The sequence below is a fragment of the Lonchura striata genome, chromosome 1 (genome assembly GCF_050655825.1).
Source record: "Lonchura striata isolate lonStrDom1 chromosome 1, ASM5065582v1, whole genome shotgun sequence".
NCBI classification, from domain to species: domain Eukaryota; kingdom Metazoa; phylum Chordata; class Aves; order Passeriformes; family Estrildidae; genus Lonchura; species Lonchura striata.
In genome coordinates, this window is record NC_140703.1 from 70,949,132 (window position 1) to 71,092,891 (window position 143,760).

Below are 143,760 nucleotides of genomic sequence, written 5' to 3' on the forward strand. Positions count from 1 at the left end.
AATGGAGGAAACCACTGGCTGGATAATTTACTTGAGGGCAAAGCTAGAGTGATTCTTCCCACAGGTGTGCAGAACAGCAGTCCTTGACCTTGGTGGAAGGGGGGAGAAGGCCTTCTCTGGGAGCCCCAGTGTGTATCTCAGGACATGTCAGACACTGAAAACCCCCCGGTAGTTTTCTTTGCCCTCTTCACTTTTCTCTTTCTCCCTACACATATATATCCATGAAATTTTTTTCTCTTCAGGAGCTGTACAAAAACAACACTTATCTGGAACCAGTGACACTCTCTGGTGACTCATCCCTTTCCTTTAGATCCAAATGATCAGTACATTCCTCAAATATTGCATCTCAGGCTGAAGCCCAAGCAGACACAGATGGGACTGGAAAGGCAGTTTGAGAGCCAGGAGCGCAGGCTCCTGTGTGTGGAGCAAGAACCATGGGAGCAATGAGGAGCCCAGCATGCACCAACATGTCAGCATTCCCACGCTTCTCACGGTCACATTGACACTTCCACATGAAAGATCCATGCTCAAGCTGATTTCTCCTGGACACCAGAGCTCTGTCTTGCCCAGAGCCTTGGCTCCATCTTACAGCTTTGCAACAGAGGTCCATAAGCCCTGGAAGTCACCAGTTCCCCAGTGTGTCACAGACCGCTTTGGCTCAGCGGAGCCCAAGACTCCAGACTGCTTCACAGTCTTCTAGACAAGCTGGCAGAATCTCTCAGTTAGATCTGATGGATGTGTGCCAAACATCACTGAAATTAGTGTATTTCTTGAACGTTCTGGTTCCTCCAGATTGATGGTCAAGCCTGGAAACCTCTGTCACTGTGGAGCTTGCAGCCTGTCCTGACTCTGCCCTCAGTCCTGCTTTCTAGCATCAGGACAGCCCCTGCACAGCTCCCTGCGCCTCCACCATCACAGCAGGCACCACTGCTTTGGTGTTTTCCACAGACCATGACTCCACCTGAGTGGCCATCAATGCTGTCATGCATGTGGGAGGCATGTGGGACACGTTTGCTGTTGAGTATTGACAGGAGGTGGTGACCTTTGTGTTTGCGCTGCTGGGGATATGTAGTGAGTGTCAGCAATGTGTTATCGAAGAGCTTTCACTGCAGGAAGAATTAATAATGTCTGCTTCTTTCCCTCACACTTCTGCAGGACCCGGTCAGCCTCAGCAGCATGATTGATGGTGTGAGCAAAGCCTTGTTGGCGCCGTCTTGAAGGCAGGTGCCTATTAATGAAAGGAGAAGACAAGGATGGAGGTGTCTTGCAGGACTTACAACTCCCCTATCAGCGCTGGGCAGCCAGAATGAGTGGCTTGTTCAGGGGGTGTATTTGCTGACAAAGGTCTGTGCAAACAAGGACTTTGAGAGAACGTACAGGGAACAGCTGCGCTGTATCTGGGAAAGGTGAATGCAGTTTGCAGAGCAAACTAGCTCTAATTCAGGCAAATACGTTTACAAGCAATGTAGCTGAAAAGAAAACACGTTTACTGGGATGTTAACATGACTCCTATCAAGTGCAGGAAAAGGGGGGAAATGTCTGTGTCTTTGAAACTGCCACCTGAAGCAAATAATTCCTGCAAGGAAAACCCTTTCTCAAAAGCATCTTGCCTTGGCTGAACATTCTAAATACCTGGGGAGAAAAGGTGTTTAGCACATTGCAGGATTCAGCCTTCACAGGCCCCCTCTGAGTACCAGCTTAGTGGTTATTTGCAAATATATTATTGCTTTGGGTTTTGAGTGCAGGTTTGAGCTGCCCTCAGTGTTGCACTGCAGAGGCAAGGGGTGCTGAACACTTCCTGGGAATCAGGATCTTTCAGGGGTCTGGCACTGAGCATCCCTATGCTGAGCACCTCAAACCACCCTTCCATCAGAATTTCATCCCAGGTTTCAACCTTCCCATCTCCAGGGCCACTGCCACCACCCTCAGCACCTCAGAGAGAAAAGATGCACATGCCTTCAGGAAAACAGGAAAAACTGCTAAATTTGGGGATAGAGCCCCACCTCGTGGAAATGACCTCAGGCCCTGCTTACCAGAGGCTTTTTGGGTTGGCTTGTGAGCCCCAGCATGACCTCATGCCTCACATCCTGCCTGCTGCTACATCAATGAGTCTAATAAGAGGTTTTATCTCAGTTTTAGTCACAGTCATGCCACACACAGCACTGGCATGGCGTCGTGCCTGGGTCTTCATCTCCCATGGCTCAAGATATTCTGTGCAGCCCATGTGAATGGTAATGATATTTGTGGTACTATTGAAAAGAAAAAACTATTTTATTCTTTACAGTGGTTTTCTGATTTAGAGACAGTGGAAGACCTGGTTGAAGGCCAGGCTGAGCATCTTCCATTGAAGCAGAGAAATTAAATGGCCTTTTAAGTGGTCCCGCTAGGCAGCTGTGGGAAGGCATCAGGCAGAGGAGCCCTGAGGACAAAGAGGTTGCCTACAGCCAGGTCAGCTGCCAGGAGAGCACTGCCTGGGGGAACTGCTCAGCAGCCAAGGATGGTATGGCCCAGGAAGGCTGCAAGCCAGCAGCTCCTTGAACCTGTATTTGTTGGATTTCAAGATAAAGAAATGGCCCTCTCCTTATTTTCCCACCTGTACTCAGGGAAGGTGATCTCTACCCATGTTTTTCGCACAAAAAATGGGTTATTAACAACAGTTCATTTTCCTCCACTTTCTGGAAGCCCCCCAGGAAAATCCTGTGGTACTGAACCAAAGGGTGCCATGCTTTGAAATAATGATCCAGTGCCACCCACAGGAAACACAACCAGTCAGGAGCTCCTGCACCTGTGCAAAGAGGTTGAAGGATCAAAGCTGGTCCATCAGATTAATCTGATTCCTGTTGACAGTTTTTTGTTCCTATCAGGTAAACAACGTGAACTTGCCCCCTTCCAAAGATTCTGATTTGGGAAATGAAGTCTAGCTATGCCAGGCAAGTCAGAACAGTGCTAATTATCTCTATATGTTTTTTTTCTTTTTTTTTTTTTTTATTCCCCAAGACTGTTATTCTCTCTAGAAAAAAAATTATATTTAGCTACCTGTTGCAGCCAACATGTAACTGTGGCTGCTGTCCTCAGTGTGTGTAATAAGGGATCCTGGAGGGATTATTTGTCCAGAGTGAACAAGGTAAAAAGATTTGGTTGACACACAAAAACTCCTAGAAGTTTTGATGATGTTCTTTGATCAGATTTCCATAATTAGAGATGATCACATCTCTCAGTACTTGGCTAAATTAGTATTTTTCCTAAAATTAATATTTTTTCTATACTATGTTTCAGTGCCTAAATTACTGTAAACCACAGAGGTCACTTTAAAAACCCATGACTTGGCACACCGGAGCACAGAGCTCCTTGGCACACAAAAAGTCAGAGCCACTGGTATACCTGATGATGTTCTCCAGGCTGGGAGTACCCAATGTTTTGCTCAGGAATCATTATTAGTTGGTAAGATGTGAGAGTTGGTTAGACAGCCAAGTTCCCCACCAGTACCAGACACTGTGTGAGACAGGACATGCTCAGCCAAAGCAGTTGCCTTCTGCCAGAGCAGAGAAGCAGCAGCAAAACCTTGGGCTGTTCCCAAATGCCCTACTGATAAGCAGATCAGGTTCTAAGCCTGACTATTTCTTAACCTTTTGCAGTAAAAATGAAGGGGCTGTGTAGTGTCAGTATGTCTGGGATTAAGGAGATTCTTGAGTACAGGTTTTGGAGAGTATTCAGTGTTTTGGTTTTAAATGTTTTATAGAAAGACTGAACAAGCACCATAAGTCAGCTCAGTGCTAATTTATGATTAAGCTGGATAGCGCCAAGCTGCTTTCAGCTGATTTTTAGAGGGGAAACAGCAAGCTGGAATCTTCATTTCCATGACACACGGGTGTAAAGAGGAGTGACGGGCTGGCAGTCTTGACCTACCACGCTGGGGAGCACAAGACCCTCAGCACACAGGACTGCAGCAGGGGACGCTCTGACAGGGACATCCCCAGCCCAGAAGTGGCGACAGGAGAAGTAGATGAAGCTGGCGATGAAGAGGAGGTGATGGTGGAGACCAGCTCCCCAAGGTGCCAGCACCCTGCTTGAGGCAGGTGTCCCTGTGCCCAGCAGAGCCGACAGGAGCACCTCCTCCCTTTAGGGTTCACCCCTTGCGCAGATCCAGCAGTGGAGGCAGCAGTTTGGACGCTGTCCCCGTGTCCGGCATGGGTCACAGGAGTTTCCCCACTCAGGAGGCTCATGATGCCCTCTGAACATCCTTACACCATCCATGGGCTGCATTTGAGGTAAACTTTCCTTTCAAGCCTCCTTGCCTGCCTCGGCTGCCGCTCGCAGTGGGAAGGTGGCTCTTTGTGTGGCTACGCCTGGTCCCTGGTGCATGGGTGACATCTACCGGCCGTGCCTTCAGCTTCGTTTTGTGCTTTTACCACTGAAAAAACCCGTGCCAAGAAAAGTGACACTGGAGGCTATGTGCTGTTTTAATTGCTCGTTTAACTGTGCCAGGGTCAAAGCCAATACATTCTTTTTATGACTGTGTGAAGGCTGTGTGTCTCATGCCACGGGCCTTCTCTGCGGTGTGACAAACAGCTAAGAATTCAAATGAAGCAGTGCAAAGCTGTAGGAAATCTTGAAACGTGAATGGAGGTTATCCCCCTGCAGTTTATTCCCCTGCAATTAAGATTAGGTTTTTGGATCTATTTCTTTCATTGAGAATTCACAACCAGTCCAGAGCACAAATAAAAATATTAAGTAATATTAGTGAAGTGTTCTTTACAGAAAATTGCTGCCATTTATTTTTAAATGGCAAAATAATGGTAATTTCTCTAATATTTTTTACCTTTTTAAGAGTAGAAGGTTAAATTAGGAAAAAGTACCTGCCTAGCTGTGACCAAAACCCAGAATAATAACCAATCCAACACATATGTTCAAAAATTAAATACTTGTGTAATTTTTAGAAGAAATACTTCTAGGCTGGTGGTTTTTGTTAGATTGGTAGTGGATGAAATATTATAGCTAAGCTCCAGGTTATGACACACTTGGATCCATGCTCAACAAACTGCCCTGGTTGGATGCAACTCACCCAGTGCCTGGCCGTGGGCACAGACCAGGCAGAAAGCTGGAGCTGGAACAGTATTGCTCCACATCCTGGTTCTTGCATGAGGCTGAACCTTGCAAATTCTTATCAATGCAGCCATAAAGAAAAAAGTTGTAAACACACAACTCAAAGGGTCAAATTCAAAGGTGAATAGAAAGTAAACAACAACTCATAATTTCAAACACTGTGATTTTTAAGCTTTTTATTATTTTGGCACCTGGCATATAATTTGTGAGTGTTTAGGTAAGGTGAGGCAGTGGCAGAGACTGTAGAAGCAGCACCTTGGCATTCCCACAGTATAATAGCACCCGCAGCCACTGCAGTATCTGCAGCACCATAAATGTTAATCCAGCTTGTCCTCTTTCCTCATGTTACTTCTTCACACCTTTAGTCAGCTCCTAAAACACAAGACTGGGACAGGAGCACCAGCAAGAATAATGAGCCCTGTTGAGAGCAGCTCTGCAGAGAAGCCTTGGGTGTTCTTGAGGATGCAAGACTGGACATGAGCCAACAGGCCTTGTAGCCCAGAAGGCAAACCACATCCTGGGCTGCATCCAAAGCAGTGTGGCCAGCAGGAGGGGATTCTGCACCTCCACTCTGCCTTTATGAGACCCCACTGTTGTGTCCAGCTCTGGGATCCTCAGCATAGAAAAGACATAGAGCTGTTGGAGTGAGTCCAGAGGACACCATGGATGATCAGAGAGCTGGAGTACCTCTCCTGTGAAAATAAGTTGAGAGAGCTGAGGCTGTTCAGCCTGGAGAAAAGAAGGATCCAGGCAGGACTTACAGCATTTTTCAGTACCTGAAGGGCTGTTATAAAAAGGAACTTTTTATATGGGCAGATGACAGGACAAGGGACAATGGTTTTAATCTGAAAGAGGGCAGGTTTAGATTAGATATTAGGAAGAAATTCTTTACTCTGAGGGTGGTGTGGCCCTGGAACAGGCTGCTCAGAGAAGTTGTGGATGCCCCACCCTGGAAATGTTTAAGGCCAGGTGGTTGGAATTCTGAGCAACCTGGTCTAGTGAATGGCATCCCTGCCCATCACATCCATGGGATGTTGAACCTAGATGATCTTAAAGATGCCTTCCAATCCAGATCATTCTATGATTCTCATTCTGTGATGGAAAACTGGTTCAGGCTGGGAGAAGGCAGCTTCAAGATCAGCCCTGACATTAAGATCTCTTTTTCCCTGTTAGCCATTCCCAAAGGACAAGTGCTGAATTAGAATTTCTTAGCATCCCTTCCAGGGACTGTGAGTTTACAGATGAGCACCTGTTCCAGTCTCCAAGGCCACCAGTTCTTCCCCTACAATGTTGAAATTATGACTGGATCACCAGGCCACCAAAGTTCTTCCCCTATGCACTGACTGAGCATCTCCATGTACCATCCTGGGGTTCTGCTCTCTGCTTTGACCACTTTGACCACCAAATTCTGTCCATGACCAGTTCCTGAAGAATCTGCTGTGACTTGAAAGCCTGGCCTTACACATGTGGTGGTTTGAATCCCATTTTCTAAAAGATGCTTGATAATTTCTCTGAGGCCATCCAATGGGATCCTTTTCAGATACCCACAGAGACTAAATACTTTTTTTTTCCCCTGTGAAGAAAGGTGTCAGGTTTATTTGGTATTACCTACCTTTTCTAGATCAATGTTCTTCCTAGTTTTTTAATTCCTGTTTTATGTCCACTTCTTTGGATTTAATTATTCAGCCCTTCATGGACATGCGAACTAGTGGGGCCCTTAAGTTTTTCCTGTCTCCCATACTCCTTCTGAGCAACCTCATCTCAGTCCTCCTTGATTATATATCTTCTGCAGATCAATAGAGATCACCTCCTGCTGTTAACACATTGCCTTTATTACTTCATTTATATATTTTCTAATCTAAATCTCTCCTGATTAGCTCCATTTGATCACTAAGAAAACTTCCCCATGCTCCAATGCAGGGTGTTAGTTCATCCATTAGTCACTGCTTCCCCAGCAGCAACCCCAAAGATTGGAACACTATAAACACAAGTATATTTCACATGTGATGCAAATGACATTTGATGATATTATGTTTCATTTTGTGAATTATAAAATAAACTCCTTCTGGGGATACAAGAGTGCAAATCATGCAGAAAATTATTTGTTCAGATTGTCAACCATGTGGAAGAAGAGTGTTTAGCAGCTTTAATGTCTGATCTCCAATAACAGACTGGATGAAACTTAATGCAGCTCATCTTGTGGTGCTCTTTTGTATAAAATCTGTAAAGAAAGCTCCTATAAGGAAAGGTCCTGCATGTTAACATCTTGCGCTTTTATTTTTTTAAGAACATGATTTAGCTCAGATGTCCTTTGGCAAAATTCTCTCTTTTCCTATTAGATGCTCTGCTCACCTACCCCCAGCTGACATCTCCCAGCCCTTTAATGTTACCTCACAATTATTGCTTTTGAAGCCCTTTGGAATTTACAGCTGTATAAATGTCAGTGCTATACTGTAAAAATATCAGGTCTGTGAAAATCTTGGAAACACGCCTGGCTATGATACTGCCAGGAATTTGGATACCAGTGTAACATGACTGGTTTGAATTCGAAGGAGACTAAGGCAAAGGTTTTTGATTGATTGTACTGAGTGTCAGAATAGAGTTTGCTGTGGTTTAGATTTATCCATTCCTGCAGAGGAAGAAATTGCTCTGGCAGCTTCTCCATAAACCACATTATTTGGGATGCCACCAGGTGGTGCCAAGAAGTCAGGAAAACAAGAGCAGTACAGACTCGGGGAAATCAGCTTGGATTGAAGATGAGACAGCTCCCAGGACCTCTTCTTTCTGTTTCTATCCGGAAACTTCAATCCTAATCCTTTCCAGTTTAAAATATTTTTCATGTTTTTGTGTCATACTTCAGAAGTCTATTTTAAGAATCAGCTCATGATGCTGTAGGGCAGTTGGCATGCCCTCAAAAATGTCCTTTTTATGAAAAGACAAGCACTTCTGTTGTTTTTCCTAGTTCTTAAGAAGTGTTTAAAATCAAATGACGTGGAAAATCTAGTGATCTATATGTCTTAATCCTTCATGCCTCATTTATTTTGGATTAATATTTGACTGTGACTATTTTTGTTACTTAGTCATTGCAAAAATCAAAGCAAATTCCAGTGCTTCTTTTAAGAAATCAGTCATTCTAAGCTGTGTAACAGACTCTTTTTTTCTGAGCTGATATTGCTCACATCCTGTTAAACTGTTGTCAGGATTATTTCCCATCTTTGAGTCTGGATGTAAAATTAAGTCCTGCTAGAATTTAAAGATCAAAACTTAGACAGAGTTTTGTGAGGAAGCCCAGAGGTCCATGAAGAGTGGAGCTGTGGTGTTGTTCTTGCCATGGGGCGGTAACAGGGCCTGTGAAATACCCTATAGCCCCATCATTTCACACAAGCTGGGCAAAGGGATGGGGTACATGGACTGTTTCTCAGCCTTTGCTCATAGAGGCAGAAGTAAAATGAGCATTGTAGTGGATCAAGAGAAGGGATTATCACCTCTAATCACCCTACATTATACCCCATCTACATCCTGCATCCAGTTTTGTATTCCCCAATACAGGAAAGATAATAATGGGGATGATGGGGAGAATTTGGCAGAGGTCATCGAGACATATTCCTGGATGTGAGTAGGATGAATTACCTTTGAAGTGCTTTTCTCTCTCCTCTGATTACAGAGGGAGCCTAAATACCTAAAGTTAAGCTATATGAATTGCCTATGAGGTGAATTTCTGAAAGTTATAGGAGGGTCTGTATCAGAAGGACTGAAAGCCTGATTTTCTTGTGTGTTTAGCAGCTGCTCCAGCAACTGACTTGGACTTGATTTTAAGCTTGTCCCTGTGAGTGTCCAGTTTGCCAGGCCTTTTTCATTGGTTTCCACATGTGCAAATGTTAACATTTAGCCAAGCTTTCATCGCAGGGTACTCAATGAATGCATGTAAAACCTCTGTATCTACACCACCATCTTTCAGGTGATCCAATCATCATTTCAACAGTCATTTTTGCATTGGCCCAAGAGGAATAAGTCCATGTCATCAGTTGGGTCAGCTTTTATGGGTAGCAGACTCCATAGACGAGAAGCATTTTACAGACTTTTGTGTAGCCCTGAGAGAGAAACTGGTGTGATCAGCAATTCCTGCTCTGTCATCTGCATTTGGGTTCCTTGCCAACTGATGCTGTGATGCTGAGGTAGCCATGGAAGTCACTATCTCCTGATTCCAGGGTTCAGCCCCCTAATCCACTCTCATTTTCAAAGGTGGAAGCTGAAGATGCTTGGCAGTGCAGGAAATTAGGCCTCTTGTGCAAGTCTGTAAATACAGCTATAGATTACAAGATGATGTAAAGAAGAAAACAGATACAGCTGTCTCTTACATAGCTGCTGCCTTATAGACTCCTGAAACTATTATTGCACACAGCTCTTGTTGGCCACAATTTAATGGTAACAGCTGTAGCAGAAAGAAACATCCTGGTGTCTTCCTCATGGCATCTGCAAGACACAGGAAAGGAGAATACAAACTTGAAATATTATTTTTACTTCAAAGCCACAAGATATGTGGTGAAACTCTACCCGTCCTTAAAAAAATGGGTATTCTTGGAAGGTCAAATTGTTAGAAAGCTGTTTGCATTATTTAGTCATCTTGAGATTATTTCAAAATTTTAAAATAATACAAAGAAATTACTCTTTTTTTCTTTTATTCTTCTTAGTTTGCTATCTCTGCAAGAGCTCTATGCCAACAGAACATACAGTCTCTGTGCATGCAGTCTCCTTCTGAAACAGTGACATTTAGGCACAGCTATTTAAGAACTTGGTGTAAGAGACTCTGCTACAGGTTGTATTTGACAACATCAGAGGTGCCAGGGAGTCTGTGACCTTTAGTGCAATAAAACAGTGGGATAACGAGGATCAAAACTTAAATCCTGAGCACCCACAACAAACATGGCTGGTGCTGAGTCCTTGGAGGAAAGGCATCTCTAGAGCTGTCTGTCATAGCCTGCTTGATATGTCACATTAGCATCTCTTCCACGCTGACCCCACTGAAATGTCACAGCCCATTTATTTCAACTCAAGCATCCAGTGCCAGTGCTAGTGGTACAAGGTTGCATTAGCTCTGAAAGATTTCTTGTGCATTGGCCTGAAGAGAGAAGACAAATAGGGGTGCTCTGTGCCCCAGCTTGGTCAAATTGACCCTTCAGAGCAGCCTTACATGGATTTATCCAGGTTTTCAGCACCGTAATCTGAGGGAAGTTTTGTTCTTGTGTTGCAGAGAAGCAGGCTCTCCTCCAAGAGAGATGGCAGATGTGTGTGTGGGAAGAAACCTCAACTAGTCCCTGCAGGAGAAATAATAAAATCATAGAATCATTTAGGTTGGAAAAGACCTCTCAGATCATCAAGTCCAACCATTAACCCAGCACTGCCAGGTCCACCACTAAACCATGCCCCCCAATGCCACATCTTTTAAATGCCTACAGGGCTGACTGCTCCACCACTTCCCTGGGAAGCCTGTTCTAATGCCTGACCATCCTTTCAGGAAAGAAATTTTTCCTAAGGAAAAGAAGCTCCTTTCCACTGAAACAAGGAGAACAAGGATGCTTGTAGCTGTGTAGGGTGCTCTGTCACCTTCTTCACAGAGTGTAGGTCTTCCTCAGATCTTGCCTCTAGTATCAACATTTGTTTTCATCCTTGCATGTGTCAGTGTTTATCAGAAACAGCACACTCATCTCCAGAGGCAGTTGGAGAAGAGAAAAGTCCCAGATGACAGATACATGTCTGAACACACTCCTCCTCACTGGTGGTCAATGTTCCTGCATGACCATGGCATAAGGACCTACATAGAACAGAGTAAAACTTTCCAACTCTTACATTAATGTAATTTTCTGAAGAAAAAAAAATAGTAGTTTTATAGAGAAAATTTTAGAAGCAATTAATCTGAACAGGAACCAATAGCCAAATTATCCTTGTAAATCTTGGTCTACAGTTTTCAATACAAGGCAATAAAACCTGGGAAACAGGAGCTCAGTGTCCTTCAGCAAAAACCAAACAAAGCCTTCCTTAGTTATTTTAGAAAGCTGAATAGCACTGCATAAATATATTTTCCTCCTTCAAAAGGCAGGTCACAGCAGCCTTAATTATCAGAGGGACAGAATGGAAACAACATAAAAATAAATCCTTTGAAAGTTTGCTCTCATTACCACATTTGGCATATTTAAGCATAAACACCATCTGTGTTTATCAAGAAACATAGCAATAGCTGCCGTCCGATCTCACAGTGACACCAGTGTTTATGGAGATTTACAGTAAGGGGCACATGCAAGGCTTCCACAGAAACTGAGCTTCCCTGAAATTATTTGCTCAGTTGCCAGCTGCTCACATAGATGGAGGAACTTTTGCCAAGAGAAGAATCATCACGGAAGCAAAGCCAAGCCTCAGCTCTCTCATTGAAGCTTCTTCTGGCAACTCCAGGGAGGCAAATAGCAGCAAAAGTTTCTCGCAGCAAAGGGTCAAGCCATGAAACACACTTTGTGCTTTTAGCGTTGTACCTCCTGGCGGGATGAGCGTGTGCGGCGCCGGGGTCAGCTCGCTGCTCTGCCCCCCACGCTGGTAGAACGGTGCCTTCTGTCCCTCTGCCTTTGCAGCAGGCTGGCAGTGCTGGAGGGGGCTGCACACAAGGGCTGGCTAGGCTCTGCCCTCGCCCTGGCAGACCAGCTCCCGGGCAGGGAGAGAGTGGTTTGTGACCTGACTGGCTCTGTGTTCTTGCACCAGTCTCTCTCGTTCAACTCTGGTGCAACAAGAGATCCAGGCAGGGTTGTAGGCAAACAGGTGCCAGTGGGAACAATTCCTCTACAGATGCTGTGATAACTTGCTCTGCCAGCCTCCTGTGCCCATGGGTATGGACCCTGGATTATGTTTATTTGGGCTCCCCTTGATCCTACAGCATCCTTCTCTGCAGAAACGATAGCAGGGTGGAAAGACGAGGACAGGAGCAGAAGCAAGACATGCCCTGCCTAAAGCCAGGACGCAATGCTGCCAAGGAGCAATGATGGCTTCAATTATAACCTAGACAATGTTGTCTAGCTCAGCACAGGCTTTTGGAATCCTCCCATCAGGAGCAAACTGTCCCATGGATGTGGGTCCAGGCAGCTGATCAGCAACAACCAGCAACACATCCTGTGTGAAGGTGAAGCCCTGAGCTCTCTGAAACACAAAGCCACACAAAGCCACAGGCCTGCCTTCACTACAGGCTGTGGCACCAGTCTTTGGTTCTCCTTTACTGACACGCAAAATTTAGGCAGACTGCTCATACTAAAATTCCTGTGTGCTTTAGCTTCACCATGCAAAAGAGCTGTGTGAATAAATGTCAATTATTTTTAGATTATACAAGTAATTATGTGAATATATAACAAGCTCTTTTACACTGAAAAATCAGAAGAAAAATACAGGGACATCCAAAGTACATCATCTAAATCTGAATAGCCTGGAACAGCATCTGATCTCCATTGCTCTAGCATCATTTGCCCAAAACCAGTTAAGACTGATACTAATATTCTGAGCATATTTGGCTCTACCTTCTTGTAGAGGTGACATTGAGTGGCCTGACTGTGATAGAGATACATTGAATGATGCAAAGGCAATCCAATTAATATTAAAACAAATTAAAAATCCACAGTATTGATGTTATTTTTTTTTCAATTCCAGCCTGATGGCTTTATGAGAAGCAGAACTGTGAAAATTAGCAAAAACTGTAGACAGCAGTTTCACTGCCTAAACTCTTTCACCAATATGTCCATAGTATTTATTTGAATTTTGCTTTTCTTAATTTTCTCTCATTTACCCTAATTACATTGTCAGTATGCTTGCCTGATTGATTTTTTCTATCAACAATGTTTACTCTCCTCAGATATTTACAGATTATATTGCATCTGCTCAAACACTGTCTTATATGTCAGAAAAAACTTACTCTGCTTTATGATTTTGCCTCAGTTGATCACACTGGTCTTCTCCTGAAATTATGGCTTTGCTCTAGATTCTGTCATCCCACCCAGATGGTGGTCTCAGCACCCACTGTATACTCCCAGAAGCTGTGAAGGCAGCAAGGCAGCAAGGTAAACACCCTGTCCCAGAAAGAGAAGCAATTTTCAACCTGTGCTTAATTCTAAGCACACAAGAAATCCTACTTGCTTTATTGAGATTACACATGCCCTTAAAATAACACCTTGCTCAGCTGCTGTGCTGGAGTGGGACTAGAGTGCTGTGTTCTACATCAAGCCCAATAAAAAAGGTCTTTTCACACATTTTTCCATGACAAAATGCATGTGTGTGAGTAGAGTTCAGAGTGTGTTTTCTTGCAAGGATTTGATTTGATGCCTACTGTCACTTCAGTGTCTCTGGATGTGCTCTTGTACCTGTGCTTCTCCTTCCTAAAATTTGGGGCTTACATATCTTTCCTGAAAAACTTCACATTCCTCCAAGCCAAGACACATTGTTGTTATTTGTCTCGCTTCAAAAGTACTTGGGCAAGTGGAGGGATGAAGAGAGTTTTGGTGATGTGTTTGTCTTGAGAAAATATTACATACAGTGAGAATGTAGGTGGAGTGGTTTCCTCGTGGATTTCTGCTGAGTCACTGGATTATTTTGTGCCAGCTCCAAGACTTTTACCAGTGCCTGTGGTAGTCCTAATGTTCTACCTCTCTCTTCTCTCTACTTCCCTGGCATCTCTGAAGACATTGGTCCTTTTCTCCTGCTTCCCCATGCAGACATTCCCAGTATCTCTTTTTCTCCTGTACATAGCCATTTATTTTTGTGAAAATGATGGGACATATTGACTTATGTCAGTCACAATTTGATGGTGCAGGAATAAGGAGAAACACCTGCACACACGCTTTTCTGCCTAAACCATGGTATAGCAAGAGCTTCATTTCTGTAGCAAACTTGGCTAAAAGAAGACTTGCTTGAGGAAACAAGGAGTTATCCCAGATGAGTTATGGAGACTTGTACTGTGCTAATCACATTCTCATTCCTTTTAAGCAAACTGACAAAATCAGGGAGATCTGCAATGCTGAATGCCTTTAAAGACAGATCTGCTTTACTTAGATGTCCAAGTATGGGCCTCAGTCTGTAATGCCACTCCTACAGATTTTGTAGCTGAAGCTCTCCAGGTCTGGCTGCACACTGCACTGGTAAGGAAGGCAGACAGGTGCTGGTGACTGCTTCAAATAGAACAAGCTTGCAGATGTGACATCTGTGGTGCGAGGGGAAAACAGTATCAGCATATTTGAACTCCAGCGGACCATGTGAACAGTTATAGCATGCACCAGAGGCTTCATCTGTGATACTCAGACAGTGAAATGGCCACAAGCACAGCTCAGAGAGCTGCAAGAGGTTTATGGTAAGAGTGAAGGGCATCCAACAGCCCGATGGTGAAAAATGGTGTGTGCCAATGGAGCTGCCATCCTGCCCAGTCACAGAGGGCATGAGCAGCCATAATTCTACTCATGGGGAAGACACCCGGGCCTGGCACTGCCAGCATTGTTGGAGCAATTTACTGGGACTCTTGAAACACCCATACACAGCAAGTCTCACCTCCAAGGTGATGGTAGGCCTGGGCTCTTCTGTCTGTCAGGCTTATTTTTTCGTAAGTTGAGATCTCACAAACCTTGTATTGTTGAGCCCAAGGAAATTTTCTTCGGGGATGCCTGATTGCTCCTTTTTGACTCTCCTTTTGACCTAGAACAGATTGTAGAGCAACTGGGTGTGAGAGGAGTGCAGAGGGATGAACCCCATTGACTGCAACTGTACATGTGAAGCAACCATGTCCATGGCAGTGTGCATTTGCTTGGATAACCTGCCTGTACCTACAGCTCAGGTGTAGATCCGTGCAGTCCATTGCACTTGTATTGTTCACTGAGTCTCTTGGGAGCTGAACTGTGCCCAGGTGTTTGCTGTACCAAAGGTTGGTGCTGGGGCTAAAACCTGTGCTGGGAGTGTGCTAAGTATTCTACCAGGACAGCTGCAGGCCAGTGGTGGAAGCCCATGTCCTGTCCCTTCCTAGTTTACCTGCATAGGTGTATCCAGAGACCAAAAGGAGGCCCGGGAGAAGACGGTCCATGGTGGTGAAGAGCAATACAATGACAGTCTCTGGCAGAGGTGACAGTGTAGGAGCTGGGCTGTAGCTGGATAACAAGCCACGCCACCATACCACACAGCTGAGTTGCCAATAGAGGTCAGCCCTGACCTCTGCAAAGCCGGCAGGAGGTATCAGGTTGGAAGGAACAGGCAGGCCACAGCGGGAACAACCATGCAACCAGGCTGGAAGGGCACCCCATGCACCTGGGGGATGGATGGGCCATTTCTTTAAGAAAAATCATCCTCTGGCTCAGAGCCCAGACTCTCAAATCTGCTGTGAATCAAGCTGCCTCTTTCAGCACTGCACATACCTTTCATATTTCTTTCCCTCAAGGAACTGTTTTATTATGATTAATGAATTATGAAGGTCACCTTTTGAGTCTTCAGCTCTTATAGAACTCCAAAGAAAACAAAATCCGGAAGAGTTCCAGCTAAAACTGTCATGGCAAATGCACCCATTTTACTTTATTTATGATTAAGTTCACAATGGACTTATTAAGTACGTTCTTTAAATAAACAGAACTTGAGACTGTTTGTGAAATACTGGGATTTTCTGCCTTAAAACATCTGCTGCCTATTTCTTAGGGACTATTTGGGTATATTAGAGCATGTGCAGATATACATCTATTTCCTGGAAATTGCTTAAGCATATTTCTAAAATTTAGAAATCCGCACCTTTACCACCCAAGAAAACTGAAAACTAAAATGAATGAGACTGGGCAGTCTCTAGCTGAGAGAAATTCAATAAATCTACCCTGCACATGAACTGTGTTGGTATGTGAGGCTGGAAAGCTTGCTGGCAGGAGGCAGGGAATTGACTGTAAGTCTATATAACTCAGACTAATAATTCATGATGCTGTATAAAGCAACATGGCTATTTAAGCACTGTGTTTTTTCTAATGGTATGCCTATTGAATAAACATCTGGACTTGCATCTTCTTCCACAACTGATGATGCTCTGGATGGGAACTTCCTTTGGAATGCCCATGTCATTATATGGTTAATAATTTATATCCTTGAGGAATCTTCCTTATGTTAGGAACATCTGCAGGATAAGCTTTTCATGACATGTGCTCCTTAACAAATATCTCCTTGATGTTTGATCTCTCACCCTTTCTCTGTCAGTAAGAGTCCAACTTAACTCTGACATCCAGTGGTCCTATAGACAGTGTTAGACCTTCTCCAGTCTGGCTGCTTCTTGGCCTTCCTTTCCATAACTATCTTCTCCCTAATCAAAAGGAAGTCAGAATTAAGTCATACTCAGCCTTCAAAGTCCAGCTGCCACAAGCACTCCTCAGCATTTCTTGCTGCTTCCTACTTTCCTTGCTCCTCAGCCCATCACAGCCTTGATGTTCCTCTGAATAATGGCATGTCCTGCCCAGGTTTGTTTGAGCCACACTGAAATGACTTGAAGGATGCAGCTGAGATTCTAAGAAGCCCCTTTGAACATTTGTTAAGTTGCTGTCACATGGGGTGTAGATATCCCACTCCATTCATTTGTAGTGCATATTGCTCTTCTGTTCTAGAAGAAAACAAAAGTCCAGTTTCCAGTTCATGCTGTTTACATGGCTAGACTTCACAAGTACCTGCCTGTTGCAGACAGTGTGATGAAATTAATTGTGCCTGTTATGCTAATTGTTGGTCTCTCCAGTAGATGAACAGGGATCATATAAGCTTGTGAGTTTTGGATGAAAACTGCCCTAGACTACTATTTTCTTCTTCCAGAACTACCACACCTCATCAAAGACTAATCTTGCTCTAGACCTGAGAAAAAGAAGAGGAAAAAAGAACATGGGTTGTAATATAATGTGATGCATCCTCTGGCTTGAAAAGGAGGCTTGAGAAACAGAGCAGGACTTTATAAGACAACAATGCAAAGAGCCTTTCTGGTCCTAAATGATAGCCATGTGATCCCAGCAATGAACAGTCACCCAGTCACAATTCTTTAGGACATGTGACTTTAAACTATCTTCAGAGCTCACAGATTATCTCCATGGCAGAAGGGTGAGTTGGTACCCAGCTGCTCAGATCTGTTCCCTTCACTCAGCTCAGGAGCTGTTCAGAGGACTTACTCTCTCAAGCCTTTGTGTAGCTGCCTTCCAGTCTGATGCTTGAAGGTTTTGCAGAGCATGTGTGCAAAGGCTAAATTGATAGCTAAGTTCTTTTACATTTATCTGGGGATGTACAAAAACACTATCACAACCCCTTAAGGATCTTACAAATGCACAAATTCAAAGCATGTGAAATCTAAACTGCCTCTTTTACTTAGTGATTTTGATCTCAGGTCCATTGTTCCCTTGGCCTTAACTGCTCTTAACCAATCAGTTGAGACACATCAGATTTCTTCATTGCCATTTCTAAAGAAACATCTTTATGCCAAACTCTCTTATTCCTGCAGATGAAGGATTTGGCACTTTCTCAGCTGGCCAGCCACAAATGCAAGCCCACAACATCTGGTTTTACACTAGTGATTGACAGCACATAGATTTTTTCCTAACTAGCAATGTCTCCATAGCTGTCCTGTCAGCTGTGTCTACTAAGATGGTGTACATTGCACAGCCTCACTGCTGCTAAACTGCAGCAGAGCGAAGGCACCTTGACCTCTGGTCATCACACCAAACATTTCGTACCCAGAAACAGCTATACTGACTCACACATGTCTCTTGAAAGAGAACCAGTCTGGATCCTGCATTGTCTGGAATTGCTATCAGTGAAAATGCACGGATCCTGCTGATGTTTCTTTTCTCTAGTTCTTGTGTGGCCGAAAGGGAGGCTAAATCTGGGCATGACAGCATGCTTGATTGTTAGTATTAAATATGGTGTCTCTAGGCCTTGGAGCTTCTTGCGCTATTCAGGAGAGTTATTAAATTCTCCACCAAGACATCTGAGGAGTGTTTTAATTTTAAGAAAAGAAGAAGGTCAGCCTTGTGCAGGCAAGAATTAGCCATTCATGTTTCCTTACTATGGAGGGCATGGAAGAAGGAAGGAAAGACCTGGCAGGAGCATTGTTTGCCTTGGCTTACTTAGAGCAAAAGGATGGTGTGATCTAGGATAAGTCACTTGGAGAAAGTGCTTCTGGTCAGAGCTTTAGCAAGAGAAGCAAGGATCCTTCCTCAGATCAATCTTCTCATCTTGAACACAAATTAGAGGAATCCTGCAGCAAGTATCATGTAAACTGCAGGCTATCAGGTAAGAGGGTTTGCTATGTCATCCAGAAGTCATTAGAAGAGAGAAAACTTTCTTGCTTGAGGGACTTCATCAGTCTCCCAGCTTGAAGTTTCAATTTTTTCTGGCAACAGCAACTGCCAGCTGATATTATTTCTCTCTCACCTGTGAAGAGAAGATAATAACTCTGTCTTAGGTGTATGTTTTGATGGAAGTTGTGGTTAAGAACATAAATGACACTGAGATGCCAGAGTCTTGGCACCTCTGGGATGCAGAGCAACGTGTTTTTCAACTCTGCATGCACCAGCAGTGGGGTGGGCAATTCTCCCCTTCTCAGGCAGGGGATGGCCCATGGCCTCACTCCTTGGACTGACTTTGCCAACACAGCAGCTCTGTGTCATGTGTGTGTGTCCAGGTGCACAGAGTGCTGGGGATTTCTAATCTGGTGAGAACGTAGGCTCAGCACAACTGCTGACCTTGCCAAAAAATACCCTTACACAAATCAAATGAAGACAAATATGATCTCTTGATAATAAAATTTCACAGGAATTAATCACATTCATCTGGATTTATGAAGAAGGAAGCTTTTGCTCTGTTCTGATTCAGTTAAATAATGATCTGTACCAGCTGCTGTAAACTGGGTGAGTTCACTTCTTTGATTCAGTTATGCCTACGCATTTTGGAGTCAGCATCCTCCTCTTGCATGGAGCTATCTTCAGAAGCCTTTGCCCTCCCATGGGGCTGGGGGAGCTTGTCTTCTGGCAGCAGTGGGGCCATGCTGTCCCATAGCCCATTGTTAGTGTGGGCACCGCTTCCCACCTGGCCCATTGTGCATGGATGAAGCACAGACAAACAGAGACAAAAGTCACAGTTTGCAGTGAAGTCCCCCTTAAGCCTTGTCTTTGCTCTGATGGTTTCAAAACTCTGGGTAATATTTCAGATGCTGATTTGCTGCATCACCTCCTCACAGGTGTTCGAGGCTGTCCCCCCATTTCCCTCACCTTGCCAGGAGATCTGCCATCTCCCACCATGTCCTGGGGCACTGAGCACCTTGAGGGAAGGGACTGTGCCTCTGCACCACCAGGGAGATGGGGGCTGTGTCAAGAGCTCCCAGTCAGGCTGCTGGGGCTTGTGTAGGCTCAGCTCATACCCCTGTCTCTGCACTGTCAGTATGGGGGCCTGGGGTTGGAGGTAGGGTGTGTCTCTGTTGGTTTTAGCTTCTATCAGCAGAATGTCTTTTTTCAAGATGTCATTCTGTTCTGACTTTTTCTAGTGACTTAGCCATGGTCTCAAGTCCTCCTGCAGTCTTAAGGGCTAATGGATAGTAGTGTCTTTCAAGGATGACATGTACTTTCCTGAGGCATCTTTCTCCTTTGGAGATATTCCCTTTACACAGAGATGACACTTCCTTGCTTCTAAAGAGAGAACCCCTTAGAGGAAGGTCTATAGTGATAGATATTGCAGAGCATGGGTGTGGAGCAGACAGAACAGTCATCGACAGAGATCATTTCAATTTTCCAGGTAGGCTGAACTGTGCAGGCAGGACAATGATGTTACTGCTCTCCAGGCCTGCCTATTTTAGACCTTTATGCCTAGGTCTCTGTGACATGTACTAAGAGTAAAATGTTGCACTTCACAAGCATTTCTGCCAGACTCACTGACAACACAGCAGCAGCTGGAAGGGGCACTGGTGATTTCCATTGTGCTTTCCAGTTAGGAGTTGGGACATCTTTCATAAATCTTCAAGGAGAAGAAAAGTAGCAATGAATAGATTTAGGTTCTGGCCTTCTTTTGTTCTTGATTGGAGCAGCCCCTGTCCTAATTATAATCATTTGCCATGTGATTTAAAAGCAATTATGAATTGACTGTAATGCATGCAGATTACTGATCTCTCATGCACAAAATTAATTTACTCTGCCAGCAATTTCAGACACTGAACTTCAGCTGGTGACTCACAGCTTTGCGTAAATGATTCTACAGAAAACCAGTGAAATAGTAAACGTTCAATACACATTTTTCCTTTATGGAATCTTCATTATTACTCCTTAAAAGGAAACTTTGTCAGTGAAAAAGAAAACACTCCCACGCAAACACAATCTAACTGGATACCTTTTATGAGGTAGGAGATTGTTTTATAACTGATGTATTTATTATGATTACAGTTAATTACAGAAAAAAAAATCACATGGGCATAGAGAAGCTGAGAGCAAAACCTTACCAGATTTCTTGTCTAAGAGTCACTGGGTGATCTCTGCAGGTGTTGCATGAGAACTGCTGCAGGTCTAGTAACAGTGGCTGGAGGATACAGCCCAGGAGGACAAGCCATAAAACACAGAACAGTCCTTAAAAGATAGAAGCCCTTCCAAAACTACAGTCTGTTTATGAAACAGGCCAATTCAGTCAAACCAATGGGCATTCCTGCTTTGCAATCAATAAAGTAGACTTAGGTCTGATGAAACAGTTGATAACTGCATGGAAATCACAGAATCTTAGAAAGGTTTGGACTGTAAGTGACCTTAAAAAGCACCTAGATGTCTTTCCCAAATCTTAGTCAACTTTACTAAATTATTCAAAACAATTTCAGACAAGACTGCCAGGGACCCATCTCAAACAATTCCATGTACTAGCACTAGCACAGTGGCTCTCCAATGTCAGGGAAGCAGCAGATTCACTATATATGCACAAAGGCCATTTGTCAGGAACTTCTGGATGTTAAGAAGCTTGGGAAGCTAATCTGGGAATTCAGGAGATCTCTGCCCAAGGAAGCAGCCAGCGATCTGAATAAATAGGGATTGATAGCTTGCCATAGGAACCTTACAGCTGGTCACACTGTCAGGAGAGGGAACTGATACCAAACCCCCCAGTTCCAGCTGAAGTTGTGCCAAGCAGTTCAGGCTGCAGAATTAGATCCGTCAATTCCTTGGCCTCTGTCACTGACTGCCTAATACTCCCTTCAGAAGATTGTGATGATAAATTTACTACAGTTTTATAAAATATCTCATACAATTGCTTGCTTATGAACCACATTGTGACCATTTGACAGCAGAGACCATTACCTAGATGGAAAAGAGTGTGCTAATTCACAGCATCATTTCTGGGAGGGCAACCCATGGCTGTGAACATCAAGATCAGCCTCACTGACCAGAATTCCTAATCCCCAGCTCTGAAGCAAGTGTGCTTCTGTCTATTCTATACAACACTTCTGAACGCCAGGCTTGTCCTTTTTTACCTTACTGATATCAGCCACAGCATCTGAGGCTTAATTCACATCAAGATAAAGTCCTGCTGGGTCCAGAGAAGGCCAAGCCAGGTCCACAGTGATGAAAGAGCATTGGAGACCAAGTGTTCAGTGGCCTCATGAGTAGGAGTTAACAAACAATGAATTAGTTCTCTTTTATCTTTTATATAGGTCTTGCAGCAATGCACTCAGGGAAAGGAAACATAAGAGCCACTTGGAAGGGAACAACAGCACTACAGAGTGAATGAAGCCTTTATCACACAGCCTTCCAACAAAAGCAGGATTCCATGGCTGTGGCAGAGGAGTATCAGCTCAGTAGCGCTGCATCCCTACAGGTATATATGTGCAGGCAATCACATAAGCTGAGGTGTCACAAGATCCAGTGCAGATAATTGAAGGGGACCATTAGGGAGACAAGCATAGGACAACTCTTTGTTCCACAGACCTGCAAATACTTCACATCAGCAAACAGGTCAAAATATCCTGGGCACCTCTTGTTTTTGTGTCTTGAGTGTGTGCACTTGCTGTCTGGGGCTCGGGCAGGGAGCATGGGCAAGGGCTTGACCTTAAATACAGTCCTTGTCTAAAGGTAAGTTGATAACCAGGGTCCTCACACCCCACAAATGCCCCAGAATGAAGCAGAGGTAGACAGTCCTCATTTACCTGGAAAAGAGAGGGAGGCAAATGTGCAGTGCAGGCATATTGCTGGGAAAAACTTGTGGAAGCACTGCTGGCAAAAAGGTGTTTGGGTATGATGCTGCTGGGGACAGCAAATACTGATTTCACAGAGTCAAATGGAATTTGGTGGGACTTGCCCACAGACAGAAAGTCCTGGAGACTAGATTCAGGAATTGCTATACTTATACCACATATTTGGTGTCATCCATTCTAAAGGCAGCTGCGACCAATGTGACTGCAACTTCACATTATCTGAGCTCTCTCCATTTTCTGCCATCTTTCTGACAGTTCTAGCTCAGGAGAAGCTAAGAAGGGCAGAAAACCAACCCAGGGAATATAGAAGTTCAGGCAATTAACATATCAAATATTTATTCTGTCTCTCTGTCTATCTCTCCATCCATTCATGCATTTATCCATCTATCCCTTCCTTCTCAGGTACAGTCTACAGAGAAAGGTGTGGTTGAATTGGGTCAGTCAGGAGATGGGACAAGTGGTAATCTGGGATTTTCCTTGTCTTCTGACTTCTACCCTGCCAGAAGTTGAACCCCAGTGGTACTTTAATTCAAGCTCAAGAGAGCCTTACTTGACTCTATACTCAGCCCAGGCTGTCCAGTAAGAACTTGCTACCTTTGTCCATGACACAGATGTCTTTCCTGGCCAGGGGCCACGCTTGTTTATGTGAAAAACAAGTAAGTAGACTAAAGGTATAAGAAGAAGCAATCTTTAAAGGATGTACTTACTTTACTGAATAGAAGAGGCCCAGAGAGATAGCTGAAGTACAGAATTCCCCAAGCAGTTGTCCACACTCTGAGCTCATTCCCTGACTGCAATCCAGATGTCTTCAGCTATCTCTTTTGAAGAGAAATCTCATACAAGAAAGACTAGCCCCAAGCATTGTGGGCACTCAGAGCAGGAGGCTGGGATATGTCTTCAGCAGTATTTAATCTCCAGAACAACTCATCTAGTCTCCACTGTGTTTAGCAGTGTGGACAAAGCTGTGCAGAATCTGGGTGGTCAGTATATGGATAACTGATCTATCCTCAAGTCATGAGCATATCCTTAGACTTCAACAGCAAAAAAGGGAATGAGACGTAAGGAAGTAACCAAGTTGCTCATGATCGTGGAAATGGAATGGAGTTGAAAGCCCATAAAGGAAACAAGTAGTAAAAATGGATGTGAGGCTACCTGTATAAAAGTTTGAGAAGCTGTGATTCAGGTCCTAACCAGGAATAGCCAGGTTTTCTTGGCTGAAAGCAAATATATTTCTCTTTGGAAAGATATGTCCAATCTCTAACCCCTGAGTAGATTTCCATCAAGCCAAAGGCAACTTGAATTCACTCCTTCTCCTCTGGGAACAAAAAATGACATGAGAATCTGATGGTGGCAACTTCTCTAAAATCACAGATTGGATCTTAAGTAATAGTCATATAATAATTCCTTCAGTAATATTCAAGAGTTGGTTAATTTAGTTGTGCTTCACTGCCCAAAATGTGAAACTGGAAATGGTAAAGCCTAATTCAAAGTCTTCTTCCTTGATATTCAGGCAACATGTGTTCCCCAGAAATTGGGATTTAAAAGGACTTTGGAAAGTTCACTTCCCAAAAGGCAGTAACACCCAGAGGAACATCTCTTCTGTATGGAAAAGCCTTCCTCCTTCTTCTTCATGGCTGCTTATGTTTTTTTTTCCTCTCTATTCTTTTAGTACCTACAAATGAGAACATAGTGATGCTTTGCCCACCTCTTCAGGCTCCTTTGGATGACTCAGAACCACTGTGTGCAATTTTGTGACTTAAAAGATAGAGGGAAGGGCAAAGCTCTACCACTCGTTACTGTACTTAAAGCTGTAATTGTGTGTAAGTACTTGCAAATATCAAGGCCATCTTTGGAGACAATGATGTGTAATGGCTCTCCCAGCTATATCCCGTTTGTCCAGTGGAACATAATGGCTAAATCAATGTAAAGTGTCATGCATTTCTTTTTTCTCTTCTCCCTGGGGCTGTTCTTTCCAGTTACGTATGTTTAGCTTTGAACTCTAGAAAAATCAATGAAGATTTAGTTGCTCTCAGAAAACCCCAAGCTAAAAATTTAAAGCATTTTCTGTCATCTTGGTGTGGAATATGTAATCCTTCTCCCCCTCAAGTACCCTTCAGAGCATGTGACTCAGCAAGCTTTTGTTAAATAAGCAGTAGCATAAAACCAAGTTTTTACTTAAATGGGTTTTTTGCTCGAATCTCATTCTTAAACATAATCAGTTAAGTTTTATTAGTAGTAGTGCCATAAAAGAAACACTACCACTTTGCTGTTCCTGAAAAATAAAGGCAGTTTTCACTCCCAACAAAATGAAATGAAAGAAATTGACTTCTGTATCCATGCTTTGACTCTTGCTTTGTGTCAAACCCTGGTTTTCAGTTCACTTCTACACAACACAGATGCTCATGATGCAGTTAGCCAATGACTGCAAGAACACAAGGCATAGCTATCAGACTGTATGGGGGAATCATCTGAAAATAATAAAAAAATGAGCCAGCACACTAAGCACAAACCAAAATATTTCTATGTTTATAGAAAAAAAAATCTTCACAGATGATGTAGAAATGCATTTGCAATAAAACCTTCATTTTAGGACTTAGACCTTCACAGTGGCTCTTGCTTCCAGGACAACTTTCCCTGCTTTGTGAAGATCAGGTACCACAATCAGTAAATACTGCCTTACCTCTCAAGCCCCCTTTAGAAGTAATAAAGTTTCATACCCTAAGATATAATTCTGTTCTTACTACAAAAAAACATACAATTTTCAGGAATTATGCAACACCGTTAGAACATCTCCCTGCAAAGTGTATCAGAGGTCTTGGGGGCTAAAGGCATGGTGCCCAGAAAGGTTTGGCATCACAGGCAGACTGCTCAATAAAGCAGTGGGAGCACTGAGCAATCCGGGGCAAACAAAGCAATTCAGTACTCTTTCAAAAAGTTCTTGGTTCTGATTTTAGCAGTTCAAATACCAAAGCTGTCTGGATATTGGAAAGTCAAAGCATCTGCTTAGGAGCATCATCAGGATTTCAACAGGTAAAATCTGTGAAAGGTACCTTCACGGCACCTCTTGTCCTGTTCCTCTGATTTGTATATTTTATAGTATTTATGCATTCTTCCTATGGGTCGTGTGGAAGTTTGAAAGTTTTGCTTTGCAAACAGAAGAAGACTGAAGTATATTCAACAGCCCAGTTCAACCAGTTGCTTTCACTTCTTCTAAGGAAAGAAGCCAAATCCTCTGGCAGCGTGGGGATGTATCAGCACACCAGCTGGGTTACTGCTGACACTGCCAAACAGGCAGGATGCAGAACCAGGCACAGCAATTCTGGTGCTGATTCTGTTCCCCAAGCACCTTCATCTCCCCCACTAATGAGCTTAGTGTTGGCATTGAGTTTATACAGGTATGGTAGGAAGAATGTGTAACTCCATTTTTGGGGGGAAAAAAACCCAAGCTCTTTATCTGCAGCTGCTCAGCAACTGATGTCATGAAGACTCTGTTTCATTGCTTTAAGTTGAAAATATTTTTGTCAAGCATCTTCCCCAACTCTTATGTAAGAACAGACCATATGGGGTAGAGAATGCCAGGAACCGATGTACACTTATATCTATGGTCACATCATCATAACTCTTGTGAGCAGAGGATAACAAAGGGGAGCTTGAACACTGAAAAGGCTTCTTGTAATGCCACTCATCAAACATGATGTCCTTGCAGGCCATTTGTGGGGAGCAGGTAAGCCAGGAAGCTAAGCTGGAGGGTAGGCAGTGTTTGGCTTTATAAGGAAGCAAAATAGCCCACAGCATTTTGTTCTGGTTCATCTCATTCTCTCTCCCATCTTCTTTGGCTCAGCCAAGCATCACCAGCCACACTGCAGGAATCATCTGGCACTTTTCTTAAAAGCCACAAGCCAGCTTCAACTTGACTGGTGTCTTCAGAGTAATCTGAGAGAAGTTAAACCAGCAAATTAGATTCTCTCCTCATCTGACCAGCAGAAATTTCTGGAGAGCGAACTGCAGAAACCCAGGCATATGAGAGGTGGCTCTGAGGACAGGTCAAGCACACAGGAGTTTGAAAGATGGTGTTTGAGATTGCCTAATGCAAATGAGGTTTCTGAAGGAGGAAATAAATCTTGGCCAGCACTCAATACTGTACTGGGAAGTGTGTGGAGAAGAGCACAAAGGCTTGAGTAAACCTGGTGCTTCCCAAGCCTTGGTGTCCTAGCTGGGCAGGTGTAGAGGATGTCCCTGTGGATGCATACAAAAACCAGAAGGCTCCTGGAGGATGCCCTGGTGAGACCCCTTCCCTCTGAAAAAGCCTGAAAGATCTGTTAGCAGGGGATGACAGCACCTCCTTTCCACCTGGCTGGACCATCCATCACCCATTCAGGCCACTGCAGCAGAGACAAATCCAATTACGTGCTAACCCACCAGATCCTCCATTCATCTCCTTCTGCAGGGGAAAAAAACATCCACACCAACCTATGCAGCAAAAAATGCCACCACCCCAATAGCTCACACTCTGGAATGTTGGGAAGACAGGGCACCCTGCTTTACCTGGGCTGGAGAGGTCATGTCCTGTCTCTTGGCAAAAACAAGGGCAGGAAGGAGATGCAGCACCCCAGCAAGGGATGCAGGGACAGGGATGGGGATGGGGATGGGGATGGGGATGGGGATGGGGATGGGGACGGGGACGGGGACGGGGATGGGGATGGGGATGGGGATGGGGATGGGGATGGGGATGGGGATGGGGATGGGGACGGGGATGGGGATGGGGATGGGGACAGAGATGGGCAGGGAGTACAAGCTGTGTGGTTCTGCACCCCACCACAGAGGACCAGGGGTTGTCCCCAGCAGGCCTAGAGCCAGAGTCTCTGCTTGATCAGGAGCTCTGCAGAAAGTGCTACTGACACAGAACTCAGCAGACGTTTAACACCACATTGTACACCCAAACCAGTCTATGCTAACAAGACGAGACTATATATTCATTATACACTGGAAAACAGGAAAAAAACAGTACTTACAAAAGACCCTGCAACTTTCTTTTGTGCTCTTTCTTTTGTGCTCAGCTTGAGCTGCCTCACGCTGGTCTCTGTGAGATTGGTGACAGACAGCAAGATACTCACATTGGGCCACCACACAGCCAAGGGTACTCCCTGCCACAGAAGGTGCACTGAGGTTTTCTGGGCTCAGTGTTTACCTGTGCACAGAGGAAAATAAGGCTCAGGAAGACTTTTCTGAGCATTATAAGTTTCTGGTGGAGATGGATCCTACCAGGCCTGGAGTAAGAGCCTCCCATGGTTGTTCACATATCACTGATGCCTGTAAGCATTTTTTGAACTCATTTCAGGAAATAGGACTAATGCCCACATCCCACCCTCTCTAGAGGCTTATTTCACTGAGTCAGTAGCTCCTCCTTGGTGGGATCTGCCCCAGGCAGCAGCCCCCAGCTAAGGCTTGTGCACACAAGGTTTCTGCTTCCTGCACTCTTCCTCCCTCAGCTGTCTGCTGTGGCTCTCCTAGCTGAGCACAACCCTCTGCCCCATGCTGATTGACAGTAACAAGGGCCTGGTTCAAATCAGATCTGTTGATAGTAGCAACTTGCTCAAGCCTTCAAGCACAGCCTCAGGGAGATTAAACAAGGTTGTCAAAGTCCCCAGTGGGCAACATTTCCAACAAGTATAAGGGATGAATCAATCAAATTTCCTCAAACCTGGAGCAAAAGGGCAGCAGAAGAACAAGCAGATGATGTACAGTAACCAGCAATTCCTTTCCAGCACACCAACCCCTGTCTGGAGCTCTAAAGAGCTGCAGTTCCCAGGTTTCCATGACTCAATGATTTTGGCTGATACCACTTCCCTCAACTCACTCCAATGGATTGCATCACCATTTTCTTAAAGTACAGAAAAGCTGGAGAAAGGAGAAAAGTCACCACAAACCACCCTTTATCTTTCCTAATTCCGTCTCCACATTAGTAGATTGATTTAAAAATCATACAATTTAAAAGATAAGTGTTGGAGCTCGGGATATTCTCTGATTTTCTGAACCTTTGGGTCACATTAGATCATAGCCCATCACTTTTCTTTTAGGATGTGAAGGTCAGAAATTTGCATTGAATGGCAGAAGAGATTTGTCTCCAGGAGACAAGGATTTTAAAAGAAAAATCACACCACAGGACTCATGCTGTGAAAGCAAAAATTTATAACACTAGAAATAATTTAGAAAAATTGGTAAGAAAATCTAGCTGGCCTTTGCTTTCTGGTGAGGAAAGTGACATTTTCTTGAGAGCAGCAGCAAAGACTACATTAATCTATCTTTATTTTTCAGACAGGAGACACTGTCTGTAGTTGTTGGTAGTAAAATCTTCTCTCAGACTACCTGCTTGTACATGGAGTTTTTCAGGAGAAGAAAGGAATATAAGAGATAGAAAAAAAATTGCAATACATAAAAGTCTTCCAAGTTTCCATTTGCTTTGGGAAATCTTCCATTATGGCCTTTGATGCCACAAAGTGCCCTTAGGACTAAAATTGGTATTGACAATCTTCAAGAGACCTTCTGAAGCATCCCCATTTTAAATGTTGTTTAAATAGTATAAGCTGTTACAGCAGTTGTGTTGTACTGCTTGAATGCAAACTTGCCCCCCAAAACAGACATAATCTTCCTTATTCCCACCCTGTGCAGTGTGCATCCCAGAGCTACATCCCACCCTGCTTGCAGTTTTGCAATTTCTGAGTGTTCACTGGGAACTAAAACAGAGCAGTGAACATCTGTGGGTTATAAACCACTTTTGGAGAGCAGTGAAACTGCACATTGCACAAGCTCATCAAGGAATAGGCTGATTTCATTAGGTAATGCAGAAGTTTGGGGGTGGTTTTGCTTTTATAACACCTTGTTTTAGCTAACTGGGCAGAGATTTGTGACTTGGGATGTCTGTGAATGTCCTTAACTGTGGCTCCTGTGGGGTAAACCTGACCTGCAGGAGGGCTGGGGAAGAGTGGATGTGATTAGATGTCACTGTTTTTTTATGGAAATGCACATGCTGAAGTGAAGAGCTTCAGCCCAGGTTTGACTGAAGTTTTTGGTGAGGACAAGGGTGGGCAGCACAGGCAGGAGCTCCTGCCCTTGCAGGGGTGGTAGCCCTTGGGGCCTCCCCTGGGGAGCAAAGCTGCACCCTGAGCACCAAGGCTTTCCTCTCCAGTGAGCACAGAGCCCACATTCCACACTTGACAGCGACTGGTGAGGTGGTGCAACCTTTCCATGACATGCTGCTGAGCTGGAGATGGAGAAAGTGTCGTGACCACACAGCCACAGGGCACAGCTGTGCTGCATTTTGACACTGGGAGGACAAAACTAATTACTGCTGAGAGTGGAAATTATGACAATTATACCAGATTTCTGCTGGTATTTGTTGAGTGATTTTCTAAATTAAGTAATCTAAAATGCTCCCTGGCTAACATCAAGCCACTGCTGACAGTCTTGCTTGTGAGCACGGGTTCCCTGCTAGATGGGAGCTGCTCCAACAGACCAAGGGATGTTTCCAGTTCCATCTCGCCCAGTGGTATTCCCAGTGCTGGTGGTGGGGAGCCATGCAGCAGGAAGGCTTGTTCTGGTTTATATTTCAGCCCCCTTTCAAGATCAGCAGTGCACATTCCCTGCATTTCTCTTGGTCCTCCAGGAAGGAGCTGATGGGTGAGTGGGCAGCTTTCAGCCCCATTCTCCAGGGGAGGATAACAGCCATTTTCCCCAAGGAGCTTGTGTGCTTACAGGCACCCACTAGCATGGCTCCACTGTTTGCCAAACCATGAAGAGATGGAGCTCCTGCTAGTGAAGGAATGAAATGCATTTTTCTAGACCAGAAAATGGGAGGGTCAGAGAGAGCCCTTGAAAACCTGGTTATGTGGAGAAAGGAGCTGAAATGGGCAGAGACCCATGGCTGAACAAAGCAAGACGGTACATTGAAGAGATGACCAAAAACTGGGGCTGAGCAGGGCTTAGGAATTTGTCCAACTTTTCCAGACCCAGTGCAGGAGTACCTAACTCCACTGCCTTCCTCTTTCTTCTTAAAAAATTCTGAAGGGTGAGATTGTATGGGATTGATGTGTTCCTTTTCCAGACCTAACTGCCCAGACTCTTAAAAATTATATTCAAATTTCTGGCATAAATCCCTGTGTTACAGCTAATATCCATTATTTGCTGTCTTCTCTACAGCTGACATGAAGGAGACAAGACAAGCCCCACGGAAATAGAGCTGAACTGTCAAAATGCCTGAAGGCAGGAGGGCTCCTCAGCACTGAGCCAGTGCTTCTCAGAAATTAGGTGAGATCTGAGCTTATGCCATGGACCCAAAGTGCAAACACATGGTTGATTGCAGTCTGGAGGTGGGATGCCAAGGGGGAACCCTTGTCACCTGACAACCTAAATCCAGCTGAAGACCTGGAAGATCAGAGAAGAGTAACAGTGGCCCAGGGAGTATGAAAATGACAGCTTAGGAGCAAACCATCCCCTTGTGCAGCATTTTGTCTGAGCAAGCTTCTTCTCACTTAACTGACATGCAAAATAAGAGATAACAACAACTGGAAGCATAGGCAGGCAACCAAAAGGAGCCTGTAAGCAATGCTCATCTACTCTGGGATGATATCAGAAAGGACAAAGCTTGGCTGGAGTTTAGACTGCATGTTACAAGAAGAAACATGGAGGATGGATGCTACACGTGTCTTAGCAGCAAAAGCAAATGTGGAGAAATTGTGAGTGCATCAACAAATGTGTGAGCCAAGCCACTGACAAGATGATAAGCAAAAAGACCAAAGCATTTGGTGGTGTTTTTGCAGACATTTCATTGGCAATGCTCACTCCCACACCTTACATATCCAGCTTGATTCGGTAAGAAGGGGAACAACGAATAAGAGGAGGAACAGATGAAGGTCTGCCTTGAGAAGCTGTAAGTATTGGGATTCAGGTGAGCAGGTGGGATTCACCTGGGGCTGCTGTCCATTATCAGAAACTCCCAGTGATCAGAAACAGCTCTTATAGCTGGAAATCCTCCTGCAGCATTTTCATGCAAAACCTGAGCAAACATGAATTGGATTAACAAATTGTTAGATGGATTGAAAATTAGCTGGATCAAAAATTAGCTGGACCATTAGGTCAAAGAATAATAATCAATGTTGTGATGGGCCATCTGGCAGCCAGTAATGAACAGAGGACCCCAGGGAATGACACAGGAGTTGATATTGTTCAATATGTTCATCAGTCACCAGGCTGATGACACAGAGGGCACTTTCAGCACATATACAGATAGTAATAGATTAGAGGTAATGACAGCCATCTCAATTTGGCAGAGCTGGCAGAGGCAGTCCAAAGAGACCTTGAGAAACTTGGGATGTGTGACAATAGAAATCCCATGGAGTTTCATGAGAGCAGTGCAAGCCCTCTGCTTTGTTGTAGGATAGCATCCTTCTGCCTACACAACAGCCATGCAGGGAAGGACCTGGGCTTTGCTATGAGACCAGCACAATTGAAGGGTAGTCACTGCTCCCTTTCTACTCAGTGCTAGTAAATCCGCCCCAGAAGTTCAGTAATTCATTGAGAAACTGGAGAAACTCCACAGGATGGTCAGTGGCCTAGACCACACGAGCCACAAAGAGATGCTGAGGGGCATGGATTTGGGTAGTCTGGCAAAGAGGTGGCTTGGGAGAGGTCTAAAATCAGCCTGAATCTGCATGAAGGAGAATGATAGAGATAATGGAACCAAACTCTCTATATCAGTGGTAATCTATAGAAAAAAATCCTGATCTTCACTGAGATGAAGAGGTTTGTCTCTTCAGGGGCAGGAGTGAAGGAGTGGACCCCTGTGGTGGAATTCTGCCCACCTACTCCAGCTGACACTGTTTATCTCTTCTGTGAGTGGCCTCCAAGCACTGCCCTGGGAACAGCTCATTCCTGCAAGTTGTCTCCCAAAAGAGCATAGGTGGGGTGGTGCTAGGTCCTGCCCACACAGCCTTTAACAGGACCTTATTGGCCATTGCACTCTAAAATGCCTCCATGAGCCTCATGAAAAACACAAAGCCTGTTTTGCATGCTAAAAATACCACTCTTATGGGCTCAAACACAGCTCTCAAATAATTTGGGGTATTGTGATCTGCAGGGGGAAAGAAAAAAAGGGGAAAAAATATCTTTAAGGACCAGAAGAGTCCCAGGACTGAATATTATTTCATGTAGACCATCCTAATCTAGGGGCAATCAGCTTTAAGCAGAGTGGGTGTGGACCAGTCCACTGGATGTCAGGACTGGGATTCAGTCTCCAGCTCTCTTTGAGCTGGAAGCATAGGCACAACTGTGGAGACTTCCAGGCAGCTGCCAGGAGGAAATTCCCCAGTGTCTAAGTTATGTTTGCCAGCTCAGCTCCCTGCTGGAAGGATGCTGAAGATCAAGAAGGGCACAAGCAGTGAGAGGAGCTAATTGTGTTGCCTCCAGGTAAGCAAGAAGCTTTTATAATTACCAACTCCCATTGTACAACATGCAGACACGTGCCTGGGTGGAGTGGCTGGGAGCAGAACTGACATCTCCTTACCTCTGCCCTGTTCTGTCCACATGAGGATGGACCCCTGAAATTCTCAGTTTCCTCTTGTGTTTTTCCTTCACTATGCAAGAGGACAGTGCAGCCAGCAAGACACCTCACTGGCCTGGTTAAAATAACTCAGTTCTGTTAATGTCTTTATTTTAATTTACCAGCTTCATATTTGAAGGTCTCATTAACACAGACAAACAGATTATAATGCCTTCTAAGCAAGCTTGATCAGAAATCCCTGAAACAATCAAAATCCTGGGAAAACAATTCATTGCATTTGATGGTGCAGTTCTTGGAATTGCAGCTATATTAGGCAATACATCTTTGTTCACTCACATTAAGCTAATTGAATGCATATTTATTGTGCACTGTTCTTCAGCATGCAGGCGAAATCAAAGAAGCCTGTTTCACTAGTGAGATGGTAATTTTACATAAGGAATATAGACAGATTTACATCAGACTACTAATGCTATTCCATTATTCAACATCAGAGCTAAAATTAGGAGTCACCTCAACAACCAGATGCATATTTTATCTTCAAGGTAAGAGCCTGAATTAGCATATACATCTGCCTCCTGCCTATAACCCTTAGTTCTAGACAGGCTCTTCTACATCAGGATTATTGGCATGAGAGAGGTACATGAGACTCAGGCTAACCCTTATGTTTGCATCTTCCTGTTTAAATACTGAAGGGTCACCAGAAGTCACACTCCATCTGCATCCATTTGCTTTATGCTGAAAAAACATGAGCATACAGATATGACATTTTATAAATATTTTTTTTAATAGCAAATAACTTATTGGTACTTGTTTGAAGGAAATGGAGCCCACCTACACCTGACTGAGCTCACTGCAGAAGCACCAGTGCTTTTCCAAGGCCTTCTTTATAATAATACAGCATCTTTCCCCCTGCTGTATGGCTGAGGGATGGGGAGCCCCTAGCACAAAGCAGGTGCTGTAGCTCATCTGCACATTGTAATAACAGCCAAAGCCTTGTTGTGCAACAGCCACAAACCAGCCCATTAGGAGACTTTTTAATTGGCCATATGTGAGCAGCACTTGGGCAGATGTAAAAATTCCCTCTTAACTAATGCTGTGTTTAAGTATCTTTAATCTGCAGGGACATTGCCACTTGAGTGGGATACTGGGCACCTTGAAGAAAGTAATAAACCCAAGCAGAGCTCTCTGGTTTAGCCTCTATATGCTGTCTGAGACATGAGGCATTAGAGAAAGGGTTAAAAAAATCATAATTTTGATATAAAATCTTCAAATGCTCCTTCTGTCTGTACTGATGAAGTGGTTACTTCATGTCTAAAGCCCAGGCAGCTCTTCTCCAGCTCAATTCAGAGGCTCAGAGATGGTGAAGAATGAAAAAATGCTGTAAGTCTGGACTGTGGATTTACCTCCTCATTGCTGGGGAGCACAGACCAAGGCGCCCCCACGATGCAGGGTGGTTTTTCCATGTGGAGGAGCAAAATGATGTATCCCCTTTCCGTGGGCTGTAGTGCATGCTTTACTCAGAAGCTGCTGAGGAGTCTCAGCTGAGGTGAGGGCAGGCTCCCAGCCATGGGCAGGACCCAGGGCGAGCTCCTGGGGGCTGGGGGCAGCTGCCCTCCTCACTGGCCCTGGGCACACTGGGGGGACCGCCAGGACTTTTCTTTCTCAGCATCTGAGTGCAACCAATGAATTTTCAACCGAGTCAGCCTAATCACATCCATGTTTATTGCCTGCTGTTTTGCTACAGGAAGGCAACACCTCCTTATCTGCTTCAGATCCTGAGGGGCTGCCAATACCAGGCTGCCGTCGCTATGGTTTCTTCATGTTCTCTTCACTCCTCAGGCTTCTGTCAGATCTGTCTTCTGGGGTTAAAAGAGACATTTGGACTTCTAATACCAAAAATAAATGGTAGCACTGGGAGGGGTCTGCTTGCTGAGCGTGGTTCAGATCAAACCACCAAGCTCTTAAGGGCTCGTGGAGGGGTTCAGGCTCTAAGCCCCAAACAACAGGGACATTAATTTTCTGGCTGTCCTAGTTCAGGGCAAATTTGGGGAAAGAACCCCAAAAGGGTTCCTTTAGGAAAGCAGCTTCAATTGGCCCCTCTCCCCAACCAGTTTGGGAAAGATTCCTCTTTGGAGAAAAAGTAGAAAAAAACTGTTTATTAAACAAGCAAACTTAAGCAATATTAAACAATAAAACTTCCTGCCACTCCAAGAGAGAGACAAACTCAGAAAAATCCCCGGGTTGCAGCTGGGCTCGCTCAGTCTCTGATCAGTCCCTCCGGCACTGGAAATGCTGGCGCTGGGCCACAGGCACTGCTGCTGCTCTCCTGGTGTTCAGTCCAGAGCAGGTCCAGAGAAAGGGAAAAAAACACAGTCCAAGGAACTTCTTTGCCTCAGCTAGCTAAAACTAACTAGGAAAAAGCAAAGGAGAGCTCTGTCTCGCTGTCTGTCTGCAGACAACTCGGTCCAGGAGCAGGAATGTGGAGGAGTGAGTGCAGTTCTTGAAAACAAACTCCGCGCTTCTTCCCCCCTCACTTCACTCCTGGAACAAGTCTTAAAGGTGTAGAACTTATTATTCCACATAAACAGGGCAGACGATTGGGGATAAAGGCATCATACAGTCAACCTAGGACACCGGTGCAGGGATTTGTTTGCAGGAGTGGAAGGAAATACCAGATGCAGGACAGGAGTCTGTAATTCACCTCATTGCCTCAGCTGGGGGAGAGTGTAGTCCCCTCTGCTCTGAGCTGTTCCCAGAAAACAAGATTTATTGATATTGGCTTAAACATCCCAAGGGATAAAATTACTAGGAAATGTTACAAGAACCATTTGAAACCTGAGAAGAGGACGTTTTTAGTAATGTGGAAAGAGCCAAATACCTTAGGAGATAAATATTCCAATTTTAAGAATTAATTACTGCTTCCAAGTAATGCAGGCTGACAAATATCATTGTGCAATTTCCTGGACAGATACATTTTAATGGAAATATTGTGCACAGGTCAAGAACAAAATAGAGTGGCTGAACCATGACCCCACAAGTTCAGGTATGTGGGTGCCTCTGCCCAAAGACTTTGCCCAGCAAAGCCCAAAGGGCAGAGCATGGGGCTGAAGCAGCCTCACCATGAGGGTCCCTAGTGAGGATTGCTCCTAGGGCTGGTTATTTTCTGTCACAAAGGAAAAACGTGGATAGCAAACAACCAAGAACATTTTTCAAAACATCAGCTATGTCATCTATGAAGTTCTATAATCATTATGCAAAATTCACTGCAAAGCTTTTCAGTTGTAAATCAAGTATCACAGGGCATTGAAATGAAAGCTCAATCTCTATATCCTATTTTTTTTGGTAGTGTGGGAAGATAGTATATAGCTGATTATACCCCACAGTATACACTGGCATAATGAGTCACAATATACATTTATTATTCTTTCAGTTAAAAGCATCAAGCATTGAATATAGTAAAAAAAATTCATTAACCAATTCCCATAAAGCCATTTTCAATAAAAAGCCTTTGCTTTCTCCTTCTTTTTAGATAGGTGAAATGAGGAGAGTGGTGGAAGAGCAAGCCTGAGAATCTAGGGAAATCTGAATTGTCATTAATTAATTCAAATCCAATCTGAGCTGCTGTTTTGTGAGCCATGCTCTACTCATAACAAGGTTTTCAGGGATGTCACTGAAGGTACCTCAGGGACACAACTCTTTGGAGTGTTGCCTGCAGTTTAGTGCAGTGACCCAAAAACAACATCACCCTCAAAGATATTGCTCCTAGAAGGACAATGGACTTTGGATCCTCACTTCAGGAGAAACTGAAGAGATTCTGCTGCCATACTAATGTGAGTCACCAGTGCCAAGTCACGTGCCAAGTGCACATAAAAGGTCACCTTTGCCTAAAGGACTTTATTTGGAATCTATTCAGACCTTCCATTCACCAAAAGCTAATGAAGTCCCACAAGAATAAAATCATCTTACAGGAGATCCATGCACAGGATCCAGATTTGTTTCCAGTCATCCATCCATCCATCCATCCATCCATCCATCCATCCATCTCTCAATTAATTTTGCTCCCTGTCTGAAGCTTGAACCCAACTCTTGCCCATGGTGTGAACACAGTCCTTGTTCACATCTGCCTTGCCCACAATCCTTCATACAAACAAACCACAGAATACTGCATGAAGCTGCAGCATTGACCATTTCCTGCACTGAGAGGCAAGCCCCCATCAAGAGACAGTGAGGAAGCAGCCTGGGTCCAGGTGCTCAAGTGGGCCAGAAAATAAAAGGGACATCCATAAAGCTTTTTGAAGAAAACATCCCTGTCTCTGTCTAGGGACGTGCAGCTCCTGAGTTGAAGTGCACAGAACAGGCTGATGGCAGCTGCTGTTTTAAAATTCATGAAGCCTTAAAGCATTACTGGATGATTTCAGAGCTTGGAGATAAGTAGACAAAATAGTCCAACAGGAGGGAGATGCTGCTGTAGTAGCAGCCATAATAGTGTGTGATCACACACATCCCTGCTTCTGAAAACCCACTCATCCATCTTGTCAGAGAAAATTGCTGTGATTCTGTTTCATAGCGGAGGTGGTGGGAGGAAAGAGGCAGATGCATATTTTCCTCTGGTCAAGGAGAAAAGGCCAGGCTATGCACCACTTACCCTCTCGAAGCCACCCTGCCCCCTTTGTGAAGGGCTTAGAGACTGGGGATGGCAAGTATTCAGTAGGGGAGGCAGAAGTTGCCATGGCCAGGAGAAACAAGGCTTTGGAGCTGCTCTGCTAGTACTTGCAAGATGCTTTGCCCTCCCTGCCCTGGAGTGCCCCTCTTTGTTCACTCAGGACTGAAGAAAATGCTGGGGTAAAATGTGTTGGGAGCCAGCAGGTTCTTCCTGTGCTTTACCTGTCAACTCAGGGTTGAAAACTTGTGAGTGAGAGTAGATCTGTGCCAGCCAGGGGACGTTCAGACAAACAGCATAAATGCCTAATTTATGTACCTCTACCCAAAAGTGTTACCCAGAGTGGGCCAAAGAAACTGCTGCCGTAAGTTGGAAGCGTTATCAGAGCAGCCCTCCTCTCTGCCTGCCATCGCAGGCTCTAATCATCCATCACATCCCTGAGGGGCTCATCCTACTCCTGACATGTGGCTGAAGCAGCATGAGAAGCACAGGGTGGAGACAGGAGGTTTTGCACCTTTGACCTGAGCATGGGTGCCTATGTAGCAAGAGCTATCTCTAGCTTTTTCCCATGAGAGAGATGCCCATCCCTACCCCTTGGTTCCTGCACAAACTCTTCCCCTGTACCTGAGTGGAGACCATAGCTCCTGCTTTGCCAGGGGCAGTGGGAGGTGCCTAAGTCAGTGCCTAATGTGATTTTGCACCTGGCCATTGAAGACCATGGTGAGATGCAGACTTGTTCCAATAACATTACCCGCCCCTTTAGCATGTTTTGTACCATGTGTGCACTGAATATCTACTTGGTGGACCTCTGTACTGGATACATGAGTAGGAAATAATTTCCAAAGACAAAAGCTGCAGGTTAAAAAACAACTGAAACTCTACCAGAGTGGTATGTTCTCTTGGAAACAATTTGTTTCCTGGTTTCAAAATGGTGAAATGTTTCACAAATATCCAACTTGTGACTTTTCAATTCCTCTTCAAATTTTCCCATGGACACATGGTCCATTTGGTGAGTTCAAGTCTGCCAGGGACACGCTCGTTCTCAGCAACCACATCATCCTGCTCCCCTCGAGCCCAGAGTCCTGGGCCTGGCAGAGCAACTCTGAAGTATTTCTTCACTTAACATGTGTTAAGTATTGTATTAACATTTTAAAATAGTACTTTGGTTTGTCCAGGCTGTCACCATGCTTTTGACATGAATTAGCTCCAAGAGTTTTGGACCCAGCTTGCGGTCCCAGTTTCAGTCTGTTCCTGCAGGTCTGGGTATCCCTCACCTGTGCCCTTTGGCAGGGCAGCACAGGGCCTTCAGGGAGGAGACAGACAGGTGACGTGCCTGGACTGAAGAGGTGCACATAGCCCTGGCTGGGCAATAGTGCGGCTGGCACCCCACACCCCTGCCCAGGGCTCACACAGGCCTCTGGTGCTTCTGCACAGAGCATTGCCTTTAACTTGCTCAGTCCCCCTTCTCTCATTTACCACCATCAGGAAGACTCAGGTGTAGTTAAAGAGTGAAGGTGGCCCAGGAAGCTTCAAGGCCCAGGGATCAGAAACAACAGGGACTGCCCACTAACTGCAAGGCACAGCACCTACCTGCCTTTCCTAACACAGGGAAAGAAGGAAGTTGGCTTTTGACTTACCTATGATATTTTATAAAATAAAACTTACTGGGTGCACTTGTGTGAGGACAGCGAGTTTCCTCTGTACAGATTAATCCACTATGGAGTAGTTTTATTTCTCATGTACACAATTTAGAGGTATACTGGAAGGGTAAAACCTACATTCCATGCTCAGACATCCAGCAAGCAGTTAATAAAACCCATTCTAGTATGGTTTAGACTTTATGTGATATAAGAGTAAACCTGTTTCCAATAGCGACAAAATTACTCTGGGGAAGATAAAGGTGTGATTCCTTTTAAATGTAGCTATTTTCTGTCCAGAGAAAAAGTCCTACGCATCAGTCCTTCCTATCACACATCTCCAGAGAAAGCAACAGCCAACCCCCACACGCCTCTGCTGTGGATTGCTCAGCACTTTGTACCACAGCGATTTTTAGAAGCTCAACCCTCCTGTTAAATGCTTGGTGCTCAAATGATTAATTCTGTAGAACAGATCTCTAAGGCACATCAGAAATTGGAGTTCATTCCTAACAGTCTATCAGCATTCAGGCTATTACAGGTGCAAGCAAAACATCAGCTTTGAGGGAAGAAGCAGTTCTGTTATAACCAGAATTCTTACAGATACTTTTATATTTTCATGTTTAATAGAGCTTTTTTTTATGTCCTACAAAGTTTTCCACCAAGGGCTTTCCAAGCATTGTATCAAGGCAGCTAATGATTTACATCATGAACACTCCCATTTTACAAACAGGAAATTGAAGCCTCCAAAGAAAATCATATGAGTAGCTTAATACAGAAAATCCCAGTCCCCCAAAAAGAAATGGAATCAAAGCCTCATGGCAGAAGTCCCCTTTCCAACTACCTCTAGTTAGTTGCTATACAGCTTTTTTTTTTCCATTTTTTTTTTTTTTAATAACCCAACCAGTCAAATGAGAGAACAGCAAGGAAATTGCAAGCTTTGACATACTTACTTCTATACTGCTGGCATTAGTACAAAAATAAAGATTTTTATTAACTAGCTTACAAAAATAAATTCTATTGAGTCCCAGAGAATGTCATTGGGTGGTTTACTTGACTTTGGAAGATAAAGCCTGTTTGAAACGTCTCTTTAGATCTTGCATGTTGGGAGATTTGGGCCGAGGGATGATGGATGACCGCCTCCTGTCCGTGCTGCCGGCAAGCTGTAGTTTGCTGACCTCCTTGCAAAGATACTGGAAGACATCACAGACACCTTGGGAGTCCTCACTGGTGGAGATTTCCAAGAACAGGCTGCCCAGTTCATCTGCCAGCTGTAGTCCCTCTTTTGCCTGTACTTGCCTGGCATGGAGGAGGTCTGCTTTGTTCCCCACAATAATGATGGGAGTCCTGGCATCGGGGTGCACCTTGCGTATGTGCTGGTAGAGAGGCTGGACTGACTGGTAGCTGCTGTAGTCTGTGATGGAGTAGACCAGCAGGAAGCCCTCTGCCCACTTCACACACCTGGACAGGGAGTCCGGCACTTGCACGCAGTCTTCTTGCACCTGCGGTACAACAGAGAGCACAGATTCGGCACTGGGTCATGAAAGTATAAAGGCTGTATCACAGCACCATCAAACGGGTCCAAAGGGAAGCTTGAGCTCTGTCTCAGGAGACGAAGTCTGGGCATGCAAGAAATTCGGGCTCAAAAGCTGAGCCTTTGGGTAGAAGAGGAGAACCGACTGATCCAAAATATCTCCGTACCTGAATGCACCCCGGCGTGTCTTGGATCTGTACGGCGACGTGGTCCCCGTCCAGATGGACCAGGCGGGAGTAGAGGTTTCCTGGGGAGCAGAGAGCCGTGAGCCGCGGGACGCGGGGCCCGCCGCGCCCGTCCCGCCCGCCCCGCCTCACCTGTGTTGGGCTCGTAGTCGCCGATGAAGCGCTTGGTCAGGAACCGCACGGTCATGGCTGAAACACAGAGCGCCGCGTTAGGCATGGACGGACGGACGGACGAGCGGGCAGGGGAGGAGGACGGGCAGGGGAGGAGGACGGGCAGCCCCGCACTCACCGCTCTTGCCGACGCCGCGGGCACCGAGCACGGCCAGGCGGACCTGGGCGCCGGGCGGCCCCGGGGGGCACTCGGCGATGGGCGCCAGCAGGAAAGGCTGGGACATGCCGGGCAGGCGCATGGGAGAGGCGGACCGGCAGCCGGAGGGCCCGCACGGCTCCGCTCGGCTCGGCCGGCAACGCCCGGAGCGCACGGCCCCGGCGGCTTTTAAAGGCCCCGGCGGCGGCCCCGCCCGTGGGACCGCCCCGCTCCCGCCGCACCGCCCCACCTGCCCACCGGGGCGTACCCCTTCCTCTTCTCCCACCCTCCCCGCTCCCAGGGCGCGGGGTGGCCCCGGAGAGCACAGGCACCAGGGGTCTGGCGGGCAGCCTGGGCACGCCGTGCAACCCAGCAAAGGGTATGCACCCTGCTGGCATCCCTCCGCGAGGCAGACGGGAAAATGCACCACCCTCCCTGCAGTGAGGGACTCAGTCTTTAAAGAAAGGAAATTATTATTTTACCTCAGACTGTTTTGTTTCCCACACTCGAACATATCCCTCTACAGCCAGTGTTGAAAACCCAGCTTGTGGATCAAGCAGCCAGCCCTGAAACCTATGTGGTCTTGATTTGGTCCTTTGGGTTTTTGAAGTAGAAAAGTTTTGGAGAAGAATGGGCGCTACACCATGGGCTGCCCTTAAATGAGCCTCAGACCTGCAAGCACCTGTGTGGATGTCCCAGTCTCTAGAAACCATTGCCCCGGCTCCTGTTTCTGCTCTGCACTGCCCTGCAACTGTTTAAGTGCTTAAAAGATAAATAATCCGTTCAGAGGCTGCTTTAATTTTTATCAGGGAGATAGCACATACCAGCAAGATACAACAAGTAGGAGGATAGTGGATGGTACTCGAACAGACTGATCTCATGGCACACAGGGATGGAGCCACCATGAGAGCTGCTGGGTCCTGGATGTAGGTTGATGCTTAGACAGCCCGACTGACCCTGGGTGCTCACACACAGGCAGCTGAGTTAGGACAATACTAATTACCATCACTTAAAGTAGTACCTGCAGAAAAGCATGGTGGAAGAAGCACTGTTGGTTATTTGTGCTACTCTAGTGCCTAAGAACCCCTATGGGTTTCTCTTAACTTTGAAAACCTATTGCCCTTAAAGTTTCTACTTTACTCCCCATCATGCCAGAGAGCTCTTTTCTTTTGGGAAAGATTTCTCTTGTATCACTACAAGCTTTTGGTTTCCAGAGGTTCCTGCTATTGTCACCTTCTCCTTTTGTCAGGCGATTGCTTGTCTTTGGCCTCAGTCACAGTGTCAGCGGCAGCTATTTTTATACACTTCTTGACAAAAGAGCTATCAGAGTACATTCAGTGTGCCTCTGAAAGAATGCTACTGAAACAAATCCGTTCCAGGCAGATGATTCCCAGGCACTGAGCTGTGAAAGCAGTATTAAACAATCATCCTTCCCAAACCTTGAGGAGCTGCCTCTTTCTGTGCAGCTGTACGACTCGAGCTGCCTTGCCTCATGCTGCTGGGAGCACCCCCAAAGGGCAAATAAAGGTGGTCAAGATAACATTTCCTAAGCCCAGGTAGGACACCCTGTGAAGGAATTAATGTCCAGGGTGTGATTATGTCTCTGTCAACACCTACCCAGGTACAACAGGAGCAGCTCAGTAAATTAAAGCAGTTGGGGCCCAGACCAGCTGTCCCCATTCTGCAGACTAGGGACCCCTGGGATGTGTGGCACTCCAGGCTATTCCAAAGGGCCCCTGTAGGCCCCACTTGGAAGCACCAGGCTGTACTTTTTCACCCACCCTCTGCGGATGGCCTACACCACTAGCCCTATGGCCCATCACTATCCCCTTTCCCTCAGCAGCACTGCTCAGTGCCAGGTACACCATACTGCTCCCTGACACATCTCCCTGGTCCAAGCTCTGGCAACGTTCAACTGCAGTACTTTTGGGGTGAGAGTAGGTGGCTTGCTCCTGTGATGGTGGCATGGAGGGCATCCTAAGAACATGTGGAGCTTCTTTTTTTATTTTTCTGTGTTCCCAAGCTGTATGGGTGCTGCTGATGGGAGCAATGTTCCAACCCCGTGCAGGCTCTGTACTGACAATGGCTCCTCCTCCCCGTTCCCAGTCCTGCCTTTTCACCGACCTTCCCTGCCTAACACTGCATAGAGAGTGCTCAGGAAACCTCAAATCCTGGTGTTGCCAATAGGCTAAAAAAGATGAAGCTGACAGCTCAGAAGGCAGCTTCCTTGCTGCTTCTCTAGGAGACAACAGATTTTGCCAGGGCTTTGTCAGGGAACCAGTGGTAAAGGTTTGTGGCTGTAAAGGAGCCTCTCAACAGGACTGCAGAGAACAGGTTACAGCTTATGGGTTTAGTGTGTAAAACCCCTTCCAGGGCAAGTCAAAACTGGTGACTCCAAACCCTGTAAGGAACATGCTTCATGTTTCAGCTCAGGACTGGAGATGCCTCAACAAGGCAGTTCTTCAGCTTTTCCCAATTCACAGATCTCCCTCTTTCGTCAGGATTGTGCAAAAACAGGGCAGCCAAACACACATGAAGGAAACTTCAGTAGCAGATCTGTTAAGTGTCTGGGCTGTTTCTGCAAACTTCAGATGGAGCATGAAAACCCCCACCGCACTGAGTGCAACAAACAGGCTACACCTTAATTTATTTGTCCCGTTTCCAAACATTAAAAACAAACAAACAAGGTTACTTTCTTCCTGTACAAACCCAGCTTCATTTTCAGTCATTTCTGGGAATCCTGACCAAGAAAGATTTCCCAACCTCTCTTCCCAGCCCACACAGGGCTTCCAAATATGCATTTACAACCAACTACTGTTGGCATAGTGACCTTAAAAACTTTTTCTAAATAAATTGAAAAGTTTTCCAATGCAGTGTCCCTGCGAGACCACTGTAATGCTGTCCAGTCTTATTATTCTAATTTGTTGAAAATAAGTTGAAAAGTTTAGAACTATGTCCAACTTATAATGTTAATCATTTCATCATGCTGCTACAGCTAATCCACCGTGATTTTGATAAATGAGTACTAATCAGAAACAAAACCAAAATAGCTTAGACATGCATGCATGAGAAGCAAATTTAAAATGCCATCACCAGTTTGTATCCAATAGCCTCCCACTTAATTCCTACAAAGCCTAGTGGAAAATGATGCTTATCTTGTAAGGCAAATACCACTTTTAAATGGCTGTGGAAACTGACAAGCCGAAGAGGTTGATAAAGCACACAAATCTTGCTGCTCCAAGCCCCTTGACCATAAAAGCTAAGTGCATACAGTGCAACAGTGAGGGCTTCAGGATGCAGTGACACACTCCCATGTCCAACACCTCCAGTGTCAGAATACAGCACTAATGTCATGGAGCAGCTTGCTAAGGGGTAAGCTCCTCCAAGTCACTTCCAAAGTCATTCCACATATACAGCCTGCTGCATCTTCTGAGATGGGAACTTGGAAAACTTCAAACAGCAATCTGCTCACTGGAACTTGGAAACTCCAGCCCATCACCCTTAAATACTAGCCCAAGCCAAACTCTGAATTCAAGGTCCAAAACCTACATTCCAAGAGAATGGGAACACCCACGACTGAGTTAGGTAAAGCAAACCTCATCATCTCTCTGTTCCTTACTCCCACACTTACAAGCTGCCCTGCAATTCACTGCTCAGTAACTCTCAACAGTGAACACCTACAAACAGCTTGAGGTCACTTGCTTCTCTAGTACTTCTCTCTCTCTACATGTAGACATTAGTTTTACATCACTTACTGAAGGTAGCTGAGCAATGCCTGACATGACACTTCAAGGTAAACTATTATTTATCTGTAACTACAAAACAAGCCTGAGACTGTGCATTTTCAAGGCTAACCAAGCAGATTCCCTTCAGCAGTCTCTCGCAAGCTTCATGCTGTTTCAAGGAAAGCTCACTAGTTGGTAAACAGTCAGATGAAGATCTTCATCTGTTTAAAAACTGTACAGGTTAGCACTGGGTATTTCTGAGACATCAGAAAATCTGGGATGAGAGGAAGTCACTGCAACATTCAACAGGCATGCAATAAATGTATAAAACACAAGTGTTTAGTAGCTATGCCAGCCAATTAAAGTGTTAAAAATCAAAACAAAGGCTGGCAGTTTTGGAATGAAACCCGTTTCTAAACTACTACTATTGTTAAGAATGCTTATTGGCATGGAGATGCTGTAAACATTATTTTGCAGGTTACAATGGTGGAAGACCAAAATTTGCCTAGACATTGTAGGTTGTTTTTAAAAATGGTTTCCACAATTCCTCAGTATTCATGAGGCCCCTTAGCCAAAACCTTGCATCAATGAAATCCGAAGCACCGTATCTCTTTTACTACCAAAAAAAAAAAAAAAAAAAAAAAAATCAAGCCTGCAAGTGGCACTGGGCAGTTCTTGATACAAGTTCTTAGTCTGCTGATGAAACATTCCAAGTCCCCTCATAATAGCTCATGATCATTACTAAGCACTACCAAATTTCAGTGCTCCCAGCATTTATCATCTACATAAATGACAAAACTCGTCAGCAAAAGCTGCAGGTGATTTAAATGACTAAGCATCATGGTAAATGCAAGCTAAATAAATAAACTTCAATAAAAGAAGGTTTCTGAAGCATCTGTTAAAAATAAAAGCCCCAAACCCAACTAAATGAATCAGCCACAATCACATACACTTGTCCAAAACCAAATCTTCAGTTTATTTTTTAAACATACATTATGCCATGAATTCATAAGGAATTGGCTCCAGCAGCTCAGGATCCTTGCCATTAGTTCTCACAAAGTGTGCTTCTCTTGGTGGAGCAGGCTGTAAACAGAAAAACAGAAGATGGAAACTCATGACATTACAGCTCAAAAGCAACTTTTCAAAAAATAACATTTAGTCAACCATTTAGCATCTTATTATGTAAACATTACAGCAATTTTACCATCCCATGTCTCATAAATTTGATTCAAGGAGTAGCAGTAAGAAAAGATCTGCCAAAAAGCGTGCCTGACTCTTGCTGCTACTGAATTAAGAAACCTATGCTCTGGACTCTGTAGCTCACCAACCCAATGAACATGGAGTGATGTATCCTGCAATTCCAGAAGCAATAGCCATTACCTCTACTCTGAAGTCTGGCTGTTAATTCTTTCCTTCAAGAGTTACAATAGAACCTGTTGCAACTAAAAATTCAACTAAACCGAAGACTCTACCAACCCTAAAACCATCCATAGCTGCTGCTGCAGACAAGCAACACCACAAGCACCCAACCCTTTGTTCAGAGCTACAACTACAATTTTCATCTGGCACAGAGCAGTGCTCAGGCACCAAACATCGCAGAGAGCCTGGATGCCGACGCACTGCGCGAGTACACTACTCCAAGAATTAAGGAATTAGCTCCTGCCCAAGGACTGTGACCTCAACAGAAACATTACCTGACGTTTCAGTTGAACCCAAATGCCTTTTTCTTTTGCTTCCTTTTTCTTCCTTTCGTTTTCCTTCACACGCTGCAGAAAGCTGTCTCTGCTCTTGGAATGTTTAATATGCTCTATACGCACATTAATTCTCTTGGCCAGAATCTTGCCCCTAAGAAAGGCAGTCAGTTTTCAATCTTCACTTGAAAAAGGTCACATTAAATCAAAACTTACAGAACTAACTCCATAAGCTCAATTACAGGTCATTTTTCTTTAAAGTGCCATACCATAACACAGCTGCAGATGCACATCAGATATAACTTACATATAACTAAAAGCTTATTGTTATATAACAATGTAATATGTAACCATGTGCTGACAATTTCAAATTAAAATTGTGGAGAATACGTAGTTTTAGTCTCTTAGCATACAAACAAGTAATTTTATTAGCAATGCACAGCAGTAAAGCTCCTGGAACCAAAAAAAACTCGTCTTTTTTTGACTAAACTGTATCAAATTCAGCTGGATACACCTACATACCAGTATTTAAAAAGGGCTTCAATACCAGCACACGGGCTGAGAAGCCCTCTTAGGTAATTTGACTTTAGGTGCTGCTAAGAGAAACAAAAAATGTTTCCTCTGACAGGATCCAAGTCAAACGAGCATCATTTGCTTGGGTTATAAAAAGGAAATACACTTTACCCACCTTGAATGACCAATCAAGACAAGAACTGTCTAACTGGCAAAGTGAAAGGAGGGTGCAATTACAGTTCAACTTTCTCAAACACCAAGTTTCAATATACAAAATTTCTATTACTTACTTAACCTGCTTGTTAACAATAATGCCCACGGCGTGCTGAGTAACATTATACACCCTTCCAGTCTTGCCATGGTAACACTTGTGGGGCATGCCTTTTTGAACTGTACCCATACCCTGTTAAGAAGCAAAAAGAAAAGGGGGAACAAAGAGGGGGTGGGAAGTAGCATCAAGGATTTTTCTTTCAGAAGTAATTTAAAGTACACATTTCAAATTATTTGAGATTTAGTTTAAAATATTCCCATTTTATTTTAAAGTTGGAATTTATAACCATGCATTTTGCATCTGAAGACTACCAAATTTTGCTATGTCAGTTCTGGTAGCTTTCAGTGTCGGTGAAATGACAGCTCACTTTGCTTACAGGAAGAGCAAGCAATCACAAGAGACATTCATCATCAAGCTCCAGTGTGTGAGGAAGTGTCAATTCTGAACAATATGTTCTCCAAGTCAAACAGTAACTAGCAAATTAAACACTATCTTCCATGTGACTGCTACAAGAAATGTGGCATTCCAAATGAAACCAAAGGATTCAACCAAAAAGGAATCCTTGATGAAAGGCTTTCACATTCATCGCAACTAAGTTGTGAAAGTACAGCTGACTTTAAAAGACAAGCTCTAGAATTTACCAAGCGATGGGAAATGCTGCTTCACTTTCCCCCCATTTTATTAATACATATGATGCATCCTCACATTTAGTTATTGATTTCTAGTTTTAGTATAGCTTTGCAATCACCTAACTATGAACTGTCCCACCACAAACCACAGCTCGTAACAGAACATCTACTAAGTGACAGCTGAGGCTCCTATGAAAGTTGTACCAGTAGCCAACTCAAACACTGGCTATAGCAAACTTCACTCCCCCTTTTCAGCTGAACACACCAAAGCAAAGCACACCCAAATTATATGGATCTAAAAATCCCACATACACCAGCATATGACACTGAAGTGCTACTACTGGTCTGGTAGCACTGTCATTTCAATAGTGCTCCCTAAGTGAGCAGCGGGCACTTGTGCTGACACATGTGACCCAAGCAACAAGAGAGTCCACCCCAAGGAACTGGAGATTGCACAGGACCACACTGCTTCAGCTTTTAGTCACACAGCACTGCAGAAAGTACCTTGATATCAACTATGTCACCCTTCTTGTAGATCCGCATATAGGTAGCCAGAGGCACCACTCCTGTTAAGAGATATAAATGTGGATGCTTAGGAAGCCCAGAATTTCATACACATATAAAAAAAGGATGGGGGGCACAGATCATGCATTTGATACAATCTTCCTAAATACCTCCAAAATCAAACCATGCTTTTTTAAAGCAGCAATTACACACTTCACAGACTTCAAATTTTTAAAATACCCAGCTGAAGAAAAATTAGATTTGCGTTTGTAATGCTGAAATTGAAGAGATATTAAACTGTTTAATTTATCAATATAAATGCAACTGCTTATAGATCAGAGGAAAAAAGCCTCTATGTTTTAAATAACTGCTGAAATACTTTCCTTTCAAATTAGTTTTCAAGCAATGACAGAATTAGCACTGTGGCACTGACTGTCAAGCAATCAGAATATCAATGCATTTGCAGTAAGAGCTCAGAGCTCTGTGTATAGTTCTACACTTTTTAGCCCAAGTTGTCAGAAATCCTTTGGCACAGGCCCTTGTTTCACAGTCCATCCCCAGGGACTGCAGCTGTCCCTGGGGATGGACTGTAACTGGATGCAGTGCTGGTACTGTAAGGGATACTCACCATGCTTGCGGAAGGGCCTCGAGAACATGTAACGCGTCCCCCTCCTCTTTCCCTTTGTGTTCGTCATTTTGGCTGATTACTGTAAAAAATGAAAGCAAATTGTTCAGAACTACTAGTTCACTCACTACAAAGCTGATGGAATTTTCAGGTATTTCAGATTAATGGAGTCTTTAAACCTAATGACACTGCTTCAATTCAAGCAATGTTATTCACTTAGGCATGCGAAGAAATCAGAGCTTATAGAGCCATAGCTTAACTCAGGTTAGAATGGATGCCAGCAAGGTACTCAAAAATTTAACTCCTGCTTACAGCAAGGTCTACTATGAGATCAAACCAAGCTACTCAAGAACTTTCTCCAGTCAGGTCTCAAAACCCTTCAAGGACTAAAGAATATTCGGCATTATAAGGGACCCATAAGGACCACCAAGACGAACTCTTGGCTCTGCGCAGAACATCTGAAGAGTCACAGCATGTACCTGAGAGCATTGTTCACAAGATTATTGAACTCTCTAGGGCTGGTGCTGTGACCAACTTCCCCAGGGAGCTCATTCCAGTGCCAAACCACCCTCGGGATGAAGAGCCCTGATACCCAAATTAAAACCTACCCTGACACATCTCCCTCGGGTCCCACCTCTGGTCACCACAAAGATCAGAGCCTGCCCCTCCTCTTCCACTCATGCAGAAGCTGTAGCGATGAGGTCTCCAAAGAGACCTCAGCTGCTCCTCAAGACCTTACTGCACAGCCTTCCTAAGGAGCATATTTGGAGGCCTGGCTGTTACCATTAACATCGTTCTCCTTATACTCAGTTTGAGCTTCTCCTTCTGACTTCAGCTGGTTGTTTCCTGCTCCTTCCACATGCCCTTTCCAGGCACCAAGATACATCCTCTCGCTGTGAGATGTCCGTCGATGATACTCCAGCCCCGTTTCCTAAGCCTCTCCTCACAAGACATCCATAAGGCAGGATCTCCACCACCACATTCATAGGCCGCTATTACGCCTGACACAAGGCTCACGTTCTCCGCAGGCCTACGCGGCCATCTCGGGACTGCGGGCCCCGAGGAGCCACCCCTGGGCCGCCTTCCCTGCCTGCCCGGCATCCCGCCGGGGCGGCCGGGCCCTCCGCCACGTGCGGCAGCGCCGCTGCTCCGCACCGGCACCCGCCGCGGGCCTCGGCGGCCCTTCCTCCCTCAGCACTGCCCGCGATCCGCCCGGCACGGCCGCCCGCCACCCGCGGCCTGCTCGCTCCCCCACTCTCCGCCCTAGGAAGGCCGCGGTGCTCCCACCAGAGCCGGCGGCCCCCCGCCCGCCCCTGCCGGCAGCAAGGCCCCTCCGGCCGCGCCCCCGCTCCGTGCTGCCGTTCTCCCTCCGTGCTGCCGTCCCCCCCGGCGCGGCGGAGGGGCGCGGGCGCTCACCGTGCGTGCGCACAAAATGGCGCCGCGGCTCCAAGGGAAGGGGGCGGCGCCGCGGCCGCCCTTAACAGCGGGGCCTCGGCGGGGCTGCCCGCGCCGCGCCTGACGAGAGGAGCGTCCTGAGGGGCGGCGGCCCGGGGCGCTGACCCCGGGAAACAGCGGCGGCGCGGGGCTGATCCTGCGGCTAAAGCAGGACGAGCGCCGGGGGTTTCACGCTGTGCGTGTGTTTTTGCGGCAACGGGCAGAACGCGGTGCACAGGAAGTTGCAGGTGAACGTGAGGAAGAGCTTGTTTCCTGTGCGGTGACCGCGCGTCGGAGCGGGATGCCCAGGGAGGCTGTGGAGGCTCCCTGGCTGGAGCTGTTCAGGACTGTCAGGACGCAATGCTGTGCCATGGCCCCGCTGGAGCAGGGAGTTTGGACCAGATGACCCGCGGCGGTCCCTCCAGCCTGAGGCATCCTGTGATTCTCTGGGATGGGGGTGGAGAGGTTTGGCAGCGGTCGGGGAGCAGGGAAGACGAGTGAGGTGTCTGTCAGGGATCCCGAGGAGCGAGTCCTGCGGTGAGCAGCTGGCCCGCCATCCATAAGGAGTCAAGTTTGGAAATGTAAAACATAAGCAGCTAGCCGGGTGTTTTACGACATGAAAGTAGTACGCCAACATTTAAATTCGCGGCAGTGTGTCAGCCGCGGCTGCCCGGCCGGAGATCCCGGATTCCCGGGCAGGGAGGTGGGAGAAGCATGCCAACAACCAGAGGCTGCGCGCGTTTGGGTTTTCTTAGTATTGTAATGAGGTGTTTTCGTATTATGATGCCGTAATCTCCAGTTTGTGTGGCAGAGATTTCCACCGGATAAATAAAGCCCGGATTCTCCACAAAGAGCCCTTCCAGTGCCGCAGGTTGCATCGGCTGCGAGAGCGGAGGGAGTGGTGAGCAGGTTCCCGAGCTGGCCGTCACTCACTATGTTTGTGCATCTCCAGTATCGGAGCAGACAGGAATCACCACGGGAAGCTGATTGCAGTGAGTCAAGAGAGGGCCACCTTCCCCCAGGCTAAACACGCAGAGACGGTTCAAAACTTGTCTCAGCGAGGAGTTGCCCTACTGCAGAAATTTTTGCTTTGAATGAACAAAGCACTTATTTAATTTAGGGAAGGAATGATTACTTAAAGTGGGGTATAAAAACCTTCTTGATCCTCTGACTAACTTCACGGTTCTACTAATGTTGTCTTGCAAAACTCAAGCCATTTCAATCATCGCTTTAAAGCAAGTTTAATATTTATGGATCACATGAATGGATATGGAGGATTAAATTCACAGATCTGCCTGGTGAGACATGTTCTGACAGACAGGCCCTGTCTCCACATGAAACCTTTTGGAATAAAGTATTATATTTAGAAAAATGTGTCTGTAATTCATCCCTTCACCATGAAAAATCTAGAACTTACAGCACCTGATACCTATGCAGACAAAAATCTATATAATTTAATATGCATTCAGCCGAAGTACCATGAAACTTTTCCAAGCTTGAGGATCGTTACAAGCCTGAACAACTCTTCGGTGAGAAAGTGCATTGGCAATTGATTTTGGGGAGTATATCAAGCAAAGACAGGAAGCCAAATCCTAAAAGTCATTATTGTATAAAGGAAGATAGGCATTTGCAGTGAGTGAGCTGAATGCCTTAATCTTACCAGTGATTTACATGGGGGACAAATCTCCACATCCAACTGAAAGGAACAGGGAAGAAACACCACGTGTTAAAACCCATACCCACAAACAGAGCACATATGGAAACATATGGAAAGTATCAATAAGGGAGTGGTAACTGGGAACTTGAACTCTGCTGTTTGTGGCCACATAACACATTCAGAATTTGCTACATATTTTTTCCTGAATAAATCACATGACAGGTTGCTTCAAATTTCTGTAATGTTTTTTTATTCATAAATTTACCTTGATTAGCACATTCCCAGGATCCTTCTTTAGCTCCACATTTCAAAGAAACAATCATGTTTCACAGTTTGTGTCCATTGAATCATTCCCTAGGCATGCTGAGTGATCCAAAAAGCCATCCTATCTACCAACATTTGATGAATGGTTTCCCAGAACTGAGACCTGATAAGCAGTTAAAGACTGCAAAGCCTTTGCATGTTGCTCACAAAACGATTTCTTAATAATGGCTGTCTGCAGCAGATAAACGTGTACAATTTGTGGGGTTAGTTCTGGTCTGGAAACGAGCTAGCAGCCAAGCAGTTGTGAGGGAGACCTGCAGCTCTGCATTCCAGAGTGCATGTGCTCCCCTTACTACCCTGCCCTGCCCTGCCCTCTCAAAAACCCAGCCTAAACTGCTTTTCCCTCTTCAAACCACAAGTTGTAGGATCCAGACTCCAATTTCTCCTAGGCTGTAGGCAAACACCACATCTGGTTCTGCTCCAGAAATGCCAGGTACTCAAGATGGGTGAACACAAGTAGCAATGCACAGCTTAACAAAAGATCCAAAACACTGTGAAGGTCCCAGACTGATGTTCCACCCATTGATGTACTCTGAAACTTTCTACGCCATGGTGAACTCTTTCCCTCCCACTTTGCCTGGTTTGGAGGTAAAGCAACACATGGAAAACAGCTCCAGTGAGAGCCAATTCAAAAGTTGCTGGAGAAGGGAGCTTGAAAGGGAGGACTCATTAGAAGTCAGAGGAGTGGAGAGTAGATAAACATCACTTTGTTTCTTACAGAGTGGAAAGTACCATGCCAAGCCCTAATATTTTCAGTCTCCAAGCTCCCACAGTCAGGATCCTGGTATCTTCTCTAGGAGAGCTTTATTTTCTTCTGACATTTCTCTGCAGCATCTGGATGATGGCTCTCTGTAAAGAATAAATGTGCTGTGATGATTCTGCACATGGGGTTGCCAGGAATCCTTCACTGAAATTTTAATTCACAGTGGGATCTGGCTTGCCCCTATGCTTAGCAGACCAAGTGATACACACAGAGATCCTGAGTGTGACATTCCATTTGTGTTGGGTTTTTCAGCAGGTATGTGGAAGGAATTTAAATTAATGAGAGTTTGTAAAGGGCTTTGAGGTGAAAAATGAAAAATATTCCCCTTCACTAGGGTGTAGGTTTCCTGTGTTTCACTAAATGCATTCATTACTTGAAGAGAAAAAAACATAGCCGATTAGGACTGGAGTAAAATTTTAACAGAAATAAAGAGGAATAAAATCTGCAATTCCCTTTGTGATAATGTTGCAAAATTAAGATCCTAAATTGAAAGTCCAGATTGTGAAGTTAATTGATTACCCCATCTACAGAAGTGCAGCATCTATACTGTGCTCTTGCTTGAAAATTTACTGACCGAAGTAGCATATCACCTCCTCAGCTGACCCAGTTATTCCATTGTTCACTCCTTCAAAGAGGATCATGTTATATGGTATCTCAGAGTCATGCTTCTGACCATTTTTATGGTCTCTTCATCTCTCCTATGATTCTAGCCCTAACAACTGACCTTTTTATTTCTGTAATTAGTTCATCTCTTTATCCACAAAACCCCTTCTGTAAATACAATGTGAGCCTAGTTTCATGGGAGTTAAAATTAATCAAATTAGTGTCTAATCAGCCTTCCAAAAATCACAGTGCAGACAAACATCTTCAAAGGACTCGCTGTGGAATTGCAGAAGTGCTAGTACAGGTGGATGTAGTGAGCTGCATTGCCAGTGAGGCATATGGTGGGAAAAGGAATGGAAAAAACGACAGCCTGCCTTTGCGAGAAATGAAAAGGCAAAAACTCTATAGACCAAGAATTGTGATGGGGGCTCAGCATGTCACACATGGGTAGAAGTTTTCATTACACTTACTTAATTCAAAGTGCTCCTCAATGAGGTGTTTCACCAGAGTGAAACAAATGGCCTTTTTCTATCATTATCTAGACTGCAACATAAATCTGAAATAGTGAACAAGTTCTGTCATTCCACTGCTTATTTGATTGACATGGTATTCTACCCATACAGAAATATCAGGAACTTCCAAGAAAGCTGTTTTGTAACTGTGACCATCTTCTTACAGGTACCAATTAATATAAGACATTTATCAAACTTTGGATTTATCAGACTTCATTTCAAAAGCAATTAAGGTCCCTTTCTTTTCTTACTAACAGAGTAAGGTCTCAATCAATTGTTTTTATTATTCAATGTATCCATTATTCAGTTATTCAACTGGTATCATCATTCAGTGTTTTCTCAAACTTTTTGTGTTACCACATTTTTGTCTCTCTGTAACCTCTCCTGAGTCCAAACTAGTTACCCAGGAACAAGCAACTCCTTATATTGTCACCATCAGCTTCACTGAACATTTACTTGTTTTGGCTAAAGGTAAACAGCCACTCCTACACTGATACATCTGATAAAGGATCTGCATGAAGTGGGGATTTTTGTGGGGATTTTCTTTTGATAATGTAAAGAATATAAGTATACAATTAATATTCAACTATATTTTTTTAAATCCAATATTTTACAATCCAACCTTGAGCCCTTTGCTAGCCCTCTTGGGAGTTACTAACTACAGTTTAAGAGCTGGCTTAATGATTAGGATGCTATTTTCTCTTTGTTTATGTCTGATCTTATGCGTACTTCTAGCTGGAAGAACAATGCTTGGCCTTTTTCTGTAATTATTTGCACAGAATATCTCCTTTACACTTTAATTTTACCAAACTAAATTCTCTATTCCCCTGAAGCCTCCACACACTTAGCAAGCTCTGTTCATTTTCTCCCATTCCCACACACTTCTCTTGATTACCAGTGATCCAATTTATACACAACAGTCCCAGTTAACTTGCTTACTGTGAACCAATTACTTCTGAAATACTTTCAGCTGTGTACTGAGGATGATGACAATCATCAAAATAAAGGTGTTGTAGTTTAAAAGGTCTGATGGATGTAGCAGCACAAAGTAAAAATGTGGGTGGAATCATTCTCTAGTCTACAAATATTCTATGACATTCTATTAGAAAATTGGCATCTGAAGTAGCCATTTGCATTTCTCGTTAATTGTTCTGATCACAGCTATTAGCATAATTGTTTTTAATTACTTATGAAATGGCAAAGAACCTTGCTGGAATGAAAGGGATATAAAATATTACTAGTTTCATTTCACGTAAAGGAATGTTTTCTACTTAGTGTTAGCTGAACTCTTGTAAGCACAAATTTAAATTTTTCTTCCAGCTATGCCAGGTTAAATTTGCTTTTCTGTATGAATGCCTAAAGACAAAGTAGATTCTTTATAATTTTAATAGTGCTACAAAATGCTGTTTTTAATAATGTATTAAGTAACCAGAGTTATTGCAAACTCATTGTAACAATCTTTCCGTAAACATCATTGTCGTGACTCTAGATTTAAATATCTTCTGGATGCCAAAAGAAACTCCTATTCTGCTTCCACAGTATCTTCTTGAAAGAAAAGGAAGGAAGGATCACATCCAGAATCTACAGGAGCAAAAAGCACACTGTTACCTGCATTAGAGCACTTTGCATTACTTAATTATTCTTTCCTTGGTACTTTAGCAGAGTTTGGATCTGTGGTCTGAAAATGTTAGCCTTCACTGAGTGATTTGCTTTCTTCCTCCTTTCCAAAGTGGGAAATGGTCTGTAGCTTCTGCAGTCTTACACATACCAGTATCTTAAATGATGAACCTGAGACAGAGTCCTTGACATCACAAGGTAGAAATGACTTAAAACAGTTGTATTTTTAAAAAGAATGTGTGCATTTATTTTCACCCTGTTTTGAACATTTTCAGTCCTGACATCGTTTTCCAGCTTTCTAGCTGACTGAGCCGTAAACTTGTTATAACAAGGTGAATTTCTCAAGTAATCCTCATCACCTGATCCCAGGAATTGTGGTGGAAAGGGAGCTATCAAATATCACAAGACTTGCAATAAAATAAAGAGAGTTGGCTACACTCTGACAGCCCCTGTCAGTAAGACAACAATAAGTGCTCTGAACAAAAAAACGCAGCTAGAAAAGAACAAATTAATGGTCAGTCAAGGAGAAGTGCAACAGAAAATTAGCAAAGGGTAAACTTGACCAAACTTTGACCAACTGAGGATAAACTAGACAAACTTTCCCATCTATGTAATAGGAATAGTAGCACATATATATGGAGCAGGATTATTGTTAAGGATCAATTAATTAGTATTTGTGAAATGCTGTGGACTCTTTCCTGGAATATGCAAAATAGCAATGTGAGCTAATCAGCATATGGGCTGCTCCAAGGTAGCTGCAACTTATTCAAGGGAGAGAGTCATGTGAAGGAACAAAACAAGGAAAAATTCCCACGGGGCAAATGGCAATAAGTGCTGCAGGGAGAGAGAAGGAAATTAAATTACAGGGCAAATGGAAGGAGGAAATGAGACCATACAGGACAAAGAGGTGATGCTTGGATTACTGCAGTATAAAAGACACAGGGCACAAACTGCAGGAAATGGAGCTTTATTAGTTCTGCTGCTCTTGCAATAACTTACAGTTGGTTGGTGGGTTTGGATCTTTTCTTTGTTTGGTTTTTTTCCCTTTTCTGTTTTTTTTTTGTGGGGTATTATTAACTTTGTTTTTATAAAAACTAAGTATAACCAGAAAAAAAAAAAAATATAACCAGATGGGAGTATTTAACTGACCATCTGCAAGTACAGAGGGGAACTATGGGTTCTCCAGGGTATTACTCTTGCAAGAGAAGAAATCAAAATTATTCTACTTCTGTACTGCTGACAAAGAGAGCATTGTTTGAGAATTGATTGCAACAAGGATTTGAACAATAGCTTTAGATCAGCGGAAGCACAAAATACTGCTGTAACATATGTTTCAGTTAAAACAAAAATAATTCACCATTCGTTAGTGTCATGAATGACATGGGCTATTAACAGTAAATGCTCTTTAACAAATTTATTATCTCCACAAAGCAGTTTCCAGTATTTTTTCTACCTATTATTGGATATTTTTTCCTACTGATATCCATCTCCATGCTGGTTTACATATTCCTCCTTAGCCTCCCTAGTATCTTGGTACTGTAGAGAACTGATTAGTGGGGGAGACTGTAATGATACAAACTCTTCACCTGGAGGCTGCCTGTTGTCAGATGGTGCGTCACTGTTGTTATTCTGTGACAGCTAATCTTGCTTTTGGGAAACTGCTGCGCAGATCACAAAAATAAAATCTTGCTGACTGCAACGGGAAGCGTTGCTTGGTATTCTGGTAGAGAACACAGAAACTGAGGAAGCATCTTGAAATTCTTACCTCTAATAATGGATTTTCCAAGTTAGTGTTTGTCCTGGTTTGAAAAGCAAAAGCAGTGAGAGGCTCTAAGTCAGAAGTACAATTTATTAGGGAAAAGGGAACAAAGAACCAAATACATACAATAGCACAAAAGAAGAACCACTGACAGAATTAGAGATACAACCTGACACTTGCTGGCTAAAGCGATGGTAGCAGATATGGTTCTGTCCAAGCAGTGGTCCTGTAGACTGATGTAGTTTCCCTCTAGAGGTCCAGTGTAGAGAAGGTCTCAGCTGTTCCTCTTGGAACAGGGAATCTACTTGCTGTCTGCACAACCCCGCTTATATCCTTGATGGCATTGTTTGGCTCCTCCCTCTGGGTGGAGCATCTCACAATAGAATGCTGTGGCATCGTTTGGCTAAAAGAACAGGTCCTCCTGGAGGGATTTATCTCTGAGTCACGAGATAAGGAAAGAAAAGGATTGCAGCTCGAGGTGGTAATGGAATACACCCCAATATTATAACCTAGGACAGTGTTAGACACTGCTACTGACTCCCAAAGTTTCATACTGAGGAGAAGCTGGAGTTACTGAAACAGTGGCATCTCAAGTGCCTAAATCAAGGACCAAAGCCATTCATTTTTAAAAAGTTTCCATTATTGAAGGCATTTCTTCATAATATTAACCCCCCACTTCTTTTTAAATATACTTGTGGCCCTATTTATGAAAAAGATTCTGTTCAGAACAGTGTAAAAATGCAGACAGTTGTTTTTTTTCTTAGCCCACATCCTTTTATATTGAGATCACTGAGACCAAAGCTATGCATATTTCTCTTGTGGAATATAATGACATAATTCAAAAGAGTTGCCATATTATAAATGGACTATTTTTCTACAAATTATAACTTTATTTCCAGTTAAAATTCCACCTTCTTTTAGAAGTCTAAAGACTCAAACAGTGATAACAGTTTAGAAATCTAATGTTATTTCCAGTACAATGACATTCTTATATTTCACAACCCATTGAAACTCTCTCTTAACTGATGTATATTTTATATTTGTAGAAATATAAACTGAATAAATATTTTATTCAGTTTAGTAGCATAACCTTTTTTATTTTCCCTTTTAACTTCTCAGATGATGGTTATCCTTTGTATAGCAGATTAATTGTTTGCCAACTATACATATATGGCAAGATGCCCAGTATCAGCTGAGCTGTGAAAATCAAAGTATGAAAATATCTCCATGTGTGAGCTCAGCAAGAAACAAATATTACCCTCTTCTTAAAAAGAAAAAAAAAAAAAACCAAAACAAACCCACCAAAACCAAAAACCAACAAAAAACCAAGAGAACTCAACACCTTTACTGAGGAAATATTTGATCTTCTAAAATGAAAGTACAGGAAAATCATCATGAGCAAATTTTACCTTGTCAGAGAACTCTTGTCTAATCTATTTTCTTAACAGATTTGGTCTAACACCTCTTCATAAAATATTATGAGATTTACTGATAAAAATGTTAACAAATAAAATAATATTTATCTATTATACATCATAATTTGTTCATTTTATATACTTTCCTATGATAATGGTTTGTTCATATTTTGCTTATGATTACAACTAAGACAACTCATGTTTTGAACCTATGAATAAAGTGCATCACTTGTCTAACTACTTGCTCAGATCCTCCCATATTCAGGTAGTTTACCACCACCCCTGTCGTGGCAGCCAGAGAACATGTACAACTGTTATGAAAATAGTTGTATTTTCTGAAAACGTACCTTCAATGTAATTTACAAAAATAATTTACAAATACAGATGTTTCACTATCTGTCAGTCAGTACAAGATGGTTTGATAACATTATTTTTGAAATATATTTCCTGTTGTTTCTTCAGTTCTCTGGAAGGATCCAATGTCAATTTTAATAATGTGTTAATATTCCAGTCCTGTGTAATTTATGCAGTATCACAGGTTTTTTTTGGAATTATGAGATATGAGTTGGGGAAAATTTCCTTTATGTCTTACTCTCTACTGCCTCAGAGCACAAATCCTGGAACACCCATTGTCCACAAAGTAAGATGCATTTCCATAGCAAGACTGGTTAATCTATGATGAGAATGGTAGATGACCTTCACTGGGATATGTGTCAATAAAAATACAGACGGTGAATTCAGATGGCTTTTTTGCAAGGACAGAACCACCTCCCCTCCATCCTCACTATTACATCTGGATGCAAATTTAAGAGTTTCCGGAACAAGTGGAGGTATACAGAATCATAGAGCCATTTAGGTTGGAAAAAGATCCTTAAAATCAGATCCAAGTATTTACCCAGCATTGCCAAGTCCACACTAGCCCATGTCCCTAACTGCCATATACACAAAGGAACCTGTTCTGGCCTCAGATCTGACTCTGCTAGGAGCAGAAGGCTGGACTGAAGACCTCCAGAGCCCTGTCCAACCTGAAATATCCTATTGTAGTATGCTCTTGCCGTCACTCTGTACACTAGTCCAACGACAGGTGTGGTATGTCTGCATGCAGGTAGTGCATCAATAGTCGGACCAGCTGGTGGCTTGGCTAGCGGAGGGGTAAATGGACTTGTGGGACCAATTCTGTTGTCAAACAACATTAATGAAAACCCGACAAGCCCAAGATTCAGCAGAACCATCTATAGTCACAGATGAATGATACAGGCACAAACACACCTGTACCATGCCTACTCTTCAGTTTCTGAAGCCAACCTACCCACACACCCTAGAGTAATCTGGGTGTTTGCCAAACTGCAAGATTATGAAACAAGGAGAGGCACAGGTTAAGCAGCAGCAATTTACCCTTGTTATATTTTCTCTTTGCTCCTCTATGTCTCTGTACATTTGGAATGTAAGTTCTTCAGAAGATAGAATGGGATTTTCTCTTAGTGTCTCATATATTGACTGAGGAGGCCAAGTGCTGTGGCCTCTGACTTGTGGTAGTACAAATGCTATGCAATAACCACAGTTTCATGCTCTGAGAGATTTTCAGGGTAGGGAAATAATTCTATCTGTTCAACTGATGTACCTCTGTAAGAAAAGAGCCCATTCTTTAGTGAAGCCCTTAGGAGATAGTGTAGGTGCCATTTCTCTTGGCAGCATATTTCAACCATTAACATCTTCCACTGTTAAAAAAAAAGTGTGCTATTTATGATTAAAATTTGTTTCATTCCAGTTTATAGGTACTTTTCATGTTATGCCTCTCACTGTGCAAGATTAAAGATCACTGTAAACACCTTCCAGTCTTTTTGAAAAGTCAAGCAGACTGTGCTCTTTAAGTCTCTCCATATAAAGAATTTTCTCCTGCCTCAAATAATTCCAATTATCCCAAAAGGCTTGATGCTGACAATTACGGCATGATTTTCAATTCTGCTTCTTCATTTTCTCATATTTTATTCTAGTTTAATGGTTGATCATATAGAAAATGTTTCTATATTTCCCCTCATTCTATGTGGCGTGAGTTCAGTTTGCTTGTAACACAGCAACTCAGTTTACACAGAACAAAATCAAGATCTCTGTATGTCACTAATTTAGCATCTTCCTAGCTGCTCTTAGTCTCCAACCACAATTATCCACACCTGCCAGATACAGGCCAACACACCCATGCATTCTCCATGCTTTTTGAAATGTAATCCAATAATAACTGAAATAACTCCAAAATAACTGAATTTTTGCCTTGGAACTAGAGACAGAAAGAGCACTTCACAACAAGAATATTTTACCTTCTTTCTCTATGGGCAGGAAGAAACTTCTAGGCAATCTCTGATTTTCCACTTGAGTGCCTTTTTAAATTTCCTGCGGTATCCTCTGCCTGAACGGTTCCACTTGATGCCACCACATAATTGGTTTGAAACTGAATTATCTCCCAGATAACAGTATCGGCTTCTGCAACAGTGCAATTGCTTTTTGTGCTTTTTTGCTTCAGGGAGACAGCAGACTGCCTTATTCTTTTCATGTCATGTTTTGAAATTTGGTCTACTCTGCATGATAGAGGAGTATCTGTTGTGGTGGGTCTGACTAATACTGTAAGGAATTGTTTTGGAGATGTTTCTGACAGCAAATGTATTTCAGTAGATGAAGTGCTGGATATCTGAAGGTTTGACACGACTAACCTGCTAAATAGCCATTCTTGCTTTTTTTGCTTAAAGATGGCCAATCCACTACTTTTGTTTCTATTCTTTCTCCTTCCCCTGATGCTGTCCTCCCCCATGGTTTCTGTGGCAACAGTTTCAGAATGTATTCATCCAAGAGGTGTTCATTTTCTCAGCTAGTATACTTTTGAAATATACAATTCGAGATGACAGGTATCTTATAAAATGGTTTTATGTGATATAAAACCAATTTCAGGATATTTCAGGTTGCTGTAGAGTTCATTTACAATACTTTCTAAAGTCATATTCTTTATGTTTCAGCTGAAGGAACATTTACTATTCCATTAACTTAGTTGCTAAAGAACATTTACTTCTGAAGAGCATAGAAATTGTAATGATTTCATGTCATAAATATTAAAACACTTTATAGTGAATAGATGTATTTATGATCAAGACCTTGTGTGCATTGACATTGTTCTTAATAATAATGCATCTTGATCTTCTAGATTTTTCCTATATATGAAAAAAGACGGGGTGGCAGATATCTTGGCTAGCTTTGTGCTTCTTTAGTGCAGGTATCAACATCTGGAAGAAGTCATCCAGATTTCTTCTTACAATCCGCAGGCAAACAACATGATTAAGCTCTTTCTCAGGTAGGTCCCTCAATTACGTGGTATGACTACTTTAGACATCAGCTTCATTTTCCCAGATGTCTGAGACCGGGGCACTGTGTTCCTTTCACCCTGACCCGTCCTGTGATTCCGTGGTCAGGTATTGGAATAGGTTGCCTTGACGATTCGATGACAGTACAAACGGGTGTCGCTGAGAGATCCCTTCTCTCCGCGCCTGCCGCGGCGCCGGGCGCGCCCGGCCGAGCTTGGCGCCCTGGCGGGGCGGGGCGGAGGGGCGGGCGGGAGCCGGGCGCTGACCCGGCGGGAGGCGGGGCCGCGCCGGGCGGGATCGCTGGGAGCCGGCGGGCGCGGGCGGCGGGAGCGGGGCTGCGCGGCGGCGGTGGGAGCTGCGCGCCCGGCCGCGGGGCCCCGCGCCGGCGGGGGCGGGGGGCTGCGGGCTGCCCCCGCCGCCTGCCTTCCTTCCTTCCTTTACTGCCTCCCTCCTTCCCTTCGCCTCCTGCTCCCGCCCGGCCCGGCTCCGCTCGGCTCGGCGCTGTGATTGGGCGGAAGATGGCGCTGGGCGGATGGAAATCCTAATGACAGTCTCCAAAATCGCCTCCATCTGTACCATGGTGAGCGAGGGGCCGGGGCCGTGCCGGCTCCCGGGTCGGGGACGCGGGCGGCGGCAGCGGTGCGGGGGGCGGGCAGCGGGGGAGGCCGGGCGGCGTCCCCGGGGCGGGGCGGGAGCGCTGCCGTGGGTGGCCGTCGGGAGCGGAGCGGGGTTAATCGGCTTTGGGAGACTCCGCCTGGATGCGGGCGCCGAGGGGGTTGTGCTGTGCGGGCGGCGAAGCGGGGTCCCGGCTGCGGACGGGGCTGGAGCGCGGGGGGACCGAGCGCAGCCTTCCCCAAAGTGTGCCGAAAGCGGGGGCAGCGCTCCGCGGCATCGCCTCCGGTCCGGGGCTGCCTATTGCAGGCATGTGGTGGTTACGGAAGGGTTTCTGGAAGCGCCCTCCCTCTCCCGACTCACTCCGTAGCGTCCCTGCTCTCCCTCCGAGTGCTGCGCTCCTGAGCTGGGGCTGGAATCGCCCATCCACGGGCGGGTGCTCCCCGGGTTACCCGGACACGTGCGGGCACCATCCCGCCCCGGTGTGCATCCATCCACGTCCCGATAGGAGAACTCTCCCTGTGGTTGCTTTCTCATTACTCTCTCTCTGTGGTGAATTAGAGCCATAAGGAGCAGCACAGATGCGATAAAGCTCTCTTGGGTTGTTTAAAGAGAGGTGGGGAGCTCAATAGATTCGCTGATGGAGGAGTGATGAATTTAAGGAAGGAAATAGCTCTTAGTCAGTAGAAGTTACTACTTGTTATGGAAGAGATGTGCTGATGGTTCATAGCAGAAGTTCTTATATTTCTGCTCTCTTCTGCCTATTCCATGGCCATGAGAAAGTTCTTGTTACCAAACGTGTTTCCACGGGGGAAGGAAGGGAAGAGATGGATAAGGGGAAGAACATGTGCGGCGTTTACCTGCCCCGGCCCGGGCGGTGGCCGGGCCCGGCCGGCTCTGCCCGCCTGAGCCCGCGGGGCCGCCCCGAGAGCGGCACCTCGGGAGAATCCTCTGCCCCCATGGTGCTGCTGCTGCTCCTGCTGCAGCTGGGGCAACTCTGCACGCCGAGAGGAGGTGAAGGGATGAGAGAGGACACTCGTATGCCAGCCCAAAGAGTCCTTTATTTCCCCAGGTGGAGCAAGAAAGGTGCCCTCCGGGTGGGTGCAGTGACAAATGCCAAAGAAATCAAAGATTACAGCAACTTAAATAGGGGGTGGGCGGACAGGGGTGCAAACCTGTCTTGCCCAATGGGGATAAACCAGAGAGGGATAAAACAACCTATGATAATGTAGCAGGGGTAGGTACAAGGTCAGGGGACAAATAGAAAGGCTAAACTGGAGTGATGGATACAGAACTTTCTGGAAGAAACTGGGGGTGATTACAGGATTGACAGCCAAAAGGGTATAAACAAAGTCAGATTGATGGAACCAAATAAAGAGAAAACAGGGAGAGGTGAGAAGATTGGCAGATAACTGGGGAGCAGAGTGGCAGGAACTTTTGGGGTAAACAGCTTGGATCAAACCAACTGTGAGGGGATAAATGTGGGAGCATAAAGGCTAACTAACATTGATAAAACCAACTAACTAAATCAAACCACACTGCAACAAACATGCTCTGTCATCTACTCTGTTAATTTGCTGAATTGCCATTATTATGTCTCATCAAACAGTGGGAAATGCTTACGTTTCATATTATTGGAAACTGATTTATGCTTTTCTTAAGTTGTGCTGCAAAGAGGCTTGAATGTCTCAAACAGGTATTTTAGAGGTGGCCTGTGAGAATTTTGAGTGAATATCTATAAGCCAATAGGATGGGATTGCTCAGGTGGTGGTGTTTAGTCACTGGAATAATGGGGCTTTTTTGACATGGGAGATGACATATTTTAGTTTAGAATTGGAAGAGTCTGACTTCTTGAATTTTTCAGCTGTATATTTATCAGGTGCCGTAGTAACATCTTTATGTGGCCAGATTGGTAGGACATGTTGTACCATGTGCTTCAGGAGTTTCCATTCTCTGAAGGCAAGTTTTAGGTTTTTGAGGAGTCAGTGTGATTCTTCCCTGAGCTGGGGCAATCTTTTATTGCAATTCTATCTGACATCTTTTCACCCAGAGTTGGCCGCTGGCCTTTGTGTCAGCATAAATTCAGTGCTGGCCTCTTGATTTGGGTCAAGTGTGAGGCCTCTCTGCTCTGCTTCTGGACTACATACAAACCATAGGTCTGGGCTGGACAAGCAGATAGTTTAAGATTATTCTCTGTGTACGTTTATTAGAAATGATGTTATGTTACTGAGATTTAGGTCAATCCTGAAACAAATTTTTCAACTAAAAATCTTCTTATTACTAACTAAAGTGTCTGTATTCATAAAGCTGAAATTCTGATGGCAATTAGATATTATCTGTCCAGTCACTGTCATGAGCACTGAGGTGGATGAACTCCAGTCATAAGATTTTTGCTGGGCCTTTCTGATCTATAAGCTTTAATAATACTGTGTTAGTGGACACCTAACATAGGATACCAGCCGTAAAAGCTTTTCAGCAGTTAATATGAGATTGTGCTTAAAAGTATATCTGTAAAGATAGTGTGAAGGAGCACATGGTATTTACTGTGGTGTTGTTCAGAACTGTGTGGTTGAGGCGAGGCAGATATTTTTAATTCTAACAAGAGTCAAATACTTACGTTTAAGCATATGTTTTACAAAATTGAAGAGGATTATAATTGCTGAGTAATACTATTTCTTTTTTCTGGCAATGCTTCTTTGTGTCAACACACTTTGATAAAGTGCCAGACAACTACCTAGGAATTCTTACAAGTTTTAGTTGCCTTTGCCCATGCCTGTTACAAGAACTCTCAGACTGTTCTGTGTCTTCTTGTGAAGCCAAAGTTCTGGTTAGTACAAAACCAGTAACAGGCAATTTTTGTCAAGAGACAGTTTATGCCTACACAAACCTGATGTGTGCATACCCTTCTTATCTGTAACAGAGCAGTCTAGAACTGTATTGAAGAAAGTCTTCCATTGCAGTTCTGTGTTTCCTGACTTTTTTCTTTTTTAAATCTAATTCAAGTTTTGCTTCTGCTGACCCATTTATATTTTGTGTCTTACCCCTGTTGTTTACGCCTCAAATATTATAATAGTATATTATGTTTTACATAATAAATGTATGGGCAGATTGTGTATGTACAGTGAAGCGTGATAACCAGTATATTTAGTTTATCATTGGTACCTTTTGGGGATGATATTCCAAGAGGACCTCCTCTCTGTTGGTTGATACCTGTGTATATGCTGCATTGATCAAACACCTCAGTGTTCATACCAATGTTAACAGAGCTCTTTCTGCAGTAGTATGTCCTAGTGTTATATTGCATTTCAGTTTCCTTAAAATTCTTTGCTCTATATCACCATTCACATGCTTCCTTGTGCTGTAGTAAGTCTTAATTGCAAGGCTGGAGATTGTGGAAAAGCACTGAAAATACCTTTGCCTCTTGAGTGCTTTAGCCACTGTTCTTGTTGAAAAATGGATGAGGTTAAAATTGTGTGGTCTACTTTTTAAAACCATTTTTAAAGTCTTTGCAGTAAAAGTAGAACTTGGTCTTTACCGTTATCCATGAGTAAAATTGCAATTAAAGCCTTACTTGACTGTACTGTATGGGATTTTTAATGCATGGCTGAGGAGAGATAAAGTAACCTAAGCTAATGAAGATGTGCCCCATGTTATACTCACAGATTGCATCTGGTACTTCTGCTTCTGTTTAGAATCCAGGAAACACTTGCTAGCAGTTAAAAGGCACCAAGTCTTTGAGTAGCTGAAGGAAAGAGAAGATAGGAATTACATTTGTAGCTTAAAAACTATGAAAAGCCTCTAAAATGTCAGTCTCAGACATACACAAGGAACTTGTAATGGTAGTAGTACTTGTTTTCAGTGTTTCTTCTAGAAAGTGGTTGATGATGTTGGCACAACCTGAAAAAGTGTGATAATATTTTAAAACTATGCTAATTCAGAAGCTATAGCATCAGACATCAAAATCATCATGTTTTGGGTGTTTGTCTATGTATTCCATTTTCTGTCTGCCATCTATGTCAGCATCTTGCATACAGGGTCTGTCACTGAATGTCTTCAGTGATTGTTTCAGCCCACAGCACTACATCAATACATGGTTGGTGGTTAGATGTTGACTGTGTGATGTAACAGTGTGTTCTGTGTGAGAACGTCTGCTTTTCTTACAATGCAAATTTTTTTTTTCTGTTTTTGAGAGAATTTAAGACATGTGGAGCTACTGTGAATGACTGGCTATTGTCCATTTTCTGCCTGCCTGCTCTCGAGGGGCACTGTCACAAGCATCCTTTTGCCCATTTCAGTCACATTTCTCAAGGGTGAAGATGTTTCAGAGGTACTAGAGTTGAAACAAGCATGTGTGAGAAAAGGCATCTTAGAGGAAACAGACCCTGGAAGTGCCCAGCTGAGGGAAGTTTGAAGTACACCTACCTTAAGTGTCATAGCATAGAAGCTTAATAAACACTCCCACTTGCAGGAAAATTTTCTAGCTAACTGTGAGAGAGGTGTGTATTTATGGGCTTTCTTACTGCTTCAGAAATTGTTTGTTTACAATAGGGTTTCAAACCTGATTGTGAAATCTGCACTTAATGTAAATTGATGTTTGCCAGAGTCTGCAGCCAGCCAGCAATGGCTATGATGTACTCAATCGTGTTCCTTCTAATTGCACTGTGTCCTCTGAAGCACAAATTATAAGACTTAAACATTAATTGATGATCAGGTTAACAGATTCCTCAGGAAAGTGTACAGAAGACCCATGCTGGAAGAAATGAGAATTGAATTACAGCAAGGAAAGAAAAATTATGGGAGAACAGCTTCAAAATTGAGGAGAGGACAGAAAAAAACTATCAGAGAAGGAAAGGACTAAGGTAACACGGAGGAAGCCACAGTATTGTGGGGTTCCTTTATCCAGCTGTCTGACATCTCATGGTTGGCAAGAAGGAACATGTGCTGTGTCTCGGCCGCTGCATTTCACTCTGGCACGATGACCTGGATCTGCCGTGCTCCGTGGACCCAAGCGTTCACACACGTGTTCTGTTGGGGTGGCTCTGTCGCAAGCCCAGGAGTTTTTGGAGAAGTATTTGATAGGTATTTGGGGTAGGAGCTTACACCACAGTGGGGAAGTCCACTCATCTGTTGGAGTTCTTATCAGGAGACACTTCGATGATAAACGTGATGCTAAGATTCAAGCATTTGTCGTCATCATTTTTCTAGCTGCAGCATGCTACAGTGTGGTAATAAAAGATGAATATTTATATTTGGTCTTTAGAATATTGGGTTTGTGGCACTGTTTAGTATACTAATTAATTTAGATGAATTTGTTTTCAATTTTCATCAAAATAGGAATTTGACTCTAACATAAAACAGTTGTCAAATATGAAATACAAAGAAGGAATTCTCAAAGTTATGTAGTTGTAAAGCAGTATGTATACCAGCACAGGGAATTATTTAGTTGACATATTACTTATTTGAATTATTTGATTTATGTAAGTGTTCCTTTTTTTTTTTTTTTACTCTCACATATGTGAGGGTAAAATATGTGTATATTCATCTTGCATGCTCTAAGTACAAGGAGAAATGAAATATGAATTTGGACTCTAGTCTTGGCAGCAGAACTTTTAGCTACGGCAGTGGGAACAACTGATCCTGTTACAGTCAGTAATGTGGTCTTTGTATTTACTTTTTACATTTCTGAAGCTACTAGTTTGCATTAAAATTTATAGGGATGATTCTGTAAAACTGTGACAAAAGGGGCTTTTTCTATTCAAATTTCCTGAGGGGAAGAGGTGTATAAAAGCCCTGTGTAAGGTCTGATTTTTGATTTCATGGGTTAGGAAGAATGCCAAAGTAAAACACTTTCAACAAATGGTTTATTTCAGTAAGGTCTATCTAATCTTTCAGTTGAGGAAAGAAAAAATCTATCTTTTCTGTAGTGTAAAACCGTAAGGTTGTATTACCATAAGTAGACCGGAATAGGAAAACATTTTTACCATCTTTTATAAACTGAAATTCTTTTTATGATTCCATGAAAATGGGAAGGTATAAAAGCAATATATTTGTTTTCTGAAACTGGAATTATGTAAGTAATAAAAGCATATGAAACACACTACAGGAAGCAGTTTATAAAAACAACTATTGAGCAAATGTGTTTTCCCCACTTGCCCTGCATTTTGGGTAGTTAGGTGAGTCTAATTTTTCTGAAATACTAACTTGCCTTGACCTCATTGTTCAAAACGATATACCATCATACACTTATCATATGTAAGGAAGTGCAACATATCTAGTTGCTGTGAAGGAAAACACATTGTGAATATTCAGGGGGGCTTGAAAAGATGGATTTGGTAGACATACCAAATGTGAAGAGAAATTGATTTTGTGCTTTGGTATAATTTTCCTTACCCAGGCAGAGGTGTTTTTACTTCATACTCAAAAATTCTTTTGTCTTACCTGCACATGGTAAGAGTATACAGGACCATGTCTTAGGCTGATAAATAAAATAACACTATTTGGAAGTATTTAAAACGCATTGACTGAAGCTATCCAAATATTTCATGCATTAATCATGCATGTTCTTTTGCAAATAAATAAACAACAAGGATTATTGAATCCCACTCACATTTCACTGCTGCTTCCAGTATCAAAAGAATTGTGTTTCAGTTTTGGTTGCAATTGAAGTAACAAATATAAGCTGATTTAAGATGGCTCTTCCCTCTCTTTGCTCTTAGTTCTGATTCATGTGAATACACAGAAATGTATGAATTCACATATTCTGATAAAATGTAACTGGAAGAGTAGAATTCCGCTTTTCTCTTTAACAGAGAATTCCTGTCACAGTGCAATAATTAGTGCATTGGGCTGTGAAATTCTGTCTTAACTTCACTAGTTGTATAGACAAAGAAGAATCTATCTAATCGAGGGGGAAAAAAGGGAAAACACTGAGTGCTTCTGTACTGAGATTTATTTTTGCACATTATAAATAATTCCATTAATTTTACACTTGTTCAGGAACATTGTTATTCCTGATTACCGAGTTTCCCTTTTACTTATAATGCCTTTATAATGTCACTAAAAAGAGTAATTGTTCTGTGTTTTGTGGTGGTATGGTTAATTTACCTATAGATAAGGTCATGTTTAAAAAATTTCACTTACATATACCTGTGCAGCATGGTTTAGTTTAGTCAGTATTGTTCCTTGCTTCTTGAGTGAGGTGGAGAGTATTGTAGGGAAAGATCTAGCATAGTGCATGTGTGAAGGGAGAAAGGGATCTTCAGGATGCTGGTGACAAATGTAACTTTTCAGACAAGAAATTTGTTTCAAAGGTCAAATTCTGATTTTACTCAGGAAATTTACAGCTTAGTTAAATTAGAGGGTAAAGCTGATAAACAATTCAAACGATGACCCACCAAGCTATCAAGTGATCTTTATTCTAGACAGGGATAGATCAAAGCCCCCCATCCAAGGCTAGTAAGATGTGTAAGCTCCCAAGCACGTTAGGCTGGTTATGAATCAAGGCTTTGTAAGGGAAATTCTGCCTGCTAGGTTGGATGCTAATGACAAGGTAGGACACTTTAAAACTGCAATTGTTTGCCTGCTTGCTGACATGTTTTCAGACAGTATGTTTAATGTAGGGTGGCATCCCAATTTACCATGCTTTGGTTTGCATTTGGGAGCAGTCTTAGAGTGCACAAATTAGATGACTTTTGGAGGAAACTACAGCAGACAACATAGATCAGCTGCAGCTGGTGTTCAGTCACAAAACCAGCGTATAGCTAATCTGGCAAGAATGCTCTGAAACCCAAGGTGTGTATGTCAGGTCCTGAGCACCAGCTGATTTGTTTTACAGACTGGCTCCACTTATCTTATCCCTGTGTCAGCTGTTGGTGTGTCTCAGAAGGACTAGTTCAACGTGAAACACCACAACAGAGTGGCCTCTGAGGCTGTGAGAAAGGCACTAATAAATTTCATTATATTCATCACAATTTCATTTCATTATATTGTTCCAGCAAGTGAAAAACTAAACAAACAAAAAACCGCATCTACGTTTGTCTGTGCTTTGTTTTTTTTCTGCCCCTTTTTTTTGTCGAAATGTATGGCACCAGTGGGCTTTATAGTTTATTTTAGAAATTTGGGATTATGTATATTTGTAAAATATGAAAATCGGGAAAATACAACTGTACACATTTTGAAGATAATACACCTTCCTATTCCACTATAATTCCTGGGCTTTCATTCCACTAAACTGAAATAAAACCCTCATCTAGTTAGTGTTAAATGTGTTGAGTTTTACAAAACTCAAGCTCTTTTGAAAAAAAAGTTGAGAGATTTACTTAAGATACTTCCATGGTAAACACAGATCCCTTCATTAAGAAATTAGCTTTCAAGGCAAACTTTATAAATCCAATAGTAAAACTTTTTTTTTAACTTGATGGAGGAGATAAAGCAATTAATGTTCAACTGATTTGAACATGATTAAATAAAGGTTACATATGTGACTTACCATTTTGATAGGTGAAGCCTGCAGTAGTTCAGTTTTACACCTAACTTTCATTAGGTTTGCGAAGATCTTTGTGTAATCATTGATAAATTTCAGTAACAAATAAAAAGCAAATCTTGATTTCTTATTGTGTTCTTGTAAACACACCTTAGTTGCTGAACTTTCTGCTTTGTAAAGCTGCATTTCCTTAGCTGTGAGAAATGAGTGTTCTCTGTGCCTGTACTCTCGTCTCTGTGCTGGAAGGGGGTTAATGTAAGGCAGTGCTTGGTTGTGCAGCTGGATGGCTTTTACACTGATGCGATGCAAAAACTGGTAAAGCCCAGTACTACTGCAATATTATCATCTTCTTGGACTTCTGCTGTGCCTCTGTTGCTTCTCATTTCTGGTTAATGACCATGTGTCCTTCCCCTCAGAAGAACAAGGGAAAATGGAGGTGGATGTGCTGACCAAACTTAATGATGTTCCTTTCTGTCCCCTGTGTTATATCAAAGACACGTTGCAGGGTGGAGACTGAACACATGTTGTATGTGTTATTAGGTGAGCCACCAAAAAAGAGAGTTTTATCTGGGGATTTTCCCTGAGGATTCCAGTTAAGTGGCAGAGGAATAAATTCTGTTCTCCGCAGCGTACAGCACAGCCTGTAATTTCCCAGGTCTAGTTCAGGTCCTGTAACTCCATCTTGGCCAATGAAAAGGGAGGAACTCCCACTTATGCCTTAAACCTCCTGTATCTTCATGTCCGAGAGATGATACAGTACCACAGTAGTTGGTGGTGCTGCAGTGCTCCCCCTCTGCATCTGTATTGTGTATAATGGAAGAGTCAGCTGGGACTGATAATGTGGACTGTCATCATGACTGGGAAACACTTTTAAGCAAGGGATAATTAGGTTTTAAAATAACTTTTATGGGTACTACTTTAGTGTACTCTCGCTGTGTTTCTGCTCTTCGCAACCAATACACTGTGCACAGTATAAATGATTACTTTGGAGGGAGAGATAGCATCCTTTATGACAGACAAAAAGAGCTGTAAAGGGACGTCTGAGTAGCTCAAGGGGTTTTATGTTGGTGTAAAACATCCATGCTGCTTTGTACTAACATTCATAAACAGCTGCATTTAAACATAGATGATGCCATGCTTTGAAGTCACGTGAAAGTCTGAGCCTTGAATGAAGTGTCTTTGAATAATCAGAAAATGGAGACGATCTGGTAGCATCTCAGCCAAAGTTAGATCTTTACTATGCTAGAAAACTACAGTGTTCAGGTCTACACAAACAGAAACATCAGTGTTTATATCATATTTTCCTTTCAAAGATGGAGTAAAGTAACTGCTCCACCCTAGCTTTGAAAAGAGAAAGAATTTCCTTAAACCTGCTCTTGAATTTATTTTTAAAGAAGTAGAGATTTTAAAAATAGTGTAAAAGGCCCCCACAGTTCCTTCTTTTTCCTAGTTCATTTGTAATACTCACCTTGTCAGAGTTTGTGGGTGCATTTAAATAAGGCTGCAAAACTAAATATTCGTAGTCTCAGAGTGCTTTAATCTTAAATGAGGGTTTATACCCCTTTTCCTCACCACTATAATCTCCATTTGAAAACACCTAAAGTAACAAGCCCTGTAGCTAAATCCTCAGGAAAGGGGAGGCTTTATCAAACTGGGTAATTGGAGGGGATGTGACTGATGACAGCAGCTTGGGCTATGGTGTGAATGGAGCAGAGCTGTGGTGTGTCAAGTGTGGAGTTTTCAGGACTTGTGCCCTGGTCTGGTTAAAGTTATTACCTCCTAATGGACCTTTGAGCACATGCTTCCACTTTCAGAACTGCTCAGGTAGTTTGTGTGAAGTTCTGCAGTACCACGGTCATGCCATGGCAGATGCCACAGCACCATTTCATTTTAATTGTATACATTTTTGACACAGTTCTAATATTCATATATTTGGTGTAAAAAATGAACTTGTTGGGATGGAGTTGCACCTGGTTTTAAGGTTCTTTGATGCATATTATGTTCTGTTTTAGCTGCACTATATTCCTGCTGGAATATTCATGCTCATGTATTCATCTCATTGAGGATATATAAAAATAGTTATAGATATATAGATATCAGTTTTGTTGAGTGAAAGAAGTTGTATGCATTTCTATTTCTTAAAAGCAATCAGTGTAAGAGCTTATCCAGAGCTAGGTTTTTTTTTTTTGTTTGTTTGTTTGAATTTTTCAGCAGAGAAGTTTTTCTGTCTCTAAATAAAAAAGAAAGTAATGCCTTTCTTTGACCACACAGTGTTTACTGCACCAGTTCAGTCAACAGCCACAGAGTAACCAAAGTCACATTCTCTGACTTCTTTTTGAGGATCAGATCTGACAGACAGACTTTTTGGGCAAAGGGTGCAGCATTTGTACTGACCACCATCACTAGCTGTTTTCTTTTATTTTTACAAAGTTAAAGACATTTAGGAAAGCACTTTGCACAACTTATGTTTTCAGTGGAAGGGGAGCAGACCAGTCTCTTTGCTTCCTATGAACAATCTGCATCTCTTAACTTTTTCTGGAATGTGCTTTACAGTATGAAAATTATGCTTCTTAGAAGGAACTCACCAGTTGGCCTTGTATGACCTGCTTTGCATCCTGTATTAGTGCAAGTGTTATCAAAGTAATTTGAGTCTGGAAATAATAACAAAGAACATTGAAACAGTGTAATTGCATGAAAATACATAAAAACTATATAACTTTGAGATGCTTTTGAACAGCACATATTTGGAAACATCTCTAAGGTATTTTTTTAGTTGTAATCAGGTGTTTTGCAGGGTTTTTTTTATGGATGGTTAGTTGGTTTTGATTGTTTATCCTTGCTGAAAAACTTTTTTCCTCAGCTACTTTCACTGTTGCTACACTAATATTTTGCTGCTTTTGATTTTTTCCTAGGGCGCCAATGCCTCAGCTTTGGAGAAAGAGATTGGTCCGGAACAATTTCCAGTCAATGAGCACTATTTTGGTTTGGTTAATGTGAGTCTCAGACCGTAACTTACTGCTTTGAAAGGACAGAATGGGTTGGTTAAACTGCAAGATTGGGATGAGTCAATACTTAGAATTCTGAAATATACAATCGCTGAATTTTCATCCTATTGAAATGTGTTTCGGTATTTAGTGTATTTGTTGAAATATGCTACTGGATTGTTGAAATGGGCTCTCTACTGAATACTTTTATTTCTTTTTATTAGTTGTAGGGTAATTTTTACATCACTTTCATGTTATTAAAATATATAAGCTTAAAGAAGGCTATTTAAAATATGTAGCTTGTTGTTCATAATATGCCAACAAAGTAAAATAAACACATTAGAAAAAAAAAAATCTTCTGAAAGACTATGATGATAGGAAGTATTTATATCTGTTATTTATACTAAGATTAAAAAAAATTACAGCCCAAAGAGAAAATCAGTAAGAAATATATTGGATTGTTTGACTCAATAATTATTTTTAAGGAATGATTTAAACTTTAATTTTTGATATTACTGATGAAAAGTGTATCGTGTTAGAAACAGCATTATACTGATGTGAAATATTGAATTAGTCTCTTTTATTTGGCTTCAGAAAACTACATAGTTAAACCAGGTTGATTTAACAAGAGCTATTCTCTTGCTTTTCTTAATGAAACTGATTGTTTAAATGTTGTGCTGGTACTGTAACATGTCTCTACCTCCAGGTTCTTAGCACTGAGCTGGTTCAAGGGTCTGCAGTCTGACCGTACACTGTGGAGTCAGTAAACACTGACAAGCTAACTTCCATCCATCTCAAAACAGCATTGCTTAAATTCAAGTGATTTATTTTCCTTTCTCGTGAAAGCTGCAATACCCCCCAAATGCTTCTCTCGGAAGAGGAAATACAGCAGTTTCACTGTTACTGCCTGTCAGTTCTGCAGCTCAGCTGAGGCTTTCCATTTTTCCAGTGACAGGGTTTCTCGAATCTGTTACTCTGTTAACAGATAAACTGTTTTCTTAGTTTCTTGTCCAAGTCCAGAGAGGATTTAAAACTAAATTCTATTGTACATCCAATCTTAAAGTTTTACATAGTTTTTACCCTTAAGAAAAGGTTTATTAAAGGACAATCTTCCTAATATGTCATGAGACCAACAAATTCTGGCTTTTTGTACTCAAGGGAGAGTAGAAATTTGAGTGGATATTTGTCATTGCACTAATTTAAGAAGCAGGCAGCTACAATATATCAGAGTGCTGTTAATTTTCTGTCTACTACAGGAATTTTGCTTATTTTAGCTTCAAACAATAAAATGTTATGGGTTAAAATTCTTTGAATTGTAACAATAAAATGGGCTCTCATTATGTTTATGGCACACTGATGCTGGTTTTCAGGTACAGTGGCTGGCAAAGGCCATTCTGTGATGTTGATGCCCGAGTGGCTTTCAGATCAGTTCTGCAGGTTGTGTTTACTAACACAGAACATATACACCATAAATATGTAATAGGCTTGCAGCAGGTAAATCTGCCAGGAAAAGTGGAAGTATCAAGCTATGGCCAATTACTAGAAATTATGACAGAGATAATGAAAATAAATACTAGATAATTAGATAATAAATTAGTACTATTAGATTGAGAAGTATGGAAATCACAGTTTTTGTCTTTATTGATTTCTCTAATTTATTTGTAGCAATTACAGGAAGTGAATCTCCTAGGGGCTTATTAACATTTACTGCTAAGTTTTTCTAATTTGTTTATTGACTTTGTCCTAACTTTCTCCAGGATAATGGGAAAAAGGGAAATAATGTGGAAGTCTGTAGCTTTCTTCTAACTGTGCAATAGGTGACCATTTGAGCTGTCTGGGATACAGAAAAGGATTTTACATAAAGATGACAATTCTGAAATAGAGATCTGTCAATTTTCCAGAGGTAGCATAAAAGAAGAGGAGGCAAAAGCACTGTCTTACCTCTTTTCCAGCTTTGTGGTAGAATCTAGGGATTGTTCAGAGGATATGCTGAAAGAGCAATTTGAGAGGTAAAAGAAGACCTAAGAAAGGGCAATTATGGGAAACATATGGAAGACCAGATGGTTGATAGGAGTGGAAAATTCAGCTTAGACTTAAAGGGACAATATCATTCACTAAAACAGCAGGAAATATCTAAGGTACGTGGTAAGATGAAAGCGTTAGGGGTGTGATGTCCCATGCATCCGGACAACCAGGAGCATCAAGTCTGCTTATTATTCTTCTTTTCCTCTTCAGTGCAGTAATGCAAACTGTTCCAATCTATGTGCTTCACAAATTAAATAAATCATTTTATCCAGTGAGGATGAAATAAGATTTTTAATTTCAGAGAACTGCCTTGGAAACTCTTCAGCAGTTTACTAGATTTCTAGAGCAGAAGGTTTGGTTATGCAGTCTCTTGCAGTGGCTCCATGTGTTTTGGAGAAATCCTTTTCACCAGAATGGCTCATTGCAACAAGAAAAAATTGTTGGAGCTGCCCGAGCATCAGAGCTGTGAGGAACCCTAGAGCTGCTCAAAGACTGTGTTCCAAACAGAATTAAGTTCTCATAAATCTCTTTGTTGAATGGGGTTCAACAACCACATTTCTTCCCAGTTGTATGTGCCTCAGAGGAGTAAGCTATAAGATTATTAAGTGTTCATGGGTGTGCAGTGGTTTTGTTGCACAGTGTTTTTGTTTTGCCTACTGTCTCATTTTTCCACATAGATTTGGGTGTTGTAACTTTGTTTTGAGAATTTAAAAGAGAAAAAGAAAAGGGCTGTGTGTAAAATGTAGAGGATGCAGTATTTCTGTGAAACAATCTGATTTCTCAGAATTTAGAGCAGAAGAGCAATACGAACTGATAAAAAGAAAAAATGTGGATTTTTTTTTTTTAACATCTCTTAGTCATGCACAGCATAAGATGGTCCCAACAAGGTCTTTCTTACATTTTCCACTGCTGTTCTGAGGCAGGCTGGAGAAGCAGGGAGTCCCACAGTACAGGGCTTGTGCTCCTGGGTGCTGTGGCTCTGAGGCAGCGCTGCTGAGCTGGGGAGGAGGAAGGAGTCTCTTGGCAGCACAGCCCACTGCTGAAGGTCCAGGATTAGAAAGCAGAGTGGAGGTGTTGAGTGGGTGGTGGGAGCATGGGGAGGCTGGAGTAAGGCATTGGGTGTTTCTCTAAAGATGGGAACTGAAGTAATAATGGTGGTAAGGGCAGCATTTGTTCATTTATCAAATTGAGTAGTTGCATAGTCTAGAAGCCTCCCAACCACTTCCTACTTGTTGTTTTGTACAGATGCCTTTTAATTTTTTTTCATGATTGGGAGCATTTATTTAAAAAAAATTTGGAGTTTTGAGGTGATAAGAACTGATGCTTTCTTTAGAGATAAAACAAATGTGAACTAATTAAATTTTCTTCAGGAGTTTGCTTTCAAACATTCTTCTGTTGCCTGCTGTGTTTCTGAATCTGGTTGGAGAAAGCCTTTTATGAACTTAATCTGGTTGCTTTTATTTCATACTCACAGGCATGTAGGTTAACATACATTCATATTAAATTAATCTGAATTTTGTTCAGTGTTCTGAGGTCTTCATATTTTGTTCATCTCTCACCGCATGGTTGCCATTCTAATTAATTTATCATCAGACTGCTCCTTTTTAAAATTGGAATCTTATGAAAATTCTAATTTGCTTGCTTTTCATCTTTTGACACTTCCTGTAGAAATTTTAGCAGTTTTCCAGTTTGATTAAATTTTAAGAACTTTCTTAACACTTTAATGTAGTTCTCTTTTTATGGCTGTTCCTAATTATAAACTCCTAAACAGCTTACAATATTAAATGTTTTGACAGAAGCTACTGTGTGATTTCATCAACTTCCTTTAAGGTAAAAAGCCCCAGTTTTCCTCTTAAGTTCATTTACTTATTTGCAGATTTGGACCCCAAAGAAGCTAATATAAGTATTTTCTTAGCTTAAATAAAAAAAAATAATGGATGTTTAATTCATCACTTTAATATGGATACCTTAATGATATTTTGAATTTTTTTCTTCTTCTTTGAGTGTGTCTTAGTTATTTAGAAAGTAGTTCTTCATATTTCATTAATTTAAAATAGAGGAAAGTAATTAATGTTGAGGTTTTGTAATTAAGTTGCATGGTGCTCTTGTTTGTCTTAATTGGGAGAGAGAAAAAAGTAGTTACTTCCCTTTATTCCTAAGATGTGAAAGCTTTTAGTTCTTTTTTTCTATTGTAGGAACCTGCTCTTAAAATAATCTCTGAAGGCAGTCTTTGCTATATAATTCTCTTTATCACAATGATAAAGTCTCAGAATTTGCTATCTCTATGCGCTGCTATCTCTGTATAACAGAAGTCTGAATGTTATTTTCACATTTTGCACAATGTGTGTAGTAGGTGCGTGCTTCAATTTGCAGGTTGTGTGACTGCAGCTGAAAGGTTGGATTAGTTGCAGTGGGCCTCATAAAGATTTTTCCCACGCTTTCAGTGTTGGATAATAGGTTCCCCTGGAGGATGGCAGCTTAAAATTAGAATGGCACTGTAAGATTAGAATGGCTTTATCCACTGATGGCTCACCATGCCTTCCCAGGTGTGGAGGGGATGTTTGCAGTGTTGGGGTGAGCTGCAGACAGGGTCAGTGGCTTCAGGTGCCCAAAGGAGTCTGAGGAGAGGGGAGCATCTGAGGTGTCCTGCTACTAAGTGGGCTATGGATGCTTTTCCTGCTGATTCTGCTTTCCTCCTTCCAGTGGCTTGTCTCCTTCAAAGTGTGCACGTTCCAGTTGTGTTCGCTTTTCCCTGCAATCTTGATGTCAAGCTACCGACTGCCATAGCTTTGAATCCTAAGCAGGCCATGTCACACTGGCATTCAGGAGTTTCCTTAAACAAATCATGCCACCCTGCAACGAGAACTGAAAATGTAGGATCAGGTTAAAGTAGTTATTTTGGATTTTGCTGACAGCTATTAAGATTTGGAGAATCTAATTCCTGAAGTGTGTGAGACGCTCTCCATTTTCAGCTGAATTTCTTCACAGTACAAGGTCATGCTGTACATGTTTGTTGCCATTGTGACAGATATTTTTACCTGAGCATATTTTGGGAGATGTGATATTGGGGGCATTTTTTGAACATTTTGACCCAAATAAATGTAAAATATTACAAATAAGTTAAATTTTAAGTGAGACAAAATTAAATGGTGTTGTTCAGGTTAGCCTAGGTGTTTCATGCACTTACATAGTAATCCTTTGTGCAACATCAATACGTTTTTCTACATTAAAGTCAGGAAGAAACTACTTGCAGAAAGTTCGCCCCTGCTTATGCCCTCTCTTACAGCTTGGAATTAATTTTGCCTCTCTACAGTAATGCAATGCAAACTCACAGATCTCTCTCTTATTTTGTAGTTTGGGAATACGTGCTACTGCAATTCAGTTCTCCAGGCACTTTATTTTTGTCGACCATTTCGAGACAAAGTCTTAGCATACAAGAGTCAGCCAAGAAAAAAAGAGAATCTCCTTACATGCTTAGCTGATCTCTTCCACAGTATAGCCACCCAGAAGAAAAAAGTTGGAGTAATACCTCCCAAGAAATTTATAACAAGATTACGAAAAGAAAATGGTAACTTTTTTCTTTTTCTTGTGTAAAAATTATAGCAATTATGATTTAATTCTGAAGCTGACATAGTGGAATGCCTGTATGTTTGTGCTCTGTAGAATACCAATAGCTCTTGGTCCTGCAGTATAAACAAGAGGTGACCCCAGGATAAGGGTGTAACCCTGGAGCAGTTTTGAGAGGGAATCTTTGTCTCTCTCTCTCTTTTTATAGCGCTAAAGTGTATTGTCATATTGTCACTGGCTGCTTATGAAATTGCTTGTTAGTTTTGTTTTTCTGGGAGTTTAGTATTTGTAATCAAAATTCACTATAAAGCCTTTGTTCTTTGTTTTAAAGAAAATATTTTTTGAATGGAGGAATCGGTCTCCCACTCTTGAGTCTGTGGAAAGACTTGCCCATAAGAATCTAGATTAAATCCCCCTCACTTTTTAAAATTGACTTAGAATTTATATGTGTGTAACTTCACCTACTTTTAAAACCACTAAGTAGTTTTGGCAAATTGTTTTTTAAATGTCATTATCCTAAATTTCAAGAGATTTCTAGGGATTTTTCACATTTCTTTTTTCTTATCTGCAGGGCTAATTTGTCAGAATGCTCTAGAAAATTATTTAGTGTTAAAATATAAATGGAGCCTTGTAATCTGCTACTCAATTTGGATGCATTTTTATAAAAATACAACTTTTTTTCCTAATTACTGTATTTAAATAAACTGTATGAGGTGCCATATTTAACACTGCTGCAATAGATACGTTCATACTGGTGCAGTCTTTCCAAGACCATGAATGCAGACTGAAAAAGTATTTAAATGATGACTATCTCCGTAGTAAAAACAAGAAATAAAATATGATGACATTCCTAGTTTGACATGGCTCTTCAAGCAAATGCATTCCATGAGCTGTAATGATATTGTTAAAAGAAAGCTCTTGAGTGCTGTTCAATCACTTGCCTGTGCAGAGTAGGAAACTCATTCCCTTCTTTGGCATGTGTACTCGGGTAAGTGTGCTTGTGTTTGATGCATTTACAGAAATAGTTTGTTGTAACAAATGCAGAGAATCATTCAGATGGAAAGCAGAAAGCAAACCACAGGAGCCATTAAGTTCATTATGGAAAGTGTTCTTTGTAATGTGTAATTATGTCATGCCACTAAAATTCTACCCAGAACAAGGCAATTGGAAAACCTTCAGTAATGAAGTCAGATGTGGAAGTTCAACCCTTGTTTTTTGGGCCTCTTTTAATGATGATACTCTCACCTTTTTTACAAATAAATCGCTACATTCAGGCTGCAATTACATGGGTATCATATATGCCATTAAGTGCTTATTGTAAGGGTATATAATTTTGAAGAATAATATAATTTTTTAAGAATTATAATATAATTCTTATATTATAATCTAGATTAATCTGTTAATCTAGATTCTCTTCAGTCATTATCCAGATGTACCAGGGTGATGGCTGAGGACACAGACTTAATGTATTCTGGACTCCAAAGCTGCTGCTTCATCTTTATTTGCAATGTCTGAATATAACATGCATGTATTACACATCTCTGAACTGGAGAGGAGCTTTTCACAAGGGCGTGTAGTGACAGGACAAGGAATAGCTTTAAACTGAAAGAAGCCAGGTTTAGATTAGATATTTGGAAGAAATTATCAACTGTGGTGGTGGTGAGGCACTAGAAAAGCTGTGGATGCCCCATCCCTGGAAGTGTTCCCTGCCAGGCTGGATGGTGCTTTGAGCAACTTGGTCTTGTTGGAAGGTATTCTTGTCCAGAGCAGGGGAGTTGAAATTGAATAGTCTTTAAGGTCCCTTCTAACCCAAGCAATTTTATGTTTCTCATTAATGAACTTAAAGTTTAATTGCCTGGGAAGCAGCTGCTGGCTTGAAGTCAGCTGGAGGTGTACCATTGCATTTGCATGAAGTTCTAATTGTAAAATGAGCAATCCATAGCTTTCACTTTGCTGTAGTTAATGCTCATTACTGACTGGGCACATAGCCCTGACAGGCCTGTGATACTACACTGTGAAGAACCTCTCAAGGCTTTTACCTCAAGAGCCTTGTAGCTCTTGCCTTGCCTTGATTTACTTGATTAAATATAGACCTTGCAGTTGGCTAGATTGAACTCACTCATCTCAAAAACAGTGTAGTAGTTCATTAAATAAACTACATGGTTCTTACTCTTTGCCTGACCTATTGCACTACTTAACCTCTCCAAATGACCTAGATTAGCATCAGGGTTTCCCTACTTAGCTAATTACCCTGGACCTTTTTTTTTCTATTTGAAGTTTATTCCTGGATGCCATCAGGCAATGCCATCAGACTGTAAAGCTTCCCTGGAGTCTCTGTATGCATTTCAAAACTTGAACTTCACTGAGTATCTTTTTTAGTCACCTATCCACTCCTGTACACTGAAGATCTGTCTCTTAGAACATTCTTGGACTGCCAGCAAAGTGAAGTAATTGCACATTAAAAGACTTGTATGATATTAGCTGGGGATATAGAATGCTTTTTAAATAGGCAGGTAAATTTCCTCTCAGCAATTCCTGGTCAGAGAGAAAAGAAGTAACTATTGCTGAATCTGTGTTATCCAAGACATTGATCTAAGCTTGGCAGAGATAGCATAGCCCTTGTGGGAGATCCAAGTGCCATCTGGAAGCTGGGCAGGATGACCTATACCAGTTCAGGTGGCACCCCACATACATCGGTGTTTAGGTCATTGAATTGTGCCCTGGTTTTCTTGCAGTTTGGTTCGTTTTTCAGGTAATTTCAATCAGCTGAGTGATTTCTGTCAGTGCAAGCTGACTTGCTGTCCCCTCTTCTCACCCCTTATTTTTTTGGCTTAGTTTATCAAGTAGGCATTTTGGTTCAGTGTCGTATTGCTGTGAATGATTCAAGATGTGAAATGAAGGACTGGTTTTGAAATATGACTCTCTTAAAAAGCTTTCTGTAGTACAGCACTAACTGATCAGTTAGTAAGCCTTCTGTTTTATCTCACAGAACTTTTTGATAACTACATGCAGCAGGATGCACACGAGTTCCTAAACTACCTTTTGAATACGATTGCGGACATCTTGCAAGAGGAGCGGAAGCAGGAGAAGCAGAACGGGCGCCTGCCCAACGGCAGCGTGGACAGCGAGAGCAGCAGCCCGCCTGACCCCACCTGGGTGCACGAGATCTTTCAGGGGACACTGACCAACGAAACCAGGTGTCTGACCTGTGAAACTGTAAGTTCTCACGTGCTTTGCAAACACGAATGTTGCCCAGTTTCTTTCTTCAGTGATCTTTATATTTGTGTGAATATTTGCATTTTTTTCTTCGTTAGTGAGAACGTTCCAGCAGCTGATGCATGAATTGTAGGAAGAGTCATTTGATCAGTATTGGGGAAATGCCCAATTGGATTTTTTTGTCAATGTGATCATAATCACCTTCAAAATTTAGATCGGAAAATTCCAAAGTGGTGTATTCTGAAACAAAATAAACTCACGGATTTAAGGGTGTGAGATTCTTCTCAAATGTAATGTCTTAATAACTTAATGTCATACTTGGTGATACATCTCATAATTAAGTATTATGAATCAGTTTCAATGGATTCCTGGTTTTTAAATTTAAAGCCATTGAAATCAAGATATTAATAGTTGGCTTTTGGTACTTTGATAGTAGACTGGGATTCTCAAAAAACATACCTTCATGTTCATGAAAAGTAATCCTTCCCTAAATGTTTGTCCACAGGAATTCTTCTAATACTACACCCTGAGAAATAAACTTTCTCTGAGTATGCTATGCTAAAATATTTTTGAAAAGTTCTACAATAATAAGAAGAATGTATTTCATAAAAACTTTAAATTGGATTTTACCAGCTTGAGAAAGGGTAAAAGCAGCACACTTTGAAAATTACAGTAATTCTGTCATGGTCTATTCCTTAGAGATTGTAAAAAAGCTAAATGACTTTGGTTTTTGTATAACTTCATGCCAATTTTCTTTAACTTAATTAGGTAATGCAGATATGTCAGCATGACGTTGGAAGGGAGGAATTAATCAAATCTGTATATTTCTCATGTAATTTTCTCAGTCTTCTAGAAATACTCATCTCTTTTATTTCAAAGAAAAGAGTTTCATAATGTCACGTATAATGTAACTGCAGACTATGAGTAATTTAGGTGCTGATTCCACGCTACCATATTCTTTTTCTGGCAGATTTCCCCTCCCTAATAAGTATTTCTTGGCAACTGTCAGTTGTTTCTCTTCTAGTTCTTGAGCTGTTCCTTTTTTTTTTTTCCTTGAAACATGAGTTTAGCCTAAGTCTTTTGACACAACTGGCATCATTACCTTTTCTCACTGTGACATTATGAATTACTGCTGTCAGGATTTTGATTTAGGTACCATCCTTAATGCAATTTTAAAACACTGATATGCTCTTTGCTAGCATGTTTTAGTAGTTATCAGGTCTGTCCCAATTTTGAGAATTCTAGTAACACTGCTTAGGATTTCTTTTTCTATTAGCTATTGCTGATAGAAAAATCTAGCTATTGCTGAACAAGATAATAATCAAAATAATCTGGAAACTATTGTATCAGTTCCTGTTTGTTTAGTCTATCAGCTTGTGTCTAAAACACAGTGACCTGGAAATGAGCACTTAGAAACACATTTGGACACATTAAATGGGTAATATTACTGTGGATTGTGTCTTATTTTTAAAAATACAAAGTATATATGATTGCTTTGATGCTTATTAGAAGCTGTTGGCATTTAGATCATTTCAGAATGTTTAGAAATATAAGCTAAAATGTTAGGAGTACTTGAAAATAGCTCATGTACAAAATGACAAGCAATAGTGGATGAATTACTGCTTCTTAATGACAAGACAATAGCCCTAGTATATTTTTAATTTGAATTGGAAAATTCTTGCATATTTAAATATAAAGCATAACATATATCTCTGCTAAAAGTGACAGACATTATCTTCTAATTGGACCAACCTCCTCAATGTTCCTAAAATGAGAAAAATTTATTCTGGTTTTAGTTGTCCTGGTTGTAGAAAAGAGCATCCTTCCAGATGCACTGCTCCATTAGCCCATCATAAGATAAAAATTGAACTCTCTGAAGATGCATTCTCAGTTTACGTATGGACAGTGGAATATAAGGAATATAGATATGATTCTTTAACAAATATTTGTGTTGTGAATCAAGCCACTTTATTAAATGAATATGTTAAAAAAGGATTGTAATTGTCTTTACATGTTTTAATGTGGTCTCTCTTTATAATGCTTTCATCCTTCCTTGATAGAGGCAGAATGATGAAGTGAATGTAAATTTTATGGCTAGTTTATAGAAACAATCTAGAAATTAATTGGTTTTACTGATTTCTCTCATAGTTTAAGGAAGGATAACAGTAAACCAGAAAGTATTATAATTGGCTTCATTAAGATTAAATTTCAAAAAGCTAAATGTTGCCAGTACTTCTACTGAGAAATATAGGAAATTGTCAGTCTCCAGGTGATGGTCTTGCTCTTGGATTCAAGTGACTCTACAAGGCATAAAATTCTTTGCTCAATTCTGCTTTGACTGAGAGAAGGCAATAAGGAAAATCCCAGTGTTCTTTCTCCTATGAGTACTACAGAGCCTTTAGCTCTGCTTGATTTTCTTTCTATCTTTTTTTTTTGTTAACCAAGATAAATCACACATTTTGTTTCAGCTTCTTTTAAAAATACTTTCTGTTTTAGTACACATGGCAGTCCATAGCTGCAAAAGCTCTTTTGCCAGTGAGCAGATTCACACTGCCAGTGAAGTTCCCAAGTGTAAGACATAATGGATTCTGTGAGTGTCAGCCTTCTGAGCTTTGTGTTCTGTGCAGCTTTGGTCATCAGAGTACAGCTGAGCTGCGTGGGTGCAGATTATGTCCTTGACGTGAGAGCAGCACACCATCCTCTTCAGGCAGAACACTGGAACATCTGAAGTCCTCACTATTACTCAGATGTTCCTGTTAGGAGCACCCAGACAGCTTTTTGAACACATCAGGGTTCGATTCTGCAAGTGCTGAGGTTTTCTGATCATGCCCATCTTTTTTCATTCTATAGATGATTGAAATATACAGCATTGCTCATTGTAGTCTAAGAAGCTTAGCGATGTTTATTTGAAACAGAACCTTTACAAAAGTTGGGGGGTAGGCTTGTAAGTCTCCAGAGTGGCTTTTAATTTTATTTTTAAACTAAAACTATATGAGTTTATCTTAGAAAAATCTGTTCAAATACTAAGGCTCAAAGAATCTTAAGAAGAGCAATTTATATGTCACCAAAATAAATGGGAAACATCCACGTGGCTATTCTTGCAGTAATGCCTTTAATGGTTCCTCATGATCCTAAGTGCACTGTTCTGGCTAACCTGAGTGAGGTGTTTTAAGGCCATATCACAGAGAATGGAAACTGTCCCTTTGCAAACTTCTGTTTTCAGTACCAATCTCTTTTTAACCAAGAAGAACACATCCCTTCCCTTCTCTCCATTGCCTTTACAGCTTTTGTGTGGGATAAAGCTGCCTGTGAAATCTGTTTTATTTCACGTAATTTTCTTTGATTAGACCAGAAGATGAAAAATTATCTAATTGCATGTCTGAATAACACTGATCACATGACTCTGTAATTCCAGCTGTCCTAGCTGAAGACAGCAGCAGAGTATTTTCTAGAACTGATTTTTTTTTTCTGAGCCATTCTTAATCCCCAGTTACGGTGATTTTCACCAGAGTTCTTAATGTAATAAATGCAGGTCTGATAATTCCAAGAGTGATTTGCGAGGAGATATTTTGAAAAATTGTCCACACAACTAGACCATAATACATCCCTGAATACAGGAAATGTGCAGCACACTGAAGATGCAGTTGGCTTTTTTCCCCACTCTGAACATTTTGGAAGTTTTCCTTATGTGTTCTGTGATCTCTCTAAAAGTATAAACACTATACTTGAGCATCTGAATATTGCAGTTACAATGATGTGTACTGACACAGTGGCGTTTTTTGACATGCACACTTAGCTCTTGGACAGACTAGCAGCAGAACGTGGGAGCCCAGTCCAGCTTTCAACATAATTTCCTGGGTGTTTGGATTTGCCCTGAGTTATTAATTCTCAAATATGGTTGTCTCGACCACCTGCCTTTTTCTTTTTTTCTCCATGTACACTGCCCTTAGGAGCTGTGTGTTTCTACTCTCTTGATTATCAGAGACCAACTTTCCACTTTTTTTTTCCATTCGGAGTTGAAAGGGGAACACAAATCTCATATATTTAAATGATTGATTTACATTATTTCCCTGTAGCCATTCCACTTTTCCTGCATTCAGGCAAGAAACTGCAGCAAGGTATCTTTTCTAAAAGCATTTACTACTGTATCTAGGCAGAGACCATTGTCATGAGTGACATTGACTATCTTTAGATACAGAGAGGACACAGTAGCAGGCAAAAGTTAAGGTTGCATATATCTGGTTCTTAAAACTTAATACCATAGTTGGTTTTCAGGGCAGCTGTGGATTTTTTCATAATTTGTCAGGGTTTGTGGTGGAATTTATTTTCTGCTTGTAGAATGTTCTGTTTTACATTCTTGTTTTTCTTACATTTTTTTGAGAATTGGCTACTGTTCTGCCTCTGTCAGACCAAGCTCTTATTTGCCAAATTTACTGTCTGCTGAGTATGAGTCCAGCCTGGAAAAGACTTCAGTATTCATGCTGTTTATTAGGTACACTGTGACATGCAAATACATAACTTTCAATTCAAGGGACTTAGAGAAGAACAGAAGTCAGAGCACTAAGCAGAAGAACCACAGTGATTCTGTTATTTTGAAAAATCTGGGGTGCAGAAGAAACTTGGCATTAATATAGTTGATCTGAAATCACAGCATAATGAAAACTGGCATTATATACACCCAGAGATTCATACACACTTCACCCTTCCTGAAAAGAAAGAAAAAATTCAGCATATCTCTGAAACAGAAAGGCCACTTGCAAAATTTTTTAAAGGATATTATAGGGTAAAAGATGCATTCTGTCACTAAAAAGTGGAACTGAAAAACAGAGGTAAATTAGTATTATTTGTTTTAACTATGTCTTCTTTTCATGCAGGTAAGCAGCAAGGATGAAGACTTCCTAGACCTTTCAGTTGATGTGGAGCAGAATACTTCAATCACTCACTGTTTAAGGTAGACACAAACATCCAGTTTTTTGTGATTTGCCTTTACCTGTTACCAGAAAGCAGGAAATAAGCTGCCAGTTCTATCTTATATAGATTGAAATGTATTAAATTATGTTGATATTGTACATTTATATGGATATTTCATATTTAAAGTTAGTATTTACAGCTTTCTTTCTTTTACTCAGGGGTTTCAGCAACACAGAAACTCTGTGCAGTGAGTACAAGTATTACTGTGAAGAGTGTCGCAGTAAGCAAGAAGCACATAAAAGGTAGGGCACAGCTGGGGAAGGAGAAAAATAACCCATGCATCCAGTGAAAATACTCTGGTGTTTCTTTTCTGTGTGTGTGTAAAGGAGAGAACACCTTTTTCCCCTTAATTTTCTTGGACTTAAAAGTAACTTGCTTTCATTCCTCTTGCTAGAATTCAGTGTGTCTCTTTCCATGAGTAGTGAGAATCCCTGTAAAGTATTTTAGGACTCCTTTGATCATTACTTATTTTACAAATGGGAAAATGAATAGTCTTAAGAGAAAAATAAATTAAGAAGCCAAGTTAAAACAAACTGTTGGTGACTAATCAAAGATAATTGGCAATTATGAAAAATCATTGATTGCATGTGGCTTTTTAAACTTAGTTTTGTTTTGAAAATTTTTTTTTTTTCCAGTTGCTGAAAGATTCAGTTTGATAGGACTTTTTGTAACTATTGCTGTTAACTGAGTTTCTGATTTCTTAAACATGTTTGATTAGTTGTACTAAACTGCTTGACAGTGCTCCTGAAAATCATTAGAAGTTCTTTGGAAGCCAGAAAATCATTATGTTTGTTTAAAACCAATTCTTGTCTGCCTAATAATTCTAGTCATGTTTACACCTTTGAAAAACCTGTCAGTTTGTGTACTGTGTGGTTATTTATTATCTGAGAAAGTATTTGGCTGAAGGAGTGGGAGCTCTGACATGCTCTACTGGTTATACCACTGCTGCTGGTTATTTGGTTTACCATAGATTGCATGCACAGCTTTTGCATATCTCATCTGCCAAGTCTGCCTTCATATGTTGCCTAAGCTCACTAATTGGTGTCTGGTAGAGGTTGTGAATCCAGACCTGGCATGTTTTCTGTTGCCTGAGCTTTTTTTCTGTGTGGGAGGTAATGTGAGCCATGACCAATATAAATTGAGTTGACATTAACCTGTACTGTAGGCACTTCCATGGCAAAACACAGCTTTAATTGCTTATATTTTGGATTTCACGTGGGTTGTAAGTTCAGTTTCACTACAGTCATACTTTTCTTCCATCTCTATTAATAAACAGTTTATCTGTGATGGTGACTACTCAGCTAGCAAAGATGGTGTACCAAATTTCTTCATCATTGAATGAGTTCCTATTACCAAACACAGTTACATTATAAGGAGAAGACTTAGTTTTGAAAAGAAAGCAGAAATTGTAGCCATAATATAATAAAAATGTAACTCACCCTAAAAAATTAGTTGCTTCTGTCATCTTTCTGCCCTGCTCCAGCTGTTTTCCTTTCCTAGTTCCCTTTTAGGCAGGTGAGTTATCAAGGAATTTGTCCACAGTCCCCTATCTTTTGAGAAAACCAGTTGTCTTTTACAAATTTCCTGATACTCTGAAAGTGTGGTGTTAATAGACAGTCTGAAACCTGGGCTCTATTGCAGAGACTTTTGAGCTGCATTTAGGGGGTTAAAGTTTGAAAAGTCAGCACTGTGCTGATCTAAGGCACTTGGCTGTGCCAAGAAGCAGAGCACTTTGGTTTGGTTGTTCTGTTAGGATGGGCAGATTTATTGCCCAAAGATTTGGAAATCTGTGTTTGCTGCCAGGCCAGCTATGGTTGGCTGAGGAGGATTTGTAGTACCTGATGCCTAGGGAAAGGAGCTATTGAGCCCTCAGCAGAACTAGATCACTTTCTGGCTTTGACTGCCATAAAACACTGCTGCAACATTTGTATGAAATTTTAGTGCCAGAGCTCAGCCTTATCTTGTTTGGATAGCAGGAGGTAGGTGCATAACAGTGAGCTATTTGTGTTCCTTGGAAATTTTAAATGAATGGCTAGGAAAGCTTGGAGTAATACTTACACGACAAAGTTGTGTAACAAAGATCTTTATTTTAAAGATCTTGTTTGACTTGGCTGGTTTACTGGGAAATTCAGCTGGAACAGGTCCTCTGAAATTGCTCTGTGGCAATACCTGCACTGTACATCAAGTAGGATCTAGGTTTTGCTTTTGGAACTCTGGAAAGCTATGGGTAGATATACTTAAAAATTGAATTCTGTGCTATGTGCTCTTTATGTCTAAATTATTACGTGAGCTCATCACAGCTGTTTTTATATACTATATTTTACTGTTTTAAATAGTCAGTTTAAAAATTTTAAGTTCTCTCTTTCAGTTAAAGATCTTCCTTTAGTTTAGGAACACTATATGCTTTTAAACAGCTGATTATTTTGGGGTTTTTTTAATGCTTACAAAGGTTTTTAAAGACTTCAGTAGAACAAGTTTCTTGTTGATACCAAGTGAATGTTTAGAATGAATATTGGAAATACTGCTGGTTTTTTTGGGTTTGTTCTTTTTTTCAGGATGAAAGTAAAAAAGCTGCCTATGATTCTGGCTCTCCATTTGAAGAGATTTAAGTACATGGATCAGCTGCATCGATACACAAAACTCTCTTATAGAGTAGTTTTTCCTTTAGAGCTTCGTTTATTTAACACCTCAGGAGATGCCACCAATCCTGACAGAATGTATGACCTTGTTGCTGTGGTAGTCCATTGTGGAAGGTAATAACTCTGCTTTAAACTAGGGATTTTTTTATAAACATAACTGTTCTTATACCATTTAAAGACCTCTTAAAAAGAAATGTTTTTAGGAAAAAGAGTATGGTGGGGAAAAGCTACCAGTCCTGACAGAAATTATGGCTTTGTTGTTTGAGAGATCATTGTGAAACATGGTAACTGTATTTCACGTTACAGATCTGTATATGAACTTAACTAAAAGAAACCAAACACAAAATGCACATTATGGTATAATAATATTTAAAAACAGTTTCTAAGGAAAAAAACTTTCTTAGGAAGGAAAGCATTATAGAAAGATTAATTAAAGCATTTCCTTTAGGGTGTGGGTTTTGTTTTTTTTTTTTCTTCAGGCTTGAACAACATTTTCTGAACTATATCCATATAAATTTTCCTGATTACTTTCAAAGTAGGACTGTTAGATTTTGCTATATTCAACAAATGTTCTTGTGGCTTCAAGGTTTAAAACCAGGTTGTTCTACAAACTTCTTATTCAGTGGATAAAAGCCCCAACTTGAAAAGCTGAAAATCATGATTTGACATCTAGAATCACAGAATAATTTATGTTGTGAGGTCAAATACTAAAACTCAAAACAGGGTAACTTTGACATTAGATTAGGTTGCACTGGTCACAGTTTCGTAACTGGGAATCCTAATTTACTTTCTCTTTAGGCAATTTGCTCCACTTACTCAGTGTTCTTACAATGACTAGAGAGTACAGTTAAGATAAATAGGTCTCAAATTGGACAATTTTGGAAAATAAGCCTTTGTGCCATAGTTTTCTGGGACAGTCTTGTTCTGGATTATAAGGCAAATTCTTTCTGGCGCTTCTGACCATTTCTGCCTTCTTGGGGACTTCTCCATTCTGGAGCTGTGGGCAGGAAGGAGATGCCCATACTGTTTTCACCGTGTTGGTGATCTGGTGCACAGACCTCTCCCTCGGGGATGGCAGCCTTCCCTCCCTGATCTCCAGCAGTCCATGGGAGTGCTGCTGGCCAGTTCAGCAGTTCCAGGACTGCTTTAACTTGGTTGTACACTTTCAGTTGTAAAGTTCAGCTGTTTCAGGAATTGTACAGTTTCCTTACTTGAAACCTGATGAGAAATAAAGTTTTATTGGGTTGTTTTTTTCTGGCATAGTCGCAGAGAAATTTCTTGTCTGCCATAATTGAAGAGGAGGCTAAGCATTGTAACAATTTTAATTGGGAGCCCTTCTCATTGCTGAGCTTCTTGAGGCTCCTGAACTGCCCATTTAATTCTATTTCTGTTTACAGTGGACCAGATAAAGAGACTGGAGATGCGCAGCAGCTCTACAGCTTTTTTTCTTTCTGAAGATCAGAAATAGTTTGGGATCTGTTCTGTCTCTATGAAATATCAGAATGCTTTACTGATTTCACTTCTCTGTCTCTGTTAAAGATTTCATTTATATTTTCAGTGCCTGTGCTGCTCATTCCTTATTTGAAATTGTAAATCTTTATTTAGCATAATAAGTAAGACCATATTATGATGATGATCTAAGTAGAGAGTAAAAAAAAAAAAAACCAAAACAAAAAAACCCAGACACATCCAAACAGAAATTGTAGTGGCAGCCATTCATTTTAATTACTGTTAAGTATTGCTTTTCTACAAGAAAAATAATTAAAGGGAATGCATCTCCACATATATGTGTGTTATGGTTTGTGTTCTTTCCTAATTTTATTTTACAGTGGCCCTAACAGAGGACATTATATTGCAATAGTGAAGAGTCACGATTTTTGGTTGCTTTTTGATGATGATATTGTTGAGGTAAGCCCAACCAGAGCACATGCACCTCCCTTGTGGATCTGATTATCTAAAATAGAACGACTGGTGTGCTGATGAAAAGAGGCTTCAACCCCAGTCTAAATGAGCAATAATTGTATATGCAGAACTGTGCCTTACAAATTGACTGCACTTTGAATACTTTGAATTCCATTTAGGCTTTTGTACTTAAAAGAAACTCCTTGTCGTTTATGACCACTGTCTTTCACCATCTTTTAATAAAGTATTCTGTGGAAAGAAGACAAGTAATGATATAGATAAATTGGGTTTTAGCTTACAATACGTAGGAACTTAATGCAATACTTACAACAACACTTAAAAATTTATATATAAAACATACATAGCTGCTACCCTCTGTGCAGTTGATAGCTGAGGGGAAGCTGAGACATGACAAGTTTTAAGAATTATTTGGATCTTATTGTTTTATGTAATTATGTGAAAATTAATTTGGTTTGGCAATAACTGTTAGAGTGGAGCCTAATTTTATGTGTATATTATGCAAGACATTCCTCATTCAATTTTTTGTGTTTTTACACCCAGAAAATTGATGCACAAGCTATTGAAGAATTCTACGGGTTGACATCAGACATCTCAAAGAACTCTGAGTCTGGTTACATCCTCTTCTATCAGTCTCGGGACTGAGGGGGAGCTGTAGTGAAGAGAGATTTTTGTGTCTCGCATCTTCTCTTTCCTGGAATGGAGCAAGCACTGAAGAGAAGGAAAGCAGGGAGCTCTAGGGGCAATAGCACAGTTTGCACACAACTAAGAAAAGAGTTTGGGGTTCTTAAAACTTTTGTATCGTTTTCATTTTATTTGCTCAGGTATCATGCTGACTACACATCTCCACTGCATCCCATAAAAGCAAAAAGAGAGATACCAGCCACTCTTGCAGGAGCTTTCCTTTGGGGAATACCATCTCTGTGGTCCTAGTTCAAAGCCTATTGAAGCCTTCCATGGGCTTCAGTGGCCTTTGAATCAGGTTCTCACTGCACTGCCAGATTGGTGCAGTTTAGAGCCTTAGAAATCTGTATTTTATACAGACTTTGTGTATAAAAGGTAAAGGATTCCCTGTGAAATTATTTTCTTGTGCTTAAGTTGGAAAGAATGAGGTTTGGAGGGTTAACATGTGAGCACGAAGTTATGTTTGGGCCCAACTCAATTGCCTTCTTGATTGAAGTGGTTTAACTGAAAGTGTAAACTGGTGTCAGGGAGGCAAGGATGCTTTGCTTCTCTGGAGAAGCTTACATTATTTATAATGTGTGATCGGGAACAATCAGTCAAGGTTATGGCTTTTAATCTCCGTATGGGGAAAGATTTGGTTTGTAATAGTTTATTTTTATTTATAAATTATTGTAACTTTGGATCTTGTGTATTGTCCTCTATTCTAACAAGTACTGGAAGTTTTATATATCCCTTTGAATTTAAACTGATTATGTTTAAATATTAAAGGAGAGACAATAAAAATTACAAAAGTGACACCTACAATATCTGAAAAAAATTTATAACACAGAAGAGAGATTTCCTTCTAGAGGAACTGGTATCTAACTCAGGTACTTTAATTAAATCAGAATAGACTCTTCCCATTAATGGGTGAAAAATGTGATGAAACTGTTATGTAGAAGATGTAAATCATGAGAAAATGTTGGTGCAGTGGTGGTATACCAGTTTTTGTAGTTCTTTGATGATTTGTTAATGGTTCATACTCTAGGCAAATTAGAATTATTGGGATCAAAGTAAATAATTTTAAGAATGTTATTTCCTCTCCTAAAAGCAGATCAACATCTGTTAAGCATTAAATTAGGTCTGAGTAATAAGAAGAAATAGGTTTGGAATTTCATGAGACTGAAGATACCATTCCTGTGAAAGTAATAATATTTAAGTCCTGTATAGTGGAAATTTTTGAAACTAAGCAGCTTACCTTGCTTTAGGTTTATGAAACAGCATTAAGAATTAAATCTTGACAAAACACCTGATCTGTAAAAAATGTGAATTATTTGACATTCTTCACCTAGGAGTACATTGTCTGACAGTAGCTGAATGTAATTTCTGGAAGGTCATTGAATGTGCATTCCAGATTATGGCAATCAGGTCTTGGATGTCCTTGTCACTCCCTTGTCAGCTAGTGATTTTTACATTACTGTAATTTTCTAAGGTTATTTTGTTGATACTGTTACAACTTTTAAAAAGAATGTCTCCTGTCTGCTGCTATAACTGACTATTTACTTACCTGTATCTTTTAGCTCAGGAAATGACTTCACCTATTCACTCAGTTGAACAAATCTTTAACAGGGTCACTAAATAAATTGGGCTATTTAGCAACTGTCATACTATAACAAATCACTTTTGTAAGATGCAGAGTTTCTAATACCTTGGTTTGGCTAGAATTCTTTTATAGAAGATTATGTATCATGATTAAACTACCAGCATTGCAAGGTAAAACCTAAATATTGTGGGAGGTGCAGAAAAATATGATCGGATTTTTCTGAAAGGATTCAAATAATGTTAACATCTGTTTTTTGCTTTCAATAGAAAAAGGGTTTAAGGGGTAAATCAATTAAATAATGGTGCATGTTAGAAGGATGAAGTCCTTTACATACTAAAGGTACGGTATTGCTGAAGAACTGTCATATTACCTTTTGCTAATTTGTTTGGTATTTTTCTTCTTTTTTTCTTATTTTTCTTTTTTCTTTGTTTTTTTTCTTTTGTTTTAATGTAGTTGAAAACTGAGGCTAGTTGATAAATGTTAACAAAATGTTAACAAAATTCAAAACATTTTTGTTGTTTCACTGGTTTTACTCCTGCTATGTATTTTTATAAGATACTGACTTTTATTTTGTATAGGGGTTTTGAGATAGTATTCCAAATTATATATTTCATTTTTCTTTCAGCGCAGCTGAAATAATTGTAAGTTCTTAATTAAATTGATGTTAGAAACTGCAATTTAAAACAGAATTAAAAGAGAGAGAAATTTGAAATATAACTGATTGGTATGTAAAAAAATATAGGATTTTTTTTGGCTGTAATACAGTGAGGAGTGTGGGAAGTTGTCAGTTGTTGTAAATGGTGGAATTTATTTGCTGTGTAACTATGTAAATGTTGATTGGGATTGCAGTCCCTTATTTTGTATATTGGAGCAAAAAACTTCTATTAAATAAAGTTATGTTCTCTAAAGATACATACTGTATCCTTTGTGGAGCCCAGATGGTCAGTCAGTGCCTTTTGAACTGTATAATGTTTTCAAACAAAAAAAATCTATGTGGAACTTGCTGTATTAGGCCAGCTGCCCTGAGCCCTGGGCAGAGAGGTGTGTGTCAATACACTGCATTAAGTATCTTACTCAATGTGTTGTTAGAGAAATCATAGAGTGGCAGACAGGTTTTGGGGTGGTGTGCTGCTCTGGGAGTAGTTTTTGATAAGTCTGTGGTCTCTGAGGTAGAAGAGAAGGGAGTTTTAAATAATGTTCTTCCTGGACTTCACCTTAAAAACAAATTTGTACCTTGCCACAAAATACGTGCCCAAGTTGTCCAAGGGATTTCTTGGATCACTACCTTGTGGGAGGGAAAAGAGAAGGAAAGAAAAATGGGAGAATTTACAGCATTAACATGTGAGAGACTGACAAAGGACTGCTGGACAGAAATACAAGCTGTAGCTGGTTACAGTATCCATGGATGATCTGGGATCATTCTTCACTTGGAGTCCGCTCTTCTTTTGTAATGGAAGTAAATAAACTTGAGGTTTGACAAACAGCTCAGACCCTGCCATAGTTGTAGTTGTGACGACTGTATCTGTAGCCTTTCACTGCCCAGAAATGATGACTTTTAGGTGTTGGGTTACATGTAGGAATAGTTAAACAAAGCTATATTTTCAGAATTTAATCATAAATCAGATTGCATCTCCTTGGGTGGCATTCAGGTGGTGGGAGCACACAGGGATTTGGGGCCACTTCAGATCCCCCACCACAGGCTGTGCCATCTGCATTGGGCTGGCAGAGTAATGTAAGGATACAGAACTGTATCCTTCTGGAGCAGCAGCTTGAAGCTGGGAATGACATCCTGGCTTGTTCCCTGTGGAAGAGGGTGGTGGTTTGTATCTGTGGATTTGGTTTTTTTCTTGTCATTGGTTTAGGGTTTTTAAACATTGTCTGAGAACAGTTTCTTGAAATAGTTTTCATAGATGAAACTACCTCTTTGGTTATCTTTATCTCTAAAAGAAGAAGATGTTTCAGTGCATGTTAATTACCTGTGGGCTGCAGTGTTACACTGATGATACTTCTGTGACTTTTAGACAAGTTTAAACAGTGCAGGTATTGATTTTTTTCTTCCGAAGATTGGGTGTGCTTTGTAAGGTTTCCACTTTTCCCCCACATTTGTCCAAGTTGATCTTAAGTTTATGAAATTTTCCCCTTGGAAATTCAGGGGTTTTTTTCCCTCTTGACAATGCAATGTTAATGGTTTTGGTCTTCTAAGGCTTCAAAGTCCTCTAACCTCTCACAGCATAATGTGAGGTGTATAATACATTAGTCTCTTTTCCTGTGAGCCTCCAAGAACTCAATTATTACTGAATTAATATTCTGCATAATCTATTCGGTGGTGGTTCACTTTGCAGTGGCTTTGCCACTGATTGATTGCTATAAATGAACTGTGCAAGTCAACTACCATGCAAACAAACACAAGTTTCATAAATACAGAGATTCCTGAAATCCACTGTTTCCTGTTTTGATGATAAGTGTGTGGTGAAGCAGTCATGAATTTTCTTTGGACTTTGTTAAAATATATTCTTTGGGGAACTTCTATACTTCTACAAGAATGTGTATGATATATAAGGAAGATTGTAGATATCACCAATTTGAAATGAACAGAACAATATCTTTGAGTTTCTTAATAAAAGTACAAATAAATTATATTCCTTCTCTCTAGTGGCTTGTGATTGCTGCCTGCATAAGAGATTGTAAGGGCTCAGAAGACAGCAAGGTACTTTGTAGCCAGATCATTGTTCTAGAACCCATGTTCGTATCATTAGGGAGCTCTAATTACAGAAGGATCATCAGTCGTGTCCTTGATCTGCACTCTGCAGCTTATATAATGCAGGAGAGAGAATGCACAGCAGGAATCTATCTGGAAGTAGAGTGACATAGCTTTACAATTATTTACTGACACAACAGATACTAAAGCAGCATTCCCCCAAAAGACAAAATACTGTATTTAGTGCAGATTTCTGGTATTCGGGGAATTTAGGGGTTACTCAAAACATCCTGCCATAGTAGGCTTTTTCATGCCTTTATGTGTGTGCTTAATTTGCTATTTCAGTCTTATTTGAAGTTTTTGTCTGTACACAGATATTTAAGGTTGATATGATTGTATTAATGAGTGCTCCTCCAGAAAGAATGTATGCATATATGGAGTGTAATATTTCAGTGGTCTGATCAACAGAGATTTTCTGACTCTTCACTAGGAATCATGTGTGTACTTCCTGTAACTGATTTTAGGAAAAAAAATAGTGAAGGTCTCAAAAAATTTTATTAGCATGTTATATTATTAAGTGATTCAATATGTGGGGATGCCTCTATTCTTGAGTTCATCAGCTGAATTTGTGTTGTTGCGTTGTAGCACAACTTGATGCAGATCAGCTGCTTTGAGGTGTGATTTTTAGGTTGTTCCAACTCTGTTTCACTGAGTGTTGCTTCCTTGCAGTGGCTTCTGTGATCAGCTCTTACAAGATGTGCTAACAGCATTCAGCTCAAGTTGCCTATTTCCATGCTTGCACATTTATTTGGCTTTCTGGAAGCTCATTATCCCAATGCTGTGTCACATCCATCTTTTCTGCATCTTCCATGTCGAGGAAGATTGCCGATACACAGCCTCAGACAATGTTTGGTACGTCACTGAGTTATATGTCAGAGATGAGATATAAGGTATTTGCACTGAAAATATCTGGTGCTTTCTATTTTCTAAATTGTCATGTCTCTGTGGTGAAAGTATCTTCAATATAAAAATGAAAATTGGGATAATGGGATTGAACAAATGCAACCTTGGTGTTCCCTTTTCCTCCTCTTTTTAAGAAGACTATGAAAGGCGTGCAGTGTTTCTCCCTAAGATTGCTACATCATCAAAAGCATATTTGAAAACTGAAATCTTTGTTTTACAGAAGATGCCTTTTAGATTATTTTTGGTCTTATTTAGAGTTTTGTGGTGTGGCATGTCAATGCTACACAGGGGTCATCAGAAGCAGGTTATGAGATGACCTGTTAGGAGCTAGATGCCAAAGAGGTGTCACTGTAATTGCTAATCCCAGTCTAACATGACCCAAATTTTGCAGAGCAGCCACCAAGAACCTTCAGTGAATGTTGGGAGAAAAACTGCATTAATCAGGACTGTACATGTGCATATGCGATACTCTGAGACTCTTTTCCTTTTTTTTTTATTTCATAAAAGAGTGACAAACCATTTTAAATGTTTAAAATTTCAATATTTATAGGTTATATATTCACTCTTTTTTAGGTTGTTTTTTTTTAGTGTTTGTTTTTTTTTTTGGGGGGGGGTTTGTGGTGGTTTTTTTTGTTTTGTTTTTTTTTTGGGGGGGGTGTTGTTTGTTTGTTTTTAATTCTGGTAACTTTTCCTGTATTGGAGAGTATTAAAGGGAGATACAAGTTGAGATCAAAAAGTGTGTTCCATATATATATATCACAACACCAATTAGCCTCTTTTTTCCCATATTTTGCATGTAGTTATTCATAATTCACCAAAGGAGAAAAGAGACAAAAACTACTATAATTCCTAAGCTGTCTTTTGTTTTTATTCACTATTGGATTGTGTGCAACGTAATGTATATTTGTGGGGGTAAAAAAAAAAATTGAAAAATAACTTGGCCATTTAAAAAAAGTACAATGCATGATAATTTTGTGTTTCAGTGAGTAAATAATTTTTTGAAAAATACGAAGCAGTGAAATGCTGCTTTTGGACAGATTTGGTTAATTTATCAATAATAGCATACCAAAAGCTTGTTAATAAGGGTTATAGTGAAATGAAAAAAGCCCCAGAGCCTTGAAATTTCTAAAAACAGTGACGGGCTGGCAGGTTGGGCAGTGTGTATTACAGCAGTTATTAGCCTGCACTGTGAGTCTGTGTGTCCAAAAACTGGCATCTCCTGCTGCTTTTGCTGCACGTCAGGTACATCTGCACACGTCAGGAGACTCAGCTGTGTGTTCAGCTGGAAACTTCCATAAGGAACATAGCTGGGATAATAGTGACAGCACAGCAGTGTTTGTCTCTAAGTGCACAAATGCCAGCTTCCATTCTGGAAGCTGAGAAGGAGGAACATCAGAGCACAGCTGCCAAGTGTCCCCCTCACAAAATGATTAATCTCCGATTTATATGGGGATGCTGAGTAATCTGGTCCCACTTCAGTGTTTTCCATCAAGAAAATGTGCTTCAAACAGCTGCCACACATCTCAGGAGGTCTGGTCTGCCTGGAACTTGTCCTTCTATGTTCTAGTTTTGCAGCCACCTATGTGAAGTGCAATGAAAATTCCATCTTAAAAAACACTCCTTGCAAAATTAGTGCTAAGCCTGGGTAGAAAGGTGCCTAAATGTGTTGCCTGCTCTTCCTCTTGTGTGCAACAGGCGTAGCAGCTTCAAGGGCTTAGCATATGCTCAGTGGTTTTCATAGTTGAGACATCTTGTTCTAACTTGCTCAGTTTGGTGGTTTTAACTGAGGGCATTTTAGCATCTGCTCATGGCAATTACCTCATTGAACCATGATCTGACTCCCAATTTCCATTCCTGGCTGGGCATGCATAGAAAACATTTCCTGATGGTCTGTGCCTGTTTATTATCTAAGTACAAAGAGCAGAACTGTGTTTTTTTTTGTTTGGTTCCCTCAAGGTTTGGGTAAGATTGTAGGGCTCAGCATGCAGGAAGGTTACAAAAATCCAGTTATCATTAAATTTAATAGGAGTTATTTATTTTAAATATTTTTGTTGATGAGGAAAACAGATAATGTAAAATAAATGCATGATTCATGTGGAAGCAAGGAGTGATGAAAGTTTGTGGCCTTGAATATCTGAGAGAGCAAACCTTTCAAGTGCTCCCTAAGAATATATGGACCCTCAAAAAGCAACACTTCTCTCTGAGCATTATCTGATATGCTGATTCTGTGCAGATCTTACTTTTTCTGGTGAAATGAAAAGCAATGAAGTATTTTTCCTATTCTGCACGCAAGGTCTTTGAGGTGTTTTTCATTAAAAATAATTTTGATGTTTTGTGATTAACGATTTACTGGAATCCTTACAGATTATTAAATTCGGTGAATTAAGGTTTTAAGTTGCCTTGTATCAAGGCTGGTTTCCCATTGTTGCTGTTATTTTTTAAAATTGTATTAAGGAAGATGTGGAGATCAGAATTCAGCTGTCACATTAGCGTTCCATTTATTTGTCTGATTGCTGTTGTGGATGTCTAGATAATTATATGTAAATCATTGACTTCTTGCTAATGGCCAACTTGAGGGGATTTTTCCACAAATCTGTCAGTTCTTGAATGTTTCTCCTAAAGTGTGAGGAGGAATTAAAAAAAAACCATTTTGACATTCATGCAAATGTAGGCTGAATGTAGATGTGCAAAATGCTTAAAGTGTGGTATCTAAATGTGGATGTTTTCAGACTCCTACTTTTGTATGGGAAATCAGGCTACATATTTAAAAACTGCTGAATTGTAAGTGCCTGAAACTAATAGTTTCAATATTATTTAAAATCCTGCTTGTCTTCTGAACATTTTTTCAGTGTCAATAGTAAAAGTCCGCTGAAATGAAAAGGAGCTACATAAGTCCAGTGTCTTTGGAAAGGTCAGTACAATGTGGATGCCTAATACAGAGTTGGAAGCTTTATTTTTTAAATGGAGTTGGCAATTTTGGCCTGATTTAATGATAGAAATGTTCCATAGTTTTACATAAGGTAAAGAATCTATTTTGTGCCTGGTGATGAAAAACAATTTTTGCATTAAAAAGTCCTTGTTTTCTTAAAATTACTGGAGGTAGAAATAGCAGTGGTCAAAACATTAGGGGTGTCCTAAGTGTGGCATATTTAAAACTGTGTGAGCAAACCTGTGTGAGGCTTGTGTTTATGGATGCTTAATAGTATTCATACAAAAACACTAATATGAATAGTGAAGCTTTCACATGTTATGTGTGAAAAAGCTGTTCAGTTTTAAAGAGGCTTTTGGAAGCAGTCTTTGCTCATAACTTTGCTCAGTTAATTGAACTATTTTTTCTTGTTCAGATACCATTTGGGGCTTGGAGAAAACTTTTGCAGTAAATTCGGATGCTTTTATAAATTCAAGTGAGTAAGTTTCAGCCTAAAACTGAGTGAAGTATGCAGGCAAACATAGTTATAATTATTTCATTAACATGTCAGTAATAGCTGACTTATCCCATATAGAATTTTAAATCTTCAGTACTCAATTAATAAGCCTTGGAAATTTGTGCTTAGTCTGTTTTCTTATACTGTTGACCTGATTTTTATCTGTTTCAATCATACAGCTATTTGAGAAGAACAGCCCCCTCCTAGAATATGTTACAAACTAAATGACAAAGTTATTTAATATATACATGGCATTCTGTGAAACTGTTTGTACAGCTTTCATAAAATACTGGAATAAACATTGATGATGATGATGTTGACTAATAAAGTGTAATTCCAAGCTACAGAATGGCCAGCTGACTGAATGGTTTGGATTTTTTGTTTTGTAAGCCATTCTTTGGTTGCTGGATGCATACATGTGCCTACCCCTATGCCTGCACTGTGCCCTGAGATTAAAACCTAAATCTGATGTTCCTGTTGCTGGATTAGGACTGATAAACCATGAGGAATAGTGGCCACTGTGGATAATAGAAGCAGCCATTAGTGTTGCCCCATATTGCTGAAGAGCAAGGCAGACTGAAAGGTTGTTGTGAGTGAGAAGAGCAGTGGTCCCACCAGGATACCCTGGGACCTGGGCTCCAGGACTGGCTCTGGCTGTTCTGTGGAAGGACAAACATTACACTCTGCTACAGAATTCATACACATTAAACCAGTCCTGCCAAGGCAGTGCCTTGTGTATGTATTAAACACTCAATGGCATCAGGAATTTTGCCAATGACTAATGGTGTATTAGGGATTTTTTGCTTTAGAGTGCTGTTGTGAGGAAAAGCAATTGTGTTCATGTCAGTAATACATGCTTTTAAAGCAGGGCTGCAAGAGCAGCTTTCTGAGAAAAGGGAATCTGGTTCTGTTGAAACATGTTTCTCTTTCCACATCAAAATAAAATCCAGCATTTTGCTTGGGTGAACAATGGGACTGCAGAAGGGAACATAGAAGGAATTCCAGCTTGTTGAGAATGCAGTGGGCCACCTACCAAGTGGCACTTGTCACAGCAAACACAACACCCAAGCATCCTGAGCCCTGTGTTACCTTCCAGTAGGACGCTGGCTCAGATCCACTGTGCTATTCCTGGTCTTCAGAGCACCAATGGAATGTATCTTAACTTCCTCAGAGCCCATCCATCTCCCCCTGAGTCTTGTTGGATTGGAGATCACCAAACCACCAAGGGCCAGGGTAAAATCCACTAATGGGATATGGCCTTTTCTGAAGAGGGTCCACGCTGGTTGTATTTGTGCACTTGTGTCTGCAGAGCTGTAAAGTGGTAGGAATTATCCAGCAAAGAAAATTTTGCTAGAAATGGATGATTTGTGAAAACTGATTTTGTGGGAATGTAATTCACCAGGATTTGGTGAAACAGCTGCAGAGTGAAGACAGCAATCCATTCACTTGCCTGCCAGCTCATTGGATGGGTTTATGGGGAGTCCAGATTTCAGGAGCACTACAGGGTAGTTATGAGGGTTTCAGACAGAATAAGTTTCTACAGTCTGCTGTTACATTCTCCACAAGATACAGTGGCTTCAGCCAAAAGATTTGGTAAGCCTGATAACATGCATGCACTGAGAGGCTGCATTGAGACTGCCTTCCTTCCTTTGCTCCCTTTGCATGCTTGGCTGTGTAACTTTCTGAATTTCACTGAAAGACAACAGGGAGAAGCAGAGGTTATTGTGCTGATAACTTATCAGTTTCTAGAAGAACCAAAAACTTCAGATATGTACAGAAAACTGTCATTTGAGTTAATAGAGTGAGAAAAAGGATGGTTAGCTTCTGAAGACTGTGTTATCAAAAAAAAACATGAGATAGCAAGGGAGTTTCATAGAGACTTCTGAAGAAAATAGGTGACTTTGGAATGATCTTCTGACTCCCCAGGCTGGAGGAGATTGTTTCCCACTTGAACCTCTTTTTTCATGTCTGTACATGGCAAGTTTTTGGAATTACCTTTCAATGCCATCCTCTTGTTTGCTTTTCACTGTGATGAATTAAAATTGGTTAGTGAAAGAGCAGGAGCTATTCCCTTCCCAATTCTGTGTTCAAACAGCATCTCTGGTCATGACAGGTTGTTCAGGGCTTTGTCCATTTTGGTCTTGAAAATGCCCAAGACAGAGATGGTACAGCTTCTCTGTCACTGCTTGACTGTGCTTACTGTGAAAGTTTATTCTTTCAAGTCTGAACTTCTCCCTCTTCAATTTATGATGATGATCAATCATCCTCCCACTGTGTATCACAGAGAATAGCCTGGCTTTCATCTTCTGTGTTTTAGAATCAAAGACCTATTGTTGTAGGCACATTCTTCTTTCTTTCAGGATTTTTTATAGAGGAGCACAGAGGAAAGAAAGAGAAAACAATTTTCTATTTCTACTCCTGTTTTTCTCATATGGAATGTGTTTGGAGAATTGTTTACCTGGGGTGATTGTTTGATTGGATTCTAGTGAGGATTGTTTGAGCTTGATGGCCAATCCAATCCACCTGTGTCTGGACTCTCGACAGAGGGTCACGAGTTGTAAGGGAATTAGATATAGTAGTTAGGAAAAGTAGGTATGTAGTTTTAGTATCTTCTTTATATAGTACATTAATGTATTATAGCATAGTTATAATAAAGAAATCATTCAGGCTTCTGAACTGGAGTCAGACATCATAATTTCTTCCCACCGTGTTCGCCTACATTTACAATAACCTATTATTATTTAATGTGACACCTTGTGTATCACAGAGCTGTAAATTTCATCCTGCTGCTCCTGGGGGACACCTCTAAGTGGTAAAATATCTCCTCATTTAAGGTGCCTCTCGCTGGCTTTCTTACCAGGCTACTTGTTGCAGCTCAGTACCCTTCTGCTCGTCTGCCTTCAGAATTTTCATGTGACCATGTATATGATTTCCTCCCCCTGACATGACTAATCTCTTCTTCCCTGTGTTTGCCCTCACCTCACTCTCCCTGACTCTTCAAGTTTCTTTGTTTGTGTGTCTCATGTTCCATAGGACCTGCTCCCCACCTCTGAACTCTTCCTCTCAGGGCAGATGTCAGCACACACATGGTTCTGCTCTCTGTTCCTCCCTCTGTCTTCCTCAGCCTCAGCTCCCAGCCTAGCTCATCCAGTCCTGCTCTCTTCTTACTTTCTTCCCACTCTCTTCCCTCTCCTCTGGGGTAGATCTGAGATTTGGCTCCTTTGCAATCAGACTGGAAGTTCCTGGCCTCTCCCTGCGTGGGCTCAGCAGCAGGATGTTTCTGCTGCAGATTCAAAGCTGACCCCCAACCTCAACATTTAATTTGTGACTCATGAATTCTGCCTTTTGAGAGCTACAAACTCAAAGGCTCCAGGTAGTCTATGTAACATGGGGTTAACCTTTGTCAGAGTCCAGGACATCCCTCTGGCTGCCCTGGCTGTCTCGAGATCCTGACAGGGGACTCAGAGACCTTTGCACAAAGTCAAAAACATTTGTGGCTTTGATTTTAGCCCGTGGAAAAAACTGCCAACTTTGTATGAGGAATTAAAAGCCACAAGGGTTTAAGTAATGTGATAATTGAGTTAACACAGGACAAAAAAGTAAAATTTTGTTTTTTTTTTTAGAATGTGGTTCAGGGCATACAAGATGGAAGAATTTGGGTGTGTCCTAGCCTTCTTCTCCTTCTTCTTTGTCCTCCATATCTTGGTGTGATGGTGGCACTTTTCTATTGGTTTAAGGTAGAGACACACTGTCTAACATAGGTGATAGGCATTGGCACATTATGTAAACATAGTACATGTAGTTTTGAATAGTGACATGCAGAATGCCACGGCCTCCTTGCTAGACGGAGCTTGGCAGGTCAGAGAAAAAATGTTATAGATAAGGAAGAATAAACAACCTTGAGAAGCTGATCCTACGTGTTCAGACTCCTTCTTTGGCTGCATGGGCAAGGAAACAAGGACTTTTACAATCTTGGGGTCATCCCAGCACTGCAGACCCCATGAACCTTCACCAGAGACTGGGCAATGCTGCTTGCCAGAGGGGACATTTCCATTTACACTGTTTTCAGCCTGGAAACTCCTGTGTAGTGCTTTTGTTGTACCATACAAAGCTACCCACTTCAGTTCTGAGATCTCCTCCTACCTGTCAGAGGTTTGCTCCTCATCTCCATCTGCACTTTGACTTGGGCAGCCATGTCAGCCTCATTTTCCTAGCAAAGTCATAATACCTTCATCTCTACTTATGAGTAACATGAGGGGTCTGCTTAAGATATTTGTAAATATCTTAATATTATAGAATTTATAAATATTATATAATGATATTTGTAAATATCTTAAAATCTATATACTATATTATTAAGATAATTATTTGTAATTATCTTAATATCTGCTTAAGCAATTTGTAAACTAAAAGCATTGGAAAGATTACTTCACTTGATGATCTTCTTAAGAAAAATTATCCTTGCAACACCTGTAAATTATCTGAGGTACTGTGCTGCTAATAATATACTATATTTTCTCATTTTCTAATTTTAAATTTTCACTGCTCGTATCCATTTATATCTCCCAGTGAGTTATTGTGTTATCCTGAAATTTTGTAGGGGGGTCAGGCTATTTCCACCAGTTTACACAGCCTAAGTCCAGTGGGGCTGGGACCCTACATGCTGGAGAAGGTAAACCACAGCAATAATTATCTGTGACAGGAGGCATCAATTACTGTTTGCCATAGGATTCCTCATTCTCAGCTGCTTGTAATGCATTGCGATTTTAATTTCCTGTGCTGCACAGCAGACACATTGGGCTTTCCTGATGCTGTGGTTAAGCTGTGGTGGTGGAGGGGGTTCCTGGGGAGGCAGCAGTGGGGTGCGGTTCTCCAGCTGCCCTGCTGTGACTCCCAGCCTCAGGACAGAGCAGCTCACCTGTCACCTTAAAACCCAGAAGCTGCCAGGTAAGGCAAGAAGGAAACGCTGAGCTAAAACTGTGTTACAACAGCTTTCCTTGCCCTCAGCTGTCTTCCTGCTCCTGGATTTAACAGCAAGTCCAGAATTCCTCACTGCAATGACAAACCAAGCTTGCAGGGATGATTTCTGCCTAGCCAAGAACACATGGCAGCCCTGAGAATTTCTGGTTTTCTGTCCACAAGTAATGAGTGGCTGCAGGACAGACCCCTGAGAAGTGATGAAGTAAGTTGTTAACCATCCATCCAAACAACAGTCTGGTTTTGGACACACACTGTTTTTTGATGAAGAGAAATGGAGTTTTTCCAGCCACTTGCTGAGAGGATGCTGCTGCTCCTGCCTTTGCTGGCAGCTTCTTCTCCAGCTGCTGCTCCAGTGGCTCCCCCAGCACAGCTACACCAAACCTTTGGAGGGGTATGTCTCCCCAGCATCCCTTTCCCTTTTCCTTGTCAGTATATGAGCTCTCGTGCCCCTAGGGGAGTGAACAGCTTGGCAGCAACACATAAGCCCTCAGTCACAAACTCTAGGGGAGGTGTTTTATAAACATCGCACTATTTTTTACAAAATGTACTGAGGCTGTAATCAGGAGTAATGAGAGGAGGTGCAGCTCCAGCATGCTGCTAATTAGGCACTAAAAACTTGAGCACAGTTGTCAGCACCTCTATCTCCAGTGATAAGTCAAAATCTTCCCCTTCCAGTCCCCCCTGATGAATAACTAAAGTGACATTCAGTTATAATCACAAAGTTATGGCAAAACTGATTTGCTTTAAGCTGTTACACATCCAACAGTCTCTGGCAAAGTCAAGAGGGCTCATTCCAATTACTGAAACACAAAAATATATTGCTATCTTTTTTATAAACAATTAAAAAAAATTGCACTTGTTATTTCCCCACAGCCAATAGCAGTAGTGCCGCTTCCTTGCTTGGCTAGAATCCAGCCCCAGCCTGAGCCGTGTGCCTGCCATGGCTTGTTTGGGAAATCAGCTCCCGAGCTGTAATTTATCCCTCCAGCTGGTGCCTGTGCAGTGTTACTGAAGGGATGTGCTAATTACCTTGTATTAATTCAAGCAGAGACAAGCAAACTGCACTTTCTAATTTGTAGGTGGAATGAAGATGTTGGACATTGGTCTGTGGCAGCAGCTCTCTGGCCACAGAGAGCAGGCACAGACTTTCCCAGGCATTTTCCCAGGGAAGGCTGTGAGATCAGAGAAAGAATGAGAAACAAGTCTTATCTCCACTTGTTGCACCTGCTGTTGTGTGCATGTGGAATGTGTCGTGGAGATTTGTTTACCAAAGGGTGATTTCTTAATTGGACACTGGATGGTGCTTGGATGGATTGACCAATTAGGTCAAAGCTGTATCAGACTGGCTGTAAGGGCTACTGAGTTTCTTAATAAGTATAGTATAATATAGTGTAGGAAGATATAATAAAGCAATTGATCAGCCTTCTGCAATCACAGAGTCAATGCTAATTATTACACAGCTGGGGGTCTGCAGCGACATTGATCCTATCTTGAACAGCCTTTTGTGCACACATCCAAGTCGTGATCATTCCAGCTTCTCCAGGAGAATGCTGTGCGAAACAGTGTCAAATGCCTTATTAAAGTCCAGACAGCATCCACAGCCTCTCCCTCATCTGCTAAGCTTGTTCTCTTGCCACAGAAAAGGATCAGGTTGGTTGAGCACAACCTGCCTTTTGCACACCCATACTGTCTGGGCGTGGTTCCATCACTGTCCTGCACGTGCTGGGTGATGTCACTCGACCTGCTCCGTGACCTTTTCTGGCCCCAAAGGTCAGGCAGACAGGCCTGTAGCTCCCTGAATCCTTCTTCCAGCCCTTCTTATAGATGGGCATCACATTTGCTGACCTCCAGTCAACTGGAACATCCCCACTGACCTAGGACTGCTGGTAAATCACAGAACTGTAGAATGGATTGGGTTGGAAGGCACCATAAACATCGTCTAGTTTTAACCTCCCCACCATGGGTAGGGACACTTCCACTACACCAGATTCCTCCAAGCTTCATCCAGCCTGGTCTTGAACACTTCTGGGGATAGAGCATCCACAACTTCTCTGGAGCAACCTCTTCCTGTGCCTCACCACTCTCACAGTAAAGAATTTCTTCCTAATATTTAATTTAAGCCTATCCCCTGATGGAAAGTGGCTTGATGAACACTTGAGCCAGGTCACTTGGTACCCTTGGATGAATCCTGTCCAGCCCCATAGACTTGTGTTTAAATGGTGTACCAGGATAGCTAAACATTTCCCTTTGGAATCCTAGGGCTTCATTCTGCTCCCCATTCTTGTCTTCCATCTCAGGGGCATGGCCATGTTGCAAAGGCTGCAGGCTGTATGAATTGCTGAGATCTTGCAGGAAGGGAAAGTGACTGCTTTACTTTAGATCACACTAATCACACTAGATCACACGCTTATCTTCCCTTCCATTTAGGGAAATGGAATTTAGGATGAAAACCCTGATAGTTGGCATTCATGTTTCTAGTAACAGAATGGATTAGCTGGGACACCCAAGGGAATGTGGCTGTTTATTCTCCTTGTCTGTAGTTCCCTTGTGCACTGCCAGGGGCTCAGGACCCTCTCCCCTTGTCACTTCTGCTGCCAGCAGTGCCCTGGGGCAGAAGGACATTTCCCAGAGCTTTGAAGGCTGGGAAACTAGAGGTGAAGTTGTTTACTTCTTCACCTGACATTTATCAAAGAAGTAATAATAAAATCCAGCAGTGGCATACAGCTGGCAGGAGGTGCTGAGCCCAGGAGTCTGATGAGACAAGCAGATGGGTCACTTCAGCTTCAGAGAGGAGTGGGTTTATGCTCTCAGCCTCCAGAGACGTGCTGGGGTTCCAGCTGCTGCCCCAGTGGGCTCCACAGGATCTTCTCCTCATCCTCCACACCTGGAGACTCCTCGCTGCAAGGCAGATTTCCTCATCTGAGAAACCATCCTGTGAAAAAGCTTTCCCCCAGTTTTGTGCCTTACCCACAGCCTTCCCCCTGTGCTCCTTCTCCAGTAAACTCTGAACCAAACCCATGCCAGACTCAGGAGTCTCAAAGGTCATCAGGTTTCTCCGAGGTTCATGTGTGGGTTTGGATGGATAAAGGAGAAGACCCAAATAATTATTTCCACTAATTGCCTCTTTTAAACTTTTCATAACAGGTTTTCTTGAGGTATTTTCACTCTGAAGGAGTGGAAACAATCTCTGAGAACTGAAGAGGAAAAAAAAAAAGCTCCCTGCCAAGTGTCAGTGACTTTGCCCATATCCCAGTGATGTCTCCTGCACACCACAACCCTCCCAAGCTTCTCACAGAGTTCAGGTTTTTATAACAGCACCGCTGCTGTACCAAGGGGACTATGTATTTTTCTAGGCTGAATCTCTTTTTTTTTTCCATCTTAGTTTGTATTTTATATTTTAAAAATTATTCTTCTTCCAATATCTCTGTCAAAACACATATTGGGGCTCATTTTTCATAACTATTTATAGTCCTTCACTACATTTGAAGTTTCCTTTAGGGGCCCTCAAAGCTTGTCACAAGGAGGCTGGCCAGGGGTTAAGTAATGGCAGGATGTTTTAATTCCAGGGGTGATAGGAAAGTATTAACCCAGTATCAGTGCCTTAGTTCTGGTCAATGTGCTTTGCAGTGCCTACCTGGCACGCAACTCTGTTAAGAAACATCCTAAACTAGGGCATATTTTTGGTATAAGCAAATACCCCAGGAATTTGCCACTGGCTTGGCGCCCAAGCCCTCTGCTGTGGACAATGTCCTTGAAATTTGAATAAGATACCTCGGCAGGGAGCAGCCGCCCACCCTGGGGCAGCGCTGGGGCTGTGCTGCCCTGCTCCAGCTGCGCAGAGCCAGAGCCGGCTCAGCCGAATCCGCCGAGCTCGGCAGCCTTGGCAATTCTGTAGGCGCTCCTCTAAACCCTTAAATAGCCCTTGCTGCTTGGAGGCTAGACACAGGTATTGAAGTCCCGCAAATATTTCAGCTGTCATCAAAGGCAAGAAAGAACTTGAGTAGGCAGCAGCTTATTTTTAGAGCTGATGATACACCCATGGAAAAGGTTTTGTGGTTGTGTTGTGAATATCCTTCCACTTAATAAGAATTATTCACCCACAGTTTGCTTGTCTGGACTAGGCAGTGACTTGTGGTTTCAGTCACAAATCCTCACTCTCCATTTCTGAGGATCTCTCCTGCATGGTCTGCTCCAGCCATCTTGGGGACAGTGCTGGTGTCAGCCCCTGCCATGTGTCTGACAAGGCAAGGGAAAGCCAAGTGGTCTGTCAGCCCCCCGTTGTCAGCAGCAAGGAGGGGCACCTGGCAAGCAGAGAGTGGGGACTGGGGCTCTTCCCCTCTCCCCAAGCAGCTGAGGATGCTGCTTGCTGTTAGCAAAACAGTCCATCCCAGTCTTCTTTAACTCTGGAAATTATAACCTGTTCTTCTGGCAAGTGCTTCTAGCAAATCTCCAGGCAGCAAGGTGAGAGGGTCCCTAGCAGAGAGGCACACTGGCATCATGATGGCTCAGGTCCATGTGGCTAGCCAGTCTCTTGGATAATTAATGGATGTTTTTCAGATTGATAGATTTGATAGATCCTGAAGATGATTCTATTGTTCAAGGCTGTAATACTAGAAAGAGAGTGGGAAGAGGACTCTGGGCTGTGATGAGCAGTGGGTGTACATGTAGCTGCAATGAGAGGTGAGTGTTGTATAGGCAGCACAGCAGCTGCCAGCCGTGTTTTCCCACATTACTTAGGACCTCTCTGAGAATCAGATTGCTCTGAAAATGCTAAAACCTGCTTGCAAGCAGTCCTAACAGTGATACTGAAACTTGAACAGAGATCACCTTGATCTGGAATGAGAGGAAAAGTCCCTGGGTTTGGATATGAAGCGGGCCTCTATCTCCAAGTCCCTTGCTCTCTGTAGCATTTCCCACTGACTTGCTCAATGCAGCTCTCTCTCAGATGGCAAGACTCTGGTTTTTAGAGTTGTGTCCCTGTTCTGTCTATCCTACAATGCAGTGTATTTTATTCCAGTGGGGGTGAGAGATAGAAAGGGAGAGATGCTGGAAGTCTGCATTGCAAGTGCCTCAGTCACTTAGCAGGCCTTTCGGTGAATTATTCTCACCTCACATGAAACATTCTTATTTCAGGTATATAACATGAGAGATGTAATTAAAGAATGAGAGACCTGGCGGTGCAGCAGTGAGCCCCTGCGGGAGGGCAGGAGGTGCTGCCTGCAGCCACAGAAGCCCTGAGGAACTCAGTGCTGGGCAGCTGGGGACAGCCATGGGTGGATCTGCTTGGCATCTCCCCTGTGGTTCTGCAGAGCCTCAGCTGCCCAGGACGCAGTGGCCAAGCTCTCATCTGGACAAGGACGTTCATGTCCCCAGCAGACAGGGCAGTGCTAACATGCCCTTCTGGGAGGTCAACCAGAATTTCCCCAAAGACACAGCCAGACCCTGCCTGGGTCCTAAAACAGCACATTTATTTTAAGACAAGTAAAGGATTCAGTAAGACCTACAGGAGGGTTTCCAAAATGTGCTCTTTTTTTTTTTTTGAAATCCAAGTCCATAGGAAGCAAAAATGTTACATTACAACACTCACACTGGGCTGTTTGATTTAGTAGGTCAGGTTGAGCACAAATGTAATTTTGTTTGATTTAGTAGGTCAGGTTGAGCAGGAATGTAATTTTGTCTGTCCCTCCTCTGCCTGCTGTCCTCAGATATAGACCAACTTCCTTTTAGGTACAGTCTAATGGTAAAAGATCTGATTTCCAAAGGCCCAACCTAGCTGTGCCACCTGCTGCCTCCCGGAGTCCTGGAGCTCCTGGGATTTGTGAAGAGTGCCAGTACATTGCACACACTGCCTTTTCCCTGCAGGCCTGCAAGAGCCTGGGATCAGTTTGATGTGAGATCCCTACAGAGCAAAGGTTCATCCAGTTCAGGGCTGCCCTTTGTTCTCCTCCTCTTCTTGCCGTGCCATGCTAAACAGCATAAAGGGTGTAGGAGTGCTCATCCATGTGCTTTGGAAGGGGAGTGGGAAGGGAAGGGGCAGCTTGTTCTGCTGGTGTGGGTGCTGTGAGAGGCAGTCATGGGCATTTGGGGTTATTTCTGGTGGGGATTGCAGAATAACTTGGAGAAACAGCATGTGAGCACTAGGGCCTGTCTGCTCAACCCATGTACTCGCTGGATTCCCTTAATCACCTCATTTGTGTTTCTCCAAGAAAGGCTGTAGGGAGCTTGGAGAGGCTCTTCTTGGGAAAAAACTGCAACTGCCAAGAGGAGAGAAAAGGTGCATTAAAACGAGACCACACAGGTGGAATATCCTTCTACATCCAGAGGAGCAGCAGAGCAGCAGAAGACAGGAAGTCTTTATGTCACCTCTCTACAGAGCCCTTCATTACCTCCTGCCTCTCCAGGGGAATGACTTCAGTGGGACTGACTCAGAGAACTGAGTGTTTGCTTCTTCAAAGTCAAGAGATAAACATGAAGGGTTTTGTGAAACCTGTTCATGTTGCCCACGAGGACGGTACAGACAGCAACAGCAAGAATAGGACAATAATTCTTGCTACACAAATTTGCTGCTGGATCAGGGTTGGAGATTTTACAGGGTGCCAGAGGGGTGCAAAAACATCCATGCCCTGATCTAGGAGGGTGGGGGCTCTGCCAAGCCAGACACAGTTCATGGACAGACAAAACCTTTTGCTGAAAGACTCTTTCCAAGCAGCTGTGCTACTCCTGTCCACCTGACTAGCAACATGCTCCTGTCTGCCTCCCTTCACAGAATCACAGATTATTTCAGAATATTCTGAGTTAGAAGGCACCCATGAGGAGCATTGGGTTCAAATGTAAAGTGCATGTCCCATACAGGGATCAAACTTGCAATCTTGGCTTCATGCTCCAAACAACTGAGCTCATCTCAGGGTCTTTCCTCCTACCAGCTCCTGTGGGGTCCTGATCTGCCTGTTGGGATTGCATTAGTCCAGCTACAAATACAATAGCACTACTATTTATTTCAATTAACCAGTTTTCTGATTAGATCAATCAAGCAATCAGCAGTCACACACAGAAAGCGGCTTCAACATATTATTTCAGTGGCTAATGCTGCCAGCTGAGGTCCCACAGGAGCCTGGGATCCAAGTGCTCAGATGCCTGGGCTTGCTTCTCTCATGGTCTTGTGTCCACTGCAGATGCTTTCTGCCACCCAGCTGAGTCAGCATGTCAGTGCTGTCAGCTCTGGGACAGCTATGAAAAAAGCACTTTGCAGCAGTATCACTGTCTTCTTTTGCAATCTGTAGTGTTCAGGATAGCACCCACTCAGCTCCTGGGCTGAAAATGCAAGTGAAAGTAGATAGGATCACTTAGTCCAGGACAGGCTACACCTCCCACTAAACCAAGTTGATCAAAGCCATATCCAGCCTGGCCGTGAACACTTCCAGGAATGGGGCATCCACAGCTTCCCTGCGCAACCTGAACCAGTGCTTCACCACCCTCATTGTACAGAATTTCTCCTTAATATCTAATCTAAACCTCTTTCAGTTTAAAACCAATTTCTCTTGTCCTGTCACTACAGATTGTTGTAAAACATTATGTTGCCCTTGCCATCTGCTGTATGTGGTATGTGGGTATGGGGCTATGGTCCCTCTTGTGCACACACCAAAATCTGTCCCTGTCTGCAGTTCAAGTGGGGAAGGAGCAGGAGGTGGTGGCTGGGAGTTGTGGCAGCTCCTGCCTGTACTCCCCCGTGGGCACAGGATGGCTGCTGGGGTGTCAGGAATATGTCTTGTGCCTACAGACATGGTGAGAACCTGCAATCTTGTTGCTTTTATCCTCAACAAATTCTATGTAGGTGGAACCAATTATATATAATGTACTTCAGCTTCCTAAATGCAAAGCATAGGAGGCTAAATTGTGCCCCAGGCTGACGTCAGGAGTATTTCAAGTGTATAGCTGAAGGCAGTATCCCTTTGATATCTGTCTATTAGTATCTGTTTTGCTGATATCATGGGTAACTTTTTCTTCCATTCGTCTGTTTAGAGGGGTTTTTTAACTGTGTTTTAGCAATCATTTTCACCAGCAGAACGAAAGAGAATTAGCTAAGACCAGGATGGGCGTGCATGTAGCTGTTGTAAGAATATGATGCCATAGAAAATACTCCCTTGAGCTTCTGGGTCCAGAAATGAGCTCAGTCACATTCTGTGGAGGTGCAGAGCACATCGCACACAAACCAGTGGACTTCAAATGGTGCGTGTGTCTCTCAGCTCTTGGGGATTCAGCTAATGGTTTTATTTTCATAAGCAAGACTATTCAGCAAGAAATGGTTTCTCAGTAGCTCTGAAAATCTGAGAGCTGGCTCTAAGTGTTCAGGCAAATCCATTTCTGTTGCAGGCACCAGGGAGGGGGCAGTGTGGGGGACATGCTGGGGCACATACTGGAGGGGGCTGAGGATGGAGAATAACCTTCAGGGGGCAAGGGCTGGGCTTTTCCCACATCACCTCATCTCCCTGGGGGAGGGAACACCTCCCATTAGGCTCTCCCAGGTCCTGGGAGCCAGAGCCAAGCCTTATGGCCATGCTGCTGCCTCCCATTGCCCCACTGGCTCAGCGCACATGGAGAAGGTAAGGGGCACAAGGAGTCAGGGAATGCAGCCCCCACAGTAAACAGGTAAACAGATACAAAGACTTTCCACAGGTGAACAGACCTGAGAAGGGTGGGAGATTCAGACTTTCCATAACTCCCAGACCTTAGTCAGACAAAGAGGAGTCCCTGGGACTGCACAACAGGCTACTGAAGACATACACTTCTTGTTCTTATGGAAAATACTACTAATTCATACAAGGACAGAGATTTATTTATGAGATGCTGGGCTTATTTAGCACACTCCGTAACCAACCATCTCCTTTTCACCAGTCAAGGTTTTCTACCAGTTCAGGCAGGCCCCAGTTCCTGCATCTTTAACTGCTACTGATGTTTCCACTACATGGGGAAAAAGATGGTGAAAAATAATAAGAAGGTTCATCTGTCTTCATCTGTCTTCAACCTTTATATTTAATCTGTTAGCACTGTATTTGTAGTAATGCTTCACGCTGTGGATTTGGTATAAACAGTAGCTTTACATAAGCTGCTTCTTCAGAAAACTCATATCAAGCAACTAATAAAGTGTAATTAGTAATCTGGGCCTTTCATGATGTTACTTTAAACAGATTGTTCTCTATGGATGGTAACTGTCAGTCTGTTCTCTGTATCATTTCCTTGAAAGCTCTAACAAGTACCTCTGCCCTCCTGATAAGGGCACTGCTCAGGGAGTTGGGAAATGAAGAGAGAACCTGAGCACACAGGCAATTAGCTGAAAGTACATCTTGTCCCTTAAAAAGCTGGTCCTGTTAAAGAGCACTCAGCCCACCACACTCAGGCCTGAAAGAAAACACCCTGAGAGGTCATTTGGGAAAAACTGTTACGCAAAAACAACACGTACCAAATCCACTCCAGGTAAAGGACGTTCAGGTTCCTGACAAAGTCAGCAGCCATCATCCTGAGGACTGTCTACCAACAGCTCTTGGAAGCTCCTGTTCCTCCCGTGCCTCTCAGTCCTTTTCAGTATCCCACAGCCACCACGCACTGCCATACTCACTGCCCATCTCAGATATTGGGGAAGCTGGAAGAAGTGCTCACTGAGACACTTTCATAGAATCATGAAGTCACAGAATGGTTTGGGTTAGAAGGAAGAGGTGGGGGCAAGAGCAAACTGAGGCCTAGAAACTGGCCAAACTTCACAGGATTCATAAGCATCATGAGAACTCCAAATATCAGCCAGCAGCCTTGGGGAATGCAAACATTTCTCCAGAGCCACTAATGCTCAAAACTGTTGTAGTTCCCTTTATTTCATGCTTGCAAGCGGAGCAGAGTGATTTTGGCTCAGTCTGTCCCAAATGCACCTGAATCTCATACCTACCCTGGAAAAGTCAACACAGAATTAAAGCTCATAAATTTAGACAAAAAATAAACTCCTCAGTTGCAACAAGTATCTACACAGTAGGGAAAGACCCTAAGTCTTGCCTAAATGGACTATCCTGAGCTGGGGAGCATCTCTCCATAAATGAACAGAAGGGAGGTATGTAAAGAGCACTGATGCAGATGGAGCAATGCCACTCTGCCCTGTCTCCTTGGCTGTGCTGCATTTGCAGAAGAATCCAGACACAGGCTTGCAATAGGTTTATTTTCTTTTTATTATTTCTTTCTCAGTGACGCCCAGAAAATGCAGCTCATCTGACTGATAAGAGCCTCCACAAAGCACACCATGTTTGGTGTTAAATGCAGGCACATCACTCCCTCGGCCTCGCTTCAGTTGTCACTAAACATGAAAGCCGGCAGAGGACAAAGCGGTGACGAGCAAGGCAGCACAAAGATCAGTGGAGCAGGGATGCTGTGGCAGGGACTGTGGCCTGAGAACCTTGTTAGTCAGAGGGAGAGTCATGCTGGGGTGACTCAACTTGGGAAAATGTGCTTTTGATTACTTAATAAAACATTGTTTAATTGTTAGTTGTTTTTTTTTTTTATTTAAGTAATTGCTATTACTGATTCATTGCTAGTGGATATCAAGGAAAGGGAACATGATGGTACAAGCTCATCTAGCAGACTTGTAGCTACCACTTCAACTCATTCTCCATGTGGTGCCACCTGTATGTTCGGTTTTCATTTATGCCATCCCCGTGATTTTGGTGGCTTTACAATTTTGCCAAGTGGGCATGATTTGAACTGAGTGTTGCCACGCAGGTAGCCTGCCTTGTTAGTAACAGGATTGTGGTGTTTCTGCTGTTTCTGAGAACTAAATTAGATAGAAATGTGTTGCAGATCATTGTTTTATACATCACAGGACATAACAGTAGAGGTTCTGGTCTCAAACAGCACCACATGACATGAATGCTTTTGAAATGTATCAGCCCCTGCTTTCTCAGATCTCATGTGCTCCCCAGAGACTTCTCCAGATCCAGCTTCTCTGTGGATGCTTTACACTAACACTGTGCCCTGTGCACTGCCTGCCCTCCACATTGGCCATCTCTAGGGGACAATGACCCATTGCTTCCTCCACAGGGCAATGTCAGAGCAGGACTTTCTCAGCAATGATTTATTTCAGCTTCTGGGTGCCATGGACCAGAGGCCAGAAAGTCTCTCATCCCTCTGCTTTTGATACTTCTCCCACTGGCACAGAGAAGCAAGGAGGGAAAGGAAATATCTTTGCTCGAATGCCAGACAGAAATAAGTTCATTCAAGGATAAAAGGTATGGGGAGAGGAGAAGCAGGGCATGAGGAGACAGACAGACTGGAGACAGCAGGGGCAGAAGGGGTCATGCTACCTCGGAGAGGATAAGCAGATGAAGAACAGCCTGTAACAGGCACAGCACACTCCTTTCTTGAAACCTGGAACAGGACCCAGCACTGGCAGTTCTCCACATTCCTGTGCAGCCAGCAACATCTCTGCCATCAGCCAGTGGAGATGGCATGGGGTCAGCAGTCAGGACACATGGGCACTGGCACAGGGGTGTCCCTTTGGGTCCTGCAGCAGCTTGTTGGCCACAGATCCTTGCAGTCAGCTGCACATGCCTGAAAAAAGCTTGTGTGAGTCTCCTGGGCTTCAGCACATGGGAGTTACTGCTCATACATGCTCTGGAAAGGGAGGGAAGGAAGGGCGAGAGGAAGGAGCGGGCTGTACACACAAAGCAGACACTGCTGAAAGCACTGAAAGCACCTGGGAAATGCTACCACACATGCAACCTCCTCTCCATTCCTCAGAGAGAAGGAACAATCCTTTCTTGTTTCATTCCTCATTTGAGTAATCCCATGCTTTTATTGGGAAATCGAGTGAGTCCAAGAGCAGAGTCCTACAGCACATCCCCTCCTGTTGCAGCTGCCAAGCTCCTCATCCTTTCTGTAAGTCATTCAAATCATCACCTTGGGTCTGCTTGTCCAGGAAGGCTCTGTCCTTGCTCTCACTTCTCACATCACTCTTCAGACTCTGATTCCTCAGTGTATCAATTTTAAGTCCACTTACTCTCAGGCTTTTCAAAGTTTTCAAAGTACATCATGTATGACAGAAAGGGCAATCTCTATGCTAATAGGCAAGTCCCCAAAAGAAGTACGAACCAGACAGTCAGAGTAGGATTGATTTCTTTGATTTCTCATTCTCCTATTGGCTGCATTTGTAACACTGAATATTTTTAGAGATATTTTAGAGTATGTTAGCTAGAGTTATTGCGCCAGACTGAACTCAAACAGCAGCAGTCTATTGCCAGTATTGAAAGTCCACACTGACTGAGACCTATGAGCCTACACAGCCTACTGATTTTTGTTCTTGTTTTGCTTAAACTTTAGCCCAAATCATCTCAAAGGAGACAAGAAAGACATTTGAGAGTTTAAGCTGTATATCTGCTGAGCTTTTTGGAAGATGGATTAGTGAATTTATTTGCCATATAAAATGTAACTAAATAAAGCTATAAGAACGTTCGCTAAGAATAATTCAGCACTGGCAGAAAGACAGATTACATCTATGTGCCTTCTCTTCAGCAAGGTTTTACAATATTAAAGGAAAAGACTCACAGTCCGTGAGAATTAAAAAACGGGTGCACTCAATCACTCCCACTTGAAGTTCTGTTGCTCTTATTTTGTGCTGGTGCGGCCCAGATGGGTGTGTGGGGACCTGTGTCACGGGGAGGAGAAGAGTATCTCAACCCTTTCAGACTATACTAATGCCCTGGCACTTCGTTTTGCCTAAGAAGCATCACAGAGCATAAAGTTTTTGGGTGGAAGAGGAGGGATAAACAACCAACAACAGCCACTCGCTTTGCCTCATGCCTTAGGAATCCCGTCTTCAACAATTCCAGCTCTCACTCCTCCTGCATCTTTCCCGTGCCCACCTAGCCTTCACCCCAGCCTATGATTTTAGGAAACATTTTCTGCCCTCTCCGTATGGCCATATTTTCCTAATTCCATTATTTCTCATCTTCCTTACTCTTCTCCCTTTCGGCAAAATTTAACCATGGTGTCCTGGACATCCCGGTCCTCCCGCAGCACCTTGGCTGGTCTGGGTGTCCTTCAAGCATGGTCACAGTCAATTCCCATCCCCACCCGCAGCTGCGTAAACAGCTGGGGGTCCCCAAGAAGTCTGCGCGCCCTCGGTAGCAGGTTGATCCATGGATGAGGGCGATGCGGAGCCGCCGCGCTTGGGCGGAGCGCGGCGTGCGGCCGCCCCGGGCAGGCTTCGCTCGGTGTCGCAGCGCCACCTGACGGGACAGGGCTCCGGCCGCCGCCCGGGCCGAGCCCGCCCGGGGACCTCGGGAGGGCAACCGAGCCCTGCGCAGCTGCTCGCTCGGCCCTCCTGGCGGTGCAAAACCCGGTCCCCGCTGCCGCCCAAGCTGTTGTTAACCTCTCCCACTCCCTCAAGCCTGAAAAGGGCTGGAAATCTTGAAAAACCTTGGAAAGCCGTGTCTATGCTTGCAGAACATGCACAGTGATTCCTTCGGTGGAGGATTTAGCAATAATGCACCCAAAAGGTGTTAACGAAGTTTCCACCATGGAAGAATTGTCTGAAGTCACATCCTGCACAATCCTGGAGAAGACTTCTTGGAGAGTAGTAAGATTTCCATCCCCTCTGCTTCCCACCTTGCTGTCTGTATGCAGCACATTTGCACTCAGAGACAAATCAAAGTCATACCGGCAGAGCTGCTGCAGATCTGCTCCATTGTGCATATCAGGGACACAGCCTATTGCACCTCAGCACCTCCCATTTCCATTAGAAACAGACATGCATTTTCCCTGAGGTTTTATAAAACTTCTGCTCTACACCCCATTGGAAGCCAGGCCGATCAGATGGAGGGACAAGCTCAGGATATGGGGAAGGGCTCGTAAATTGTAGATTCTAACCTTGTCCTGCCACACCTGTACATCACCCCCATTTTTTCTACCTGCAAAAGAATAAGAGCAGGGGAGCCCTTTTTGTCTGCAGTCTAATGAGCTCCCAGGGAAAACAACTTTAGGCTTTGTAGAGGCATGGTCTGCAGCTCTAGAGGGGAGACCTAAATATTTTGTGGAGACCTGTGCTTGTGGGCTCTTCTTTAAGCAGCAGATGTGTGACCCATGGGTGAGAAGTACATTCCACACCTCTGGCTTCAGCAGCCCCTGCCACTCTGCCTCCCCTGCCTGCTGCACACACAAATGTGCCACTGGAAAAGTTATGAGCTTTTTATTGTCACTTGTGGAGTGAGATACTGAGCCATCGAAGTGCTTATTCATTTCTGGTTATCTGATTGTCCTAATGTTTCTGAACTGCCCGTTGAAGGTAAGAGATAAACCACAGCCAGCCTCAGACTGAGAGGCGCCTTTGACGTAGCCAGGTTTTTTTCACCTGGGGATGATATATTATTTATTGACTCACACTGGGTCACCTGGAAATACTTCATGTAGGGACTCAAAAGGGAAGAGTAAATACTAAAATCAAAGGCTGTCAGGACCTCCTTTTGCCAGTGGGATGTTTTTTTTTCTGCTTGGTGGCTCTGCTTAGAGGGAAGGGAAACTCCTGTGCCCTCTGCCTCTCCAAGAAGAAAAATTGCAGCATGGAGAAAAACAGGAAGCTGTTTATTTATTTCCCAAAGAATTCTGTTTCCCTGTTTTTATAACTTTCCTCTTTTTACACCAACTTAGAGGTGCCAAACTACTTGAAATACAGGGATCAGCTCAGGGATGGTGGAGAGATCCAACATTACTGCCAAAGGAGATCCAGCAGTAGAGAACATTGCTGTTCTGTAGATTCCCCAGGTTTGCTCTCTAAAAAAATAATCAAAATCCATCCCATGAAACAGCATTTGCACTGTAAAATGGAAAAAAAAAAAAAAAAAAAGAGTTTCCTAAAGATCAGGAGAGTGGTGTACGCACAGAGCATTCGGAGATAACAATTTTCTGAACAAATCTTTGATGTTAGCCTTTCAGCACATAATTTCAATGGGAGACATCCATCTGCTAAAGGGAATATTTGCCTCTTCCATTCTGCATGCAGCTTTGCTGTTGCTATGGTCACATATTGTTATAATTGTCTTTTATTAAGGAGAATCTCCCTTAAAGACTTTTCTACCCAATGCATCCTGCCAGCTCTCTGGCTCATGAATACATGTTTACCTATTTAGCCTGCCCAATGATGGCATTTTTAAGGCCTCGGGGTATTTGGTTTCCAAGCACTGACAGAATTAATAAAGAAGTTCCCAGCATGATTTCCTGAAGTCAAAATCAAGTAGAAAGAGGTGGCGTCAGATATTTTTATGTCCCTTTATGAAAAAAAAGTGTGAAGATTTTTGCTTTTTATCAAACAGAGATCAAGAAAAATAGGCTGAAGTAGATTAATTAGTGCAATTTGTCTGCTTGAATAGAATGGCTTGTCTGCCTTCTGACAGAACTTTTCCTCACCTGTTTTTCAAGGGTCTGTAGTTGACATACATATGGATCCTACAGTTTCCCTGGAGTCATCACTATGCTGGGGAAAGTGCCTTATTTTCAAAAGTAAATTGCTCTGCAGCAAAGCTTCGCTGTGCACCAGGCTGGGTGTGAGCAGTGAGGACAGGGCCCTCTGCACAGAAACCACTGGAGTTTGTGACATCTCATCCCTGTGCCACACCACCTTCACGTTTAAGAATTTCTTCCTTGTATCTGGCCTGAGTTTTCCTCTTTGAGTTTAAAACTGTTGCCCATTGTCCTATAAATGATTCTATGGAATCATATCTAATTGGAGCAGACCCATATTGGGCTTTTCTTCACGTGCCCTCCAAGATGGAAAGTTAATTGTTGGTAATTACTTATTTCCTTCTTTGGTCTGAGCACAGAGAGAGGTTGAGCTGGCAATGTCCCCTCTATGTTGAGTGTAAAATGTTAGCTGAGTTCAGTCTGACCTGGCAGAGGGACAGAGCCTTCAAAGAAAATTGTGTCTGTATAAATATCATGAAAGTGCATATAGTGCGACAGAGACAAGGACCCTTTTCAGCAACTTTTCGTAGCAAACAGCTGTAGCTGAGCTTGTGGCTTGTCAGACCCTGAGGAACCAGCACAAGTGAGAGCTCTTGTGAACCCTTCAGACAAAAGCAGAGCTGGAGCCAGGCTTATTGCCATTGATGCTGGAGTCAGTCACAAGGCAGGTCTGTAGGCAAGCAGTCTGTAGGAGGCACAGGGCTGAGCACAGCTCCTGAAGCAGCTCCAAATCTGTCCCATAACCACTTTGCCTTCTTTGCTGGGTTAACCCTAGCTCAGTCAGGGTGAAACGCAGCACACTGGTCCAGAGGAACAGAAAGCAGCAAGTGTCACCCTGTAGCAAGGCAATGCATGCTGCTGGGTAGTCAGTATTGCAAACAAATCCTAAGGGATCAAACCCAGCTCCACAGCCATGTCTCGCTGCTCCTGAGGTATGATGCCTAAGTCAATGAATGAGAACTGTTTTGCAGGCCAGGCTGTCTCCTGTACTACCACTGAAGGGCTCTTATACCCCTTCAAACAGAAGGTCTGGTCTCTGTCCAGCTCAGCATTTCTGTGCCCCCCTCAGCCCAGTCAAAGCATTCAGCATTGGTGCTGAGGCTCCTTGTCCTGCTGGGGGACTGACTGCAGCCAGGGCCCCTCTGAACTGTGTTACACAGCAATCTCTGCTCCGGCCTCATCCTTCTGGCTCACCCAGCACACAGCACAGCACGTGTGTTGTATATTTATAGACCTCCTTCTTATGTCTCTCATCCTCCTGCCCAGTTCTCCATGGTGTAGTCAGCCTCCATGGTCCCACTGAGCTGTAGCTGCTGGCACAAGCCCCATTTTTAGCAGGAGCATCCATTCTTGCTTCTGCTACCCTGGTTTGCCAGGTTTGCTGTGCAGCTCTGGGAGCTGTGCTGGTGCTGCTTGGGCACCGCAGTGATTCCATCTGATCACTTGTATTAAACAGTGGGACTGTGCAGCCAGGATCAGGAGCCAGGTTTGAGTGGCTCTAATGATTGGGAGTTTTGTGCTCAGAGGTTGCTCTGAGGGTAAAATGCTAAAGTGTTGCTGACATTTTGGTGGTGCTGTAAGGACTTGTTTGCTTTCAGGGAAAATGGGAAAGAAGGAAAGGGAAAAATAGGTGATCAAGTGGCAAAGATGAAATGGCATAGTCAGAAATTCATCCTTTGTTTTCCTGAGGTGAGGAAGTGGAAGAGCAGGTTGATGGGGTTGCATTCCTCCTCCTAATCCTCAGCATCCCTGAGTTCAAGGAGCACTGCCAGACCCTTGGCAGCAGAGCAGCTCAAAGAGTGCATCTCAGTACCCTGTTCAACTGTGTGATTATTTGCAATTAACTGTGTGTAAATCCAGCAGCTGGAGTATGATGGGAGCTACCTGATCCAGCTCTTGAACAATTCTCAAAGTATTTGGAAGAACACTGCTAGTCACTAAACTAGGATGGCACAAGGATGATGGTGAGGTCATAGGAGCAGTCTTACCAAGTCAGCCCAGCACCCTATCAGCAGATGGCTGGAGAGAGAAGGAGGCTATTTTAGTCTTGTTGAACTTGTGTTGATGCTCATCTTCAGTGGAGAAAACCAACAGAAGTGGTTCAAGGGAAAATAGAAGCACCAAGCTTCTATTCATATTGAAAAAAAATGTATTGAGAAATTTCAAAAATATCTGTTCTAGTGCACAGTGATTTATGGCTTAGGGACCTAAGACACCTCAGTGGACACCTCATCCTCCTTGAGAATGTCCAAAACATATGTGAACCCATGCACATTTACATGTGACATGAAGTCCTCTCACAGGGAACATCACACATCTAAATACTGTGCAACTCCATACATTCTGCACTGTATAGAAAAAAAAACAAACTTGTTCTGTTTTTCTTGAAATTGCAGCCTGCAGGTTTTGTGTGAGTTGCTCCCATGGCAGAACAGGCTGATGGGTGGTTTCTTCACCTTCTTCCTGTTTGTAATTTATAACTTGCCAGAATAACTTTCTGTCTTTTGGGGAGCTAAAGAGTTCTCTCTACCTGTTTTTTATTCCACACACAGAAGCCTTTCTGTACCTTTGTTCACCTTTGTCAGCTTTCTCCATATCTTTGCAGCCATAAAGTAATATGCCTTGTCATCTGTCAATAGCACTGTGTAAATGCTAAGTAAGGCCAACATGTGCCAGCTAAACCCAAGAGAAATCTTTGGAGGTGTATGTATCCCGCTGAGGTGGATTCAGAGCAAACAGACACAGTGGGGACCAGAGTGAGGAAGGTGAAAAATCTGCAGGACCAGAGACTGAGCAAATTCTTATACCTACAGAAACACAACGTTCTCAAACAGCTGATAACAAATGCAAAATTCTCGGTACTGAACACAGGACACTGCCTCCTGAATCCCTGGACGGAGATGCCTGAAATGTTGGAAGGGCTGGACATATCCTTAGAGTAACAAACCACACTTCTGGGTCTCCCTTGAGCCAAGCAAAGGACACAGCTTGACTCAAAGAGCTAAGCCACTCTGCAGATCCAGCTGTGTGCAATGAAATGCAAAGAGTCTGTGCTGGTACAGAAGAATGCAACCTTTAAGTGTCTGTCTTAAATTCACAGAGGGTCTGGGTTATACATTGAAAAGTCCTCAGATATGTGGGGTCTGGTGTCACTGTTCGTTTAAGCTGGTAGCCTGGATCCTAACTTCAGGTCCCCCTAAATTCTTAGCACAGTCCTTGGAACAGTGACCTTCTTCTTTAATATCCATCATCGAAACATATAGCTATAAAAACTGACACAAATCATAGTCCCATTTTTTCCCTCCTTAGAGCTAGAGGTGACATCTGCTGCTCAGGGTGGTTTTGCAGACCCCATGCGCTGGTGACATCAGAACTGATGAACTACAGACAAAGCTCTTACAGCCCCTTCCTGTAATACTTTCCCTGAGGTTTCCTGCCCAGCTCTGTGGCTAACATACACCCTGAGGATGGAGAAGTGAGTCCAGTCCCCACCTCAACACATTTCAGTCCACATCTGTGTCTTGCCAGAAGTCTCTATTGCCTGCTGTGCAGGTGGTCAGTGTACATAAGAAGGGAGAAGAATGCAAAATACAGTTCTAGGTCACCTAGGCATCATAGAGGGGAAGAAGCCTTCTTTAGGTGATGCCTTTTCAGCCCTAGAATCACAATCCAAACAAGATTAAAATGATAAAAAGCTGTTACCTTTTATTGAAAGTCCTTCAGATGCACTAATGGCAGAATGCCCCCATGACAAAGAGCTTTGGCACTTTTATAAGTTTAGCAAATTCTCTTAATTGACAAGAATGCCTAGTTAGAAGTACAGTTAATAAAGTAATTCCGCTCTTGGTTTGGCCCCCTGCTGAAACCTCCCACCTCGCTTCTAGTCCCATACTGCTTATGTCCAAATACATGGAAAAGTGACATGACCTTGGTTCACTGAAGAAGCAAGATTAGAATAGGATTCCAGGAATGTGTCTAACAAAATACTGGAGTTAGCCTAAGAAACTATATAACTATACAATAATAGTCTACAGAGCTACAAATATGTGAAAAATATATAAAAAGTAAAAATCTTCTCGCATCATAGGAGTGACTTTTCTGACCTGTTGCAGGCATCTGCTCTAGGCAGAGCCCAGCTGTACTGCAGGTGAGACTGCTTCTCTTCATGCATTTGCAGGAGGAGCACCACGACACTGAGATCAGCTAAACCCAAAACTGTGTGGTTGTGTCTCTGTGTGATAAATACTGAGGCTTAGTGACAAAAGTGTAGGCACTGTTGCCTTGAAAATGTGTTGCTAAGAAGAGGCTGAAAATTTTGAAGTACAGGCAGCAAAGGAAAACACAAGCAGTGCTGTGGAAGGAAGGAAGGAAGAGGCTGTTACTCATAGCTCTCTAGCATCAGATACTGCAAGGTTTAAAACCTGGCTTTCAGGAAGATCCCAGAGCCATTTTTATTTGAAGGGTATGAACATTTATAGAGCTCTACATATTTTAGTGAGCCATGTAAACACTAGCTAATTAATCTAAGTAACAGCATAAAGCAAATTAAATCATTTATCTCCTCAGAGAAAAACCGGTCAGCAGAGTTTTTAAAAAAATCAAGTCCCTAGTAGAATTGTTATTTAAGAAGGGAAAATTTTAAAGTGTTTAATTTAGTTCTTCAGAATAAAGACATTTCCTGATATTCCTGCAACAGATAAGTACAGAATAAAATGAAATTAATTTGGAAAACATGCTTTTCTCTCCAGTGTTACACCAACATCAGCCCTTGTTTTCAGAAGCATTGTTTTTCATCAGCTGGTGTAAACACCAGGATAGCTGCAGTCCTAATTCCAGTGATTGCTCCTTCAGCTCTGATCTTCCTCTTTCATATGCACACAAAAGAAGACTTTAACAATATGCATAAAATACTCTGATGCTGAAATTTGGTTCAGCTGTTTTTCTGCTCCCCCCACTCACTGTGCTTAAGCTAAATGAAATGGTCTTTCCCAGAGCTGAATTCACCCAAGTCTGCAATCATTGTCTGAGAACAGGGCATTTCTTTTCCTTGCAGCCTTCCAGTCTCTCTCCTGAGCTCGTGAGCAGGAGCACAAACCTGAGCTGGCTGTGTTAACTGGAGAACACAGCTCCCACTGCCTTTGCAAACCCACACCTGGCCTCTGGCAAGACCTTACATAGCTGAATAAAGGTTTTGAGGATGTAGCCATATAAACTAATGTAAACACTACATAAAAATTATCTTCATTGTGGAGGAGGAAGTAATGCAACTTTATGAGTGGGAAGGTCAAGGAGTGTTATCTGCTATTACCCACGAGTTTTGTGGTCTCCATTCACATTTGATCCATTTGCTTTTCTATTGACACTGGCTTGGGATAGAGGAAACTCAAGCTAAAATCAGATTGCTTGTCAGGATCCTGACAAAGGAAGGAAACGGCCCTTGATTCCAAGGGACCTGATGTGGCATTCCTTGCAGAGCTCCCTGTCCCTTGGCAGGGCTTGCTGCCCTTTTGCTTCAGGTGCTTTAGGCTGGCAGCAGACTGCAGACTGGCTGTGATCACCATGCTTGGAGAATTTCTACTGCAAAAAGTTTCAGAAGAGAGCTCATCATGAATGACAGCACTGTCCTTGCTGGGTCCAAAGTGTTATTCTTCATAAAAAGAGTTGTCCATCTAACAGTAGAACACATTTACATACCATTATAGATCCATCACATATAAATACATGCAGATACACACCAGATTATACACCAGGAGTAACCTGTTTACATAGCAAAGTTGGATTTTATTTTTTTAACAGTTGTTTTTCAAAAAATTATGATAAGGTACTTTGCAAAACATGGGAAAAAATCCTACAATCTATGACTCTAATAAATGAGAAGTAGAAAATAAGAAGAAGGGGGAAATTTGTGCAGGATACACAGATAATTTTAAAGTTATTTTGCTTTGGAAAGTAGTAATTTAACAGCACTGTTGAGCTGAAGGACATTCACTGGCAAAGAAGAAAACAGTCATGATTATTTTCTGTCTCTCCAGGTCAGTTTTGCAGATTTTTCTCTCAGAAGGTCTGAAAGAAAGCTACACTTGTCTCCATTTTCAGATTTATGCCATGAATCAGAGACTGGAATATGGTCTTCCATATTTTCATTACAGAAGTTATAAGAAGACTAAACTTGTCCCTTGTGATTATTTCTGCTGTTGCTTTAAAATGCAGCATAGGGAATTCTCTGCCAGCGCAGAGACAATCAGGAGTACTGGACCATAGTAAGGATTGAGAGGACAGCCCACCAGGAGAGAGGCTCTGCCCCTGCAGAGTTTTCTGGGCTTAGGACAGATAAACTTTCCCACTGAGGTCGCCGCGTGTGCCTGCGCACACACAGAGCCAGCCAAAGCCTCGGGGACCTTCGCCACCCTGCTGTTAATCATTACCCAAGCAGAGCCGTGCTCCCCGAGATCTCTGCCCCGTTCTGCAGCCCTGGGGGGGTTTATTGCAGCCAGCACAGCCTTGGCCGCTGTTTGCATTGCGTGCTGACAGGCAGCCAGCTGGCCCCGGCTCAGAGCCCCGACACGGAGCCTTGCACGGCCGCGCATTTGTCCTTCTTGGGAAAAGGGAGCAACTCCTGCTGGCATCGGCCAAGGGGAGCGGGCGGTGCCAGGGACAAGGGCTGAGGAGGAAGCGGCCGGCTGACTCCCTTGGGTGATAGTGAGCTCATGCGGATGTGCTCTCGGCACAAGAGCCTGGATTCAGGACTGAAAGGCAGTCAGATTAGAGGGATGGTGCAAGTTCACCCTGCCTTGAGTGAACTATGCCAAACACAAGAAATCCCCAAAGCCCCAAATCTTACAAGATTCATGCACACAGAAAAGATTTCTCCCGCAAGTCTTTAAGTAATTTATACATTTTTTTTTCAGGTCTCTGGAAGCTCTTCCTGATTTGCCTTGAACTTCAGCAAGAACTTCATTCAAGCTTGAATTAATTCAAGAATTTAAGTGTTATTCTATTCATGCTCTCCTAAATTGTAGATAATGTAAAACAAAGAGGAATCTGAACCATTTTGTCAAACATTTTGGTTAGCCAGTAACTTGCTGAATCCTGTGTGTCATTTCTGGTTGGTGAATCTCAGGCTGGGCATCTGCTTCCAATCTCATGAATGTGTCACATTAAAAAAACCCATAAAGAATCTGGATTAATAATTCAAACCCAATTGCCTTGCTACTGAAAATACAATAGAAAATACTGAAAATGCAGTGCAATACAATACTCTTCAAAGATGCCTTCCAAACCAAACCATCCTATGGGTCCGTGAGTCTACCATAAGTGCATGATCACGCAGTCACTCAGGGAAATAAGAGGACTTAAATGAAGAAAATGGTTCCTTCTTTTCAGTACCAGAAACTCATTAAAATCTCCTGCACCAATTCTAAGGAACAGCACCAGCCACGTTATATGGGAGACAGATCAATGGAGTTTCCCTGGTTCAGGAGGCTAAGCCCTTGCAGAAAAGTGTGCTGCAATCAGGATGGAATCCTTCTTTCTTCAAAACATGGAAAGGTGTGACTTTCATGGAAAGGGCTGTATTGATTTTTCTTTTTGGCATATGTGGAAGACCAGTACAATTTTGAGCCTCCCCTGTTGGCTCACCTGTTCAAATTCCTGCACTTTGCAGAAATGACAGCTCTGTTCAGGAACTTGGAACTAATGGGACAAGGAAAGCTGCATACTATTGACAAAAGTATTTTCATCACTTACAGCCAGCTCTCTGGGTGCATATTCCCAAAATCCTTTGAAATTTTGGGGACTGAATTACTTTGGTTGCATGTATCTGTTGTCTTCTTCAGTCTTTCTCAGGAGTTTGCAGTGAGCAAATTTTACTCCTTAGAGAGAAAGATTATAATTCACTTGTAGTTCTATTCCATTTTACCAACTACATCACAGGCAGTAATCTTTAGGTATAAAATATATATGCTCAGCAAAGAGCTATTTTTGTGTAGTGAGTAAGGAATAAATCCACTGTGTGCCCAGTTTAGGGCAATTAGGAGTTGTTTTATGAATGCAAGAACAAAGCTCACTTCCAGAAGCTCTGTGACTTCTCTGGTGACTAAGAAAAGGCAGCATGTGTCCAGTGGGGACACAAAGGGTACAAAACCTTCCCCCAGACTGTCCCTGGATCTGTCTTTAGATCTTGAAGAAAGAGCTTCTTGATGAGTGGCATGAGAGTGTTAGTATCAGTAATCAACAGCCAAAGGTGTTGACTGCCATGCACTCTCTGTGGATTGTGTTTTCGGGGTCTTCCTGAAGGCTAGAAGATGATTTACACTGTGCTGGACATCTGAGGGTGCAGGGGAAGCACGTTTGCTCTTCTCTTGATACAGATCTGTGAGGAGACAATAATGCAACTGATGACTTTTGTTAGCAGAGGACATAGTGCAGAAGAACACAAATTAGAAGTATATAGGTGGAAAAGGTAGAAAGAGTAAAAGAAAGAGGAAAGCATAAGGATTAACTTTGGCAGCAGTTTTCTTAGAACGGAGATGGAGAGAAGAGCTGAAAAGAACAGAGGAATGAAGAACAGTCAGCAGTCTCCAGTTGTCTGATTTATAAGGCCCATATAAACCCTTAGTCACACAACATTTTCGTTTTCCAGAAGTCCCAGGCCATGGTGAAGCAAACACCCATGCTGGCTGCACAGGCTCATGCAGCGTGCCTCTTGTGCTGCTCTAGGGTGCAGCCCTCTGCACAGCTCTGCAGGCCTGGCACTGTCAGCACCACCCCTTTGTCTCATGGTCAGAAGGCAAGCTGCAGGCGTGTCCAGTCTAGGATTTGGACCTATTTAAATTAAGTTTTCCAAACATCTTGCAGATCTTTGTGCATGCATTATCACTCAGGTATACAGAATTTTTCATGCAGATAGTTTAATATAATGTTGTATTCCCACATCCTAATTATCTCCCCTATGAAGGTGACCTGGTTGGAGCTGTGTAGTTGGGAGCAGGAAGTTCCTGTCCTTCTCATTACTTCAGCTGATTCAAATTCTTTCAAAGAACAAGCCTTGGAACAGCAATTTCATGACCTACAGTCATCTTCAGTGCCGAGGCTCACTAAAAGGCCACCCACTCAGGGTTTGGGCAGTAGTGTGCACAAAATGACACCCATGCTGCCACACAACAGAATAAGTGCCTTGCCCATATTCCTCTGGGTGGTGTTACATGAAATACCAACACTTAAAACACCTGTATATTTCCATAGAATAACATAACCTGAAACAGGAGCAGAGCAAGTTGACACAATTCAGAGGTACCAAAGAGTGATGGTAGATTATCAATCAGCTAACTAATTGTGTCTGACTGCAGCAGCAGAGATTCTTCTGTCCTGTGTTTGCTTGCAACAAAGTGAGAAGGAGAACTGGGTTGCCTAAATGGCCTGGGGCACAGGCAATTAATTGCTTCACTCAGTCACCCTCACTGATGATGGGAAAATACCAAGTGCTCCCTGGTAGCCTGGAACATTTAGCTGCGAGGCTGCCTGCAAAGAAATGCTCAGGATAACAAGCATTTTATATTTTTTATATATTTCTAAAATGTGACTGCTATTTTATCACCTACTCAAACTATATAGCTTGATTAGTATTTTATTGCCAAATCTGAAATTTATTATGACTGCTTTGTGGTTATACACCAGTGTTGAATTAGTGCTTTATTACTATAAGCAACTGATAACACCTACCCAATTAAGGTATCTTTGTATCTATCTCTATTTGGAACTGTTCCGACACCAAGTTCTTGTCAGTACTGAACAATTGTTATTATTAGTGACTGAAACACGACTAAATTAACAGCTAGAGAAGTTGTGATTGCACCACTAAACTCCTAGGTAGTTTGATTAGTAAATAATACAGTAATACCAATTAAACATAACAGCTGCTTATCTTATGGAGATTATAAAATAAATATATAGCTGTAAATAAATCTTGTTATGGTACAGTATAGTTTGCATGATTTAAAGTACTTTTAAGAAATAATTAAGCTTTCTAAGAAGTCAGGCACCAGAAAAAAATAGTGGTCTGTATCTCAACATTGTGACTACATCATCACAAAAAACCACAACCAAGTAAAAGGAAAATATAAGACAGGTGATTTATGAGATGTTATTTTGTGATTCTAAGTTCTAAATAGTATTTCATGTTCTATTTTGTGTCTTTACAAAAAAAAAAACCTACAATCAAAGATGGCAGAATATGCATGAAAATTGTGGCCTCATGGGGAAGGATTTGATCTTGCTGTTAACCAGGGCTTTGAGTTGCAAACATAGGCTGTACTTTAATATTGACCTTCCTGTGCTTTCAGAAAATCAAGGGTTTGAATCCTCTGCATAAATAACAAGGCTGTGATGCCTGCTCTTAGCTGTAGTTTCCTTTTGCAACTGCACCCCTGAGGCCAAAGCTGTTCCAAAGAGCAAGAAATACCCCAATGAGTGATCGAATGGTCCCCAGCATGGCACGGCTTCTTAACTTGTAGCTCAGGAAGATCATGGAGCTGTGGACACAGTGCTGCTGAGAAGTGCTCTGTGCTGCTGAAGGAAGCAGAAATCACTGCACAGCATTGGAGCATAGCCCTATTCTTGAAATTTGGGTGTCTCAGGGAGACACTGGAGACACCTCATTTTCTATTAGTGATTTAGTCTTCTGGGAAAAAATGTCAAGGAGCCCAGAGAAGCTACAAGGCAGATCAATTTGATTTTCTTATAAAGGAAGTAAGGAAGAGGCAGAGACTGTGACATGAGTCATAGTTGCATTAACTGGGGAAGGTGGGAACAGAATGTGGGTTTCATTATTTCAGTTAAACCTTTCTTCTATTTTTTCCTTCCTCAGTTATAATTTTGTTCAGTTCCTCTCCTTCTCCCCTATTCTCCCTCCTCCCTAGGACTGGCAAGTGGGAAAGGCAAATGATGAAGGCCAATACCTGCCACTAAAATTCAGCAGGCAGCAAGGCTGGTGAAAATTCCCTGCTCCCAGCATTTATGGCAGGGTGCAATCAGCGGCTTGTGTTTCCTATTTGAACAAAGGAGCTTTGGAGTTAGAGGGAAGGTCTTCCCCAAGAAGCTGCTGACTCCTGAAACCTGATGTCCTGTTCCTTATCAGGCCAGTTTATGACAGGTTTCATAAACGTTTTATGGGACCCTGATGACTGCATGGCTGAGCTGGGTGGTGGCAGCTGCCTCCAACTTTGTGCGTTATTGACAAAGGATCAAAGACCAGATTTACCACCTTGATAAGATGAGATGGATAAGAATCCTGAACTGACTTTCTTCCCATTTCCTGCATGAACAAACACGTTGCAGGATTTATTGACAGAGTCTCAATCCTGAAGACCTTGTTCGGAAAAAAATCCTGCCAATTTCTACACCCCTTCCCCTAGGCTTAGCGGAAATTCCATGAAATGTAAGTAAAGTTTGAGACCCTTGTCTCACCACTTTGACTGAAAACCTTTCTTCCCAGAGTCCCTGGATAGAGGGACCTTAAGGGGATCATTGATCTTGATGGAGTCAGGTTGCTGGGAGCCATGATGCATTGCCAATTTCCCAATTGTTTGAAAGCTCTGGTGCATAAGGCCTCCTGCTTCACTTCCATCTGCAGTCCTCCAGGATGGAATCTGCTGACCACCAGCTGAGACCAGTGGATGCAGCAGCTGGGAACATGGGCTACATGGCAGAGGCCAGCCAGGCCTGTCACACACAAAGCATCTGAATTTAGTGCATTCGAGTTTAGCACATCTGATTTTCCAACAGCCAAACCCCTGTGAAGGTCCTGGGGTTGGTCTTAGCCAGGGTTTGAGGTAGTGCTTGTCCTACAAAAGATGTCTCTCCTAGGCAGGTCAGCCACCACCTCCTGCACCAGGAGCACTGTCAGCCCAGCTGGGCACTGTGGTCTCAGGACCTAAAGGCTGCAAGGTGAGAGGGCCACTCAGCATGGTCAGAAGCACATTACACCTCCCACATTTAGGGTGTCAGATGTGCTAGCAAGCTAAAGACAGCAGGTGATGAAGCAGGACTTCAGTGTGTTTCAAACAGAACTGCAGGCCCTAAGAGTTGACTGCTGCTACTATTTTTTGCTGTAAACCTTCTAGGTAATTGTCCAAAAAATGTATCTCTCTTTTCCAAGCCTGGGAAGAGAAATATTTTTAGTTTCTTGTCAGTGGATTATTTCATTATTAGTCAAAAAATATTTTGAGACAGCTAAAAATAAGCTACTGTGGAAACACTGGGCTCAGTCATTCTGTGTTGTTTTTTTTTAAATGCAGGAGCAGAACAACTGTTTTTTAATGACACAGGGCATGCCTGTGCTGTGACGTTTGTTTTCCAGGAAGCCTGACTACTGACTCAAAACTTGATCAATAATAGGGCTTAGTGAGACTAAAGTATCACAGAAATTGCCTTCAGAGCCACTTTGACCAGCAGAAGAGATGGGTCAAAGAATTGACTTGCCCACAGCACTTAAATACAGGCAAGAGTACCAAATAAAGAGATGTGAAGTGGGACTGAAATTCTGATTACCAAGTGCTTAGAGCCAGAGCCTGCCTTAAATTGGATTCTTCACTGCCAGACACACCCTGCCTGAAAGAGACTGGTGTTCATCTATCTGGAGAGCAGGGAAACACTATTTGAACTCACTAGGAAAGATTTTGATTTTCTCATTCTGCTGTGTCAGACAACAGTTGGCTAAACTGGGGATTCTCCCAGGCTTGAAACATGAATTTTGCTGGGAGCTGCTGTCTGGTTTGCGTGCTACATTTTCTTCAGTCTCACTGAAAATCAAAGTCTAAAAAAAGAGCAAGTTTAAGCATTTTGCTTCTGTCCCTGATGCCAGAAGCTTGCTTTTCTAGAGCTCAAAGGAAGATACTTATTTTAAAAGGTAGGGCTAATTGACCATGAAGTAGCCTGTCGAGTGGAAATGGCTGGGTTTACTTCACTATTTGTAGAAGTATAAGTAACTCCACAAAGATATGGAGAGCAAAATCAAGCCTAGGGACCTGATGTACTGAGGGACTTTTTTTAAAAAAAACAAAAAACACACACATGGAAAATTAATATATATAAAATCTGTCATGTTTTTGCTAGACTTGATAAGAACAAATACTGTGTTATACTACAGGTCCAGTAATACAGCATCAAATAACAGAATGTGGAGAAGCAGCTAAGAAAGCTGCTGAGAAAATTACAAAGAATAAAATCTTGTTTGAAACATTTGATGTTGCTCACTACTCATCTCTAGACAATGCTGATCATTGCCAGCAGGGCAGGATGACAGGCAGCAGAGCCAGCACAGAGGCAGCAGCACCAACTTTGATAGTGAACACAGGCAGGTGGACATGGATCTTTATCTTCTTCAAATTTGTTTTCTAAACATTATCAACTCAGATTGCCCTTCACAAATTTCACTCCAAAACTTCAGAGTAATTGGCTTTTACAATGCAGTAAAGAAAGATATTAACTGGTTTGGGGATTGACTAGACAACCATTCACATCACTCTTTTATCAATATTGCCATAATTTGACACTTTTGAATGGAGGAGGTTGTAAAGCGCCTGCAGACCCTGTAAAATATGTTAAGTGGAGATTAGTCTTACTGCTTAGTTTAAGCCTAGTGAAAGATAATTAAATTGACTGATGCAGCTGTAAATCTCACTTTTATCAAATCCTGGCTCTCTCTGTTCTTATGATTTTACAGCATCATTAGTGTTGTTGTGACAATATCATTAATCTCCTCCTGCTGTTCAGAGAAAGAAAGGCAACCAGCAAACACTATAAAAATCTGCACTCTCCTCACTAGTATTATCTTTTCTCCCTTCTTGGCTCTCACACAACTTAGATACTCATTTCATTCATGAGGTGTTTTCGTAAGCTGAAAATTAATTGTAAATACACCATATAGTTTCTTTCACTGTGGTTTGTGAAATGGTATTGTTGTAATAATGCATTACATGGAATTTGTAAAATGGTTTTATTAGTTTTGGGGTTTTAGAGGATTTTTTTTTTTTTCCGAGCAAAAGGGATTAAAATAATTCCTCAGTGTTCTTTAGAGCTTTGTTTCAGCCTTTTTTTAATATTGCAACTTTTTGTAACAACACACAAGATCATCAGGTCTACAAGTGAGGTATGCTGCTGTTTTGGAAACCCTGGGAATTCCACCTTAAATCATTATTTTTTATTTTTCCTCAATTTATTAGACAGGAAAGATTGACTTTTTTCTGCTCCTGTTTTCCTAGTGAGACCTGGACATGGGGAGGAGGTGAAGAGCCTGTATGGGGAGCCCGTAGGATAACAAGACCATGTAAGCCATTCTGATGTAGTAGCTGGAGCTGTTCAGCCTGCAGTAGGCTTTGCACATCCCTCCCTGGTGCAGTGGCTGCTGGGGACATCACTCACCCCCTTCTTGCTCTGCCTGAACTAAGACACCTCTGCCCAAGGCAGCTCTGCTTCTCAAAGTGTCCTTTCTGCTCACCACTGTACCTCACCATCTCCACAAAATGATTCTGTCTTTTTTTTCTCTGTGTGCATCTCCTCTTTATGACTGCATATGAGCAGTACAGCCTGAATCATATGGACTTTTAACTTCCAAACTACTTTTCTTTCCAGGGGAAGGACATTTGCCCTCCCAAAGTGTACCCTTGGATGCTGGGTCATGCACCTTGAGTTGATCAGGGCACACAGAATCCCCTCTCTTGGTATGAGGTGGACAAAATAATCCCACCTCAAACATGAGGAGACTTTAGATAAGTGAAGTTCAGATAACCACACTATCTTTCCCAAGGTCAGCTGGCTCAGCAGGGTTTTATCCATATTGTTTTACCCAGGATATTTACCTGCAACCCAGGATTAAATCCCTTCAAAGCCATACTTCTACCTGGGCACTTCAGGTGGTGGATTTCACATGACTGAAATTTTGTGGCATCCTCCTGGAAAAAGCAAACAGCAACCACCTAACAATCTGAATGCTGTTAGGCTTCTCCTAACAAGGGTCTCAGCAAGCTGCTTTCTCTGTCTGTATTTTCCTGGTTAATTCAAGATTTAAGGCTGTCCCTTAGACCTAATGTAAAACCAGAATTGTGCTGTACTTGGCTGAAGTGAATGGAACAAATTGACTACTTTAGTTCACTGTTTATGAGGAGGAGAGTTTATGTAAAAAATATTTCAGAGTTTATAATCTGGCATTTAAGTTACAGTTAAGCCTAAATATAGTGCTTTAATCATCAGCAGCCATAATTTCACTCCAGTATTTCTTTAAACTCTTTGGTTTGAAAGTCCAAAAGATAAGAAGTACTTCTCAGTAATGCAAATAGACAGAGAGCATGGAGTTCACCCAGAGATTATTTCTCCAGCCTGGGCTGTGCTTACCTTTCCAGGTCTCAGATAACTGTGAGGAAAAAATTCCATCTCAACTCTTTCAAGCCCTTGGCTTGCCCCTCTGCAAAGATCTAGGGCAACACCACACTCTTTTCTGTGTCAGCCCCATAGATAAACAGCCATGGTGGTTCAGGGGTGATCCCTAAGTTCTGCAAAGGGGAGGAAGTGATGCAGAGGGCACAATGGGTAGTAATGCTATGGGATTGCTGGGAGTGATGGGAATAAAAGCATAGATAGTTTGGGTATGATATGTGTTAGGGCTGAGCTACTCTTATAAAAGACTACATGTAAAGAACTGTGCAGCATCACCTTGAGTGCTGTGTGCAGCTCTGGACACCACAATATAAAAAGAGGTGTCCAAAGGAGGACAATGAGGATGATGGAGGCTCTGGAGGGGAAGCTGCATGAGGAGCTGCTGAGGTCATTTGCTGTGTTCAGCCTGGAGAAGGGGAGTCTGAGGGGAGACTTTGTCATTGCAGTCATTGCAGTCTGCAGCTTCCTTGTGAGGGGAAAAGAAGGGGCAGGTACCAATTTCTTCACTCTCATGAGCAGTGACAGGACTTGAGAAAACTGCCCAAAGCTGAGTCAGAGGAGGTTTAGATTGGATATTAGAAAAAGGTTCTTCACCCAGAGAGTGGCTGGGCACTGGCACAGGCTCCCCAGGGAAGTGGTCACAGCACCAGCCTGACACAGTTCAAGAACCATTTCAACAATGCTTTCAGGCACATGCTGTGAATCTTGGGATGTTCTGTGTTTAGCCAGGAGCTGGACTCAATGATTCTGATGGGTCAATATGGGTAACATATAGTGAGTCCTGTCCAGCAAAGAAATGATCAGAAAAGAGAAACCTGTGTGAGCAAAACACAAGGATGACTGTGCATAAGTCCTGGGTTTGGTGTGGGCAGCTCACTACTTCCTGCTGCCTGACAGAGATTTTGGCCACACAGAGAGGCCCTGACTCCTGTTTCCTTGGGCATGATGTGAAGGGACATCATATGGGGGGGCAGGTCAACAGGGCAGGAGAAGAGTTTTTCCAAGCTGTGCATAGCCTCTCACAGTTTAGAGCTGTCTCCCAAAGCTTGGAGAAACCTTCTAGCAGGGCACCATGCCTGACTTGTTCCAGGGCACCATGACCTGGAAAATTCTCTTAGGCAGGTCAGCAGGTGCAGGTGCTTGAAAGTCCAAGGGCAGAGTTTTGCCAAAGTTCACTCCTTTATGACACGCAGAGTTCCGCCGCCATGTCCGGGTGGCTCCGCTGCACCCAAGAGCAAGACCTGGGCTGTCCTAGATCCAGGTGGAGCATTTCTGCCCAAGCAAAAGAGTATTTTTCAAAACCTGCTATAAAACAAGCTCCCAGATGCATCTCTGGGCCCACCAAACGGCACCGTCAATGCTCAGCATGCAGTGGTGCAGCAACTGGAGGGGCTCCAACATTTGATCCCAAACCAATGGCACAGATTATCTGGAAACATAAATAGCAGAAGATACTGTGTGCTGTTACTCCTCAACAAAAGGTGCACATGATTTGATTCTAATTATATTTAGTTCAGATTGCTTCCTAACGCATAGCATTTGAAAGAGATGTCAACAATTTTCACTTTCTTTGAATGAAGGTTATAGGATTTTATAGCAGAGTGTAAAGATATCAGCTGGGAAATCTATGACCATCAATGGCTTTAGTTTTCTCCCTTTATCTATTGGTATAGCCCTAATTTGGCACTTGGCTGTTGAGGAAGCTTGTAAAGCAACTGCCGACCCTGTTAAATTTAGATTAGTCTTACAGCTCACTTAAAGCCAGTAAAGTGATAATTAAATCCATTTTTGAGCTGTAAACTCCAGAGCACCTGGAATTAGCTCTATTCCTGCTACTGGCAGTGCAGCTTCATTAGAATTTATACTGTTCCCTGCTGCAGGGACCCTCCAAACATGGAAGAGAGGTGAGTATCTGTCTGACCACGCTGCCCACATCCTACAGCCTCCTCTGACCTATGCAGCCCTGTGAAACACTTCTAGGTTGCTGCCACAAGATGCTTCTGAACCTTAGCACAAGGCTGATATGACAATACTTATCTCTAAATTCAAATGATATTACAATGTGGGTCAAAATCATTCAGCTTATCAGAGAGAAATATAGTCATGCCCTGCTGTGGGGCAGACAACAAATAATTTTATGCTATTCTTATTTGGCTTCTACTTTGAAACCACATTAGATATTTGGGAACTGAAGTTCTCACACTTTGCCTGCGGTATTGTTGTGTCTTTGCTGAGCTTTGCAGCAGGAGAGAGCCCAAATGCCCTGTTGCTTTTGCCATCTATGAGCCAAATGTGCCACAGCCCCATTGGGACAGAACAGGGTGGACTCAGCCATGGATAAGAAGGGGAGCTGGAAGAGAGCATCGCAGTCTGTCCTTTCCTCATAATGACCAGTTTCTTGGGTCATTTCATTCTGTCTCCGTATCCCTGCTGTCCACACATGGATTGGGAAAAACGGAGGAAGACAGTCTTCTCTCAGCAGACCCCTACTATGTGTCACTTGGCCTGGAAGAATGCCTGCCATTTCTTGTTTCTTTGGTAGGGGAAGGAATCTAAAATACCCCAAAACTGCTTTCACATGTATCAAAAGGAAAGAATTGCACATCAAAAAAATTGTGCAGAGGAGAACAGGTTTCAGGTTTGATCACTGTGACTCAGCAGAAGGCTTATGATAAAAAAAGTTTTGAAACATATTCTGTGTACTTTGTTGTCTTAGCTCAAGTTTTGTCTGACTTTTTTTTCATTTCAAAATTTTTCGTTTTCAAAATCCAAGCACTGGATCATATTTTCTGAGAAAGTACTGCAGACACTTGTCTGTCCTTAGTCTTTCCCCTTCATCCACCATTAACAATGTCTGCTAGAGCAGGAGACAGGTGGAGTTTGGTGCTGAACCAAATTACCCTTTATTTCCTAAATTTATTGAGAAAGTGGCTGAGTAGTGCCCACCTTTGGTTTGGTGAGAATGTCCTGTGTTACATCCCTGTCCTGCCGGGATGTGAGAGGATGAGATAACTCTTCCCAAAGGAGCTACATGGGAGGAGCAATTCCAGGGCTGCACTGACAAGATCTCTCGTGTGCTACACGCTCAGTGTGCAAATGGGTGTCTGAACATAGCTGTCTTGACCTTGGGCTGAATTCTTTCATACAAAAAAAGGTACAATTCATGCAAGTGATAGTCAACATAAAAAAAAACTTCTGCAGCCTGCTGCTTGTACCGAATGGTTTGCAAAGCAGCAGTGCCCGAGGTGAGGCAGCCGGAGAGAGATGCGCTGTTTAGACGAGGGGCGTGTTAGCAATAACATACAGGGTCATTTCTAGAAGGCTGTTTGGTCACTGCTGCTCAGGGTGGCACCATGGAAGTGCCAGCGTTACCAAAGGAAGCCCAGGCAGGGAAGGGATCACCTTCGGCAGCATCCTGCGCTGCCGGGAGCTGCGCCTGGCCGCGGTTTGGTGCTGCCACCCGCCGGGCTTCTGGATTGATGAGTTATTTTCCCTTTGGGCTTTCACTGCCCTTCGTCAGACGGGAGTTCAAGGAAGGACAAACCGTGCCTGCCTGGGGACTCCGCGTGCCTTGGCAGGGCAGTGGAAGCTGCCACCTCCCAGTCCCCAGGATGGTACCTATCGTTCCTATCTGCCCAAACGAAACCGGCGTTCCTTCTTTGTGTCTGGGGCCTCATGGTGAAACCCTTTGTCTGACCTTGTCCTTCCACTTCTGCCTCCTTGCAGTCCCACAGTTCCCAGCTTCTGCCTTCAACCCTCCTGGCACCTGTCTCATCTTCAGCTGTGATCACCAGAGAGAAAAGCAGAGAATGCAAAACACCCCACACAGGGGCATTTTAATGAGAGGTGGGAGCTCAGTGAGGCATGAGTGCTCTTTTAAAGGAACCAAGAGTTAGACACTGCCCTATGCTATTTGAAGACACAATAAAATTTAATTCATTCGCCTTTTAAGAGTTACCAGTGCATCTTCCCTTGGCTACCTTCAAAAACACTTTTTAAATATTGAAAATCCCTCTGAGCCTTCACTATGAAACTTTAATGGAGACAGCAGATTCTCTGAGCCTGCTGAAAGGATTTCTCTGCAGCATATATTGGTTAATTTACTGAGCTTCTTTCTCCCCAGCATCTTTCTTCTCTCTCTCTCTCTCTCATGCCAGTTCTGCTCTTTGTTTCATTTTTCATTTCTTTTTCACTTTTGAGCCAGAATTAATTAAACTTTCTAACCATCTTTTTTTTTTTTTTTGCCTCCCCATTTCATTTTAGAACTTTTATTATTATTATTTTCCACCTTTTTCTCCTTTTGCTTCCACTTTAAATTGCCTCTTTTCTGTAACTTTAGATGAGCTCTTTTTCTTCTATAGCCTTCTAGGTTTCCATGTTTCCTCTGACAGCAAAGTTTGTAAGTAATTTAATTTGTTAAAATTACAAGAACAGCCCATTATCTTCCAGATCATTGAGCTCAGGAGGACACCTAGCTGCTCAGAAAATGTGACCAAACATAGGGTGAACACAGGTTAAGAAGAAAGTCTTCCAGATGCTGATAAGCTCCCTGGACCCCCTTGAGCGATAGTCTTAATATCAGTAGTCAGACATCTCATCTGAATTTAGGGGATTGCAATACGGCATTTGTTTCTGAAGGACTTGTCTAACACCTTTATCATTAAAGGCAAGAAACAGGCCCTCTGGGGTATCATATACTGGACAGAATTTAAATACCTGTTTGGATGTCAAACCATCTTCTTTTGTTTTCTATCTAATCTCTTCCACAGTGCCTAAGGCAATAACTGTTTGGGTTTTCTTGCTGTGATCACTTATTTCCTGTGACATTTTCTGTGAATACACAGATTATTCAGCACCTTTCTTGAGCTGAACATTAGGCATGAACACAATATGCAGATAGTTCTTGTACCAAACAGGTTCACACATTGCTGGTATGATGATCAGGAAATGGTGTATTATGGTTTGGCATGTACAAATCTTATTTCCAGACTATGCTGCAGCATGTGGACCTCAGGTGCCTTCAACAGTGCCCCATGTCCTACAGCACTGGAGCAACAGGGAATAACCATCTTAGAAGGCAAGAAGTGTTCTGGTGGTCAATTATCTTTTATTCTGAAAATGCAGCTATAACGAAAAGAAGAAAAAACAACAGAATCATGTAGCAGTTCAACTTCAGCATTCTCCCTTGAGGAGAACTTCCAAGAAAAGGTTGCTAGTTCTGGTGAAATAAAACAGCAATTACCTATTGCCCAGATTTTGCTTTTAAGAGACTCAGTTCCCAACCATCCTCACTGAAATTGTCCCCAAGGCCAGGGAGTGGGGTTATGGTGGGTTGACCTTAACCAGCAGCCAAGTACTGATACATATGCTGGATCTCCCCTCTGCCACATGATGGGAAAAAGATGGGAGGAAGGCACCCAGACAAGAGCGGTTCAGTAGGTTAAGCAAAAACTGCCCACTCAAGCAAAGCAAAAAGAGGAATTTGTTCACTTTATCCTTTCAGCAACTG

General features: G+C 42.4%; 3 protein-coding genes, 1 long non-coding RNA gene and 2 other non-coding genes across 8 annotated transcripts in view; 1 reads left to right on the top strand and 5 right to left on the bottom strand.

Annotated features, from left to right (window-relative positions):
• Window positions 1-39,777: 39,777 nt before the first annotated feature.
• Window positions 39,778-41,365, bottom strand: RASL11A (RAS like family 11 member A). The gene is made up of 4 exons (XM_021541880.4): window positions 41,182-41,365; window positions 41,025-41,081; window positions 40,875-40,954; window positions 39,778-40,675 (listed from the first exon to the last, which is right to left on the bottom strand). Exons 1-4 carry the CDS (start codon window positions 41,300-41,302, stop codon window positions 40,223-40,225), a joined length of 711 nt encoding a protein of 236 aa, XP_021397555.3. The 5' UTR covers window positions 41,303-41,365; the 3' UTR covers window positions 39,778-40,222.
• Window positions 41,366-45,871: 4,506 nt separating this feature from the next.
• On the bottom strand, window positions 45,872-50,610 carry RPL21 (ribosomal protein L21). 3 transcript variants are annotated; one of them, XM_021542003.4, is made up of 6 exons: window positions 50,574-50,610; window positions 49,161-49,239; window positions 48,533-48,594; window positions 47,419-47,531; window positions 46,619-46,769; window positions 45,872-46,007 (listed from the first exon to the last, which is right to left on the bottom strand). In XM_021542003.4, exons 2-6 carry the CDS (start codon window positions 49,225-49,227, stop codon window positions 45,918-45,920), a joined length of 483 nt encoding a protein of 160 aa, XP_021397678.1. In that variant the 5' UTR covers window positions 49,228-49,239; window positions 50,574-50,610; the 3' UTR covers window positions 45,872-45,917. The 3 variants fall into 3 exon arrangements, with proteins under 3 accessions (XP_021397678.1, XP_085436320.1, XP_085436316.1); XM_085580194.1 differs by having other exon boundaries at window positions 50,445-50,610; XM_085580190.1 differs by lacking the exon at window positions 50,574-50,610 and adding an exon at window positions 49,941-50,157.
• LOC116184351 (small nucleolar RNA SNORA27) lies at window positions 47,226-47,358 on the bottom strand. The gene has a single exon (XR_004149117.1). It is a non-coding gene; the product is annotated as a small nucleolar RNA SNORA27 (small nucleolar RNA).
• Window positions 47,736-47,816, bottom strand: LOC116184335 (small nucleolar RNA SNORD102). Its single transcript, XR_004149098.1, has one exon. It is a non-coding gene; the product is annotated as a small nucleolar RNA SNORD102 (small nucleolar RNA).
• Window positions 50,611-62,936: 12,326 nt separating the features above from the next.
• USP12 (ubiquitin specific peptidase 12) lies at window positions 62,937-96,182 on the top strand. Its single transcript, XM_021542004.3, has 9 exons — window positions 62,937-63,168; window positions 74,595-74,675; window positions 80,046-80,259; window positions 83,248-83,474; window positions 88,349-88,425; window positions 88,604-88,687; window positions 91,001-91,198; window positions 92,914-92,992; window positions 93,548-96,182. Exons 1-9 carry the CDS (start codon window positions 63,121-63,123, stop codon window positions 93,647-93,649), a joined length of 1,110 nt encoding a protein of 369 aa, XP_021397679.1. The 5' UTR covers window positions 62,937-63,120; the 3' UTR covers window positions 93,650-96,182.
• Window positions 96,183-143,338: 47,156 nt separating this feature from the next.
• The window catches only part of LOC146768715 (uncharacterized), a 5,812-nt gene continuing 5,390 nt past the window's right edge, over window positions 143,339-143,760 (bottom strand). Inside the window, exon 2 of the long non-coding RNA XR_014955568.1 lies at window positions 143,339-143,375. This is a non-coding gene — a long non-coding RNA (uncharacterized LOC146768715). The remainder of the gene's footprint in view (window positions 143,376-143,760) is intronic.

What these genes read in the sequence shown, in the direction of transcription:
- USP12 (XM_021542004.3), top strand. Translation starts at nt 63,121, where the DNA reads ATGGAAATCCTAATGACAGTCTCCAAAATCGCCTCCATCTGTACCATG. An exon ending in TCAATCACTCACTGTTTAAG is followed by an intron (nt 88,426 to 88,603) that starts GTAGACACAAAC and finishes TCTTTTACTCAG; the next exon opens with GGGTTTCAGCAACACAGAAA. An exon ending in GTGGTAGTCCATTGTGGAAG is followed by an intron (nt 91,199 to 92,913) that starts GTAATAACTCTG and finishes TTTATTTTACAG; the next exon opens with TGGCCCTAACAGAGGACATT.
- RPL21 (XM_021542003.4), bottom strand. Translation starts at nt 49,227, where the DNA reads ATGACGAACACAAAGGGAAAGAGGAGGGGGACGCGTTACATGTTCTCG. An exon ending in GTGACATAGTTGATATCAAG is followed by an intron (nt 47,532 to 48,532) that starts GTACTTTCTGCA and finishes GCTTCTTAACAG; the next exon opens with GGTATGGGTACAGTTCAAAA. An exon ending in ATTGTTAACAAGCAGGTTAA is followed by an intron (nt 46,770 to 47,418) that starts GTAAGTAATAGA and finishes TGCCTTTCTTAG; the next exon opens with GGGCAAGATTCTGGCCAAGA.
- RASL11A (XM_021541880.4), bottom strand. Translation starts at nt 41,302, where the DNA reads ATGCGCCTGCCCGGCATGTCCCAGCCTTTCCTGCTGGCGCCCATCGCC. An exon ending in CCGCGGCGTCGGCAAGAGCG is followed by an intron (nt 41,082 to 41,181) that starts GTGAGTGCGGGG and finishes TCTGTGTTTCAG; the next exon opens with CCATGACCGTGCGGTTCCTG. An exon ending in ACACGCCGGGGTGCATTCAG is followed by an intron (nt 40,676 to 40,874) that starts GTACGGAGATAT and finishes GTTGTACCGCAG; the next exon opens with GTGCAAGAAGACTGCGTGCA.